Here is a 144,179-nt window from a genome sequence, read left to right on the forward strand (position 1 = left end):
GGCTATGAGCTGCGTTTTTTTTTTTTTTTTTTTTTTTAATTAACTTTTATTAAGCTTCAAGTGAACGTTTACAAATCCAATCAGTCTGTCACATATAAGTTTACATACATCTTACTCCCTACTCCCACTTGCTCTCCCCCTAGTGAGTCAGCCCTTTCAGTCTCTCCTTTCATGACAATTTTGCCAGCTTCCCTCTCTCTCCTCCCATCACCCCTCCAGGCAAGAGTTGCCAACACACTCTCAAGTGTCCACCTGATTTAATTAGCTCACTCTTCATCAGCGTCTCTCTCCCACCCGCTGACCAGTCCCTTTCATGTCTGATGAGTTGTCTTCGGGAATGGTTCCTGTCCTGTGCCAACAGAAGGTCTGGGGAGCATGGCCGCCGGGATTCCTCTAGTCTCAGTCAGACCATCAAGTATGGTCTTTTTATGAGAATTTGGGGTCTGCATCCCACTGATCTCCTGCTCCCTCAGGAGTTCTCTGTTGCGCTCCCTGTCAGGGCAGTCATCGATTGTGGCCGGGCACCAACTAGTTCTTCTGGTCTCAGGATGATGTAGGTCTCTGGTTCATGTGGCCCTTTCTGTCTCTTGGGCTCTTAGTTATTGTGTGACCTTGGTGTTCTTCATTCTCCTTTGATCCAGGTGGGTTGAGACCAACTGATGCATCTTAGTTGGCCGCTTGTTAGCATTTAAGACCCCAGATGCCACATTTCAAAGTGGGATGCAGAATGTTTTCATAATAGAATTATTTTGCCAATTGACTTAGAAGTCCCCTCAAACCATGTTCCCCAGACCCCCGGCCCTGCTCCGCTGACCTTTGAAGCATTCATTTTATCCTGGAAACTTCTTTGCTTTTGGTCCAGTCCAATTGAGCTGACCTTGGGCTGCATTTTTAAGATAAATCTGGGATCTTTGGATCTGTCTTCTCTTTCTCTCTCTCAAATCTAATCACCAGAAACTTCAAAATAAAAAAAATAATAACATCCCTCAGGGGTACAATACATGTTCAAGATCTTTTCCGTTCTTTCTAGAGGCTGGGGAGAAGTGGGTACCTCTGCATTCTGAGTTCTTAGGGAGGAGGTCTGAAAAAGGAAGGTTGACATTAACTCTTTTCTTTGCCAGTCCAAAGTCAATGATAGAATTAGACATTAGTTGTTTGATTATTTCAGCAAAACCCTTAATCTCACAAATAACTGGCGCTGTTTTCCCAGCATCTCTGTCTGTGAGGTTTCTTTCCTTAAACTGTTCAGCTATTTCAAAGGGTAGAGATTAGAGACCACCAGACTCCCTCTCCAAACCCTGTCTTTGGAGGGGCAGGTTAAGAAGTTTCTCTATGATCAAGTCCTGTGGAAAAGACCTTCTCACTCTTTCTCGCCCTTAAGTGTCCTGTTCATTCACAGTGCTTGACAGTGAAAACTTCCAATTACAATTCTTTGCTTCTCATTTGGGCTTCTGTCCCCTTAGAGTGAATGCTACACAGTAGCCAGCGTGGAAAGAGTCTCATGATCTAATAATGCAAGATAGCAGACTATCCCTCACTTCAAGCTCCCTTCAGTACTCAATGCAATGGCATGGCCTACCCTTTGAAGCACTGTGTGCTCCTAACAAGTTTTCAGAGTCCGTGTGCTCACAAATGACAGACTTATACCATGGCAAGTTGCCAAGAAGGCCTCCAGCCATGTCTGCAGGATCCGCCAAGGGTCCCTGGCACACCACCGTTAACTACTCCGGAGAGTAGGTTATGTCAAATATAACAGGGGCATCTTGAAGGAAGGGACTCTGTGTTATTTGACTGTTATCTCTGGACCTTCTTTAGTGCCTTGAATACAGTAAGGATCCATAAATGTTTGTTGAATGACTAAATGAAAGATGAATGAATATAAATGAACACCATATAAGGCCACAATTTCAGTGGATCCGCAGAGACTTGCAGCTCATCTACATGCCCAAGAGGGTCTGTGTTCCAGGAAATAATAAAAGAAAGTAAGTTGTTACAAAGAATGCTTCAGCTTTAGCTGCCTTGATGAGTCTCCGAAAATACTGAGGAGTAGTTCTCAGGCTAGACATTTATGAGAAAGCTCCAGGGGAGGAGGTGAAGTCAGTAGTTAGAGAAGTGGGCACAGTAGCAGTATTGAGCTCTGTGATGGTGTGGACACTATTCCTCCTGGTCAGGGTTGCCAGATAAAACACAGGGTAAACAGTTAAATTTTAGCTTCAGATAAACAACAAATAAATATTTAGTATCAGTGTGTCCCATACAATATTTGGGATATACTTATACTAAAATTATTCATTATTTACCTGAAATTTAAATCTAGCTGGGCGTCCTGTATTTTTATTTGCTAAACCTGGCAACCTTTTTCCCGTCCATTCTACTTTGGCTGGATTCCTTACCTTGCATTTGCTACACCTCTATTCTCTGTGTACCAATTATTGCCAATCGTTCCTCTGTTATGTCTAGATGCCCTTCAGTTCGATCCCACACTGACAAGGATACAATGATGATTTTAGACTGGATGAAATGAGGGCACTTTGTTACCATCACTCTACTCTCAAAAACATGGGAAGAGTAAAACCAGGTGTATCTGTGCCTGTATGTGAGAGAGAGAAAAAGGGCAAAAAAGTGAAACGATGAATCAGTAGGAAAGAAGTTTAAGGTTTACTCTTTTGAGATAATAGTGACAACTAGAAAAGGAATCCTAACCTGCAGTGGCCACAGAAGGAAGTAGTACAACTCGTGTGTGATTAAGATAGAGAAATGGCTTCTGGAAAGAAATTAGGGAAAAGTCTATGAGGTTTATAGAGAATTGCCAACTTCTAGTCAAAGAGAGTGAACTATTTTTGAAAATCAGATGGTGTGGGAGTACTGCTAGTTGCTAATTCCAATCCCCATTCTCCACTTTTTCTTTAAAATCAAAACTCTGAATTCTGACTTTCATCGAGGCAGCAATGTGTCTGGCTAAAACATACATTTCCCATCAGCTGTTGCATCTAGAAATAGCCATGTGACAAGTTGTGGCCAGTGAGATGTAAACAGAAGACTGGTGGACATCCCTGGGGAATCATTCCTTTCTCAATATAGGTGCTACCTCTTCTTCCTTGTTGCATCCTTCTTATTTCTGCCTTGAGTGCGGAAATAAGGCAAGGGGTGGAATAGTCATCTTGAGAGCGTGAAGCAACCGTGAGCGTGAAAGCCAAATGCTAAGAGTGGCAGGTCAGAAAGGTAGAAGGAGCCTAAGACAGTCCAGAGGCCTTAATCAACCTCACCCACTGATGTTGCATCATTCCTAGGAGATTATTGCCGTCTCTTTCTACGCTGTAAAGTTGATACATCTAACTCTTCAGTAAAATGGTCACTGACATGAAAACAAGAAATGTGTACTTGGTTCATACAGCTCTTGACTTCAGAGACATTTTCCTAAGTAATTTAAATCTAATGACTTCTGGGACATTTGCTTGTCTTGAGACTGGGACAGTGACAGGAGAAGTACATCTGTCATGTCATGAAAGCCCCAGGAAAAGCAGGGATTCAGGTTTGAATTTCTTGCACCTGGTATTTCTAGCATATATTTCCTTTCTCATTTGTCTGCTTTCCCCAGACACACACTATATTGATAATGGCCACATTTAGCACAGTGATTGCAGTCCTTTAATTGAATGCAGTTAGTTGTGTAATAAAACAGTAACCCAGTACCCAGTGCCCTCGAGTCAATTCCGACTCCTAGCGACCCTATAGGACGGAGTAGAACTGCCCCATAGAGTTTCCAAGGAGCGCCTGGCGGAATAAAACAGTACAAGTCACATTATACTCAGGCTAGTTGCTTGATTTAGGGACCTCCAGGGAACATTGAAGAGCAGGGAGAAAGGAGGTTGCTGAGAAGGTAGATGTTTGTGGAATTGTCTCAGACCTAGTGTTTCGAAGCATGGGGCTTATTCCCTCCTTTGGATGTGTGGTCTCCTTGCTTAGTAGCTGAATTCAGGTTTTACTGCAACAATGTACTCAGCTTAAAAAAAAAAAAAACTTTATTTCCCAGTCACCCCTGCACCTACCAGTGGTCATATGACACAGTTCAGGGAAGGAGTTTGAGAGATTTTAGGCTGGAGAATTGACCTTTTACCTGGAGAATTGACCTTTTACCTGGAAAGTTGTACCTGTGTCTCATATCCGATTTGCAGATGTGTTTTGCTTGGCCCATAGAGATTTCTTTTTTAAAAAAATGGGTAAGCTCTCATAAAATCCAGATTTCTAGGTCTCAAAAAAAAAAAAAAAATCATGAGATATGGCAGGTCTTTGGTTCTCATGTTGCAATAACGGGCTGCAGTTTAGTAATACCACAGTCCCCAACTCTTCTTACTGTCCTTGCCTGTTTCACTCCTTTGCTTCGCCTGTCTCACCCTATAGGCATTTACCTGTCTTTAACACCTGCCTTAAACCATAGTCTGTGTCTCTCTCACTCTTTTTTCCCTTTTTGTGTTTTATGCCATGTTTTATCTGGCTGTGCCTCAGCTGTGGGTGACTGCTGCCTCCCAAACCTTACACACTTATCAGGACTAAATTACCATACCCAAGGAGGGCTTCCTCAAAGCTGGGCACATGTGAGTGAATGAATGGGATTACTGTTCATTAATTTTAATATTATTAGGTAAGCTAACAGCTGCCTCCAAGTTGACTGCAACTCATGGCAACCCCATGTGTGTTAGAGTAGAACTGTGCTCCATAGGGTTTCCAACTTTCAGATACAGATCACCAAGCCTGTCTTCTGAGACACCTCTGGGTGGGTTCAAACTGCCAATCTCTGCAGCTAGTAGTCCAGCACTTAACTGTTTGTGCTACCCAGGAAGTCCCTTAAATAGCTATGAGAATATATAAAGACCATGTTTTTTGCCCCCTTAGTAGCAGGAACTTTTTGTCAAAGGGCTGTTGCTGACACAGCTGGAGATAGCTGATGAAATCCCAGAAGGGGCCCACTACAAAAGAAAAGAAAAGAAAGTGGGGGTAGGGAGGGAAGAGTGGACAGCCTGGAATTTATTCATTGGTTTTCTAAATTTTTACTTATTTACTTAAATCAATTTAAATGCAGTTCAAATTTACTGAATGCCTAGGATGTGCTGGGTTTACAATTTGTTTTAAACCTGTAACTTTAACTGTTCAATAAATTCCCAAGTAATAGTTAAGGTCATGAGAGATAAGCAATGATAGAAAGAACGTGGTCACATGTAATTCTTATTATGCCTAGTTAAGTAGCCATTTTCTGTTCATCAATTGGTGAGACAATGTATATAATGAGGGCATTTGAAGCACTGAAAATTTTGAAAGTTACCTACTTAGCAAATACTTAAGTATTTCTTTACTACAGAAGTTAAGAAGTAGGTGTATGTTTAACATGATCCCTCAGGATTCCTACTCTTTGGACTTCATTCAGAGGAGGGCACGTTGCTGTCTATTGATTGTGCAATATTGTGTGGTCTGTACCCCTGTTGCCATCATGGAGAGCCTGCTTAAAGTCAATTGGAAAGAAATATACTAGCCCAGAAGATACTCATCAGTTCTCATTTGTTTAGTAACCAGCGCATCTCTCCTGAAACCAGCAAATCAAGCATGCTTTTACTTTTAAAATTCACATTGTCTTTCCTCCCAAAGATGACTTTTGTTTAAATATTCAATGATTTTTTCATTGCTGTTATAGGCTCTATGACTTTGCCTGTTATTAAAGCAAAGCTCTTCTGGTCATGATTCTTCAGGTCTCCTCTGAACTCCTTCACTGAATGGGGTTACAGCTACACATTTGTAGATATAAGCCACCCATCTGAGTCAGCAGATTCTCCATCTCTCTGTCCTGACATTTTGTCCGCATTGATTTTGTCCAGCCTGGTAAAGTATCTTCGAGTAGCGTGCAGTCAAGTAATCCCAACTAGTTCATTTTTGGGGACATCATGGGAAAGGAAGTCTCCATTTATTCTTTCAATTTGGCTCAAACAATTCAGTGTGTAAAATGTCCCCTTTTCCATTCTTGAGCAAATCCTTTATCTACAAAGATCAAAGATCCCACCTATTCTTTGAGTGACTTCCTCCCGTTCACATGTTGAAAGAGTCTCTTTTTATTGGTTTCTAAGACACTTGCAAGGCGCTCTTCAAAGTCTTTCTGGCGTAGTTATTATTCTTCTCATTTATAATGTATTGGCTGTCTTTATCTTTTTCACATGAGCTCCCTTGCCAGTTTGGGAAAAATGCCTTGTTTTTTCACTAGTAATTTATATGGCTCTACCAGTTCTCTTTTTAACTTCCACCCCCAAATGCTTATTTTTATTTCTTGGTACATAATTTCATGGAAAACAGGGGAAAAAGTATATAGGATTTTCTTGTGGGTTATTGACTTTTTCAAATACTTCTTTTCAATTATTTCCTAAATGGGGCCTACGTTGATCATATTTTCCTTTTTAAAAATCTAGAGCACATGAAATGAGTTTCTTGGTTTTCCTCTGCCTCATGAGGATGCAGAATTTAATTATGTTATTAATTCTTACTGAGTGGCTCACCCATGGCAATCTATAGGTCGATTTCTGATCCTGTTTGGAATGAAAGCCCGCTCTATTTTCTGTTGGTAAGGGTTGCAGAAAACATCCTCAAATTATTAACCCCTCCCCCATCTCTCATCCTGATTGAGCAGTTGGTCATTTACATTTGGATGACGAAAGCCTTCTGTTATTATTATCTGAACTAATATTTTTAGCTTTTCTAATTCTCTTTAACATTTCCTCTCTTACCATACCACTCAGGAAATCCATAATATACATGTTTCTGGATATAGAAGTTTTAACATGAATTGTTTTAACAACGGAAAAGCTTTTACATAAAAAGTTATAACACAAATTGCTGCTGTGCAATTTATTCTACAAATACTTTTTGGGTGTCTACTATATGCCAGGAAAACTCTTGTGGAACAGTGGTTAAGAGCTACAGCGGCTAAACAAAAGGTCGGCAGTTTGAATCTACCAGGCACCTTTTGGAAACCATATAGGGCAGTTCTAATCCATCCTATAGGGTCACTATGAGTTGAAATCATCTCGATGGCAGTACATTTGGTTTTTTAACTATATACCAGGTCTAGGCATAGAGGATAAGAAGGGGACAGAATCAAAGTCCATATGTTCACATTCTAGTGAGGGGTGGGGTAGGGAGATGATAAATAATTCATGAAATGTTGATAAAGAGCTCAGAAGAAATATCAAGTAGGATAATCATTTACAACAGCCCTTTTCTATCAGTTCCACCAGAGAATTAAACACTAATGCTCTAAAGCACCTGTTGTATACAATGAATTAACTTCTTCTATGCAACTAGAAGGATGCTAGCTCTGCACCATCCTTGGGAGGCATGAGAAAACAGCCACTGACATGATTTTCTGTAGGGAAATTCTCTCACGGAACCCTGGTTGAGAAAGGCTGGGTTAGAGAGAGCCAGTTGCTGAAAGAAGTGCTTCCTTGGATCATATGACCAGGGAAGACCTCTCTGACAAACACTCTTTTACGCAAAGGTGCCCTGTGTGTACCTAGGGGCAGAAGATTCCACCCAGAGAGAGTAGTGTGTTCCTGAGACAAGAGTGGGCTTGGAGTATTTGAGGAAATGTTAAGAAAATCATTGTGGCTGGAGCGAAGTTATCAAGGGGCAGAGAGGTGTGGGATAAGGTGGAAAAGTGGCTGGTGAGGGGTAAGAATGGTGTGATGAGACATAGCAGAGACATGATTTTAGCTCAAGTCAACAAATGTTTGTTGAGCTCCAGCTATGTGCCATGACCAGGGCCATAGCTAGATTCCAAAGATGAATCAAGCATGGTCTCTGCCTTCAAGCAGCTTATAATATAGGTTATGTCACATGACTTAGACGAAGTAAATACAGTGTGATAATGCTATACCATAATAATAAGCAGAAGAGTAGCTATAGGTTGAGTTCTGCTGGAAGCAGTCTTGAGCCAAGATTCAGGGGCAAAAGATTTATAAAAGAATTGCTCCCAGGAGAAGTCAGTAAGGGAGTGGGCCAAACAAATGTGCTGTTTCGAGCAAAAGAGTGAGCCTGATCCTGTGGGGAGCTCTGTAGTGTCAACTATCCCTCAGAGTTTGTCACACTTTGAGGTAGAGGAGCTGGGCTTTTGTACATGTACATTTGTCCTGTTGGTCATTGGTTATGGGCTGTCCAACAGGGCAGTGTACACTCTTCATACAGGCAAGGTGGCTCTAGTGTCAAAGGCAATCCTCTGAAGATTACAGTAAAAAGAACAGAGGCTGGGGGGTGGGCACACAGAGCTGGTGAAGGGAATTCCAGTGGATCTGGGTGGGACACCAACAGTGTCTCAGTCATCTAGTGCTGCTATAACAGAAATACCACAAGTGGATGGCTTTAACAAAGGGAAATTTATTCTCTCATAGTCCAGTAGACTAGAAGTCCAAATTCAGGGCACTGGCTCCAGGGGAAGGCTTTCTTTCTCTGTTGGCTCTGGAGGAAGGTCCTTTTCATCAGTCTTCCCCTGGTCTGGGAGCATCTCAGCACAGGAACCTCAGGTCCACAGGACGCGCTCTGCTCCCAGCACTGCTTCCTTGGTGGTATGAGTTCCCCCATTCTCTGCTTACTTCACTTTCCTTTCATCTCTTGAGAGATAAAAGGTGGTGCCGGCCACACCTCAGGGAATCTCCCTTTATGCTGGATCAGGGATGTGATCTGGCAAGGGTCTTACAATCCCACCCTGATCCTCTTTAACATAAAATTACGATCACAGAATGGAGGAGAACAGAGAATACTGGGAATCATGGCCTAACCAAGTTAATACACACATTTTTGGGGTACATAATTCAATCCATGACAAACAATGTCCATTCCAGGGCTGACAGAGCTTCTCAGCCTGGAAGGTAAGGCTGGAAGGATGCGCAGGATATGAAGGATGGTAAATTCCCTAAGGAGTCCCTGGGTGGTGCAAACAGTTAATGTACTTGGCTTTCAACTGAAAGGTTGGAGGTTTGAGTCCACCCAGAGTTGCCGCAGAAGAGAGGCCTGGTGATCTACTATTGAAAATCAGTCATTGAAAAACCTATGGGACACAGGTCTGCTCTGACACACGTGGGGTCCCCATGAGTCAAAGTTTACTTGACGACAATTGGTTAATTGAAGTTTCCCAGCTGTGGAAATAACGCCTGTTTGCTTGGCCCTGTGTCCTTAGCATCTAATCTGGTTCTTACCCACCGCAGAGAATCCCCGACAAGTACCTCAGGACAGTAACATTTAATTCTGAGTGGGAATGAATGCGTGCGTAAAAGCCATCCCAGGTCCAGGAATTGGTCCTGAGAATTCTCAGGAATTATTGGGTAGAGGCCACACGCCCCAATATTGTGCCTTTGTAAAAGATACTGAGCTCTGCTGCATGGAAATGGCAAGCTGGTGGGGTGGGAAAAGGTATAGTCATAAACATGACAGGTAAACTTGGTTATTTATAAGTGAGAAGTAACACATTAGGGACAAAAAGCTGAAACCACTTAAGGATATGATGTGTTTTATTAAAAATTATATAGAAAAAATCAGAGAAAATTATCTCTGTGTTTTCAAGAAAAGATTTAGGTGTGCCCATGGCTAATTTTTCATGAGTTGGTGTGAAATCGTATACCAGGAGGGATATGCTATCACAGAGAACTTGCTTCAATGACAGTAAGAACCGGATGGGTGAGTGACACTCGGAGGGCGAGCTCTAAATCAGAGTTGTGCCAGGTACCAGGCACGATCGGAAGGTGACCTACTGGGTGCCAGTTCTGGTTATTGAAGTGCGTTGCCAACAACACTGTGTTGACAGGAGTCTGAGGTCACATCCAGGCTCAGGAGTATAACATTAATAATTGTGGCTTGTTGTTAGTTGCTGTTGCGTCAATTCCGACTCCTACAGACCCCATGTGTGCACAACAGGACTGCTGCTCCATAGGGTTTTCAAAGTTGTAACCTTTCGAAAGTAGATCATCAGGCCTTCCTTCCAAGGCACCTCTGGGTGGGTTTGAGCCACCAACCTTTCAATTAAAAGTCCAGGGCCTAACCATTTGTACCACCCAAGGACTCCTATATTAATAATAGCTAACATTATTACTCTGGTGGCACAGTGGTTAAGAGCTTGGCTGCTAACCAAAAGGTCGGCAGCTCAAATCCACCAGCAGCTCCTTGGAAACCCTCTGGGGTAGTTCTACTCTCTCCTGTGGGGTCACTATGAGTCAGAATCCACTCAGCGGCAACAGGGGGTTAACATTTATTCAGCACTTTCTCAGCAGTTAGACTGCTGAGTCAAATTTTTCAGCAGTTTGAATCCACCAGCCCCTCCTTGGAAACCCTGTGGGGTGGGTCTACTGTGCCTACTGGGTCGCTATAAGTTGGAATTGACTTGATGGCAACAGATTTGCTTTTTGGGTCTGTACAACAAACAGAGGCATTGGTGGCTCGGTGGTAGTATTTTTACCTTCCATGCAGGAGACCCCAATTTGATTCCTGGCCTATGTACCTCAATCACTGCTACCACCTGTCTGTCAGTGGAGGCTTCATGTTGCTCTGATGCCGAACAGGTCTCAACAGAGTTTTCAGACTAAAATGAACTAGGAAGAAAGGCCTGGTGATCTACTTCCAAAAATCATCCAGTGAAAACTCTCTGGATCACAACGGTCAGATCATGGGGATGGTGCAAACCGGGCAGTTTTTCATTCCATTGTGCACACGGTTGCAGTGAGCCAGGGGCTGACTCAATGGTAGCTGACAACAACAACGTGCCACAAACTGTTCTAAGTATCTTATATTATTTAGCTCATGAACAACTGTATTAGACAAGTGCCTGTTGTTGTTAGGTGCCATCCAGTCAGTTCCAACTCAGAGTGACCCTATGTGCAACAGAATAAAACACTGCTGGTCCTGTGCCATCCTCACGATCATTATTATGCTTGAGCCCATTGTTGCAGCCAATGTGTTGGTCCATCTCATTGATAGTTTTCCTCTTTTTTGCTGACTACCAAGCATGAGGTCCTTCTCCAGGGACTGGTCCCTCCTGATAACATGTCCAATATATATGAGACGAAGTCTCGTCTTCCTCCCTTCCAAGGAGCATTTTGGTTGTTCTTCTTCGAAGACCTGCACCTTTATTATTTCCATTTCACAGATGAAAAAACTGTGCAAACTACTCATCCCATTATCTTCCAAGGGCCAAATAGTCCAGGGGTACACAGCTGGGAAGTAGAGGATCCAGGCTTTTAACCCAGGTTTTTTTTTTTTTTTTTTTATATTGTCCACCACTTGTGTGCCAGTTTGTGATGTTGTGATAGCTTGCATGTTGTTGTAATGCTGGAAGTTATGCCACTGGTATTTCAAAAGCCAGCAGGGTCGCTCATCGTGGACAAATTTCAGTGGAGCTTCCAGACTAAGAGAGACTGGGAAGAAGGACCTTACTTCTTCCCTACTGGGAAGAAGGACTTACTTCTGAAAAAACTGGCAAGTGAAAACCTTATGTATAGAGCAGAACACTGTCTGATATAGTGCTGGAAGATGAGCCCCTCAGGTTGGAAGTCACTCAAAATATGACTGGGGAAGAGTTGGCTCCTCAAAGTTGAGTTCACCTTAATGACGTGGATGGAGTCGAGCTTTTGGGACCCTCACTTGCTCGTATGGCAGAACTTAAAATAAGAAGAAACAGCTGCAAACATCCATTAGTAATCAGAACTTGGATGTAGGAAAATTGGAAGTCGTCAAAAATGAAATTCATTAAGATTGATACCCTGGGCACTTGTGAGCTGAAAGGACTGGTATTGACCGTTTTGAATTGGATAATCATGACAAATTGAAGAGGAATGGCATCACATTTGTTGTCAAAAAGAAAATTTCAGGATCTCTCCTGAAATACCATGCTATCGGTGATAGGATAATATCTATACACCTATAAGGAAGATGAGTTAATACGACTATTATTCAAATTTATACACCAAGCACTACTGCCAAAGATGAAGAAATTGAAGATTTTTACCAACTTCTTCAGCCTGAAATTGATCAAACACACAATCAAGATGCATTGCTAATTCCTGGTTGTTGGAATGAGAAAGTTAGAAACACAGATGAAGGATTAATAATGGAAAAATATGATGTTGGTGATAGAGACTATGCAGGAGATTGCAAAATAGAATTTTGCAAGACCAGTGAACTATTCATTGCAAATACCTTTTTCAACTACATAAATGGTGACTACACACGTGGACCTTGCCAGATGAATACAAGGCAATCATATCGACATATATGGAAACTACATATGTGGAAAGAGACAACTGAGACATTCAGTATCATCACTCAGAACAAGGCCAGGGGCTGACTGCAGAACACGCCAGCAATTGCTCATATGCAAGTTTAAGTTGAAGCTAAAGAAAATTTAAATGAGTCCACAAGAACCAAAGCACAACCTTTAGTATATCCAACCTGAACTTAGAGACCATCTCAAGAACAGATTTGATGCATTGAACACTAACAAATGAAGACCAGACCAGTTGTGGGATCATGCAGGAAGGACATCATACATGAAGAAAGCAAAAGGTCATTAAAAAGACAAAAAAAAAAAAAAAAAAACCACCAACATAGATGTCAGAAGATACTCTGAAACTTGCTCTTGAACATAAAGTAGCTAAGGCAAATGGAAGAAATGATGAATTAAAAGTGCTGAACAGATTTCAAACGCGGTCTGAGAAGACAAAGTTTGTAATGAAATGTGCAAAGACCTGGGGTTAGAAAACCAAAAGGGAAGAACATGCTCGGCATTTCTCCAGCTAAAAGAACTGAAGAAAAAATTCAAGCCTCAAGTTGCAATATTGGAGCATTCTATGGGTAAAAAATTGAACAATACAGCAAGCATCAAAAGGTGATGGAAGAAATACACAGAGTCACTGTACCAAAAAGAACTGGTCGACATTCAACCATTTCAGGAGGTAGCATATGATCACGAACCAACGATTCTGAAGGAAGAAGTCCAAGCTGCACTGAGGGCGTTGGTGAAAAACAAGGCTCCAGGAGTTCACAGGAAACCAATTGAAACATTTCAACAAATGTGCAATGCTGGAAGCACCCACTCGTCTATGCCAAGAAATTTGGAAACAGCTACCTGGCCAACCGACAGGAAGAGATCCATATTTGTGACCCTTCCAAAGAGAGGTGATCCAACAGAATGCAGAAATTATTGAACAATATCATTAATATTGTAATAAGTAAAATTTTGCTGAAGATAACTCAAAAATGGTTACAGCAGTACATTGACAGGGAGGTGCCAGAAATTCAAACTGGATTCGATTCAGAAGGGGATGTGGAATGATGTCAGATGGATCTTGGCTGAAAGCAGAAAATACTAGAACAATGTTTACCTGTATTTTATTGACTATGCAAAGGCATTAGACTGTGTGGATCATAACAATTTATGGATAACATTGCCAAGAGTGGGCATTCCAAAACACTTAATCGTGCTCATGAGGAACCTGTACATAAGGCAAGAGGCAGTCATTAGAACAGAACAAGGGGATACTGCCGGATTCAAAATCAAGGAAGGTGTGTGTCCAGGTTATATCCTTTTTCCATATTTATTTAATCTGTATACTGAGCAAATAATCCGAGAAGGTAGACCATATGAAGAAGAACAGGGAAACAGGATTAGAGGAAGACTCATTAGAATATACAGATGACACAACCTTGCTTGCTGAAAGTAAGAGGACTTGAAGCACTTACTGATGAAGGTCAAAGACCATAGCCTTTAGTATGATTTATACCTCAACATGAAGGAAACAACAGTCCTCACAACTGGACCAATAAGCAACATCATGATAAAGGAAGGAAAGATTGAAGTTGTCAAGGATTTCGTTTTACTCGGATCCACAATCAACATCTATGGAAGCAGCAGTTGAGAAATCAAAAGATGCATTGCATTGGGAAAATCTGCTGCAAGAGATCTCTTGAAAGTGTTAAAAAGCAAAGATGTCACTTTAAAGTCCTTAAGGACCAGGGTGTGCCTGACCAAAGCCATAGTGTTTCCAATAGCTTCATATGTGAAAGCTGGACAATGAATAAGGAAGACCGAAGAACTGATGCCTTTGAATTATGGTGTTGGTGAAGAATACTGAATAGACCATGGACTGCCAGAAGAAGGAACAAATCTGTCTTGGAAGAAATACAGCCAGAATGCTCCTTAGAAGCATGGATGGTGAGACTCTGTCTCACTTATTTTGGAAATGTTATCAAGAGGGACCAGTCCCTGGAGAAGGACGTCATGCTCGGTAAAGTAGAAGGTCAGGGAAAAAGAGGAAGACCCTTAATGAGATGGATTGATAGTATGGCTGCCACAGTGGGCTCAAGCATAACAACGCTTGTGAGGGTGACACAGGGCTGGGCAGTGTTTCATTCTGTTGTACATAGGGTCTCTATGAGTCAGAACGGACTTTATGGCACCTAACCACAACACCACCACCTTTCAATCATCATTTCACTCTCTTCCCCCCTCACACCTAGTTAAACTATTTTCTCTTCCACAGTGTTCCGTGCTTTTTATATGGCCTGTTCCCCAGGCCTAGAATACCCTTTACTGGCAAACTCTTACTAGTTCTTTGGAATTCAGTTAAGGCATTACTTCTTGCAAAAATTCTTCCCTGATTCCATCGATCAGAAGTAGTGCTCCTTCGATGTGCTTTCTTACCATGCTGTGTGCCTCATTTGTAACAGAACACTTTTTTTAGCTCAGGAAACAATTTATTTTTGCCCACCCAAAGACATTTGACTTCTAATAATCTATTTTAGTATTACTTTAGCATATCCCAGGAGGAATTGTTAGGGAGTTTTCTAGAGTCATACAGCTAACAACTGCTATGATTGGTTTCACTCCATTCAATGATATATGTCAGCTGAAGCTGAGAAAAGACATTAATTATGACATTCACAGAAGAACAATCCAAATAAAATGCACGGAAAAATCCCTGTTGAAATATGGCCATACTACCAAATGCAAATCCATTGCATACACTCTGAATGATTTTACGTGGCATACCAATCAAGTGACTTTTCTTTCCTCAGCGTTACTACAAAAGGACTGATTTTGTGGACAGCAGGATAAATGTATCTTTTTTTTTTTTAATAATTTTTATTGTCCTTTAAGTGAAAGTTTACAAATCAAGTCAGTCTCTCACATATAAACTTACATACACCTTACTACATACTCCCACTTACTCTCCCCCTAATGAGTCAGCCCGCTCCCTCCTTCCAGTCTGTGCTTTCGTGGCTGTTTTGCCGGTTTCTATCCCCCTCTACCCTCCCGTCTCCCCTCTAGATGGGAAATGCCAACACAGTCTCAAGGGTCCACCCGATACAAGTAGCTCACTCCTCATCAGCATCTCTCTCCAACCCATTGTCCAGTCCAATCCACGTCTGATGAGTTGTCTTCGGGAATGGTTCCTGTCCTGGTCCAACAGAAGGTTTGGGGACCGTGACCACTGGGATTCTTCTAGTCTCAGTCAGACCATGAGGTCTGGTCTTTTTATGAGAATTTCGGATAGGCAACCCACTGCTGTCCTGCTCCCTCAGGGGTTCTCTGTTGTGCTCCCTGTCAGGGCAGTCATTGGTTGTGGCTGGGTGCCATCTAGTTCTTCTGGTCTCAGGATGATGTAAGTCTCTAGATTTTGTGGCCCTTTCTGTCTCTTGGGCTCATAATTACCTTGTGACCTTGTTGTTTTTCATTCTCCTTTGATCCAGGTGGGTTGAGACCAATTGATGCATCTTAGATGGCTACTTGTTAGCATTTAAGACCCCACTCTTCAACGTGGGATGCAGAATGTTTTCTTAATACAATTTATTTTGCCAATTGACTTAGATGTCCCCTGAAGCCATAGGCCCCAAACCCCCAACCTTGCTCCGCTGACCTTCAAAGCATTCAGTTTATTCAGGAAACTTTGTTTTTGGTCCAGTCGAGTCGAGCTGACTTTCCCTATATTGAGTGTTGTCCTTCCCTTCACCTAAAGTAGTTCTTATCTACTATCTAATCAGTAAACAACCCCCTCCCACCCCCCCTCCCTCCCCCGTCTCGTAACCATGAAAGAATGTGTTCTTTTCAGTTTAAACTGTTTCTCAAGATTTTATAATAGTGGTCTTATACAATATTCGTCCTTTTGCAACTGACTAATTTCACTCAGCATAATGCCTTCCAGGTTCCTCCATATTATGAAATGTTTCACAGATTCCTCACTGTTCTTTATTGACGAGTAGTATTCCATTGTGTGAATATACCATAATTTATTTACCCATTCATCCGTTGACGGGCACCTTGGTTGCTTCCACGTTTTTGCTATTGTAAACAGTGCTGCAATAAACATGGGTGTGCATATATCTGTTCGTGTAAAGGCTCTTATTTCTCTAGGGTATATTCCGAGGAGTGGGATTTCTGGGTTGTATGGTAGTTCTATTTTTAACTTTTTAAGGAAACGCCAGCAGTGTATAGGTGTTGCAATCTCTCCGCAGCCTCTCCGACATTTATTATTTTGTGTTTTTGGGATTAATGGAAGCCTCCTTGGAGTGAGATGAACTCTCATCGTAGTTTGAATTTGCATTTATCCAGTGGCTAATGATCAAGAGCATTTTCTCATGTATCTGTTGGCTGCCTGAATATCTTCTTTAGTGAAGTGTGTGTTCATATCCTTTGCCCACTTCTTGATTGGGCTTTTGTCTTTTTGTGGTTGAGTTTTAACAGACTCATATAGATTTTAGAGATCAGGCACTGGTCGGAGACGTCATAGCTGAAAATTTTTTCCCAATCTGTAGGTGGTGTTTTTACTCTTTTGGTGACGTCTTTGGATGAGCATAGGTGTTTGAATTTTAGGAGCTCCCAGTTATCTGGTTTCTCTTCGTCATTTTTAGTAATGTTTTGTATTCTGTTTATGCCTTGTATTAGGGCTCCTAAGGTTGTCCCTATTTTTTCTTCCATGCTCTTTATCGTTTTAGTCTTTATGTTTAGGTCTTTGATCCACTTGGAGTTAGTTTTTGTGCTTGGTGTGAGGTATGGGTCCTGTTTCATTTTTTTGCAAATGGATATCCAGTTATGCCAGCACCATTTGTTAAAAAGACTATCTTTTCCCCAATTAACTGACACTGGGCCTTTGTCAAATATCAGCTGCTGGTATGTGGATGGATTTATATCTGGGTTCTCAATTCTGTTCCATTGGTCTATGTGTCTGTTGTTGTACCAGTACCAGGCTGTTTTGACTACTGTGGCTGTATAATAGGTTCTGAAATCAGGTAGAGTGAGGCCTCCCACTTTCTTCTTCTTTTTCAGTAATGCTTTGCTTATCCGAGGCTTCTTTCCCTTCCATATGAAGTTGGTGATTTGTTTCTCTATCACAGTAAAAAATGACATTGGAATTTGGATCGAAGGGCATTGTATGTATAGACGGCTTTTGGTAGAATAGACGTTTTCGCTATGTTAAGTCTTCCTATCCATGAGCAAGGTATGTGTTTCCACTTAAGTATGTCCTTTTGAATTTCTTGTAGTAGAGCTTTGTAGTTTTCTTTGTATAGGTCTTTTACATGTTTGGTAAGGTTTATTCCTACGTATTTTATCTTCTTGGGGGCTACTGTGGATGGTATTGATTTGGTGATTTCCTCTTCGATGTTCTTTTTGTTGATGTAGAGGAATCCAAGTGATTTTTGTATGTTTATCTCGTAACCTGAGACTCTGCCAAACTCTTCTATTAGTTTCAGTAGTTTTCTAGAGGATTCCTTAGGGTTTTCTGTGTATAAGATCATGTTATCTGCAAATAGAGATAATTTTACTTCTTCCTTGCCAATCCGGGTGCCCTTTATTTTTTTGTCTAGCCTAATTGCTCTGGCTAGGACCTCCAGCAGAATGTTGAATAAGAGTGGTGATAAAGGGCATCTTTGTAACGGAACACTTTTGAATCTTGAATTGTGAGCTTACTTCTCTTCTAAAATGAGCTTAAAACAGGATTCATGGAGTGTGTTTATTGAATGAATGAGATCTGATCCCTCACCTTATGCCTGCTGCTAATAACCTGTGCTGCCTTCCAAAGGTTGCCTGCTTTCCAGTTCCAAATCTGTAACTGGAAAACACAAGGGTTGGTTGGGCTACATGGAATCTCCAACTCTGTTATCATGCTCTATATGCCGATTTGGAATTTCCAAACATTTTGTTCAGTAAGATCTTTGTCCGTTTATATTTATGTTGTTTATTACATGTATACAATAGGATGTCTCCTTACATAAGCCATCCTCTTTCCTTTGTGGCTAAGCTTGCTAAGTGTGAACCCTGATCTAAATAATAAACTTTTTGGGAGTGGTACATGGAGTTTTGACTGTATTTATAATGTTTTCTTTCATGAGTTGAAGGGGAGGGCTATAGAAGGGTATATCGTATTATTATGTACACATTTCTTAAGTCTGAAATATTTTTTTAAAAAAGTAACAATCTGTAGAGACTATAAAGAAAATCATTTTATCTAAGCTATGCCTTGTGTGTTAGGTTAAATCTAAATCTGTACAGGATTATACTGGATGAAGAAAAAAGCAACAGTTATTAAAACACAGGGAAAATCCTTTGTTGTCAAGTCAATTCTGACTCATAGAGACCCTATAGGACAAAGTAGAACTGTCCCATAGAGTTTCCAAGGAGCTCCTGGAACTGCAGACCTTTTGGTTAGCAGCTGTAGCACTTAAGCACTACGCCACCAGGGTTTTCAAAACACAGATACATAGATATAAAATGTTATGGACATTAAGGAGGGAATAAGGAAATTCATAGAATGCAACGAGAATGAAAATACTTCCTATCAAAACCTCTGGGACACAGCAAAAGCAGTGCTCAGAGGCCAATTTATATCGATAAATGCACACATACAAAAAGAAGAAAGAGCCAAAATCAGAGAACTGTCCCTACAACTTGAACAAATAGAAACTGAGCAACAAAAGAATCCATCAGGCACCAGAAGAAAACGAATAATAAAAATTAGAGCTGAACTAAATGAATTAGAGAACAGAAAAACAATTGAAAGAATTAACAAAGACAAAAGCTGGTTCTTTGAAAAAGTTAACAAAATTGATAAACCATTGGCTAGACTGACTAAAGAAATACAGGAAAGGAAACAAATAACCCGAATAAGAAACGAGATGGGCCACATCACAACAGACCCAACTGAAATTAAAAGAATCATACGAGATTATTACGAAAAATTGTACTCTAACAAATTTGCAAACCTAGAAGAAATGGATGAATTCCTGGAAAAACAGTACCTAACTAAACTAACACAATCAGAAATAGAACAACTAAATAGACCCATAACAAAAAAAGATATTGAAACGGTAATCAAAAAACTCCCAACAAAAAAAAAAAACCCTGGCCCGGATGGCTATACTGCAGAGTTTTACCAAACTTTCAGAGAAGAGATAACATTACTACTACTAAAGGTATTTCAAAGCATAGAAAATGACGGTGTACTACCCAACTCATTCTATGAAGCCACCATTTCCCTGATATCAAAACCAGGTAAAGACATCACAAAAAAAGAAAGTTACAGACCTATATCCCTCATGAACATAGATGCAAAAATCCTCAACAAAATTCTAGCCAATACAATTCAACAACATATCAAAAAAATGATTCACCACGACCAAGTGGGATTTATACCAGGTATGCAAGGCTGGTTTAATATTAGAAAAACCATTAATGTAATCTACCATATAAATAAAACAAAAGACAAAAACCACATGATCTTATCAATTGATGCAGAAAAGGCATTTGACAAAGTCCAACACCCATTTATGATAAAAACTCTCACCAAAATAGGAATTGAAGGAAAATTCCTCAACATAATAAAGGGCATCTATGCAAAGCCAACAGCCGACATCACTCTAAATGGAGAGAACCTGAAAGCATTTCCTTGAGAACGGGAACCAGACAAGGATGCCCTTTATCACCGCTTTTATTCAACATCGTACTTGGAGTCCTAGCCAGGGCAATTAGGCTAGACAAAGAAATAAAGGGCATCCGGATTGGCAAAGAGGAGGTAAAATTATCTCTATTTGCAGATGACATGATCTTATACACAGAAAACCCTAAGGAATCCTCCAGAAAACTACTGAAACTAATAGAAGACTTTGGCAGAGTCTCAGGTTACGAGATAAACATACAAAAATCACTTGGATTCCTCTACATCAACAAAAAGAACATCGAAGAGGAAATCACCAAATCAATACCATCCACAGTAGCCCCCAAGAAGATAAAATACGTAGGAATAAACCCTACCAAACATGTAAAAGACCTATACAAAGAAAACTACAAAGCTCTACTACAAGAAATTCAAAAGGACATACTTAAGTGGAAACACATACCTTGCTCATGGATAGGAAGACTTAACATAGCGAAAACGTCTATTCTACCAAAAGCCGTCTATACATACAATGCCCTTCGATCCAAATTCCAATGTCATTTTTTACTGTGATAGAGAAACAAATCACCAACTTCATATGGAAGGGAAAGAAGCCTCGGATAAGCAAAGCATTACTGAAAAAGAAGAAGAAAGTGGGAGGCCTCACTCTACCTGATTTCAGAACCTATTATACAGCCACAGTAGTCAAAACAGCCTGGTACTGGTACAACAACAGACACATAGACCAATGGAACAGAATTGAGAACCCAGATATAAATCCATCCACATACCAGCAGCTGATATTTGACAAAGGCCCAGTGTCAGTTAATTGGGGAAAAGATAGTCTTTTTAACAAATGGTGCTGGCATAACTGGATATCCATTTGCAAAAAAATGAAACAGGACCCATACCTCACACCAAGCACAAAAACTAACTCCAAGTGGATCAAAGACCTAAACATAAAGACTAAAACGATAAAGAGCATGGAAGAAAAAATAGGGACAACCTTAGGAGCCCTAATACAAGGCATAAACAGAATACAAAACATTACTAAAAATGACGAAGAGAAACCAGATAACTGGGAGCTCCTAAAAATCAAACACCTATGCTCATCTAAAGACTTCACCAAAGAGTAAAAAGACCACCTACAGACTGGGAAAGAATATTCAGCTATGACATCTCCAACCAGCGCCTCATCTCTAAAATCTATATGATTCTGTCAAAACTCAACCAGAAAAAGACGAACAACCCAATCAAGAAGTGGGCAAAGGACGTGAACACACACTTCACTAAAGAAGATATTCAGGCAGCCAACAGATACATGAGAAAATGCTCTCGATCATTATCCATTAGAGAAATGCAAATTAAAACTACGATGAGATTCCATCTCACTCCAAGAAGGCTGGCATTAATCCAAAAAACACAAAAGAATAAATGTTGGAGAGGCTGTGGAGAGATTGGAACACTTATACACTGCTGGTGGGAATGTAAAATGGCACAACCACTTTGGAAGTCTATGGGCATTATCTTAAACAGTTAGAAATAGAACTACCGTAGAACCCAATAATCCCACTCCTCAGAATATACCCTAGAGAAATAAGAGCCTTCACACAAACAGATATATGCACACCCATGTTTATTGAAGCTCTGTTTACAATAGCAAAAAGCTGGAAGCAACCAAGGTGTCCATCAACGGATGAATGGTGAAATAAATTGTGGTATATCCATACAATGGAATACTACGCATCGTTAAAGAACAGTGACGAATCTGTGAAACATTTCATAACATGGAGGAACCTGGAAGGTATTATGCTGAGCAAAATTAGTCAGAGGCAAAGGGACAAATATTGTATAACACCACGATTATAAGATCTTGAGAAATAGTATAAACTGAGAAGAACACATACTTTTGTGGTTACGAGGGGGAGTGGAAGGGAGGGTGGGAGAGGTTTATTTTACTGATTAATTAGTAGATAAGAACTGCTTTAGGTGAAGGGAAGGACAGTACTCAATACATGTAAGGTCAGCTCAACTGGACTGCACCAAAAGCAAAGAAATTTCCGGGATAAACTGAATGCTTCAAAGGTCAGCAGAGCAAGGGCGGGGGTTTGGGGACCATGGTTTAAGGGGACTTCTAAGTCAATTGGCAAAATAATTCTATTATGAAAACATTCTGCATCCCACTTTGAAATGTGGCATCTGGGGTCTTAAATGCTAACAAGCCGCCATCTAAGATGCATCAATTGGTCTCAACCCACCTGGATCAAAGGAGAATGAAGAACACCAAGGTCACACGATAACTAAGAGCCCAAGAGACAGAAAGGGCCACATGAACCAGAGACCTACATCATCCTGAGACCAGAAGAACTAGTTGGTGCCCGGCCACAATCGATGACTGCCCTGACAGGGAGCACAACAGAGAACCCCTGAGGGAGCAGGAGATCAGTGGGATGCAGACCCCAAATTCTCACAAAAAGACCATACTTAATGGTCTGAGTGAGCCTAGAGGAATCCCGGCGGTCATGGCCCCCAAACCTTCTGTTGGCCCAGGACAGGAAACCATTCCCGAAGACAACTCATCAGACATGAAAGGGACTGGACAGTGGGTAGGAGAGAGATGCTGATGAAGAGTGAGCTAATTATATCAGGTGGACACTTGAGACTGTGTTGGCATCTCCTGTCTGGAGGGGGGATGGGAGGATAGAGAGAGTTGGAAGCTGGCAAAATTGTCACGAAAGGAGAGACTGGAAGGGCTGACTCATTAGGGGGAGAGAAGTGGGAGTACGGAGTAAGGTGTATATAAACTTATATGTGACAGTCTGACTTGATTTGTAAACCTTCACTTGAAGCTCAATAAAAGTTAATAAAAAAAATGTTATGGAGAGTAAATTTTGGGATACCCTGTGAGTTTTTGTGAATGAAATCAATTACATTTAGAGAAGATGTTTATTGCTAGAGAGATAAAAATGTATGTAATTAGCCATTATAAAGGATTCTATAGAGGTTCTGCTCATAACAGATCAGTGGGTGGATTTCTGTGGAGCTGGTTTTTCAATTTGTTCTGCTGAATTGTCTTCTGTGTATTTATTTCCTATGAATTATTTTTGGCCTTTCTTATCTATTCTTATGGATTACATGGAAAATGCCTTCTGTTTTCAGTCTTCATGTCGTTAGTGATCTATGTTGCAGAGCTGACTTTTCCTTGTGAAAGAATGACTCCATTGATCTAGGAACTTATGCAGGTTTTCTCACACATGCTGGAGAGCAAATCACCTGTGGAGCTTTTTAAACCTAAGGCAACCCAGGTTCCATGCCTCACCCCAGTCAGAATCTCTGGGCACAGGGGCCCAAAATCTACACCCTTAAAAACCTTTACTGTACAGCCAGGCTTGAGAACCACTGGTTTAATGATAAACCCAAAACCAAATCCATTGCCCTTGAGTTGATTCCGACTCATAGCGACCGTATACGACAGAGTAGACTTGCTCCATCAGGTCTCCAAAGTTGTCATCTTCACAGAAGCAGGTCACCACATCTTTCTCCCATGAAACAGCTGGTGGGTTTAAACCACTGCCCTTTTGGTTAATAGTCAAGCACTTTACCACTGAGCCACCAGGACTCCTCCAGTTTAATGCTAAAACCAACCCAAACCAAACCCATTGCTATTGAGTTGATTCTGACTCATAGCAACCTTAGAAGACAGCAAAGGAAATTTTCTTTGAGCCTTCAAATGTATTTTTCTCAGTTGGACAGCTGTTTATTCCTGCTGTAACCAAAACAGGTGCTATACTTGATTTAACGTGTTCCCAGAAACTCTGAGTTTTGTGCCATGTCTGCTCTGATACTGAGCGATGTGATGAAAAATGTCCGAGGTTACTAATTGGCCTTCACTTCTAGTCCGGATAAGACACACTGACAATGATGAAGTTTTCTCATTAGAGAAAAGAGATTAAACTTAGAGTTTAATCCCCTTTATGAATAGTGAGAGATAACTGCTTGAAGCAATGTGGTGGGATATCATACTGTGTTTGATAGTTTAGAGAATTTAGCACTTAGATGCTTGAACCACATCAGTACAACACTGGGTAATAAGAGCTTGGCTATGCTGAACAACAAAGCTTCTAGATGGCCAGTCTGTACACTAAGTTTAGGTCAGGTTTGAGAGATGGCAGAGGCAATGGGCTTCTTGATGTTCTGACTCTGGAATTACAGAAGAACATCTGGGAAAATTTTTAAGACTTCTAAGGCAGGTTAGTTTACAACCACTCTAGCTTCTGCTGCCACCATTAGGTCCCTGCATCTTTTTCCCACACTCCAAGCTCCCTTCCTGAACTTGCCCTTGGAGTTCTATAACAGACTGTAAACTCCATAAAGTAGGGGGCACTTTATGCCAGAGTCTGGCACAGCTGCCACTCAGAAACGCAGGCCCAGTGTTTTAGAACAAACACAGTCCTGTTATTTCCAAGGATCATACAGTCTCCATTTCTACTTTCCACAGTCCAATCCCAAGTTGGCATAGGTTGTTGTCCCTTAGCCTAAGGGTGGGTGGTGTGGCAATTAAACACAGCACAGCGGTGGAAGGTCAGGGGTTCCAATTCACCAGGTGCTCCTGGGACAAAGCAGTCTGCTTCCCTAAAGATTTACAGCCTTGGAAACCCTATGGGGCAGTTCTATTCTGTCCTGTAGGGTCATATGAGTCCAAATCGACACCACAGAGTGGGTTTGGTTAGCGGTTTTTTTTCTCTCAGCCGGTGCCCAAAGTATGAGCGTCACCAGGACACCCCCTGCTTAGTCAGTCACTGGAATGCTCTGCATCACTGGAGGAAGAGGTCTCAAAACGTGAAAATAACATGGGAAGGTGCAAAACCGACGCTTTCTGACAGATTTCCTTAAAATCTTGCTGCTCAAGGGTGGTCCTCAGACCAGGAGCATCATCACCACTACCTGGGAGCTACTTAGAAAGCTGGGATCTCAGATCCGTACCCCAAACTTACTGGAGCAGAATCTGCATTTTAACAAGACACCCAGTTAATGACTATTCATATTAGGATTTTAGAAACTAACAGATGTAGCAAAAGATCAATCCAGGGCTTCTCAGTCCCCGAACACACAGGCTTAGCCTTTTCCTGCAAGCCTCGTACCCTCCGTGCTGTAGCAAGACGCCCCAGGGACTTGGGAGCCTGCGCAGCAGAGGGCAATTTGGTGATTGGCTGCTGTGGCCACGTGACCGGCGCTGGGCCTCCCGTGCGAGTGGATTGGCTGTCGCGGACGCTGACGGGCAGGGCAGGGGCGGGCCAGAGCCTGGTCAGAGGGGCGCGCGTGGACCAGAGGGACGAAGGCGCGAGAGCGCTAGTGCGCGTGCGCGAGCGGCGGGGCTTTTTCTCCCGCCCTCGGGGGGAGCCAGAGCGTTTCTCCTGAGGTGAGGGACGCCGTGGGGCTGCCGGCCCGACCCTTCCACCGGCTCGTGGTGAGCGGGATGGGCAGGGCGGGCGGGGCGGGGCTAGTCTGGGGCTAACGCGCCCCGCCCCGGGAGCCCCGCTTCTGAGGTGGCCGCAGACCCAGGCTCAGCCACCCCCTCGGTGCCTCGGTTTCCCTTTCGTACCCTCTTAGGCGTCTCTACATCCTCCCCACCGCGGAGACGGGGCCGCCCGAGAGGAGTTGCCCACCTGGCAGCGTCGCCTCCGCCTTTGTTTCCCGCCCAGAGGGATGCTGGCAGGTAAAGGGCGCTGGTGGTGAGGTGGGGGCGTTCCAGGCGCGGACCCGGGCTGGGGCCCAGCAGAAGGTGGCATTAATGCAGCGGGAAAATGAAGGAAGAAGTGGAGTGTCACGTTAAAGTGGCCCAGGCCTTGGGACGCGAACCTCTGAAGCCTGGGGACCCGCACTGATCCCGGGGCTGTGAGCGACGCCGAATTGCAGGCGCAGCTGTGCAGAAGCGCTCTCTGCCCCGGTGCGGGCGGGGTGGAGGCGGCGTGACCCGGGGACCGAGCCCAAGTGCCGCCCGGAGAAGCTTCTCTGCCCGCTGGACCTGCAGGCGAGCCCTGGTCCCAGGTTCCCCGCAGCTGGGCGCTCTGAGTGGGCTGAAGGGCCCAGGTTCCCCGCAGTTGGGCGCTCTGAGCGGGCTGAAGGGCCCAGGTTCCCCGCAGTTGGGCGCTCTGAGCGGGCTGAAGGGCCCAGGTTCCCCGCAACTGGGCGCTCTGAGTGGGCTGAAGGGCCCAGGTTCCCCGCAGGTGGGCGCTCTGAGTGGGCTGAAGGGCCCAGGTTCCCCGCAGGTGGGCGCTCTGAGTGGGCTGAAGGGCCCAGGTTCCCCGCAGGTGGGCGCTCTGAGTGGGCTGAGGGGCGCAGGTTCCCCGCAGTTGGGCGCTCTGAGTGGGCTGAAGGGCCCAGGTTCCCCGCAGTTGGGCGCTCTGAGGGGCCTGAAGGAACCCAGAGATTCGTTACAGGGGTAAAAATGTTCTAAGCAGCTGGGCACTGGCGGAGCAGGTCTAAATGAGATGCTCAGCTGGTGACTGGTGAATTGTGAGGAAGGAGATGCCTGCAGTGAACTGTGGACCAGGTCAGCACACTGAGATTCTTCTTCAAGAAGACAGATTTTGTGTGTGTGTGGGGTGGGGGGTCGTTGTAAACTGAGGTTTTTCAGGGGCTGTTCGAAAAATAAAAATTTTTTTTTTTTTTTTTGTTCAAGAGGGAAAGTAGTTGTTTTCTGCATGTTACTGGGCTGTAGGGAGAGGAAGGCAGTGTCTAAATTAAGCCTCTTCAGACTTCCTCAGTTCTTTGAAAAGGGTGTGTTTGAAGAAGACCATTTGGCTGGCAGAAGAGGGATGTGCGGGGAGGGAATATCTCCTGTGAACCACGCTTTGAAAAGGGGAGGTGTGTGCAGGAGTTTCAGAGCAGATTAAAACTGCAGGGTATCCCCTACCTCTCTCCTCCATTTCTGCAGACCTGCACTAGGAAGGGTATACTGTACGTCCTTATAGTGAAACATAAAAGGTCCCTTCAGTTTTCCCCTGGTTAACTACTTTATTAATTTTACTGTATTCTGGAGTTTCAATGTAATCCACTTAGAATTTATTCTGGCATGAGATTGACAAAAATCTGTATTTACCTGATTCCTTGGAGACATCCTGATACTTTTTCAAAGCCCTTTTATTCGTATTCTCGCTACAGATTGGTTTCTTTAGGAAACAGTATGATTTTCAAACATCTAAGACATACTCCAGAGATGGATTATCCAATAAGCAAGGTACACATTGGGTTACTTGTGCCTACTTACTAGTCAAAATTTTACCTGTTTTTCACCACATGAAAGATGTGATGAAAGCCCCATGAAATTGTGCACTACTGATTGGTAAGTAAACACAAGCCAGTTGCACACCTTGCTTAGTGTAATCCCGTGAGTACCTTGCTTACTGGTTAATCCGCCCCTGCGTCCTGACAAAATGTGTACACTTGATAGGAAATCAATTAGCTTGACAAGTTAAATAAAAAATAATTGAAGAGGGAGCACTTCGCTTTGTTAGGGAGCTGAGAACTCTGAGGTGCATGAAAGTAAAAGGAGAAGTTGGTGCGAAGCTCAAACTTGCTGGGAACATAAGAGCTGTTCCTAAACCAAACCAAACCCACTGCCATCTAGTCGATTCTGACTTATAGCGACCCTATAGAACAGAGTAGAACTGCCCCATAGAGTTTCCAAGGAGCGCCTGACGGATTTGAACTGCTGACCTTTTTGGTTAGCAGCCATAGCAGTTCACCACTACGCCACCAGGGTTTCCCAGCTGTCCCTAAAACCCACCCTTAAAAAAAAAAAAACTTAGTAAAGTGAAATATAGGTTGTCGGCTAGTAGTTTGGAACACAAAGCAAATTATTGGGAATAACTTAAAATTTTGCCTAAAATTTTTAAGTTGGTATTGGTGATGGTAGAGGAAGGAATTCTGAAGGTTGAGAGAGGCGGTATAACTTAAAAAGTATATGCTTTTAGGTCTAAAGAAAAAAAATGTCATTTTTGTCATGCAAGCGGTTCCTGGATTACGAACGAGTTCCACTCCTAAATCTGTCTTTAACTTGAATTTGTACATAAGTCAGAACAGTTAGGTACGGTTTGTATCTAACGTCAGTTAATCAAATGTTTGTCTTAGCATGTAGTGTACCTTTTCTATACATAAACATTAAAGAATCATTTCCAGCTACACTAAAATATCTTTAACATGATAATATGGTAATAATAACAGTGTTCTAACGCGCTTCCCAAAGTAGCTCCAGTTTATTATTATGAACCATTGTATACACCTCAAATTTTTAATGTAAGTAGGCTTTACGGGGATTGGTTTGTAACTACAGGTTGCATGTTAGTGGGTCTTTTGTAACTGGGGACTGCCCGTGAAAACTAAACAAAGGGCGTGCAGTTCTTATTTTAAGCCTATGGAAGGGGCTTTGAAAAGGTTGAAAAACACTGATCAGGTTAAGCAAGGGAAACCAGGAAGATCGGCAGGCTTAGTTCATCTTGAGGGACGCAACATATATCAGTGACGTATAGCACAAGGTTTTGTTTTCTGAGTCAGTAAAAGCTCACTAGTGTTACTTCCAAAACAACAACAAAATCATTTCCTTTCTATCATTTCTGTCCCTTGGGTTAGGCACCGGGAGGATGGAGAGCAAATGAAAGAGATTAGAGTCCAACCTGCATGCCTAAGGAGTAGTGTCCTTTGAGAAGGATCTGTGTCACATTGTGTAAATACAAGAGCCTTCACATTGAGAGAGGTCTGAGCACCTTCCTTAGGATGTGAGACAGAGCTAGATAGCATAGCCACAGGTCGGGGCTGGGAGTGCTATTATCTGATGCTGAAGCAGTGAGGGAAAAGGAGAGCCAGGAAATGTTGAATTCAGTGAGGCTCTTGCATTTGCAGCATTGAGGAGGCATTTCCAGGCAGAAGTGCCTCATTGTTGGCTAGCCTGGCTTTACTTTACATGGCTTCCAGATGACCTGCCAGTCACAATGGAGGCTTCTGTGGAGGTTATACGTCTTAGGTTGTAGCTTATGCTTATGATGTGCTCTAGGAAAGAAAGGCTCCCAAAGACAGAAATCTAGGCTGCCATTCCTGTCACCCATAGGCTTCCAGAAAGCAAATTGTGCCCTCCTTACCAGCAGGTGGCACTGCTGTCTCTGGGAATTCCTGGAGGAGATGAAATAATGGAGCTGGCAAACCAGCAGTGTGTAGCCTCTAGTCTAGAAGATCTTGAGAGGCTTTGTGAGATCTCAGTCAAAGAGGAGCTCAAAGAAAATAGTTGTGAAAGCCAAAGTGTTTCTATAAGATTGGAATAAGGGGTCTTATGGGGACTGAGGGATGGTTGTGGTTACTTTGCTGGGTGTGTGTGTGTGTCTGTGTGTAGTGGGCGAGAAGGCGGGATGTAACCTAACAATTAAGCATCAAAATACAGGGTTCGAAAGCACTTTGCATAAATTGGGTAATTGAATGTGAAGTTGAAATCATAATTCAATCAAAATTCCCCATAACTTCATAGTTTCTACTTCTTTGCTTGTAAAGCTAGTCTACACATGTGGGTGGGATTCTGGAAATATACATGTGACTTTTAAACCTGATCAGTATCCAATAATCACATACTTTGAACGTACGGGTGAGAGTATTAGTAAAAATATACTGTTGGTTAATTAGCCACTATATTTCAGGGCTGACACAGAAGGCAGGTCAAAGTTATTCTCAAATCAGTTTCTTCTGAAACTTGAAACTTCCTAAGAAGTATGGATTTTCTTAAATTCTGTTCTTTTGAGATTTTATTCACAACTGAAAACTTGGACATTGGTTTTATTGACCTTACGAGCCAGGGTCCATTCATCCATTCTCTTTTTGGAAATAACTAGATGGCTGTCCATTGAGTTGAATTTTGTAGACATGTTTGAGGGAGATGAGTGCTGTCGCCAGTGATGGGGAGGTTACAGTGCATATTGAGGCCCTCAGCTTTGACCCTGACCCAGGTAGAGGACACTGCCTTTGGTGCCAGTACCCCAGCCACCTGCTTTCTCTTGTAGTTCGTATTCTATGCTCAGCTTATTGGAGGTTTATTTCTGTCTTCAAATGAACTGATGAGCTTGCTTTACTACTGATGACGAATCCTAGAATTCTGCTGGTGCTAGCTCAACATTATTAGTCATTAGGGAGATGCAAATCAAAACCACAATGCCACACCACCTCACCCCCACTAGAATGGGTATAATAAAAAAAAAAAAAAAGAGGAAAATAACAGGTGTTGGCAAGGATGTGGAGAAATTGGAATTCTCGTTCATTGCTGGTGGGAATGCAAAATGCCACAGTCGCTGTGGAAAACAGTTTGGTGTTTCCTTAAAAAAGTTAAATGTAGAACACATGACCCAGCAGTTCCAGTCCGAAGCATATGGCCCAAAGAGCTGAAAGCAGGGATGCAAACAGCAACCTGTGTACCAGTGTTCATTGTAGCACAATTCACAGTAGCCAAAAGGTGAAAACAAGGGAAATGTCTATCAAGAGATGAATGCATAAACAAAATGTGGAAAGTACATAACAATGGGCTATTACTTAGTTGTGAAATCCTGATACATGCTATAATGTGGATGAACCTGGAAGACATTATGCTGCACAAAATAAATCAGTCACAGAAAGGTACTGTTTGATCCTTCTTACATGAAATAGGCAGATCTATAGAGACCAGAGCTTATTAGTGATCGCCGGGGTGGGACAGAGGAGTAAAGGGGAAGTCAGTGCTTAGTGGCCACTGAGTTCCTGTTAATGGTGGTGGGATAATTTGGAAAAGGATAGTCATTGGTTGTACAAAATGTTGAATGTAATCAGTGTCACTGAATTGTACTTGTAAAAATTGTTGGGGAAAAAAATCCTGCTAGTACTAGATAGTGATAGTCACAACAGCTTATTAACATTGCCTCTTTATGTGACCCCAACTCTCTTCACTTTTCTGAACCTCAGTTTTCTCACCTGTTCACTGGGATTGGTGAAGTGGCAAGTGTTGCTTAAGATTCCTTGCAAGTCTGAATTGTCTGATTAGGTGATTTGTATAGATATTTCTGAAGCCTCTGGAAAATTCTCATTTGGAAGGCATTTTCATACTGTGAGTGTAGGGAGTCTTAGTCATGTAGTGCTGCTATAACAAGTGGATGGCTATAACAAAGAGAAGTTTATTCTCTCTCAGCCCAGTAGGCTAGAAGCCCAAAGTCAGGGCGGTGGTTTCAGGGGAAGGCTTTCTTTCTCTGTGGGCCCTGAAGGAAGTCCTTGTGATGCATCTGTCTTCCCTTGGTCTGGGAGCATCTCAGCGCAGGAACCTCAGATCCAAATGATGCGGTCTGCTCCTGGTGCTGCGTTCCCAACTCTTTGCTTCCTTCCCTTTCGTTTTTATCTCTTGAGACGTAAAAGGTGGTGCAGGCCAGATCCCAGGGAAACTCCCTTTACATTGGCTCAGGGAGGTGACCTGATAAGGGTGTTACAATGCCACCCTACCCGTCTTTAACATAAAATTACAATCTCAAAATGAAGGACAATCACAGAACACTGGGGATCCTGGCCTAACCAAGTTGTTACACACATTTTTGGGGGACATAATACAATCTATGACATAGGGTGAGAAGAAATTTAAAGTCTCATTAATATTTATTTTGATAGCAAAGTTTTATTGTAAAATAAACAGATATAAAAATGGGATATAAAAAGGGGCGAGGAGAAGGGATACAGGCGAAGAACGCAAATGGGTCTTCCAGAGCGCAAAGAAATTAGACTCTGAGCATCGGGGGCAGTAAGACATGGTGGGTACAGATCCCACGGAAAAGCTGGAATCCTCCAGGGAGTGGGGTGGGGCGAGGTTTCCTTTTAGGTGCTGAGGTTTACGTGGAGGCTAGACAGGACGTGGCTAGGTCAGCAGAAAAGGGACTTGGAAGCTCCCTCCCCTAAACCAGCTGCCCAGTCAATCCATCAACCAACAGGGACAGGGGGACCAGGACTCCCCAGAGGCCACGTCCCAGATGCCATGTAATCTAATCTAAGACGATTTTAAGGCCAGCAGCCTGGTGACTTCCAGCACTGTGGGATCTTTGAGTCATACATGCATCATTAACCTCACGGCAAACCGCAGGATGGTAGGTATCTGTATTTTTTAGACGTGCAGATTGCTGTCAGGAGCAATGAAATACCCTGAGATAGTTTCCCTGGCTAGTCTGCTAGTGATCTAGGCTTTCAACCCAGGCACGGCCTGTTCTATGACTGGTTTTGAAATCTAATTCTTACGTGCAGGAATGCTATCCTATCTTTCCCAAGCATTCTTTATAGTAAAAACCTTAAAATCTAAGCTAGAGTGTCCCTCATGCCCCCCAAAACACCAGTGCAGGCCAACATCTTTAGTGGAGGCCCAGACCAAGGTAAGTGAAGAGCTCCTGAGTGTTTTGGAGGCACACCTGTATGAAGCAGAGGTTCAAGCATGTGAATTTCAAAATGGTAGGGAAGGAAGGCAGGGGCAGGGTGTGTAAATGGGGGACAGGAAGTGAAGGACATTAGTCTGAGTCAGGCTGCTCTCTCTTGAACATAAGTTTTTTATGGCAGGAGGTAGATTGCCTTTTCTTAGACTTCAGAAGGCTAGATTGAGCCCTGCTCCCCTCTGGCTGCTTCCCAGCCTGGGCATCCTTGAGCTCCAAGGCCTCGTTCAGCTGTAGGAACATCTTGAAGCATTCATGCCCATGGATCTGATTCAACTCATAAACACCATGCCAATCAGTAATTGTGCAGATAAAATCATTAGGTTTTGGATGATGGGATGGAATTCATTAAAAAAAAAAATTATGTGCATGTAATTATCTCAGGCATTATTTGGGATTTCTTTACATGAGATGTGATTTTCCTAGAACCAGGCAAGGGTTGTTGGGCCTTCCTGAGGTGTGTTGTCCAGAATGGAACCAGGTCTGATTGCCTTTTTCCTGTACCCTATCAGGTTGTTAGCTCTGCCAGTTCACATTACCTCAACCACCATCCTCCTCCATGGATCACTTTCCTTAACTTTTCTGTCATTAATTACTGTTTCTAGAAAGGGAACAGCTTGCCAGAGAGTTGAAGATTCCTGGTTTGGTGGATAATAGCATTAGCGAAGCACATGGTTCTGCAGTTCCACTTGATCCTTCCTCAGTGGCAGTCACGTGTCCATATACTCATCTGTTTACAGTTGCTAGTGAATCAGGTAAGGAGCCCTGGTGGGACAATGGTTAAGCACTCGGCTGCTTACCATAAGGTTGGCAGTTGGAACCCACCCAGCGGCTCCATGGGAGAAAGACATGGGAATCTGATGGCACCTAACAACAGTGAGTCGGGCGTTGGCATTGGGAGCATCATGACCAAGGCTGGCTTTGAGCTCTCATTGGTGCTGATGATTGTTGAGGCCAGAAGGAGAAAGTCACTGTTTGGTGTCCCCTTCTCAGAGTTCAGGTGGAAGTCTGGGAGGAAGGGGTAGAAAAGAACCACATCTCTTTCTGAGCTCTCCAGCTTCTACAGCTTGAACTCAAATCAGACTCCTTGAAGAGAAAACGACAACTAATAGAAATCTAGGCAGAGCCAAGGGTGGTTTGGAAGGAGGAACAGGAAGTGAAAAATTAAAAAAAGAAAAATTGCATTCAGCTTAAAAACTGTTTGGAGTGTTGTTTTAAGCTTCTGTTAGTACTTTGGTGCCCTTACTAGATAATGCCCCATTGCCCAGCCTCAGACAGAGGGCAGCCAGAAAGGCTGATGTCCTTAGGTGCCTCACATGGCTCGGTAATGAGTGCAATTTACTGAACAAAATAGACAATTAGGGTCTGTAGATCTCTGGAGATTCCCATCAACATACATCATTACTGCTCTTGAGTGACGCGTGCGCGTGGAGATGAGCAAAGCAGAGAAAAGGCAGCTGCAAAAGCATGTCAGCAACTGAAGACTCCAGGTGAGCAGCCAGGCACAGGCAGACCACAGCTCAGGGGATGGAGGTTGCTAAGGAAAGGAGCTGGTCTTTGCCAGGTTTTCTCAATAAAGGAAAAGAGTTGGGCTTTGCGAGCTCTACTCATTTTCCTTTGTGGCTCCCTATAGTTACTGTTTGAACAGGTTTGAACAGTAACTAAAAAGTATAGCATGTCAGAAATAGCACTTGACCGGCATGTGTAAATGCTGTCCAATGATAAAATTGTAGGGTAAGCCATTCTTTAACTATCAGTCAGCGACCAAAGAAAGTAATCCTAGCGATACCAGTAGACCAGAGTTTCTCAACCTCAGTGCAGTTGACATTTTGACATTTTGGTCCAGACAGTTCTTGTTTTGGTGGTGGTGGTGGGGTGCTTTTTGTAGGATGTTTAGCAGCATCACTGGCCTCTGCTCACTGGATGTCAGTAGCATTGCCCTCCTCCCCAATCGTGACAATCAAAAGTATCTCCAGACACGCCAGCTGTCTGCGTGAGGGGGGAGGGGCACCAAAAGAGCCCCAGGTGAGAGTGACTACAGTGGGAGATGCAGTAATTTAATCTTGCTCTGAGTTTCTCTGGGACTGCATTTTAATGATTTAAGCTCATCGTGCCTCAGCTTCCCTACCAGTAGACACAGTCTAAGGAAAGTAATGTGCATAGTCCTGTGTGGCAACTAGGGGGTTCTCTGAGTGCTCAGAAACAATACCTGTCTCCCCACATTTCCAGGGCCCAAAGATCACTCTTAATCTTTTGATGGCAGTAAGTGAGGGGCAGTGGGAATTTGAAGAAGGGTAAAGGCTTAGTGGTGTGGGAAATGGTGAACAGTAGTGGCATCTGAGTTTATTTGAAGGCATCCTGTCCTAGTTTATTGTGACAGTGTATTCTGGATGAAGGCTTTCTTTTGGAGAGGAAAGAAAGGGGAGGGTGGAGGGGGCGAGAAGGAGGCTGCTCAGAAGAGCTGTCAGGAAAGTGCACTTGTTGGGGCGATCTCCTGATGTGAAAGTGACTCATATACAATTAGACCAGAGGACACAGAGAAGTGACCCCAAAAATCAGAATATCTTTGCACGTGACTGCTGATCCAGAAGAGTTGTTGCAGGTGATTAATGAAGACCAGAGACTGTTTGCAGAAGTCTCTTTGTTCTAGAGCCTTTACGTTTCTGTCTCCTCTCTTTTGGAATATGGAAAAAAGTTGTCCTCAGCATATGCCTTTGATAAATGCTTTGCTATGATACGTGTGCTCTTTTGTTGCTCTTCAGAACTGTGTGTCGGAAAGGTGCGAAATGCTGTAATCCTGATCTAGACCCGAGTGATGTACGTTATTTTAATAGAAAGCACCAACTTGACTCTAAGGCAGGGTCAGTGCAGGAATTAGATGAAAACCATCCTGGCAGGCTTGCGTTCGCCCTTGCTGTGTTTTCTGGTCTCTGTAGTGTTAGATACACTTGCAAAGCTTATGACAAATGTGAACAGACCTTGGATCTAATAGGTGGAGATGCCATCTTAGACGGGTAGCCTTGTTATTTATATTCTGTCTGCCCTGCGTTTACAGTACTAGGTGTTTTTACTAGAAGGGGCACTTCTGTGTAGCAGAAAGGGGACAGTGAGAGAAGCTGTTTTGGTAGATAGGTTGGTGTCTTAGTCATCTAGTGCTGCTGTAACAGAAATGCCACAAGTGGATGGCTTTAACAAAGAGAAATTTGTTCTCTCACAGCTTAGAAGGCTAGAAGTCCAAATTCATGATGCTAGCTCCAGGGAGAGGCTTTTTCTCTGTGTGAGCTCTGAGAGTTGGTCCTTGTCAGCAATCTTCCCATCCTAGGAGCTTCTCAGTGCAGGGGTCTTGGGTCCAAAGGAAGCGCCCCCCTTGTGGTTCTGCATTCTTGGTGGTAGGAGGTCCCCATGTCTCTTTACTCATTTCTCTCTTTTATATCTTGAAAGAGATTGATGTAAAATACAAACTAATTTTGTAGATTTAGTCCTGCCTCATTAACATAAATACCCCTAATCCCACCTCATTAAGATGATAGAGGTAGGATTTACAACACATAGGAAATTACATCAGATGACAAAGTGGTGGATCCTCATACAATACTGGGAATCATGGCCTAGTCAAGTTGACACACATTTTGGAATATGTTGAAGTTTTTAATCTAGTGCTACTCAAAGTGTGGTCCTAGTAGCATCAGCATTACCTAGGAACTTGTTAGAGATATAAATGATTGGAGCTCAGCCTGTTACCAGAGAATAGCCTGGGTTCTTGTCTTCGGTGTAGGAAAGAATTCAAACATTGAGACAAAGAGTGTCAAGCAAGCAAGGGGTTTTATTAGTTAGCAGAGGGTTAATAGCGAAAAGTGCACTTGACCAGAGAGCATCTAGCGGCTGCTCAGAGGGACAGTCTGAGAGCCCTGATAGTTGTTTTCTTAGGGTTTTATACCCTTTTTCTCTTCTCTCTCCGTGTTAACATTTAACAGCCAAGCCAGGGACCTTATCAAGTTAGGGACTATCTTATTGAGGAATGTCACCACTCCCTGTCACTTCTTCTACTGGAGTGTAAGCTCTCCCCCTTCCCCTTAATCTTTCCCCCCTCAAGTGCCATTCTTCCAAATCTTTGGGGTTGTTGAAGGGGGGGTGGTCTGTCTTCTGTAGCTACTTCTTGCTGTCACTGGGGGCATAGAGCTGGCCCTAGGAGTGGCACTTGTTCTCTAATGGGGGTGGTTAGCTCGACTTCATGGAGCCAGGAGCCGAGGATGGAAGCTTTGGGCAGCTTGATCCAAAGGGTTTTCAAGACATATTATTTGTTGATGTCTGAATTCCAGCCATTTGCAACTGAAACTGTTGTAACGTGGAGAATATAAAAAGAGTGAGTATTTTGAAGAGGCAGGACCCAAATAGTAAAAAAAGAATCAAAGACATTAAAGGGCCACAGAATGGTGTTTTCATGGGGCCCGTGGTCGATAGTGGCCAGTTTATTGAAATTGGTAGGTTTTATTCTGTAGGCTTTCATCCTTTCAACCAGGCACACTAACATGTGGTCTCTTGTCCACCTGCCTCTTTCGGTATTATAATCCCTTCTTGGGTCTGCGTCTTGGACTGTGGCGGTGCCCATGGGGTAGGCCTGTTGGTTTTTTTTTTTTTTTTTAATATTTTTTATTGTGCTTTAAGTGAAAGTTTACAAATCAAGTCAGTGACTCACACAAAAACCACATACACCTTGCTACACACTCCCAATTACTCTCCCCCTAATGAAACAGCCTGCTCTCTCCCTCCACTCTCTCTTGTCCATTTTGCCAGCTTCTAACCCCCTCCACCCTCTCATCTCCCCTCCAGGCAGGAGATATCAACATAGTCTCAAGTGTCCACCTGATCCAAGAAGCTTACTTCTCACAAACATCCCTCTCCAACCCATTGTCCAGTCCAATCCATGTCTGAAGAGTTGGCTTCAGGAATGGTTCCTGTCCTGGGCCAACTGAAGTTCTGGGGGCCATGACCACTGGGGTCCTTCCAGTCTCAGTCAGACCATTAAGCCTGGTCTTATGAGAATTTGGGGTCTGCATCCCACTGCTCTCCTGTGCCCTCAGGGGTTCTCTGTTGTGTTCCCTATCAGGGCAGTCATCAGTTGTAGCCAGGTACCATCTCGTTCTTCCAGTCTCAGGATGATGTAGTTGCTGGTTCATGAGGCCCTTTCTGTCTCTTGGGCTCATAATTGCCGTGTGTCCTTGGTGTTCTTCATTCTCCTTTGATCCAGGTGGGTTGAGACCAATTGATGTATCTTAGATGGCTGCTTGCTAGTGTTTAAGACCCCCGACGCCACACTTCAAAGTGGAAGGCAGAATGTTTTCTTAATAGAATTTATTTTGCCAATTGACTTAGATGTTCCCCAAAGCCATAGTCCCCAGGGCCCCGGCCCTGCTCTGCTGACCTTCAAAGCATTCAGTTTATTCAGGAAACTTCTTTGCTTTTGGTCCAGTCCAGTTGTGCTGACCTCCCCTGTATTGAGTGCTGTCCTTCCCTTTACCTAAAGTAGTTCTTATCTACTATCTAATTAGTGAATGCCCCCTCCCCCTCTCATAACCACAAAAGAATGTTTTCTTCTCCCTTTGAACTATTTCTCAAGTTCTTATAATAGTGGTCTTATACAATATTTGTCCTTTTGCAACTGACTGATTTCACTTAGCATAATGCCTTCCAGGTTCCTCCATGTTATGAAATGTTTCACAGATTCCTCACTGTTCTTTATCAATGCGTAGTATTCCATTGTGTGAATATACCATAATTCATTTATCCATTCATCTGTTGATGGGCACCGTGGTTGCCTCCATCTTTTTGCTATTGTAAACAGTGCTGCAGTAAACATGGGTGTGCATATATCCGTTCGTGGAAAGGCTCTTATTTCTCTAGGATATATTCCAAGGAGTGGGATTGCTGGATCATATGGTAGTTCTATTTCTAGCTTTTTAAAGAAGCTCCAAATCGATTTCCAAAGTGGTTATACCATTTTATATTCCCACCAGCAGTGTATAAGTGTTCCAATCTCTGCACAGCCTCTCCAACATTTCTTATTTTGTGTCTTTTGGATTAATGCCAGCCTTGTTGGAGTGAGATGAAATTTCATTGTAGTTTTGATCTGCATTTCTGTAATGGCTTATGATCATGAATATTTCCTTATATATCTGGTAGCTACCTGAATGTCTTCTTTAGGGAAGTGTCTATTCATATCTTTTACCCATTTTGTAATTGGGTTATTTGTCTTTTTGCAGTTGAGTTTTTGCAGTATCATGAAGATTTTAGAGATCAGGTGCTGATCTGAAATGTCATAGCTAAAAACTTTTTCCCAGTCTGTAGGTAGTCTTTTTACTTTTTTGGTGAAGTCTTTGGATAAGCACAGGTGTTTGATTTTTAGGAGCTCCCAGTTATGTAGTTTTTCTTCTACATTCTTTATAATGTTTTGTATACTGTTTATGCCATGTATTAGGGCTCCTAACGTTGTCCCTATTTTTTCTTCCATGATCTTTATTGTTTTAGATTTTATATTTAGGTCTTTGATCCATTTTGAGTTAGTTTTTTGTGCATGGAGTGAGGTATGGGTCTTGTTTCCTTTTTTTGCAGATGGATATCCAGTTATGTCAGTACCATATGTTAAAAAGACTGTCTTTTCCCCATTTAACTGTTTTGGGGGCCTATGTCAAATATCAACTGTTCATATGTGGCTGGGTTTATATCTGGATTCTCAATTCTGTTCCATTGGTACATGTATCTGTTGTTGTACCAGTACCAGGCTGTTTAAACTACCGTGGCGGTATAATAGATTCTAAAATCAGGTAAAGTAAGGCCTCCCACTTTGTTCTTCTTTTTCAGTAATGCCTTATTTATCCGAGGCCTCTTTCCCTTCCATATGAAATTGGTGATTTGTTTCTCCATCTCATTAAAGAATGTCTTTGGGATTTGGATCGGAATTGCATTTAATGTATAGATCGCTTTTGGTAGAATAGACATTTTTATAATGTTAAGTCTTCCTATCCACGAGCAAGTTATGTTCTTCCACTTAGGTAAGTCTCTTTTGGTTTCTTGCAGAAGTGTACTGTAGTTTTCTTTGTATAAGTCTTTTACATCTCTGGTAGGATTTATTCCTAAGTATTTTATCTTCTTGGGGAGCTTATTTTATCTTCTTGGGGGCTACTATAAATGGCAGTGATTTCCTCTTCGATGTTTTTTTTGTTGGTGTAGAGGAATCCAACTGATTTTTATATGTTTCTCTTGTATCCTGATACTCTGCTGAACTCTTCTATTAGTTTCAGTACTTTTCTTGAGGATTCCTTAGGGTTTTCTGTGTAGAAGATCACTTGTACAAAGTATCTGCAAATAGAGATACTTTGATGTCTTTCTTGCCAGTCTGGATGCCCTTTATTTCTTTATCTAGCCAAATTGCTCTGGCTAGGACTTCCAGCACAATGTTGAATAAGAGTGGTGATAAAGGGCGTCCTTGTCTGGTTCCCGAACTCAGTGGGAATGTTTTCAGGCTCTCTCCATTTCGGGTGATGTTGGCTGTTGGCTTTGTATAAATACACTTTATTATGTTGAGAAATTTTCCTTCTATTCCTATTTTGCTGAGAGTTTTTATCATGAGTGGGTGTTGAACTTTGTCAAATGCCTTTTCTGCATCAATTGATAAAATCATGTGATTCTTGTCTTTTGTTTTATTTTGTGGTGGATTTCATTAATTGTTTTTCTAATGTTGAGCCATCCCTGCATACCTGGTATGCATCCCACTTGGTCATGGTGAATTATTTTTTTGATATGTTGTTGAATTCTATTGGCTAGAATTTTGTTGAAGATTTTTGCATCTGTGTTCATGAGGGATATAGGTCTATAATTTTCTTTTATTGTGGTGTCTTTCCCTGGTTTTGGTATCAGGGATATGGTGGCTTCCTAGAATGAGTTTGGTAGTATTCCGTCCTTTTCTATGCTCTGAAATACCTTTAGTAGTAGTGGTGTTAACTCTTCTCTGAAAGTTTAGTAGAACTCTGCAGTGAAGCCATCCGGACCAGGGCTTTTTTTTGTTGGGAGTTTTTTGATAACCTCTTCTTTTGTTATGAGTCTATTTAGTTGTTCTACCTCTGTTTGTGTTAGTTTAGGTAGGTAGTGTGTTTCTAGGAATTCATCCATTCCTTCTAGGTTTTCAAATTTGCTTTAATATAATTTTTCATAGTAATCTGATATGATTCTTTTAATTTCAGTTGGGTCTGTTGTAATATCGCCCCTCTCATTTCTTATTTGGGTTCTTTGCTTCCTCTCCTGTTTTTCTTTTGTCAGTTTGGCCAATGATTTATCAATTTTGTTAGAGTTTTTGAAAAAACCAGCTTTTGGCCTTGTTAATTCTTTCAATTTTTTTTCTGTTTTCTATTTCATTTAGTTCAGCTCTCATTTTTATTATTTGTTTTCTTCTGGTGCCTGTGGGTTTCTTTTGTTGCTCTCTTTCTATTTGTTCAAGTTGTAGGGATAATTCTTTGATTTTGGTCCTCTCTTCTTTTTGAATGTGTCCATTTATTGATATAAGCTGGCCTGTGAGTACCGCTTTTTCTGTGTCCCAAAAGTTCTGATAGGAAGTGTTTTCATTCTCATTGGATTCTCTGAATTTCTTTATTCCATCCTTAATGTCTTCTATAATCTAGTCTTTTTTGAGCAGGGTATTGTTTAGTTTCCAAGTGTTTGATTTCTTTTCCCAGCTTTTCCTGTTACTGATTTCCACTTTTATGGCCTTATGGTCAGAGAAGATGCTTTGTAATATTTCAGTGTTTTGGATTCTGCTAAGGCTTCCTTTATGACCTAATATGTGGCCTATTCTAGAGAATGTTCCGTGTGCACTAGAGAAGAAAGTATAGGTGGTTGATGTTGGGTGGAGTGTTTTGTATGTGTCTACGAGGTCAAGTTGGTTGATTGTGGCATTTAGATCTTCCATGTCTTTATTGAGCTTCTTTGTGGATGTCCTGTCCTTTACTGAAAGTGGTGTTTTGAAGTCTCCTACTATTATTGTGGAGCTGTCTGTCTCACTTTTCAATGCCGATAGAGTTTGTTTTATGTATATTGATCAGCCCTGTCATTGGGTGCATAAATATTTAATATGGTTATATCTTCCTGGTCTATTGTCCCTTTAATCATTATGTAGTGTCCTTCTTTATCCCTTGTGGTAGATTTAACTTTAAAGTCTATTTTGTCAGAAATTAATATTGCTGCTCCTGCTCTTTTTTGATTGTTGTTTGCTTGATATATTTTTTTTCCATCCTTTGAGTTTTAGTTTGTTCGTGTCTCTAAGTCTTTGTTGGTTTTGTATATATAGCCCATCTGCAAATCGTCTAGCTGTGTCGGAGAGATTTAGTCTTTCTCCCTGGGTGAGCGTTTGGTTACAGATTATCATTATGTCTTTCTAACCTAAATAAAAAAAAAAAACCAAACCCATTGCCGTGCTGGAGATCATTCAAAAATGGCTGCAGCAGTATATTGACAGGGAACTGCCAGAAATTCAGGCTGGTTTCAGAAGAGGACGTGGAACCAGGGATATCATTGCTTATGTCAGATGGATCCTGGCTGAAAGCAGAGAATACCAGAAGGATGTTTACCTGTGTTTTATTGACTATGTAAAGGCATTTGACTGTGTGGATCATAACAAACTATGGATAACACCGTGAAGAATAGGAATTCCAGAACACTTAATTGTGCTCATGAGGAACCTTTACATAGATCAAGAGGCAGTCGTTCAGACAGAACAAGGGGATACTGATTGGTTTAAAGTCAGGAAAGGTGTGCATCAGGGGTGTATTCTTTCACCATACCTATTTAATTTGTATGCTGAACAAATAATCTGAGAAGCTGGACTATATGAAGAAGAACGGAACATCAGGATTGGGGGAAGACTCGTTAACAACCTGTGTTATGCAGATGACACAACCTTGCTTGCTGAAAGTGAAAAGGACTTGAAGCACTTACTAATGAAGATCAAAGACCACAGCCTTCAGTACGAATTACACCTCAACATAAAGAAAACAAAAATCCTCACAACTGGACCAATCAGCAACGTCATGATAAACAGAAAAATGACTGACGTTGTCAAGGATTTCATTTTACTTGATCCACAATCAACAGCCACGAACTGTCAGTCAAGAAATCAAAAGACGCGTTGCATTGGGCAAATCTGCTGCAAAAGACCTCTTTAAAGTGTTGAAGAGCAAAGATGTCACCTTGAAGACTAAGGTGCACCTGCCTCAAGCCATGGTATTTTCAGTTGCATCATATGCACGTGAAAACTGGACAGTGAATAAGGAAGACCAAAGAAGAATTGACACCTTTGAATTGCAGTGTTGGCAAAGAATATTGAGTATACCATGGACTGCCAAAAGAACGAACAAGATCTGTCTTGCTCCTTAGAAGGAAGGATGGCAAGACTGCGTCTTAACATACTTCAGACATGTTGTCAGGAGGGATCAGTCCCTGAAGAAGGACATCATGCTTGGCAAAGTACAGGGTCAGTGGAAAAGAGGAAGACCCTCAATGAGGTGGATTGATAGAGTGGCTACAACAGTGAGCCCCAGCATAACAACGATTGTAAAAATGGCACAGGACCAGGCAGTGTTTCGTTCTGTTGTGCACAGGGTTGCTATTCTTTGGAACTGACTCGACGGCACCTAACAACAATGCTAAATTTCAGTTAGAGGGTAGTGAAGATGTGAGTTTTCTCTTCCAAGTTTATACACCTCTTGAATTCTATCCACAGATTCCCTAGATTAAGAAAATTTTAAGAGGGCCTGCTGCCGTAACCATTAAACTTTTGGCTGCTGAATGCAGTTCAGTTCGATCCACCAGTAGCTGTGTGGGAGAAAAGACCTGACAATCCGCCCTCTTAAAGATTGCAGCCTTGGAAACCCTATGGAGCAGTTCTGCCCTGTCCTGTAGGGTTGTTGCGAGTCATAATCAACTCGACGGCATGCAAGAAGAAGCCCTTGTTTAGTATCATTTACCGATGGCATAAACTAGATTTAAAAATATACATCCAAGGTTATTAATAAACATTTCCCTAGCTTCAAAAGACTTGCAACAATTAAAAATGATTCTTATGAAAAATTATCCTTAAAGACATTGACGTTAAAAATATTTTAATGGCTTTTTACAATAGTTGAGATACGAAGAGGTGTATTCATCCTTCTAGTCATTCTTTTATTTATTAAGAATTCTCTGAGTTGGAACTGACTCGACTGCAATGGGTTGTTTTTTTTTTTTTTTAATGCAGCAATTAGGGGCAAAACCTGCCACAGTGATTATAGCAAGTTTAGCTGGTGGCAGACAACTAGCTGTTCCTCAAAAATTTGTTCTCTCCTTCTGTAGAGTTGTCCCTGGGAAGTTGCTGCCAAACCAAGGACTGTATGTCCTGCCCCTGCATCTAGGTGGAGGTGATAAGATGAGCTCTCAGGAGTGGAATGTGAGCATAAATGATGGATGCCTCTTCCAGGCCAAGGCTTTGAAGAAGCAGACATGCCTTCCTCACCGTCTTTTCTTCTGTCTGCCGGTTGAATATTGGAGAAGTCAGCCCGGGTCCTGGAATGACTCACGGAACAAAGTGTCCCCCGGTCCCTTTCCACAATATTCAAGACCCACTTTGGACATCCCAGGACTGAATGATAAACTTCTTTTGTGCTAAACCATTGAGATTTTGGGGTTTGTCTGCTACAGCGGCCACTTTTTCCTCAACTAATAGGAGAGGCATCAATTAGGGATTTTGCATGGAGGCCCTTATTTCCCTGCCCATCATGGTTGGTATGGCAGGTATAGCAAACTGGCTCACTCAACTCCATTCCAACCCCTTTGTAGTGGGAAAGCCAAATGGAAGAACGTCAAAGATATTTCCTCATTTCCCAGACACCCATTTATAGTTCAGGCTTCACATGAGACACAGGTTGTTCCAAGTGGGCATACTTGTGTGTGATTTAGGAGGCAGAAATGAACATAATGAGTGCAGGTCATGCTCCTACTATTTCTACTGTTTCTTCTATCAACCATGTTTGTGAGGCTACAGATAATAGAAGAATCCACTTGCCAGGGCTTAAATAAATAGGAACTTATTTTTTCAGCTAACAAGAAGTTTGGAGGTAGGCAGATACTGGAGTTGGTTCATGAATTCAACAGTGTCAGGGTCAGCATCTGTGCAATTCTTCTGGATGTCCCCTCATGGTTGCAAGGCCATTGCTGCAGCTCCACCCATCACATCTGTATTTCAGGCAGGAAAAAAAAAAAAAAGAAGAAGTAGAAAACGGGAACAGCAATGCCAACTGCTTCTTTTTATCAGAAAGGCAAAAGCTTTCCCAGAAGCCTTCACGACAACTTACCTGTAGGTCTCACTGTCCAAAACTGGGCACATTGCCACCTGAACAAAATTAGGGTTCTGTTGGCATGCAAGAGGGAAGGATACCTATAGGGTACCCTAAAACATAGAAGTCATGGTCACTGTTCTCAAGGACCTGATAATGGCTTTATAGAAACAAAACATATGCATGTACATTTAAATAATAATACCAGAGTTAAGAAAAGCTATAAGACAGTAATTTAAGTTACAGAGCAGACATTTTAGAGGAGATGGGAATTGTAGGGGTTTTATTTTTTTTAATCTATCCCACCTCATTTTGAGGAGGGCTGGTGTGAAGAACGATGCATCTCAGCTGAACTCTGTGGGTAGCCTCTTGCTTGCCCATGGTGCCATGCTAGCATCACCTGCCAGAGTAAACCAGTGTTCTGAGTGAGTGTCCAGATGAAGTGCCCTTGGCAGGATTGATGAACAGGAAGTGGTGAACTTGACCTGGTCCTGGGAGAATGAGAAGATACTACAAGGACCGAGGAAAGGGTCCTGAACACAACTCCAGAAGTTAATTTTGTGAGTAGAGCGTTTCCCTGGATGCCAGAAACACTAAGGATGGCCACCTTCCTGTAATTAACCCAAATCTCCTTAGTCACCCAGACATAATGCAGGCTCTGAATTTGCCTCCAGAGAGGAAAGGGCCCTCACCCTGGAATCACTGGCACTTGCCTTTTGACGTGAGATTTATTGACATGAATGATCCCAGTCCCCTAGGGAGTTGCCTTGACCACGGAGATAATAATTTACCTTCTATGGCAGCAGTGCTCCTAAGGAATGAGCATTAAGTATTTGCAATGAGTATTTTCTGGTTTTTATTGAAATTTGTTGGCTTTTGTGATATTTGTCCCTGGATCATTTGTCATTCAAGCTCAACTTTAATTTTCTCACTAACATGGTTCAACAACCCATTGGGATGCTGCTTTGGGAAAGGATGAAAATCTACAGAAGCACCTCTCCCATATCCCTAGGTCCTTACCACTTCGTTGTGTCTCAGGCCTGCTTCCAACTGCCAGTCTCGAACCTCTCTGCCTGAGGGCTCTCTTGGAAGCTGTGGAAAGTCTCTCTCTGTCTGCCCACACTGCAGGCCAGAGTGCCCGAGACTCATACCACCCTCCCTTCAGGGTAGCTGTCAACCAAGGACTGATGGGATTTGATGAACATACATACCTCAGCTCCTCCACCCCTGTGGTAGGATAACCCTGATGAGTGTGTTATCCCACATGTGTGAGCATGTGAGGCAGGAGCCCATGGCTTGTTGCCTACCAGACCTTTGGCACTTTATCTCTTGTAGAATCTCTCTGGGCAGCTCCCTGGGCTGGACTCCTCTTTCCACCATTAGTTAAACCTGGAGATAGCAGTGCTTCTTCTCCTTGGTCTTCCTGGGGTTGCCAGCGCTTTTTATTTTCCAGAGTTGATTGATAACATTACCATTCCTCACTTGATGTGCCAGCCTGCTTAGGGGAACCAGTGCAAGGCAGATAGGAGAGAAGAACTCAATGGGTTACCTCAGCTCCTGAATTTTCCCCAAACATCCTTGTTGAAAAAAGAAACCAGTTCCTAAAATTTAGTACCACTCTTTGGCCAACTTTAACCTGGAGAGATTATAAATACGCATTTTTTTTTTTTAAGAACTTTTCATTAACACAGGTGAATTCCCCCCCTTTTTTTTGCAGATAGCCTTTTAGGAAACCCAGTGTGGGCAGAAGAAGGAAGCTGGCTGTCTAGGCTTCGGCAATATTAATGTTAGTTGACTCAGAGAGTCAGAGACAGAACGTCCCTTGAATATTAAGGAGTCAAAAAGAGATCCCTAAGCACTCAAAAAAGTCATAGAAAAAGGGAGGTTTAAGAAAAGAAAGAAAAGGAAACATGTATTAAACATCTACTCTGAGCTGGGCACTGAGCTTTTTTTTTTTAATCAGTTTTGCCACCGTCTGTCCTCTCCCTCATCTCCTAGGGAAGAGGTTGCATGCCTCTAGGGGGAGTGTCTTAGTTATCTAGTGCTGCTTTAACCAAGAGAAATTTATTTTCTCAGTCTAGTGGCTAGAAGTCCAAATTCAGGGCAACAGCTCCAGGAGAAGGCTTTCTCTCTGTCAGCTCTGGAGAAAGGTCCTTGTCATCAATCTTCCTTTGGACTAGGAGCTTCTCGCCGCAGGAAGCTCAGATCCAAAGGACACGGTCTGCCCCCGGCGCTACTTTCTTGGTGATGTGAGGCCCCCTTTTTCTCTGCTTGCTTCTCTTTTTTAAAACTCAAGAGAGATTGGTTCAAAACATAATCCAATCTTGTAGATTGAGTTTGGCCTCATTAACATAACTGTCTCCTATCCCACCTCATTAACATCATAGAGGTAGGATTTACAACTCATAGGAAAAACACATCAAATGACAAAATGGTGGACAATCACACAATACTGGGAATCATGGCTTAGCCAAATTGATACTTGTATTTTGGGGGGATACAATTCAATCCATGACAGGGAGCCATTCTTGAGAAGCATGGAAAGTCCCTTCTTGGGGATTTCCCCCTTTCCCTGGAAATTTTGCAGACCATCTCCCATTCCCCCATGATGATCCATTGCTCCTTGCTTCTGTATTCTTAGATGCTTAGGCCTCTGTTTGTCTCTGACTTCCAGCTTCTGTAAAGGGGCTCTCACCCTCCCACCCCCCTTTAATGTCCATATTGGACAAAGCTATTTGGCTTGACCAGCCCCTTTTTCAGCTGCAAGCCTGGCCTCCGGCCCAATGATAAGCACCCACCCTTCTTGTTTCTATTTCAGATATTGAGCTGCTCACAGCTCTGTGGGTCTCCTGCAGATTAACTGGGCTAGGCATTCTGTCCCAGGCCCCAGGCTGCAGGTTGGGTTCAAGTCTGCTCCGCATGTCTTGTTATGGAGCCCAGGCCAAAGGGTCAGCAGCTACCTAGAGCATGTTCTTCTCATGGTGGATCAGCAGAGCACAAGGGAGCAACCGGGCCACGCAAGCACGTTTCAGGCCTCTGTTGACATCACGTGTCCAGCCAGAAGTTGCGAGGCAGGTGTCCTCCACTCTCCATGAAGCCGTTAGTGGACTGTGAATGATTTTATTACAAGAGGATGACAAACATGGACCAGTAATTCAGTGTCTCAGGTAACCTATGGTCATGCTGATGTCTGTCTCTTTAAGTAGAACTTTGTTCTCATTTGGGCTTTTCCGAGTAGCCAAAATAAGTGTCTGTGTCACTGGGAAGGGAGGAAGTGGGGAGAAGGAAGAAGCAGAGAGTTAGCGTGGCACGTTTGCACTCTCAGGACACTGAGTATCTACAACTCCATGTTGGTGTGTTCCTGTATGTGTTTATTCATATGAGAAAGAAATGCAAAGAAGGACATGAAAGTTGTGAAACTGCTTTGAAGTTCATTCATTTAAACTTCTAAAAAGAAAGCCCTTCAAATTCTGAAAGACAGACAAATGCTTAAAGGCATATTAAGGGAGTAAGTACCTGGTGCACAAAAAAAGTTTTTAACTTTGACTAAGCGGTGTTTTTAAGGGAAAAAATAGAAACCGTCAGCTAACGACGATGTTGCAAAACTGTCAGTTAGAAAACTCACAACTGATAAGTCACTTGACTAATTCACAGGGAGGGAGGGGAAGGGAAGAAGGTGGTGGTCCTACCAGTATTTGTTGGCAAATTCTGACTTACCCTTCGGTAGCCACCAGTTGACAAAACTGACACTATTGAAAAACTTGTGACTAGTCCCGTTATTGAAAAAAAGAAAAGGAAATTTTGAGACAAACAGAGACATCTGGAAAAAGATGTTCTTGGTTTTCCCATGGTAACTACGTGTGGCTGAGTGCGCTGGGACACTTCTCTCCTGGGACCATTCCCGCAGCAAGTCCTGGGCACTACTTCTGTTTCCACATGCAGCTCACATGAGCAGCCGCACATGTTCTGGGCCCTCAGCCACACAGCCCTCCTCATCTGTTGTCTCAGGCCAACATGAATTGCACACGCTTTAGAACAGGGTCTTACCCGTAAATACTCAATGCTTTTCATCTTCAAAGCGCTGTGCAAGGAATACCTGGTCTGTGCTGAGTATTCATGTCCAGTCTTATTTTATGACGTAGTTTTGCTTACTAATGACTGTTGTTGTAGTTGTTAGTTGCTGTAGCATCAACTCTGACTCATGGCGACCCCATGTGCAACAGAAAAAATGTTGCCCGGTCCTGTGCCATCGCACAATTGCTGGTGTGCTCAAGTCCATTGTTGTGGTCACTGTGTATTCTGAGTGCCTTCCAACCTACGGGGCTCATCTTCCAGCACTACACTGGGTGATATGCTGTTGTGATCCATGAGGTTTTCATTGTCTAACGCTTTCATCAAATTTTGGAAGTTTTCAGTGATTTTCTTCAAATATTCTTCCTGCCCCTTTTTCTCTCCTCTGTGACTCCCATGATGTGTATGTTGGTTAGCTTGATGGTGTCCCAGAAGTCTCTGAGACCCTGGTCATTTTTCTTCATTCATTTTTTTTTTTTTTTTTCTATTCCTCAAATCAGATAATCTTAATAGTCTTGTCTTCAGGTTTCCTGATTCTTTTTCTTTTTTTCTTCTGCCAATTCACATCCGCTCTGGAGCTCCTCTAATGAACGTTTCTTTTTTAGTAATTGTACTTTAAAACTCTAGAATTTCTTCCTTTTTTAAAAGTATAACTGCTTTCTCATTATCAATATTCTTTATTTGGTGAGACATTAATCTCACGTTTTCTTTGATTTTTTGGACGTGATTTCCTTTGTAATAGCCGATTTAATGTTTTTGTCTAGTAAATCCAAAATATGGGTGCCTCGGGAAGAGTTTGGGGTATACTTTTTTATTTTTTTGCATGTCTCATGATTTTTTGTTAAAGACCAGATTTTTTACTTAATATACTGTGGAATACCGAAAATTGTATTCCCCACCTCTGTAGGATTTGTTGTTGTTGCTGTTTGTTTAGTGTCTTTCTTGGATTACTTCTGTAAAGCTTGTATTCTTAGTTGTGTGCAGCCACTGAAGTCTCTGCTTGGTTAGCTTTTCCATAAACCCATTGCTGTCGAGTGGATTCTGACTCAGAGCAACCCTATAGGACAGAGTAGAACTGCTCTATAGGGTTTCCAAAGAGCGGCTGGTGGATTTGAACAGCCAGCCTTTTGGTTGGCAGCCTGAGCTCTTAACCACCATGCCACCAGGGTTTCTTAGTGTCAGCAAATGATGAGACAGAGATTTCCTTAAATGCCTTAAATCAACAAGTCTCCCAGCCTTTTCCAAGGGGCTCAGTGTGTGTGAGGCATGGCATCAATGCCTTGGCAGGCATTTTACAGCTTTACCTACCTTTTAGTTCCTTTTTGTGCGGAGCCTCAAGGCCAGCAGTTGTGAGAAAATAGGGTCTTCTCAGGTCTTCCCTGGGCATAGCACAGTTCTGCATATGCATGAGACCTCCTAGAATCTCAGAAACATGTCTGGACTTTATGAAGCCCCCATGGACATCTCACTCTCAATCTTTTTCTTTTTTTAATTAATGTTTTTGGTCTGCCTCTTGTTAACCCCTACCAGTATTTCTACTTCAGGCAGCTGTGATGTTAAGCAGTTGCTACTAATTATTTCTGACAAATGCCCTGGGGACAGGGCTGGTCTCACAGAGTGAGTCTGAGTCAATGAAGAGAAACTCTGAGAATAAAGCTTTTTCAGTGAACTGCCAAACTGGTGAAATAGTGACAGTTCTTGGGGGATAGGACTTTTGGGGGGGCTTCAAACCTTTTCTGCTCCCTCTGGTGGCTACTAGGCTACTGGTTTTCGTAGCTGCCATGGTTATGAGGCCGTTGGTTTTCAAGGTAACTATAGAGCTGGAGAGAGGGATATGGGAATAGGTCAAGTTAAAATGCCACAAAGCTTGTGGTTCTTACAATGATTCGGTATTTTTCTTGAATAAATGCCCCTAGGATTGTTGCAAGGTAGTTCCAGTTCCAAATTATGTTGTCAGTGTTACATCTAATAAACAAGACATGTGGACGCAGGGTGTGCATGATGTCAAAAATACTTACATATTCACACTTAGTGATTTAAATAAGTCAAATTCAATCACAGAATCATTTCTTGTGTAGCTCCTATGATGAGGCAAGTACTGCACCCTGGAGAATAACAAAGGTGAGTGAAACTGTATTATTTAAGATTCTCACTGTAGAAGCAGACAGAAACTCACCTGAATCTTGTGTAGGCGAAAGGGAGGCTTCTTGGGATGGTCCCACAGTGCCCTGCACAGATCAGAAGTAAAGACTGCGTGGAAATGAGAATGTCTCAGCCAACACCAGCATGGATAGAAGACCATACTCAGAGAAGAATTCTTCTGCACACTTATATCAACCCTGATGCCTTGGCACCTATGGAACCCAGAAAAAACTCTGGGGAGTGGTGAGATTAGAGCTCTACCACTTGAAAGTTATAAAAAAGTAAAGAAGTAGTTTCTTGCAGGATTGAACTTGTAGTTTGAGATTTGTTCCTACCTCCCTTAAATGTTTACAAAATTCGTGTTACTGCACACATTCTGTTTTATTCATGAAAAAAAAATAGATTATGGGCATTTTTCAGTGTCCTTAATCTGGTTTTATGGTATATTTCTTCAACTAGATGTGTTATTAATTTATTCTGTCTCTTTATGTGGGACATATAGTTTCCAATTTTTTATTATTAGAAACGATGCTGTGAGAAATAATTTTCACATTAAACCCTGTCTGTCAGGCTTTTGCAATACTCTCATATCTCCTACATTTACAGGATCTTTCTTGTTCTCATTTTATCTTTATCACAGTTGAACATTAAGTTAAATTTATTGTTTTGTATTGCATTGTATGCATTTTAATGAGGTGCTCCTCAAATCCTTTCTGGAACAAGATAAGACACAAGTAAATAAATAAAAGCAGAATGCCCATATTTGTAAAACAAAAATCAGTACGCTTAGTGTGACAAATATGAGTTCACAGGGATGAAATTGCCCAGATAGTCTAATGGATCTATGCTATGAGTTACAGAAACCTAGTCATAGAACGCTTAAACGCTCAATGCTCCCTATCTGTAAAATAGGGATGATAATAATAACAATACCTTCTTTATAGAATTGTTACGAAGTCTAAATGAAATAATTATGTATACCAATTAATACAGTGTTTGGCTCTTTGTAAGTGCTCCGTAAGTGTTATGATTAGTAGTATCATTGATGGCCACTCAAAAGTAACCAGTGGCAAACAGGAAGTAATGTGATGGCCCACTTAAGTGACTAGATGACCGTGCTGGCCACCACAGCATTTTCTGGCAAAGCCAGCTCTTAATTTTAACCCTTCTTCAGGGCTTTCATAAATTATGACTATTTTGGTTTGAGGTAACAAAAACTCAGGTCAGACTAACACAAGCAAAAAAGGAGAATATAAATAACATTGATATGGACATTTTTCCTGGAATCTAGTGGCAGCAATGATTTGGGCCTCAGGATCCCAGTGGAACCATGGATTTGAAAGACTTCATGACTTCTCGCCGTGGCTTGCCTCTGCTCCTCTCTGGGTCTTCTTATCTTTTCTCTTGTAATGACTGGTTTCTTCTCCTACTTAGTCTACACAGAGGAACACGGCCACCATTGGACCAAGGTTTTACGTATAGCAGGTTCAGCAGCCTGGAGGGAAACCCAATCCTGGGACCAAAGTCAAGGCCTAAAGCCCAAATTCCTAGTGGTCAGGTTGATGACCACCGTCTGTCACTTTGTGGTACTTGGTGACTTGTGTGTTGCCGTGATGGGGGAAGCTATGCCACCAGTGTTTCAAATGCCAGGAGGGTCACCTGTGGACACGTTTCAACAGAGCTTCCAGACTAAGACAGACTAGGAAGAAAGGCCTGATGATCTGCTTCCAAAAAATTAGTGAAAACTTTATGGATCACAACAGAATATTTATCCAGCTCACTTGTTTTGGACACCACTGTGCCACCCGGGCTCCCGACACATCATCAGAAGGGACCGATTGCTGGAGGAGGACATCATGTTTGGTAAAGTAGGGGGCCAGCAAGGGTGAGGGAGACCCTCAGGTGAGATGGACGGGCAGAATAGCTGCCATGACAGACTTGAACCCGCTGGTGATTGTGAGGCTGACACAGTCCCAGGCATCGTTTTGCTCTGTTGTATGTAAGGTTGCCCTGAGTTGGAGTCGACTTGACGACAGTTATCTATCTACCTGTGATTGATTAGCCTACATTGGGATGGATGCCTATCCCAGAATCAATCACTTGTAGCTAAAGGAGCTACAATGTTGCATAGCCTGCTGCCATGATAACCATGTGGCTTGGTTCTCAGAAAATGGAAATGCAAAATCCAGAAAAGTAAGGACTAAAGTCAGATAAATAGGTAATAGATGCTCGTTACAGTCCCTCCTCCCTGCCATCTTCCTGTGGTCGTTGAGGAAGCAGTTTATGCAGGAGCGCAAACACTCATCCGGGGAGTGGGAATTGATTACTAGGCTTGGTCATTATTCCCCTTAGCTTGTAGGCATACTTTCCTCTGAGTTCCCTCTGTTTTTCTCTACCTGTGCCCACTCTCCAGCCTGTAGGCAAAGGAAGTCTTGCTGAGTGTTTCAAGTGAAAGGTGCTGTCACATTTTACAAAGCCCTTAGGACCATCACTTGGAACACTTTGGTCCTTTGTGTCCTGAGAGCAAGCTCCTTGGTGCCCGGTGGAGGTGTCTTGAAGAGGTGTTAAGCACCAGCTCACAGAGATGGTGAGGTGGTGTGTTTTAGAGCCTAACCTGCGATCAGGGAACATACAGATTTTGTTATTTCCGTATTAGCCGCTTCCTCTCTGTGGACTTTGTCACATGAATTTCGGAAGGATGGAGTGTTTTCCTGATTGACCCCTTAGAATCGCTCTTTGTGGCACAGTCAGAAATATTCCCAGGTCTTGCTGGCTGCTGCAAAGTCTGAGCTTCTGGAGACAATCTCTGAGTGTCACTTGACACAGTGCGCGAGGTCGGGCCTGGCTGAGCTGCTTGTCTGGACACAAAGCCGGAGCATTATGTGCCCTGCAGAAGGCCCATCGCCCTGGAGCCTGCCCAGGAAGGAGACTGACACATGTGGGTCATTCCACGGAGCCTTTTCCCGTTCACAGAGCAGAGCAGTCCTTACACTTCCAGAAGAAAATGACAGGGAACATGCTCAGACAGAGGGACAACGTTACCACTGCCTTCTGGACAGCCCTTTCTTTGTGGACTCGTACCAGTCATTCTTTTACCCACCTTATCTAATCCACTTCTATTTTGTGTTCTTTAATAAAGGAAAGAAAGGCAACAGTTATTTCATGAATTCCTTCTGTGTGCTACAAGCAGTGGTGTGTGTGCCGGAGATGGTTTGTACAGGCTCACGAGAGCCAGCTGTTTGTTTTCCAGGAATTTTGCAATAAACTGTTAAACAGGGCCTTAATCAAAAATTAAAATATGTTAACATAATTAAAAATTAAATAAACTATATTAAAATGAAAGATAAATATTCAGAACTCATCACTTTTTAATTATTTGACTACATTTTACTGTTACTTATGCTGTAGCAGTTATTTATGTCTGTGGTATCTGTATGTTGGGAATATTGTAAATAGCTTGCTACTGCGCAACTCTGTCATATTGATGGCTTGGAATTGTGCAAAGTACAGAGATCTTGTACACCCCTTTACCCCACCACAGTTTCTTCAATTATTAACATCTTGCATTAGTATGTTACACATGTTATCATTGATGAATGAATATTGATACATTGTTATTAAGTAAAGTCTTTAGCTCACATTAGGGTTCACCCTTAGTGTTGTTCAGTCGTGTGCGTTTTGACAAATGCTTAATGTCATGTATCCACCATTACAGTATCATACAGAATAGTTTAACTGCCCTAAAAATGCCCTGCGTTCCACGTATTCAGCACCTCCGCCCCATCCCATTAACCACTGATCTCTTCACCATCTCTGTAGTTTTGCCTTTTCCAGAATGTCATATAGTCGTAATCATACGGTATGTGGAATTTTCAGACTGGTTTCTTGCACTTATTTCCTTTCTTTGTCTTTCTGTGTTAGGTAGGACTTCCCGTGTGATGTCGAATAGCAGTGGGGAGCTGGAACATCTTTTCCTTGTTTCTGATCTTAGGGGAACATCATCTAGCTTCTCACCATTAAGTGTGACATCAGCTGTAGGTTTTTGTAGGTGTTCTTTATTAGGTGGAGGACGAGCCTTCTCTATTCCTAGTTTGCTGGGAGTGTTTTTTTTAAATCATAAATGGGTGATGATTTTAGACCACTTTTAAAATATAAATTTCCTTAGGATTCCTAAAGGCAACAAGCTGTATAAAATACAGCCAAGCTTTGGTTGACAAAATCCCGATGAATGAAAACCCTTGATGAAATGGAATTATTTGGAGGTGATCATGTGTAGAGAAGAATGAAACAAGTCACAAGGTAACCAGGACAACTCAGCTAATTGCCAAATCCATCCCAATGGTTTCCTTTGTAGCACTCATTGAACATTTTCTTGAACATGGCAGGCACTGGGTTTTCCATGCATCGTGTGTGTAAGGGAAGTGCCAATGGAACATTAAAAGCCCACGAGGACTTACCCTTATCCCAGCCTGCATGTCCTGCTGCATATCCTGGCTGCAAGCTCCTCTCCAACCCTCTTGGTGGGACCTGGATGCTAGCTCTCCTAGTCAAGAGGTATTTCCAGTCTTTAAAACCCAGCTATTGTTCACAGGCTAAGTTTCCTGTTCAGAGTGTGCAGTGACCTATTTCCCCAAAATACATATCCCACCAGGATCAGATTTTCCCGGGGCTGGCCAGCCACTCCTCTCAGATGGGCAGTTCCTAACAAAACTGGAAAGAAACACAAAGATCTCCCTCTGTCTTCCACTTCCTCCACCACGGTTAGTCATAACCCCAGGAGAGGTCAGCCAGAAGCTGTCCAGTCTCCAGCACAGCCCGGTGCAGGGTAGGTGTGTCAAAGAGAACAGAACCATCATTTACATCCCCCCCACCATCCTTTCCACCGTGTATTACATGCCATTTTCTCAGTGGAGCCCCACAATAAAACCAGAAAACCAAACCCAGTGCTGTCGAGTCGATTCCGACTCCTAACACAACCCTATAGGACAGACTAGAACTGCCCCATAGAGTTTCCAGGGAGCACCTGGCAGACTTGAACTGCCGACCCTTTCATTAGCAGCCATACCACTTAACCACTACGGCACCAGGGAGCCCCAGAATAGGCAAATTAAAATGTCAGGGTGTGGGTCATCATTTCTCCCCTGTATTAGCTCAGCAGACTCCCTGCTTCTGTCCTTGCCCCTGGCAAATCTGTTCTGAACTCGGAGACCAGAGGGGTCCTGTTAAATGGCACGTTAGAGCCTGCCACTCCTCTGCTCAGAACCATCCAATGACCCCACTTCAATCAGAGGTAAAGCCCAAGCCTTACAGTGGCTAAAGGCTCTGCATGATCGACGCTCTACTACCCCAGGCCCTCATGTAGCTGATTTATTTTGTGTTAATGTCAGGGATTTTGGTTGAGGTATATTTTGTAGACTGCAGTTACCCGGGATTGCTGATTACCTGTAGGCTTCATATAGTGGTTGATATTTTTGTGCATATAACCTTTTTGAAAAATTATTTATTTATTTTTTGCTGTTGAGAATATACATAGCAAAAACATAAACCAATTCAAGTTTCTACATGTACAATTCAGTGTCATTGATTACGTTCTTCAAGTTGTGCAGCCATTCTCACCCTCCTTTACTGAGTCGTTCCTCCTCCATTAACATCAACTCGCTGGTTTCTAATATTCCTATCTAATCTTTTGAGTTGCTATTATCAGTTTGATCCCATGTAGATCCATCTTAAAAGAGCATAATGCTCTAGGCAGACATTCTTTAGTAGTTAAGCTAAATTACTGTTTGGTTTTCAGAAGATGTCAGGGGATATTTTTGGTTTAAGGTTTAAAGATTATCTTAGAGCAATAGATTTGGGGGTTCATCCAGCCTCCATGGATCCAGAAAGTCTGGATTCCATGAGAATTTGAAATTATGTTCTGCCTTTTCCCCCTTTTGATCAGGATTCTTCTATAGTATCTTTGATCAAAATGTTCAGTAATGGTCACATAGCTGATTTCTTAGTAGTCTCTCCCTTACTTATTCCGTCCGAGCCACAGTTACCTTCTTGCTGTTCCTGAAACTCACCAGGCATACTCCCACCTCGGGACTTTTCCCTTATTGTTCCCTGTCTCTGGAACTCTCCCCTCAGATATCCTCACAGCTCACTCCCTCATCTCCTTCAAGTCTTTGTGCAAATGTCACCTTCTCAATAACATGTATGGTACTAGTTAAAACGGCAAACTGCTCTCTTCCCCTATGTTATTTCCCTCCTCACCTTGTTCTGTTTTTACCATAGAATTTATCACCTTCTATAATCCCATGGAAACCCTGGTGGTGTAGTGGTTAAGTGGTATGGCTGCTAACCAAAAGGGTCGGCAGTTCAAATCCCCCAGGCGATCCTTGGAAACTCTATGGGGCAGTTCTACTCTGTCCTATAGGGTTGCTTTGAGTCGATATCAACTCGACGGCACTGGGTTTGGGTTTTTTTAATCATCCCGTATCATTTATGTATTTATTATGTTTATTGTTTACTTCTCTTTCAGTAGAATATAAGCTCCAAGAGGGCAGGATTTCTGTATTTTTTTGTCTATTTTGTTCACCGATGTATCTCAGATGTCTAGAACAGTGCAGGGCACAGAGTAAAAAAAACAAACCAAACCAAACCCATTGCCGTCGAGTCGATTCCAACTCATAGCAACCCTGTAGGACAGGGTAGAACTGCCCCGTAGGGTTTCCAAGGAAGCACTTGGTGGATTCGAACGGCCAAACCTTTTGGTTATCATTGGTAGCTCTTAACCACTACAGCATAGAGTAGGAACTGAATAAACATTTATTCAGTGAATTACATTTCATTTTAAAGATGAAGAATCTGAGACGCAGAGAGGCTAAATGGCCTGCTCAAAATCACAAATGTTAGTGAGGCAACCTGGAATAGAGATCGGTTTCCCCCATGTCAGAACCCACACCGACCTTCTAATCCAGGCTTCTCTGTCATTGACAAGTGGAATTGTGGGAGAAAGTTCTAGGGAGTTCTCTCTAGAGAAAGCTGCTCTTGGGCTTTGCCAGCTTTACTTGTTCATCAAGATCAAGAAAGCCATTTAAAAACTCTAAAATATGGATTTTTTCAGTTTTTTTTTGGAAATCGTCCTCTTATTGGGATGATTTTATGTACATATGTTGATACTTGCAAAATAAACTTAAAACAAGGAATTTTTGTTGCTAGTAGCAAAAAAAAAAATTTTTTTTTTTTTAGTAGTGGAGGAGGAGGAATATAGAAACATTAGCTTAATCATGTGAACTGCTCTAATAATAAAGCTGGTAGCTCCTTTCTGACAGAGAGCCTCGGGAAACTGAATACGAGATAACTTTCCTTTTAAGAGACAGTTTTGCTGAGTCATTGTCCATCTCTGAATTCGCTATCTCTTCCTTCCCACTCGGACTGCTGATTTCATTTCTAATTTATCTAAGGGGGTTTATGAGTCATCATTGACATTGCAATTTCTTTAAGGCCCTTTATTTCTAAACACTGTATTATTTGAGTTATTTATTGATGTATAACAAACTACCCTAAAACCTAGTGGGTTGAAACAACAACCATTTATTTGCTCACCATTCTGTAGGTCAGGAATTCAGACAGGATTCAGTGGGGTGGTCCCGGTGATGTCAGCTGGGATCATTCACTCGACTGCATTCAGTTGGTGGCTGGCTTAGCTGGAAGCTTGGCTCTGTGCACACCTCTGACACCTCAGTGCTCTCAACATGGCCTCTCTCCAGGCACTTGAGCTCCCTCTCAGCATGGTGGTCTTAGGGTTTATCCTTGAAAGTTGCAAAACAGGGGTATTTCCACTATATTCTTTTGGTCAAAATAAGACACAGAGCCAGCCTATATTCAAAGGGAAGGAATATTTCTCATTGGGAGGAGTAGCAAAGAAATAAGACACAGAGCCAGCCTATATTCAAAGGGGAGGAATATTTCTCATTGGGAGGAGTAGCAAAGAATTTAGTTATAACCCTATTTAATTCATTAAATAACGAAATATAGATGATTTGTTCCCACTTTCACCTGTGCTTCATCTCACTTCTCTGGTAAATAAAAGAGGTATTCAAGGAGCCTTGATCCCATGAGCACCTAATATATGCATGACCATTATTTATGAATGCTCCCACTTCAGTCAAGCACTCACTTTAGGAATTTCTCTGCTTCCAGACCTGTTCCTCCTTGGAACCACTCTGTCTTGCCATAGAAGTTACTCCCCAAATCCCAGATCCCCATCACCATGAATCCCTACCTCACAGCCAAAGCATCCCCCATATCCATTGTGTCTGCTTTTTCTGGGACCTTGTGGCCCTAGGACATCCTTCTAAATGCTATAATTATTGCAGGATACAAGGAAGGAGAAAATCTAGTCCCCACTGGTTGAAGTTCTGATTTTGACATTGGAATTAATTTTCCCATAGAAAATTGTTGGCTCTGCCAAGTGAGAAATTTGGGTGAGCCCAGCAGCAGTTAATTTTAAGATGGAAATGGTACATCTGGGACTGAGCTCAAGCAGGACCAGAGGGCACAAGTTAACTGCATAAGCAGATAGTTCAGTCCCCCATGTCACCCACGTGGTTGTACCAGCACCGCTCCCTCAGCTCACAATTATGGCCATATGTGGGATTTCATAAGAGCAGCTGAAGAAAGAGGAAGAAGCCTTAGCTTGGTTTACATATGAGTTGGCTCAGTGTGTGGGTTCAAGCCTAAAATGGACAGCTACTACATTACAACCAAACTCAGGGTTGGCCTTGAAAGAAAGTGGTGAGGGAAAATCTTCCCAGTGGGCGGAGCTGCAAGTAGTGTACCTGGTCTTTCACTTTGTGTGGAAAGAGAAGTGGTCCAATATGACAAAATATGTGTACTCCTGGGCAGTGGCCAATAACTTGGCAGACTGGCTATGGGCCTAGAAGGAAAATGACTGGAAGACTGGAGACAAGGTGGTATGGGGTAGAGGCTGGCAGATGGACCTATGGAAGTAGGCATAAAGTGTGAAGATTTTTGTATCACATGTTAAAGTCCACCAGAAAGCATCCATCACAGAAGAGGCATTGAACCACCAAGTAGACCAAATTCCTGGCTAGTTGACATTAACGAGCCTCCAACATTAACCCTCCAGAGCTGGCATGATGTATTATTGAATGGATCCGTGAATGGAGTGGCCATGGTGACAGAGATGAATGTTACACATAGATCCAACCGCGTGAACTTCCATTTAACAAAGCTGATATAACTATTGTCCCCTCTGAATGTCCATTCTGCCAGCAACAGAGACCAAAACTGAGCCCCTGATATGGCACTAATCTTTGAGGAGATCAATTGATCACTTGATGGCAAATTGTTTTCACAGCAATAGACAACCTATTCTGGCTTTGAGTTTGTCTTTCATGCCGGCAGAGCCTCATGCAGTACCATTATTCAGTGGCTTATGGAGAAGTTGCCCACAGGCATGAGATCCCACACAATAGAATATCTGATCAAGATAAGCACTTCAGAGTGACAGACCTGCCCGAGTGGGCCCATGATCAGATTTTAAGGGGCCATCGATCGTAACTCACACCCCCATTTCAGAGATGCTAAAATGTGAAACAATTTAGCTTCTTTTAGGGTTGACCTTACCATTCCGCTGGGTTTCTTCTGGGCTTAAGAAGCTCAGATGATCTCATGGCCTCTGAGATGGGGCATCTTACCTATGGTTTGTGTGACTCAGTGCTGGCCTTTACTGTGCAGCTTTGTCCTACTTGGTCTTTGGTGATGGCCTCCTTCCTCATTGGCCTAAGATTACAACTAGTGAAATCCATGGTCCTTCTCTTGGCCTGACCTGTGCCTAGGGGTCCCTGGGAGTCGCGGCCCTCATCCCAGCTCTGGCAGATCCCTTGGGGGTCTGTCTGTGACTTTGGCCCTATGGTGCAGGCCCCTGCCTCCAGAACTGCCCAGGCGAGCTCTTTAGGCAGCCCTTTCAGCTGTCATCTGTAAACCCACCCGGGCCCTCTCTCTTCTAGACCCACCCTGCCACCATTTCTATCCTAGGTGGTGATTCCATGTTGACATGGAACGCTTGGAAATTTCCCTTCCTCTCAGAACTCCTGGTAAGAAGTAGGGCTTCCTTCAGACCCCAGAACCTGAGTCCCTACTTCCTCTTTTCAGGGTTTCAACATTCGGAGGGGACAGAGCCAGAACTGCCACTCAGAAACACTCGCCTGCATCTAACTTTCTTACCCGTCTCCAGCCTTTATCCTTCCTGTGTTTATTTCTTTAGGTATGAAAATTGCTTTTACATATCATATCAATAACCAATTTGAAAATATCATGGAGAAAAAAATTCTGCTTACCATGGGGGGAAAAAAAAACCCGTTGCCATCAAGTCAGTTGCAACTCATAGCGACGTATAGGACAGAGTAGAACTGCCCCATAGAGTTTCCAAGGAATGCCTGGCAGATTCAAACTGACGACCCTTTGCTTAGCAGCTGTAGCACTTAGCTACTATGCCACCGGTGTTTCCATGTTTGCCATGGCAACTAGAACTGTGTATTACCAAGTAGCCAATTTAAAAAGGACAAGCATAAGGAAAATTTCAAACTGTATTGAGAGACAGAGAAGACTTGAATAAATGGAGAGACATTTTATATTTGTAGTTTTAGAAGTCAATATTGAAAAGATGTCAATTCTCAAACCAATCTAGAAATGTAGTCTAAATCCCAAATTATTAACATTTTTGTCAGAACTTGCCAAATTAGTCTTCTAAGAGAATAATTTCAAAAGCTCAGTATATAAAAAAAACCTCAAATATGTCATAAAATCTTTCCTTCAGAAGTAATCTTTCCTTATAGGTTGGATTATACTCTTACACACACACACACACACACACATATCTTTTTTTTTTTTTGTTAACCTAAATGGATTTTTTTTTAAATGGATCATTTTTCTCATTCTGTGCTGCAATTTTTCTCACTTATCGGTATGTCTTAGACATCTTTCCAAGCTATTAATATGCAACTATCCATTCCTCTTAACCAGGGCAAATATTTGCAGGAGGGTTGCCCCATCATCCATTTATCCATCTCCCTGTTAATGGATATTTGGGTTGTTTCCAGTGCCTTTGCTAAAATAAACGTTGTTATACATATATTTTTACACATTTACACTAGCATTTCTGGAGGATCAATTCCTAAGAGTGCTATTGCTGGGTCATAGGGCATATACAGTTAACAATTTGATCGATACCATCAAGTTAGTTTCCAAAAATCTTGCGCCTATTTACATTTCCTCAAGAAAGACCGTTTTCTCATACTTCTTTCAACACTGGGTGCTATCAGTCTTTTTTAAATTTTGCCCATCTCGTAAGCAAATACTGGTTCCTGTTGGTGTTTAGTTGCCAATTTTCTTGATCACTAGCAGAATGGAGCTGCTTTTCATAGTTTTTGTGGCCATTTTGTGTTTCTTCTTTCATGATTCAACTATTTATATCCTTTGATCATTTTAAAATTGTGTTTTGTTCTTTTTTATTAATTTGTAGGAACTCCATAATATATCTCACCCTTTGCCTAGTATGTATATTGCAGCTGTTTTCACTTCATCTGTTTTTCTCTCTCTCTTTTTTTGGTTGTTGTTGTTATGACAAAGCTTTTAACTTTATGTAAGAGAATCTGTCAGATTCTCCTTTTAGTCCCTCTGATTTGCATCATACTGAGAAATTCCTCCTCAACCCACAACCTTAAATTCATCATCCTATATTTTCTTCTTGTGCATTTAATTCACTTGTGTGAGGTTATTATGGTGTGAGGTTGAGAGCTAACTTACATTTTCTTCCAAATCTATAACTGACAGTTTTAAGATTGCTTATTGAAAAATCCATCCAGTTCCCACAGATTTGAAATGTTCCCCTCCCCACATACCAAGTTCCCATATATAACTTGGGTCCAGTTCTAGACTTCCTATTCTATTCAATTAGTCTGTTTGTATATTCCTATACCAGGCCCATATTACAGGGTCTGAATACCTTTACATATTTTCAAAAGCAGTTGACAAAGTGAATCTAAAGCTACTTTGGTGAGTAAACAAATGAGAATAGCAAAAAGAAATAAGACAAAGGTAGTGGGTGATGAATTGTGCCATAAAATGTCTCTAATTAGGAGGCTGTGATACTAGTGAAGGGATAAAAAGACAGATTAATAGAACAGAATAACAAGTCTATATCTTTACCTATTTACATGAACTTAGCATATTGTAGGAAACCCTGGTTGCATAGTGGTTAGGAACTATAGTTGCGAACCAGTAGGTTGGTGGTTTGAATCCACCAGGTGCTCCTTAGAAACTCTATGGGGCAATTTTACTTGGTCGTACAGAGTTGCTATGAGTCGGAATTGACTTGACGGCAACGGGGTTTTTTTTTTTTCGGTTTTATCATGTTATAAAAGTCTCAAAGAAATAGGGAAAGTACGAATTATTAAAATAAAAGGATAGGATAATTAGTTGTATTTTAGGAAAAAATAAAATTAAATCTCTGCTTCACACATTGCTAAAGATAAATAGGTGGATTAAAGACATTAAAAGATTAAAGAATAATAGAAGAAAACAGAATATTTTTATAATTTGAGACAAAAGCAGAAAAACCATAATAGAAAATATTCATATATTTAACTCCAGAAATGTAAATTTCTGTATAGCAAATGACAACAACAACAAAACAAAATTAAAATGCAAATACCAACTAGAGGAGGAGGGTTTGCTGTATATAATAGACAAAAACTTAATATGCTAGAAGTGTATAGGGCTCTTTCAAATCAATAAAGAGATAAGCCAATATAAGAGTATGAACAAGCACTTTTCAAAAAAAAAAAGAAATACAAATCACCAACAAAGATCTGAAATGATTTTCAACCTCCCTCATAATGAAAGAATGCATATCTAACAATATTTTTCACTTGCCAAGTTTGGCAAAGGTTTTAAAAACAATGATAAGAAGAATAATATTACGGAGTGTTGCTGTAGATGTGAAAAAAGAGGGACTTTCATGTATTGTTGATGAGAAGGTAAACAATGAACCATTTTTGGGTGCCAACTTGTTGATGAGAAGGTAAACAATGAACCATTTTTGGGTGCCAACTAACTGACTCAATAAATGAATAAACCTAAAGTCGGATCCAGTAATTCTGCATTCAGAAACTTAAACTCTACTGTAATGCTAGCACAGCACACAAGGATGTAAGTCCCAGGTCTTTCATTGCAGTCTCACCTAAATTATCTATAATCACGCAATAGGCTAACTCCAGGGCATTTAAATCATTGAGCCCTAAAAACCACAAAGTGTGCAACACTAATACAGTCCATTTAGATTGGTTTGCACCAAGCTTAGTCTGATTCTTTCCCAGTATCTTCAATTGTTGAAATTCTTGATGTCTCATATTTATTACACAGTCATACATATATGTACACTTAGACACGTACGGAAGCCCTGGTGGCCCAGTGGTTAAGAGCAATGGTTGCTAACCAAAAGGTTGGCAGTTCGAATCCAGCAGGTACTCCTTGGAAACCCTATGGGGCAGTTCTGCTCTGTCCTATAGGATTGCTGAGTCAGAATCAACTTGAGGGCAACGAGTTTGGTTTTTGTTTAGACACATACACTCATGCCTACAAACACATGAAAAAAAGTCCAAAAGGATATATATCAAAAAATTTTGCGACAAGACTACTGTCTTCCATCACCACTGCCCTGGCTCAGCCGGGTAAGAGGAGAAACCAAGAATCAGGAAGAAGCTCTTGTGTATGGTGCTTTTCTGTGTTAAGCGGATGGAAAAGAGCTTTAACTCAAGGTCCTCCCCAAGGCCTTGTTCCTTTAGCACGGTAAGATCAAAGTGCTTCTGGAGTTGGCTTGTACTGGCTCTCAAGAGCATGTTGTTAACTTTTCAGGAATTTCGTGGGTCTGTTGATAAACACCAGTTACCAGTTGCCAGCCAGGTTGACTCCAACTCATGGTGACCCCATGTGTGTCAGGGCAGAACTGTGCTCCACAGGGTTTTCAGTCGCTGACATTTTGGAGGTAGATTGCCAGGCCTTTCTTGAGAGGCACCTCTAGGTAGACTGGAACCTCTAAACTTTTGGTTAGGAGTTGAGTTTGTTAACAATTTGCACTACCCAGGGACTCCTTGGTAAACAAACATTATTAAAAAATCACATACGTAACCTTATAATTTAATAAATTATTTTAAAAGCAGAAGTTAATCAGCCCTCAAAATGCATCACTTCCACTTATGATTTACTGCATTTTACTATTACGTCTGCTCTTGAGATTACTTCCGTCTATTGTATCTTGGTGATGGATATGGGCTGTATTGCTGTGCTGCTGTGCGTCTCTCCCCAACTCTGTGATCATGACATCACGTTGGTAGCTTGAAATTCGCCGTGGCGGGAGTATTTGCACCATGAGAATTAGCAGGCACCGCAAATCAATACCTTTTTTTCTTTACAAAGAGCTGGTTGTTAAACATTTAACAGCACACCACCGGGTCAGTCACTCTAATAGGAACAATGTGTACATTTTCTGTATTATCTGTGGTGAACTGTGTATTATCAATGGGGGCTTTTTGTTTTACGTGTATTTTAACAAAAGGGGAGAAATGCCAGTTAGACCTCCGTACCTAGAAGTAGAATAAATGGGTGAGAAAGAAAACGTGTTCCACAATCACAGTACATGAGGTTCAAAGGGTTTCTCTGGGGCCAAGGGTGGCTGCATATGTTGAAGGACACAGGATGCGGAATTCGTGGGTTTGACAAGTTTGAAAATCGTGGCGGCTCCAGAAACTGATGCGCAATTGCATTTCACTGGCTATATGCTAGGCATTGCTTTGCTTGTCCTGTACTTCAACTTAAGGTCTGAAAAAACTCCAGCTGTGAAAGGAACATATTCTAAACTGTCTGACACTCAACTAGTACATTCTCACGCCTGGAGAAGCTCATGTCAACTCATCATGTGGTTCTCCATCTGTACAATAAATGACCAACCTGGGGGCAAAAGGAGCTTCCCTGTGGCAATGTACTTAAAAGAGTTACCAAATTTAATGTGTCATTTTTCTTTTATAAATAAATAATGTTCCAAACTTGCTAACCTTTTCCATGATGAAAACGATGTCAGTAATGCACCTAAAGGATATTTGAAAAAATATATTTGTCTTTTCAGGGCAAAGGTTATGTTCTAACAAAATGAAAGAGAGTACAGCTTTTCAAAATAAACTCACACTGTCCGTAGGCGAGCTGAGAAGGCAGAAAGGGACAGGAGCTGGTTGAATGGACAGGGGAAATCTGGGGCAGAAAAGGGGGAGTGTGCTGTCATTATAGAGAGAGCAGCTGGGGTCACATAACAATGTGTTTGTAAGTTTTTGTGTGAGAAACTAATTTCAGCTGTAAACTTTCACTTAAAACTCAATAAAAAAAATTATACTCACACTTTGGAGAGACTATACTGACAAGGGATAGTGGAAATGTCTCTAGTGTTAGGTGATTTTGAGGCAGAATATTATGTAAGCGGGCCACCTATTAAAATCGTTTCTATGCTTTAAACACTTGGAAACAGGATATTCGAGCCTCATAAAAAGGTAAAATAAGCTAATTTGTTAACAATATGAAAATTATTTTGCAAGAATAACTGATTGACATTAGGAAAAGTGGAAATCGTTAGCTGAATTTCCTCAAAGACCTTTGCATACCTGGTGGAGAAGGCTGAAAAATGAGTATCACAACTTGTTAGGCAAAGTCCATAAAGCGCTTTTTCCATTTGGTATCTGTGCGTGTTGCTGAAGTTCTTTTTCAAGTACTGGAATAATCTGAATTTGGAACTCAACCAACATTGTCAAAAAATTGAGCATATTTACCTTTTCTAAAACATACACAGACACACACACAGACACATACACACACATATATATATATATAAAACCAAACCAAACCAAACCTGTTGCCAACAAGTGGATTCCAACGCACGGCAACCTTATAGAACAGAGTAGAACTGCCCCATAGGGTTTTCAGAGAGCAGCTGGTGAATTCGAACTGCCGACCTTTTGACTAGCAGACTAACTCTTAACCACTGTGCCAGCAAGGTTTCTATATATATATATATACATGAACAACAACAAATAAAAACCAAACCTATTGCCATCAAGTTGAATCCAACTCATAACTTCCCTAGAGGACAGAGTAGAACTGCCCCATTTCCCAGGAGAGCCTAGTGGATTCAGACTGACGACCCTGACCTTTGGGTTAGCACTTGAATTCTTAACCCCTAGGCCACCAGGGTTTTATATCTATACATACATACACACACACATATTTTTTAGTGAGAACAAAAATGTGCTGTGTCCTAATAAGTAAAATAAAAATTATTTATTTATTTGTTTTTATTGTGCTTTAGTTGAAGGTTCACAGAGCAAATTAGCTTCTCGTTAAATAATTAATACACATATTATTTTGTGACATTGGTTGCCAGCCCTGAGACATGTCAACACTCTCCCTTTTTGACAGTGGGTTTCTCATTCCCATGAGTCCAGCTTTCCTGTGCCCTCCTGCCTTCTGTTCTTGCCCCTGGGTTGGTAGGCCCATTTAGTCTGGTATACACGGTTGAGCTACTTGTATTATTGTTTGTTTTATGCGCCTATCTAATCTTTGGCTGAAGCGTAAACCTCAGGAATGAATTCAGTACTGAGGTAAAAGAGTGTCCAGAGGCCATACTCTTGTGGTTTCTCCTGTCTCTGTCAGACCAGTAAGTCTGGTGTTTTTTTGTGAGTTGGAATTTTGTTCTCCATTTTTCTGCAGCTCTGTCTGGGAGCCTCTCTTGTGATCCCTGTCAGAGTATTTGGTAGTGGTAGCCAGGTACCATCTAGTTGTGCTGGAAAAATAAAAAATATTTTTCAAAGGTAGTTTATTTGATATTTATATTTTCAAAATGTGAAAGTGTAGTACTTGGACCAGCAGCATCAGCACTACTTGGAAGCGTGTTGTAAAAGAAGGTTCTCAGGCCCCACCCCAGGCTCCATGTCACTGCTTTGAGCTAAATGCAGGAATTACCTGCACCGTTGAGTTTGGTGTAAGTACAATCAGGAGAGGCCAAGGCTATTTATTGTCAGGTAGGTGAGGGGTTAGAGGCAGTCTGCTCTTTGAGTTACAAGTTTTGAGGATGAAAATAATTCTTAACATTTTGAAGTGAGTTTCTGTTAAGACAGATTTTCTGGGGCAGGTGCAGCCCCTACCCAAAAACCAAACCCAGTGCCGTCGAGTCTATTCTGACTCATAGCGACCCTATAGGACAGAGTAGAACTGCCCCATAGAGTTTCCAAGGAGTGCCTGGTGGATCCGAACTGCCGACCCTTTGGTTAGCAGCCCTAGCACTTAACCGCTACACCACCAGGGTTTCCGGTGGAGCCCCTACAAGGTGTAAATTCCACCCCCCCCTTTATAATGGCACTCAGTAGTGGATATATACAATAATATTCAGAGTCCGGGTGGCGCAATAGCTGAGATCTCCGCTGCCAACCGAAAGATCGGCAGTTGGAATCAACAAACCACTCTTTGGAAACCCTATGGGGCAGTCATACTCTGTCCTATACGGTCGCTAGGCGTCGGAATCGACTTGACAGCAAGTTAACATAAAACTTACGGTTTACAGATGAGGAAGGTGAGGTACAGAGAATTTGTTTGCTCAGGGTCACGTCCCTAAAAAGTAGCAAAGCCAGGATTTGGAATATAGTCCATCTGACTCCAGAGCCCAAGCTCTTAACCATTACACTACACTGCCTCAGTATAACATGTATAAATGAATAAATATTCATAAATTGGAGGTATATACACAACTATTTTTATTGATGAGGAACATGATCAAAGAAATTTGGGGACCACTAGCCTAGGAGAAATAAGCTCAAACTCTAAAAAAAACTCTAGTGTGACATAAAAAGCCTTTTGTGATCTGGCCCCAACCAATCTCTCTGACCCCACCTGTTGCTCTCTTCCCTTAAAACCTGTGTTCTGGCTTCTGTCATATTGACTGAGCATCCTGGCAACTCCCTGAATTCCCAATGACTTCTCTTATCTCCTACTCCTACTTGAATTTAGGAACTCTATCTGCCCTTCTCAATCCCCACCTTCTCCACGTCCCCTCATTCGCCTTAACCCAATGCCAACAAGGCCAGCCCAAGTATCCTTTGTACAGTCCCAGCATTCTCTGTATGCTTCTCCATGACCCTTGTTTTACTAATTTGTAATTATCTCTTCACTTGTTTGTCTACCACCCTTGACCGCAGTATTCTATCTTGTTAGTTTCTTATATCTAGCATCTAGTGTAAGGTCTGGCGTATAGTAGGTGATGTTCATAGGAATGAATGAAATACTGATGAAAGAAAGAGCAGCCGTTGCCCTAGGAATTGCTTTTCGACCTGTTATTTGTATAATGGCCACCAGAGGGGGGCAGACGAACAGGATCAAGTGAACACCACACATTTAGAAGAATTAGGGGCCAAAACTTTAAAGAATTATTCTAGACCCTTTTTGGAAGGGAAGTTGAGCAGTCATGTAGGCCATTGCTGTATTTTATACAAAACTTTTCAAATAAGCACAGTGATATTTAAAATTTTTCTTGTTTTGGTTTTGTTTTTATCTAGGCAGTCTTCCTACCACTTGTTTGCCAGCTTTTACTGTGGTGGTTTTCGTGTTGCTGTGATGCTGGAAGCTATGCTACCACCAGTATTTCAAATACCAGCAGGGTCGCCCGTGGTGGACAGGTTTCAGCGGAGCTTCCAGACTAAGATAGACTGTTAAGAAGGACATGATGACTTCTAAAAAAAACTGGCCAATGAAAACCTTGTGAATAGCAGCAAAACATTTGTCTGATATAGTGCTAGAAGACAAGCCCCTCATTTTGGAAGGCACTCAAAAGACAACTGGGGCAGAGCTGCCTCCGTAAAGCAGAGTAGACCTTAATGACTCGGATGGAGTCAAGCTTTCAGGATCTTCATCGCTGATGTGGCAAGACTCAAAATGAGAAGAAACAGCTGTAAATGTCCATTAATAATCAGAATGTGGAAAGTACATAGTATAAATTTAGGAAAACTGGAAGTCTTCAACAATGAAATAGAACACGTAAAGACTGATATTCTAGGCATTAGTGAGCTAGAAATGGACTGGAATTGGTCATTTTGAATCAGACAATCATATGGCCTACTCTGCTGGAAATGACAGACTGAAGAGGAGTGGTGTCACATTCATTGTCAAAAAGAACATTTCAAGGTCTGTCCTGAAGTACAGTGCTGTCAGTGATAGGATAATATCCATACTCTTACAAGGAAGACCAGTTCATATGACTATGATGCCAATTTATACACCAACCACTAATGTCTTGTAGAGTCGCTATGAGTCAGAGTTGACTCGATGGCAGCGGGTTTTTTTTTTTCTTTTTAATCATTAATATCACATGCAAATAAAATTTTGCTGGAGAGAATTCCAAACTGTCTGCAGCAGTATATGGACAGGGAACTGCCAGGAACTCAACAGAATTAACAACAGGATCTAATTCATAGAGTTTTTGTGAGGATTAAATGATTTAATACTATGAGGTGCTAAGCACAGCAATACCAACCTGTCTGTTTATATATCAATTCCAAACTCAAGGGGACAGGGACAATGGCAAGTCAGATTGTCAAGAGCAGGGAGGCCAAGGGATGGGAAACATCTCTCAGGAATGGGGTCCTGGGACCCATTAGAAACAGGCAGCATTACAACCCAGTTCAACATTGGTTGCTGGAGAGCAGAGGCCCCTTCTCTGCCAAAGACCTCAGGTCGCACCATTGACATCACATGGACACTCCTATCTCGAATCCAGGGATGGGATTAAAAACAAAAAAAGACAAACCTGTTGGCATTGAGTCAATTCCAACTCATAGCAACCGTATAGGACAGAGTAGAGCTACCCCATAGGGTTTCCAAGGAGTGCCTGGTGGATTCGAACTGCAGACCTTCTGGTTAAAAGCTGTAGCTCTTAACCACTGAGCTACCGTGGCTCCAGGGATGGGATGAGCATGTGCATAAACCAGTTGCTACCAGTTTGATTTAGACTCATGGTGACCCCATGTGTGTCAGGGTAGAATTATGCTCCATGGATTCTTCAAAGGCTGACTTTTTAGAACTAGATCGCATGGACTTTTTCTGAGGTGCCTCAGGGTAGACTCCAACCTTCAACCTTTTGGGTAGTAGCCCAGCACATTATCCATTTGCCCCACCAGGGACTCTAGATGTGCATAAAAACTAAACTCGTTGCCTTTGAGTCGATTGCAACTCATAGCAACCCTGTAAGACAGAGTAGAGCTCCCCACAGAGTTTCTAAGGAGCACCGGGTGGATTCGAACTGCCAACCTTCTGGTTAGCAGCATGAAGCTCTTCTCCACTGTGCCACCAGGGTTTCCAGTATGTGCATAGGGAAGGAAAAACAATGTTAGCTTCTTGTCCTTCTCAGCACCATCACATCCAGAGAGCTCTTCCCCTCAGCAGCAGCAGCACCTCTTCAGCCACACAAGAAAATGGAATTGTTTTCTTGAAATATTTTCTTGGAGGGGGGAAAAATCCCTTTTGGAGGGAAGAAGTAGAAAGGTCTTGGGTATTAAAGCATCCATTTCCAGACAATATCCTGGGGGTTGCTGGGACCAACAAAGAGGCCATGAATGTGAGACCAAGAGAGGCTGGTCTGTTTGAGCAGCTACAGAGAGGAGTGCACTCATATCACTAACGGAAAACGAGAGGAAGGAGGAAGGAGGTGCCCAGTGATGCCTTGGGTGAATGTCTTATTGACTAAGGCTGACAGGATGGCTTGGAGCCCTGGTAGAATCACAGGGAGTTTAGAAACGCACAGCCTTGTTTTCCTGGGGTCTGTTAGCGGACTTTTTTTTTTTTTTAATAATTTTTATTTTGCTTTAAGTGAAAGTTTAAAAATCCAGTCAGTCTCTCACACATAAACTTATATACAGCTTACTACACACTCCCACTTCCTCTCCCCCCAATGAGTTAGCCCGCTCCCTCCTTCCAGTCTCTCCTTTTGTGATTGTTTTGCCAGTTTCTAACCCCCTCTACCCTCCCATCTCCTCTCCAGACCAGAGATGCCAACATAGTCTCCAGCGTCCACCTGAAGCAAGTAGCACACTTCTCATCAGCATTTCTCTCCAACCCATCATCCAGTCCAATCCATGTCTGCTGAGATGGCTTCAGAAATGTTTCCTGTCCTGGGCCAACAGAAGGTTTGGGGACCATGACAGCCAGGTTTCTTCTAGTCTTAGACCATTAAGTCTGGTCTTTTTATGAGAATTAGGGGTCTGCATCCCACTTTTCTCCTGCTCCCTCAGGGGTTCTCTGTTGTGTTCCCTGTCAGGGCAGTCATCGGCTGTGGCAGGGCACCATCTAGTTTTTCTGGTCTCAGGATGATGTAGTCTCTAGTTCATGTGGCCCTTTCTGTCTCTTTGGCTCATAATTACCTTGTGACCTTGGTGTTCTTCATTCTCCTTTGATCAGGTGGGTTGAGACCAATTGATGCATCTTAGATGGCCGCTTGCTAGCGTTTAAGACCCCAGACGCCACACTTCAAAGTGGAATGCAGAATGTTTTCTTAATAGAATTTATTTCGCCAATTGACTTATATGTCCCCCAAAGCCATAGTCCCCAAACCCCTGGCCCTGCTCCGCTGACCTTCAAAGCATTCAGTTTATTCAGGAGACTTCTTTGCTTTTGGTCCAGTCCGGCAGTGCTGACCTCCCCTGTATTGAGTGTTGTCCTTCCCTTCACCTAAAGTAGCTCTTATCTACTATCTAATCAGTAAATAACACTGTCTTACCCTCCCTCCCTCCCCGCCTCATAACCACAAAGGAATGTGTTCTTCTCAGTTTAAACTGTTTCTTAAGATCTTATAATGGTGGTCTTAGACAATATTTGTCCTTTTGCCTGTGACTAATTTCACTCAGCATAATGCCTTCCAGGTTCCTCTATGTTATGAAATGTTTCACAGATTCATCATTGTTTTGTATCAATTTGTAGCATTCCATTGTGTGAATATACCATAATTTATTTATCCACTCATCCGGTCATGGATACCTTGGTTGCTTCCAGCTTTTTGCTATTGTAAAAGTGCTGCAATAAACATGGGTGTGCATGTATCTGTTCGTGTAAAGGCTCTTATTTCTCTAGGATATATTCCAAGGAGTGAGATTTCTGGATTGTATGGTAGTTCTATTTCTAGCTTTTTAAAGAAATGCCAGATCGATTTCCAAAGTGGTTGTACCATATTACATTCCCACCAGCACTGTGTAAGTGTTTCGATCTCTCTACAGCCTCTCCAACATTTATTATTTTGTGTTTTTTGGATTAATGCCAGCCTTCTTGGAGTGAGATGGCATCCCATTGTTGCATTTCTCTAATGGCTGATGATCGAGAGCATTTTCTCATGTATCTGTTAGCCGCCTGAATATTTTTTTTAGTGAAGTGCATGTTCATATCCTTTGCCCAATTTTTAATTGGGTTGTTTGTCTTTTTGTGCTTGAGTTTTAACAGAATCATATAGATTTTAGAGATCAGGCGCTGGTCAGAGTTGTCATAGCTGAAATTTTTTTCCCAGTCTGTAGGTGGTCTTTTTACTCTTTTGGTGAAGTCTTTAGATGAGCGTAGGTGTTTGATTTTTAGGAGCTCCCAGTTATCTGGTTTCTCTTTGTCATTTTTAGTGATGTTTTGTATTCTGTTCATGCCTGTATTAGGGCTCCTAACATTGGCAGACTTACTTCTTATGGTCCATTCTTCTCCTGAGATATTTGCCTTCTCTTGAGCGGACATATTCCTTTCCAGAGCCCTCAGATACTGGGGCATAGGACACAAATGTTCACTAAATAAAAGGCATCTTTAGACTCTTCACATATTTACTCTCTGTTGTTATAGGGAATTGGTATTTGAATTTCACTTCTCTCCCCTCTAGTCCCACCTAATGGAGAGGCATTTCCCCGGGAATTCAAATGCTGCTTTGCACTAGCTGTTCTGCCATAATTATTAACAGCATCCCCTCTCCCTTTCACTCTCACAGGTGTCCTAGTTTGAACCATAAATTACATGATCATCTGTCTTAGTTTGAGTTCCCTCAGAGCAGGAGTCTGAGACAAGGATTCAAGCACATGCAGTTTATTTGGGAAGCATAGGAAACACGCTGGTAGAAGAGTGGGGAAGTGAGACAAGAAAGGGAAGGCAGCTAATAAAGATTGTGCTATTAAGCCACTCCTAGAATACTCATAAGGAGCCCCGATGGCACGACAGTCAAGCAATTGGCTGCTAACCGAAAGGTAGGCAGTTCAAACCAACCCAGTGGCTCCGCAGAAGAGAAGACCTGGCGATCTGCTTTCATAATGATTACAACCTAGAAAATTCTGTCGGGGCAGTTCTACTCTGTCACATGGTATCGCTATGAGTGGAAATTGACTCGATGGCACTCAACAACAAGAGCATTAAGCCAGCTACAACAGTGGGCTCCTGGAGCTTAATGCTGGAGGAAAACTCCGGGAAATGGTACAAAATGCATGCCTCAGGACTGTGCCACCCCAAAGCAAGGGCAAGGCAAGGGAGCTGGGGTATTTATACACCAATTCCTGAGAGTCACAAGGCTACTCCTAGGGCTCCTAATTCCCCAGCACTTCTGACCTGCCTCATGGCAGAGTGGCCAGTAGTTTGGGGTCAATAAATAAATAAATATCTTAAGCAAAGAGATGCAGACTCCCAGTTGAACCTCAGCCAGAACCCACAGGAAGTCCAAGGGATGTGGGTGAACATTGAGAGCATCTGCTGCATCCCTGTACCTGTAACTCATCCTTCTCTCCATCATCCAGTTACAGTCTCCCATCTCCAAGCTCACCAACAACTTCCTGCTCCCCAATCTCAATAGACTTTCTCTTCAAACTTCTCACTGGCTTCCCTGCTTCCTTTCACCACTGCTTAACCTCTCCCTATTCAATCTCTTTGCTTGCCTGGCTGCGGTGACCCTGCTTTCTCTTACTTCCTCGATCCTGCTATTGTCTTTTACAATTGTGGGCACTTATCAAAGCCTCTCTTCTCTTCTGAATGGCTCCTCTGAATGGCTATCATACTTCTTGGATATGTGCTACTTATTTGTCATTTAACCTAACATGTCCTATGCTCTGGAAACCCTGGTGGCGTAGTGGTTAAGTGCTACGGCTGCTCACCAAAAGATCGGCAGTTCGAATCCACCAGATAGAGGGTGCTTTTGGGCAGAGGCCTGGGGCAGGAAGAAGTATGCCTGTGAGCATGGCTGGGAGGAGACTGGCCTATGGAAGGACTGTATCCTCGAGTGTTCCTGGGGCTGAATTGTAACCTGTTACTTCCCTAATAAACCCCATAATAACGAGTATGGGCTGTGAGTTCTGTGTGGCCACTGGAATGAATTATCGAACCCAGCAGAGAAGTAGAGAGTGCTGTGCGAGGGACAGTTGGTGTCAGAATTGGTGAAGACGGTGCAGAGAGGAGGCGTGTTTGGCCTCCACCTCATGGGAGCCAGGCTTGGGCCATTGGTCTTGGTTCTCTTTCCCCCTTGGGAGGTTAGAGAAGGTCACTCACCATCCACATGTTGTTTCCACAGCCACCCAGGGACCCTAAAGCTATAGGAATACAGCCGATAAAGCTCTGTACCTTTAGGCTGGAAAAGAATGAGAATCCTCTGCAATCTGTGTGTAAAAGCCAAAACAGACGAAGAACTTTTACTTAAGAAAGCACCTTTCCTAATGCCTGAAAGCTTGTTGTGGAACAGCATGGCACACAAAGGAGGACCAGTGAGGACTGCAGAACCTGGTGATAGAAGAAAAGATTGGTCCAGGACAGAGAAGTCCTTGCCACACCCAGATGAGGAGTCCCTTGATTCTTCGTTAGTACGGATTGGAGATTAATGCCAGAACCACATAGTATGGAAATTATCTCTGACTTGTATTTTTTACTTCCTGACTCACTCTTGCCCTCTTTTTATTGTCTGAGGTAGGATTAATATGTCTTTGTCAGGCCCTAAAGAGAAACCCTTAAGCCTTGTCCACTTTCTGGGAATATCTGAAAGTCCAACATTTGTGTCTAATCACCTTCAAGGCTCACCCTCACCAGGGGCTATTTGCCCACTTGATTATCTCATCCCCACTGTTTCCTTGGGTGATAGACTGTCCCATGACGGTGAATTTGGGGTAGTTTTGGGAGTCTTTTTGCTTAATGTGCTGGTAGAATTAAGATTAATGGACCCAGCTTTCTTTTAAGAAAGGGTAACGCTCTGTTTTCTCAGACTTAGAGGGTCTGAGTTCCCCCAGACCAGTTGTATGTTATTTTTCCCACATATACATCAGGGTGCAAGTAGATCTCAAGATCCATAGCCTCAAAAAGAAAAAGAAAACTATCACTCCCCTTTCTCTCTCCCCTTTTAGGGCCAAGGAAAGTCCATGTGTTCTCTCTGTCTTAGAACTTTATATTAGGGTCTTGGGCCAATAGGCCTAGGCCAAAATTCATTTCTCCAAACTTAGAGATCTGAATTGTAGGGGAAGGAACAATGGTGAAAGTAAGGGTGGTAATGGTAGCAGTGACACGTTTTGTAATGGAGGTGGTGATGCTAATGATGTTGATATTGAGAGTAATGGGGGTGGTTCTGGTGGTGGGGGGCTCACTGATGATGGTGGTAAAATTGATGGTAAGAGTGGTGGTGATGGTGGTACTGGTAATGATGGTGGCAATGAGTTGTGCAATGGAGGTGCTGATGATGGTGGTGGGTAGCATGATGGTGGTGACAGTAGGTGCTGTGATGCTGGTGGGTTGTATGATGGAAGTGGTGATGGTGGTTATGGTGAGGATTATGGTTGGTCATGTGATGGTGGTGGTGGAAATGGTAGTATTGATGGTGGTGTTGGTGGTGACAGTGATAGTAGAAGTGGTGGTGGTGGGTTGTCTGGTGGAGATGGTGATGGTTATGGTCGTGGTGGTAGTAGTGATGGTTGGTGCTGATGCTGGCCATGGTTGGTTGTGATAAGATACATTCAATTCCTTCTCTCCCAGGAGACCCCTGAGCTTCTTGTGTAACTTGTGCAAATCTTCCTTAGACTTCTGCATGCTACAAAAGGAGCCACTTTCCTAGTCAAATACAAATGTCTTACTTATGGCATAAAAGCACTTAGCCTACATCTGCATAGCCAAAGTTGATCTCGAGATCTGCTCAAATATGACTTGACAGCTTCATTTCTTGAAGAAGAGGGAAAAACTACTGCTGGTCTACCCACTACACAATTTTGTTAACCACAAGAAACTGTGCATAGCTCCCACTTCATTGTATGGGTTCAAACTTTCCTTGTCAAACCTGTATTTGTCCTAAAAAAGTCTCTAGTAAATGAACCTCTTCAGGCATTGAAGTTGGGGGACCTGGGCAGGAAGGACCTAACTGACAACTATATAGGAAGGAGTCTGATGCCCTGGGTGACAAGAAATCCCTCCCTCAACTTTACTGTGCACTTGCAGATTGAACCTGCATACAGGCCACCTTTCCTGTATCTCTTGCTTTCACTCCCTTTCATTGATTGCCTATTATGTGCCAGGCATCATTCTGGGTGCTTCACAAATATTTCAATGTAATCCTCAACAATAGTGCTGTGAGGAAGACAATATTACTCCCATTGTAAAGCTGAGGAGACCGAGGGTCAGAGAGGGGCAGTCATTTGCTGAAGATCTTACAGCTAATAAGTGGGAAAGGCCCTATGCATATTACTATGCCTCTCCTCATTATTCCAGTTCAGCGGATCACAGGATGAAACACCCAACAATGATAATTTCAATCCACAGTGGTGCTTAGGGCAATAATGGTTTTTGTCTGCCCTAAAACCCCAATGCAGAAAGAGGGATCCCTGGTAAAAGACAAGGAGTCACCACTCATTAATGTGAGTTCTTTGGCCCATTTGTGTCACATACCACTTCCCCATACCTCCTTGGTTCCAATTCCCCAATCACGTTCCTTCCAAGTCCCTGCCTAGCTAGCCAAACCATTGACCACAGCCCATGAATCACTGTACAATTGCATATCTGGCCATTTCTCCTTCCAAGCAAAGTGAACAACCAGGTGCACTGCTTGAAGTTCAGCCATTGGGAAGATATCCCTTCACCACTGTCCTTCAGGGAAGTCCAAGAAATAGACTGCAGCACTGTCACTGTGCACATTCAAGTGGTGCCTGCATATCAGGCAGAACCATCGATTTCTCTTCCTCAGGCAACTGATCATGAGGCACTCCCAGCGAGGCCATAGGTGCAAACTGGGAGAGGGCAGGTAATGTGACAGGAGTAGGGACCATGAATATTTAGGCTATTTCCTCATGCAAATTACTTGAGTGTTCAGGTCATGCTCAGGCCGTGTATAGTACATACCTCTTCCATTTAACGATGGAGTGCTGCTGTGCACATCCAACTTTATGGCTCTATGGGTCAGGCAACACCCAATTCATGATGGACGCCTCAGGCCACATGGTGATTTGGTGGCACAAATTTAAGAGTTCAGTTTCTACTAAGACCCAGTAACAAGACAAAAGCTGTTTCACAAAAGGAGAGTAGTTATCTGTGGAGGATGGCAGGGTTTTGCTCCAAAATCCTAAGGATCTGCACTGTGATTCATCAATAGGAGCCTGCCAAAGACCCCAAATAACACTGGATCAGATGGATCATATGGCTCAAGTGGCAGAACAGCTTGCACGTCAGTCTGAAGCTGTTTCAAGGCCTTCTCTTGTTCTGGGCCCCACTCAAAACTAGCAATTTTTCAAGTCACTTGATAAATAGGCTGGAGAAGCATACCCAAATGAGGAGTATGTTCCTTCTAAAATACAAAGATGTCCAGCAGGGGCTGTGCCTCCTTTTTTGTTGTAGGAGAGGCCAGATATATCAACTTATCCTTCACTTAACAAGGAACATCTTGACATGCCCACACCAATGGAGCCATAGAAAGTTCACTGAGGTGGAAGACATCTCAATTTTTTCAGAATAATTCCCACTCTCTAGCACACAAATGTTCTACCAATAACTCTAGAGTCATTGATCCTTCTTGCTTACTAAGTCCAATCAACATAATGTCATCAATGTAATGCACCAGTGTGATGTATTGTGGAAAGGAAGGGCGATTAAGGTCCATGTTGATTAAATTATGATACAGGGCTGGAGAGTTGATATACCTCTGAGATAAGACAGTGAAGGGTTATTGCTGGCCTTGCCATCTGAAGGCAAACTGCTTCTGGTGGTCCTTCAAAACAAGGATGGAGAAAAACGCATTGGCCAGATTAACGGCTGCATACCCCAGGAAATGTATTAATTTGCAGGCCACGTTCCCAAGGAAACGCCTCTTCTAACTGATTGGCTGCTCACATCAGATCTTAAAATGGAGTATGATTACATAATCTCAGCCAGACCCCTGAGAATCGTGGCCTACCCAAGTTGACACATAACATTAATCATCACAGTGGTGATGAAAATGTTCTGAAGTAGATACCGGTGATGGTGAATAGGATTGTGGAAGTACATAAAGCCACTATATTACACACTTGAAAGCTATTAAAACAAATCTTTATTTAATGAGCAATCTACCAGTTAAAATACTATAAACTATACAGAATAAATTGAGCTGGAAAAATACTGCAACAAAACCCAAAAACTACCCACTCAGGTGAGGAGAAGTAAGGGTCTGCTTCTGGAGCAGATGTTCCCTGGCTGTCAATAAGGAGCTGCTGTGGAGGAGGTGTGGCAACTAGCTCAGCCTCTGGTGCCCCAGACGGTGCTGGAGATGGAGGACTTAATGGTGTAGGGGGCTCCAGTGTTGGAACAGGAGCTGGATCAAATCAGCTGTTCGTCTGGGAGCCAGTTGGAAGTGGCCCAGGATGGAAATCCACCCCTCCAGCTGGCCCTTCATCTGGTGTCGGTGATGAAGCTGGAGAAGGAAGACCTGTGGCTTCAACAAGTTCCAGTGTTGGTGCAGGATCAGAATGGACATCAGCCAGTGCTATGGAAGCCACTTCTGAAGGTGACTCAGGATAGGAATCCGATGCTCCAGTTGGCTTTATGTCTAGTATCACTGCCGGAGCTGATTGTGGAATAACTGGTGCTCTAAGGAGCTCTGGTATTGGTGCAGGAGCGGGATCAACATCAGCAGGTGATGGAGGAACCTTTTCAGGAGGCTGTGGAGGGTTGGTATCCAGCTCATCCAGCCTGCTGTTCTCCTGGTGCCCAGGCCAGAGATGGAGATGGAGGGCGGTGGGCTACAGCGAGCTCTGGTGTTGGTGTAGCAGCAGAGGTAGGATTGACATCAGCCAGTGATCCAGAAGGCAGTTCTGGATGTAACCCAGGGTAAGAATCAGACCTTCCAGCCAGCTGTCCATCTGGTACCAGTGATGCAGCTGGTGATGGTGCTCCATGGAGGTCCAGTGTTAGTCCAGGAGCATGATCAACTCCACCAGGTGGTCCAGGAGCCCATTATGGTGTTGGCCAAGGAAGAGAATCCAATCTTCCAGCAAGCTCCCTGTCTGCTCAACTTGGTGATGGAGGACCTGTTGTTGTACCCGGCTCCAACGTTGCTGCAAGGACAGAATACGACTCAGGAGTTTGTCCTGGAGTCTGTTCTGGAAGTCGCCGAGTGTAAAAATCCAGCTCTCCATCTCTTGGCAGTGCTGGAGCTGTTGATGCTCTATTGAGCTTCGGTGTTGGTTCAGGACCAGGATCTCCATCACCAGGTTGTCCAGTGTCTCGCTCTGGAGGTGGTCCAGGTTAAGAATCCAAACCTCCCTCGTTTTATCCCTCTGCTGCCACAGCTGAAGCTGGTCATGGAAGAGCTGGTGCTCTACGGAGCTCCTGTGTTGGAACAGGAGCAGGATTGACATCAGCTGGTGGTCTAGGTTCCGGTCCTGGAAGAAGCCCAGGATGGGAAGCCACCTCTCCATCCAGTTGTCCATCGGATGCTGGTGATGGAGCTGGAGGAGGGCCTGGCTACATCGAGCTCTGGTGTTGGAGCAGGACCAGGACTGACAGTAGCCAGTGGTCCAGGAGCTGGCTCTGAAGGTGGCCCAGGATAAGACTCTGATCCTCCAGCTGGCTCTTCATCTGGTGCCAGTGTAGGCTCTGGTGATGAAATAGCTGGTTTGGTATGGAGCTCCGTTGTTACAGCAGGAGCAGGACTGACATCAGCCAGTGGCCCAGGAGCCAGTTCTGGAAGCGACCCTGGATGGGAATCTACCCCTCCAGCCGGTTCTCCATCTCGTGCCAGTGCTGGAGCTGGCAATGTAATAGGTGGTGCGCTATGGAGCTCCGGTGCCAGTACAGGAGCAGAATATACCCCAGGACATAGTTCAGGAGGTGGTTCTCGGGGCAAAGATAGATCTTGAGCTACTTTTACAACTAGTGCTGGCCTTGGCCCTGGAGCTGCAAGAGGAGAAATGTTCATCAATATGACTGCCTCTCCTTGTGCCTTTCCAATGATGGAAAACATCTCACTGCCATCAAGACAAGCCCATTCCCAAGATTTCAGCCCCAGGAAATCTTCCCAGACTGTGATCCACCAGAGGAGGGTCTGAGGTTACTCTGTGCTGTAGGTCAACCCCAGCCCCTGGGGGTCTTCCCATGTCCCCCTCACAAGCTCCCATGCAGGCATGCCCAGTCCTCCTCACCCTCTGGCTCTGTCTCAGTGACTTTCATTTGATCCAGCTGGGCCAAGAGAATTTGGGCATGGTGCTCCAGATGTGATCCCTGAAGGGGTCACGTGTTGTATTCCCTTAGATTGCAGGTTGTACAAAAAGGTGTGTCAGAGCCTGAGCCCTGCACTTTAGGGTAAAAGAAGCCTGCTAAGTGTGACGATATGTGAGGCTGGGAGAAGATGTGGAGGGACAGTCCAGCCGACTGCTGGCCGGAACCCTGGTGTTGGAAGTTAAACACTAAAACAGCAGCAACACGCAAAAGATGCATGGGCTGATGTGAAGTGACGACAGTATAAAAATCTCGTTTCTGATATTCCTACAAATATAGAAAGAGTGACTTTGTAGGGAAGGCAGTGGGGTGGGGGGGAGGTATATTCCTTTGGGAGGGGACTGAGGACCCTCAAGAGGGAAAGTCCTGTGAAGGACCTGAGGTGTACAGGGTGGTATCTGGGCCCTGGCACTCCTCTGGTCATCTCGGGTCCCTATGTGGGGATGCCACTCCCCTCCCCGACACTCACCCAGAACCTGTGCCAGCTCTTCCTGGCCCCTTTCTTGGGGTAGACCATGTAGACGATGCCATTCTCCTTTTCCTTGGGGATATCCTGTGGGGAGTTCTGCAGAGACAGTGCCAGCAACAGCCAGGGAGGCATCAGGAGCCCCTCTGAGCCACCTCCTTCTCTCTCTGCCCTTCAATCCCTTGTGCCTGCTGGGAACTCCATATTCTCTCATGCTGGGCGGGTCGGCCTGTGGGGTGCACCGTCCAGCCCTGACCAAGTCCATGGACAGAAAAATCAGGATCTGATTGCAGCAGGATCTGGCAGAAGCTGGGCTAGCACAGGGTCGGCAGGGGCCCAGGCAATGCCAACAGATAGGGCTGCACGTTGACTGCCACACTCAGGGTGAGCTGGATCTCTGAGAAGGCCCAGGTGAGAGTGCTGACTTAGCCAGTAACCCCAAGAGTCCCTCCCTAAGGCCTGGTCTGAACTGGAACCCCTGGGTAGACTTACATCCCAGTGTCCTGTGTCATCAGTGGTGTCGGGACAGGGAAGTAAAAGAGGCCTCCACGTTTGCCAGCCCAGCCCCCAGCCTCCCCAAGGCAGCCAACATGGTGGACTATGCCCAGCCACAGTCTGACTCAGGCCCATGATCCCAGTATGGTGAGAGACTGTGGGGGTGGACCTTGGGGTTGCCCTCAGTGTGCGCTAGTCCTGAAGCAGCAGCACCGTTTTCATCATCCTCATTATCACTCTTGCCCTCCCAAATCTCCCCAGGTCACATGGCTCCTCCTTCCCTGACCCCCACCACTTCTCTCCCAAATGGACCCTGCCTCAGCCAACAATTTTCTGCCTCATCAGTTCTGTCCACATTTCCTCCCAGCCCCATTACCAGGGACCCCATGAGGACAAGGGCTGGCATGGTCTGGGAGATGGTATGACCTGGGGGAGGGGTGTGGGGCTGCCTATGTGGGATCACAGTAGTAGCTTGCCCTGGATTGGCAGCTCTGATCCACCCTGTGTTACCTTTGGATTCTTCTTGGTAAATGGCCTGAACTTTTGTGGGTGGGGGACAAGACCATGTCTCAGCCTTGGTGAAAGTGTCGAACTCCTGGGTCTCTCAAGCTTTGATACAAGGGAAGACGGGAGACAACAAGAAAACATGTTCCTGGTTTGAGTGTCTCCACTCAAGTGAGTGGGGTAGGGGGCTGCGTGTAGAATGTGGGTGCCTGGATACCAGGGTTCCAAGTTCCATGTACTCTGTCAAGGAAGTGAGGTCATGTCCTGGGTCTCCTAACTTGAGCCTGATGTCAGATAAGACCTACCCAAAGTCCTCTCTGGGCTGCTGAACGCTCACCTCTCCCCATGCCATCTTCATAACTGTACACAGTGGCACCAACATAGCCCTCCCCCCACCCCCAGAACCTGAGGAAGGCCTGGGTGTAGCCAAGGCCCCAGCTTTGAGCAGACAGAGCTGGGTTCAGACAAAGCTCATCCCTCTCATCCAATCCGTGACCTTGGACAAGTCTATGTGCTTCTCAGAGCCTCCCCAGTACCCCTACCCACACAATCGGGATCATTCTGGCATCTTCTTCCTAGGGACCTCAGCAGGTATATGTGAGATAAAACCTATAGAACCCGTGGGCTAGCATTACCTGTAGCTAATCAGGGGTGGATTATCTAATAGGCAAGGTAAGCGCAGAGCTTACCTGCTTACCAGATCATCTGTAATGAACATTTTCACATTTTATCACCACATCTAGTACTCTGCTTCTAGGTATGGCTGGCATCTATCTCTCCCAACCCCAAAACACCTTCCTACAGAATCGAAGCCTCTTCAAATTTACAATTCCTGACAGGGGGCAAATGACCCTGTAAGCAAGGTAAGCACAGGTCTACTTGTACTTACTTACTAATCTGTAGTGAACAATTTCACGTGGGTTTTACCACATCAAAGATGTGGTGTTCACCATTCTTACCTTGCCTGTTGGATAATCTGCCCCTGTAGCTAACGCACGAACTCAGAGATGGAAGAATTTCAAGCAGGGGTGGGAAACAGCATGGAGTACATCTTCAAACAAGGCTGGGTTCTAGTGGTGTGAGCTTGGGAAAGTCACTTCCTCTCTTGGCCTCTATTTCTAGTCTGCACCAGGAGTGGGTTAGAATTAAATGAATATCAGATATTGTCACCCTCTGCGTAAAACCGTCAAATAACCTTCATTATATAGAATCTGACCCAGTGCCTCATCTCAGACTAGGGGGTGGGCAGCCTGCACAATGGCTCCCAACAATCCCACCTCTTGGTCTCCACATCCTGTATGACCCCCTCCTCTCAGTGCAGATTTGACCCAGGGACTCGCTTCTCAAGAATGTTGTCGTTGTTGTTAGTGCCACTGAGCTGATTTCAACTTATAATGACCCCATTTGGGGCAATGTTTCTTGGCTCACTTTTATTCTCTCTCTCTTAGTCATCTCTCTCTCTCTCTCATTTATTTCTCTCTTCCCCTGGAAGCAGTTGTGATGTATGTCCTGTCCATGGAGAGACTCATGTGACAAAGACCTCAGGGAGAGTCTTGATCAACAGACAGAGAGGAGGAAGTGAGGCCCCCCAGACCAACAGCTCACAGAGTCCTGCTCATAACATGGAAGTGAGTAGGTACAGATCCTCCCCAGTCAAGACTCATTTGAGACCAAAACCACAGGCTCCTGAGAACTTGAGGCAGTCACGAGGTAAGCCATGCCTGGATTCCTGGCCCACAGAGACTGCGTGCTGTATTGTGTTGTGAGTCATTAGTTCTGGGGGTGTTGTTATCACAGAGCAGGAGATAACTCCTCCAGCCCAGCAGGTCATGGGTCCTCGGCCTGTTCTCCTCCCTGTCTGCTCTCCTCCTAAGCTCCCTCTAGCCATAGTGGCTGCATGTCAACCCCTTCTCTGGACAAACTCACGTCCGCCTCCCCGTCTCTGCACCAGCTATGTCTTCTCCCTGGCACGGTATCGCCAGACTTGTGCAGGGCTGGTGCCTGCTGCCATTCTGGTCACACATAAATGTCACCTTAGTGAGGCTTTTGGACCACACCCTAGCCTTATCTTACAGCACCCTGCTTTATTTTCTCTATGAAATATGCTCTTTTCTTTGCATGTATTTGTTTTCATTCTTTTATCCATCTTTGTGTCTCCCCTACAGATTGTGAGCTTCTAGGTCAGGGACCACGTGGGTCATTTTCAGAACCAGCTCCTGGACCACCGGCTGATGTTGATCCTGCTCCTGCACTAACACTGGAGCTCCATAGTGCACCAACTATTCTGTCACCAGCTCCATTGCCAGCGTCACATGAACAGCCAGCTGGAGGCATAAATTTCAATCCTGGGCCACCTCCAGAAATGGCTCCCAGATCATCTGCTGATGTCGATCCTGCTCCTGCTCAACATAAGAGCTCTATAGAGCACCAGGTCCTCCATCTCCAGCTCTGCCTCGGTCACCAGAGGTTGAGTCATTTGCCGCACCTCCTCCACAGCCACCCCTCATTCACAGCTACGGAACGTCAGCTCCAGAACCAGACCCTGTCTTCAACTCACCTGAGTGGGAATTTTTTTGGTTTTGTCATAGTATTTTTCTAGATCACTTTATAGTTTATACTATTTTAACAGGTAAATTTCTCATACAATAAAATTTGTTTTAATAGTTTTAAAGTGTGTAGCATAGTGGCTTTATGTACTTTACAATCTTATTTAACTATCATCAATATCTATTTCAGAACATTTCCGTCACCACTGTAACAGTTGATGTTAAGTGTCAATTTGGTTGGGCCATGATTCTCAGGGGTTTGGCAGAAATTATGTAATCAGCCTCCATTTTGTGATCTGATGTGAACAGCCAATCAGTTGGAAGAGGAGTTTCTTTGGAGGAGTGAACTGCAGATTGACACATCTCCTGGTACCTGGTATGCAGCCATTAATCTGGCCAATGCCTTTTTGTTCATCCTTGTTTAGAAGGGCGGGCCCCTCTCGGTGAATCACAGTGCAGATCTGTAGGATTTTGGGGCAAAGCCCTGCGATCCTCTACAGATAACTACTCTCCTTTTGAGAAACAGCTTTTGGCTTGTTACTGGGCCTTAGTAGAGACTGAGCACTTAACCCTGGGCCACCAAGTCACCATGTGGCCTGAGCTGCCCATTATGAACTGGATGTTGGCTGACCCACAGAGTCATAAAGTTGGACGTGCACAGCAGCACTGCATCATTAAATGGAAGCGGTATATACAAGATCAGGCCTGAGCAGGATGTGAAGACCCAAGTAAGTTGCATGAGGAAATGGCCTAAATGCCCATGGTCTCCATTCCTGTCACATCCTTTCATCTCCCAGTCTGCACCTGTGGGCTCATTGGGAGTTCCTTATTATGAATTGACTGAAGATGAGAAAGCTTGTGCCTTGTTTACAGACGGTTCTATGTAATATGCAGGTACCACTCGAAAATGGAGAGTGGCAGCACTACAGCCCCTTGCTGGGACCTCCCTGAAGGACAGTGGGGAAGGGAAATCCTCCCAAAGGGCAGAACTTCGAGCAGTGCACCTGCTTATTCACTTTGCTTGGAAGGAGAAATGGCCAGATCTGCAATTGTGTGTATACTGATCCATGGGCTGTGGGCAGTGGTTTAGCTGGATTGTCAAGGACTTGGAATGAACATGATTGGGAAACTGGAGACAAGGATTTATGGGGAAGAGGTACGTGGATAGACCTCTTTGAATGGGCCAAAGAAGTGAAGATATTTGTGTCTCATCTGAATGCTCACTAAAGGGTGACCTCAGCAGAAGAAGACTTTAACAATCGAGTGGATAGGATGACTCGCCCTCTTTTCCCAGGTACTTCTGTAATTGCTCATGAACAACGTGGCCATGGTTGCAGGGATGAAGGTTATGCATGGGCCCAGCAACATGGACTTCTACTTATCAAGGCCGACTTGCGACGGCCACTGCTAAGTGCCCCATCTGCCAGCGACAGAGACCAACACTGAGTCTCCGATATGGCCCCATCCCTCAGAGTGATCATCCAGCAACCTGGTGGCAAGCTGATTACATTGGACCACTTCCATCATGGCATGGGCAGAGTTTTTTTCTCACAGGAATAGATACTGTGAATTTGGATTTGCCTTTTCTACATGCAATGCTTCTGCCATAACTACCACCCATGCACTTACAGAATGCCTTATCCACCATCATGGTATCCCACATGCATTTCCTTGAATCAAGTGACTCACTTCAGAGCAGATGAAATGCAGCAATAGGCCCATGCCCATGGAATTCACTGGTCTTACCATGTTCCCCACCATCCTGAATCAGCTGGTTTGATAGAATGATGGGCTGGACTCCTAAAGACACAATTACAGTGCCAGCTAGGTGGCAATACCATGCAGGGTTTGGGCAGTGTTCACCTAGAGGCTGTATATGCTCTAAACCAGCATCCAGTATATGGTGTTTTATCTCCCAAGCCAGGATTCATGGGTCCAGGAATCGAGGGGTGGAAAAGGGAGTGGCACCACTCACTGTTACCCCTAGTGACCCACTCACAAGATTTTTTTTTTATAATTTTTATTGTGCTTTAAGTGAAAGTTTACAAATCAAGTCAGTTTCTCACACAAAAACCCATAAAAGCCTTGCTACACACTCCCAATTACTCTCCCCCTAATGAGACAGCCCACTCCCTCCCTCCACTCTCTCTTTTTGTGTCCATTTCACCAGGTTCTAACCCCCTCCAGGCAGGAGATGCCAACATAGTCTCAAGTGTCCACCTGATCCAAGAAGCTCACTCCTCACCAGCATCCCTCTCCAACACATCGTCCAGTCCAATCCATGTCTGAAGAGCTGGCTTCGGGAACAGTTCCTGTCCTGGGCCAACAGAAGGTCTGGGGGCCATGACCACTGGGGTCCTCCCAGTCTCGGTCAGACCATTAAGTCTGATTTTATGAGAATTTGTGGTCTGCATCCCACTGCTCTCCTGCTCCCTCAGGGGTTCTCTGTTGTGTTCCCTGTCAGGGCAGTCATCAGTTGTAGCCGGGCACCATCTAGTTCTTCTGGTCTCAGGATGATGTAGTCGCTGGTTCATGTGGCCCTTTCTGTCTCTTGAGCTCATAATCACCTTGTGTCCTTGCTGTTCTTCATTCTCCTTTGATCCAGGTGGGTTGAGACCAATTGATGCATCTTAGATGGCTGCTTGATAACATTTAAGATCCCAGATGCCACTCTTCAAAGTGAGATGCAGAATGTTTTGTTAATAGATTTTATTATGCCAATTGACTTAGATGTCCCCTGAAACCATGGTCCCCAGACCCTTGCCCCTGCTACGCTGGCCTATGAAGCATTCAGTTTATTCAGGAAACTTCTTTGCTTTTTGTTTAGTCCAATTGTGCTGACCTCCCTTGTATTGTGTGCTGTCTTTCCCTTCACCTAAAGTAGTTCTTATCTACTATCTAATTCGTGAATAGCCCTCTCCCACCCTGCCTCCCTCCCCCCCTCATATCCCCAAAAGAATGTTTTCTTCTCAGTTTAAACTATTTCTCAAGTTCTTATAATAGTGATCTTATACAGTATTTGTCCTTTTGCAACTGACTAATTTCACTCAGCATAATGTCTTCTCGGTTCCTCCATGTTATGAAATGTTTCACAGATTCCTCAACGCTCTTTATCAATGCATAGTATTCCATTGGAAACCCTGGTTGTGTAGTGGCTAAGTGCTACGGCTGCTAACCAAAGGGTCGGCAGTTTGAATCCTCCAGGCGCTCCTTGGAAACTGTATGGGGCAGTTCTAATCTGTCCTATAGGGTCACTATGAGTCAGAATCGACTCGCCGGCATTGGGTTTGGTTTTTTTGGTTTAGTATTCCATTGTGTGAATATAACATTAATTTATTTATCCATTCATCCGTTGATGGGCACCTTGGTTGCTTCCATCTTTTTGCTATTGTAAAGAGTGCTGCAATAAACATGGGTGTGCATATATCTGTTTGTGTAAAGGCTCTTATTTCTGTAGGATATATTCCAAGGGGTGGGATTGCTGGATTGTATGGTAGTTCTATGTCTAGCTTTTTAAGGAAGCGCCAAATCAATATCCAAAGTGGTTGTACCATTTGACATTCCCACCAGCAGTGTAGATGTGTTCCAATCTCTCCACAGCCTCTCCAACATTTATTATTTTGTGTTTTTTGGATTAATGGCAGCCTTGTTGGAGTGAGTTGAAATCTCATTGTAGTTTTGATCTGCATTTCTCTAATGGCTAATGATCGTGAACATTTCCTCATATATCTGTTAGCTACCTGAATGTCTTCTTTAGTGAAGTGTCTATTCATATCTTTTGCCCATTTTTTAATTGTGTTATTTGTCTTTTTGCAGTTGAGTTTTTGCAGTATCGTGTAGATTTTAGAGATCAGGTGCTGATCAGAAATGCCATAGTTAAAAACTTTTCTCCAGTCTGTAGGTAGTCTTTTTACTCTTTTGGTGAAGTCTTTGGATGAGCATAGGTGTTTGATTTTTAGGAGCTCTCAGTTATCTAGTTTTTCTTCTACATTCTTTATAATGTTTTGTATACTGTTTATGCCATGTGTTAGGGCTCCTAACGTTGTCCCTATTTTTTCTTCCATGATCTTTATCATTTTAGATTTTATATTTAGGTCTTTGATCCATTTTGAGTTAGTTTTTGTGCATGGAGTGAGGTATGGGTCTTGTTTCATTTTTTTGCAGCTGGATATCCAGTTATGCCAGCACCATTTGTTAAAAAGACTGTCTTTTCCCCATTTAACTGTTTTGGGGCCTTTGTCAAATGTCAACTGCTCATATGTGGATGGATTTATGTCTGGATTCTCAATTCTGTTCCATTGGTCCATGTATCTGTTCTTGTACCAGTACCAGGCTGTTTGGACTACCGTGGCGGTATAATAGGTTCTAAAATTAGGTAAAGTAAGGCTTCCCACTTTGTTCTTCTTTTTCAGTAATGCCTTATTTATCCGTGGCCTCTTTCCCTTCCATATGAAGTTAGTGATTTGTTTCTCCACCTCATTCAAGCATGTCGTTGGGATTTGGATCGGAATTGTATTAAATGTATGGATCGCTTTTGGTAGAATAGACATTTTTATAATGTTAAGTCTTCCTATCCACGAGCAAGGTATGTTCTTTCACCTATGTAAGTCTCTTTTGGTTTCTTGCAGAAGTGTACAGTAGTTTTCTTTGTATAAGTATTTTACATCTCTGGTAAGATTTATTGCTAAGTATTTTATCTTCTTGGGAGCTACTGTAAATGGCATTGATTTGGTGATTTCCTCTTCGATGTTCTTTTTGTTGGTGTAGAGGAATCCAAATGATTTTTGTATGTTTATCTCGTATCCCGATACTCTGCTGAACTCTTCTATTAGTTTCAGTAATTTTCTTGAGGATTCCTTAAGGTTTTCTGTGTATAAGATCATGTCATCTGCAAATAGAGATACTTGTACTTCTTCCTTGCCAATCTGGATGCCCTTTCTTTCTTTATCTAGCCTAATTGCTCTGTCTAGGACTTCGAGCACAATGTTGAATAAGAGTGATGACAAAGGGCATCCTTGTCTGGCTCCCGATCTCAATGGGAATGGTTTCAGGCTCTCTCCATTTAGGGTGATGTTGGCTGTTGGCTTTGTATAAATGCCCTTTATTATGTTGAGGAATTTTCCTTCTATTCCTATTTTGCTGAGAGTTTTTATCCTGAATGGGTCTTGAACTTTGTCAAATGCCTTTTCTGCATCAATTGATAAAATCGTGGGATTTTTGTCTTTTGTTTTATTTATGTGGTGGATTACATTAATTGTTTTTCTAATATTGAACCATCCCTGCATACCTGGTATGAATCCCACTTGGTCATGGTGAATTATTTTTTTGATATATTGTTGAATTCTATTGGCTAGAATTTTGGTGAGGATTTTTTCTTGTGGTGTCTTTCCCTGGTTTTGGTATCAGGGATATGGTGGCTTCATAGAACGTGTTTGGTAGTATTCCATCCTTTTCTGTGCTCTGAAATACCTTTTGTAGTAGTGGTGTTAACTCTTCTCCGAAAGTTTGGTAGAACTCTGCAATGGAGATGTCCAGACCAGGGCTTTTTTTTGGTTGGGAGTTTTTTTTTTTTTTTTTACCTTTTCAATCTCTTCTTTTGTTATGGGTCTATTTAGTTGTTCTACCTCTGTTTGTGTTAGTTTAGGTAGGTAGTGTGTTTCTAGGAATTCATCCATTTCTTCTAGTTTTTCAAATTTGAGTATAGTTTTTCATAGTAATCTGATATGATTCTTTTAATTTCAGTTGGGTCTGTTGTAATATCGCCCATCTCATTTCTTATTTGGGTTATTTGCTTCCTCTCCTGTTTTTCTTTTGTCACTTTGGCCAATGGTTTATCAACTTTGTTGATTTTTTCAAAAAACGCGCTTTTGGTCTTATTAATTCTTTCAATTGTTTTCTGTTTCATTTAGTTCAGCTCTCATTTTTATTATTTGTTTTCTTCTGGTAACTGTGGGTTTCTTTTCTTGCTCCCTTCCTTTTTGTTCAATTTTTTAGGGATAATTATTTGATTTTGGCCCTTCTTTTTTGGATGTGTGCATTTATTGATATAAATTGGCCTCTGAGCACCGGTTTTGCTATGTCCCAAAGGTTCTGATAGGAAGTGTTTTCATTCTCATTGGATTCTCTGAATTTCTTTATTCCATCCTTAATGTCTTCTATAGTCCAGTCTTTTTTGAGCAGGGTATTGTTCAGTTTCCAAGTGTTTGATTTCTTTTCCCTGCTTTTCCCGTTATTGATTTCCACTTTTATGGCCTTATGGTCAGAGAAGATGCTTTGTAATATTTCAATGTTTTGGATTCTGCTAAGGCTTGCTTTATGACCGAATACGTGGTCTATTCTAGAGAATGGTCCATGTGCACTAGAAAAGAAAGTATAGTTGGTTGCTGTTGGGTGGAGTGTTCAGTATATGTCCACAAGGTCAAGTTGGTTGATCATGGCATTTAGATCTTCCATGTCTTTATTGAGCTGCTTTCTGGATGTCCTCTGGGAGGTTTCTTAAGTCTTTGTTTCGGTGGAGCGCTGAAGCCATCATGGTCTCTGCCTCTTTATGTGATCTGATAATGACTGCTGTCTCTGAGCCATGAATAATTGATTATATTTATTTATTGTTTGCTTACTGCGTCCTAGCTTCTTGTTTTTTTATATGCCCAAATAGGCTGGTCATGTGAACTAATTTGGTTTTTGGTGCCTTTCAGACTCTCACATTCTGTCTCCAGATGGCTAGAGCTATTACTAGGTATGTGAGCCCAGGAGCCTGTTTCTTTTCCTGTGAGGATTCTGCTCAGGTGTCCAGGTAGTTGGTCGCCAAGTGTGCGGTGTAGGCTCTCACATACAGTCCCAGTTGCGCAAGGGTGATTGGAGTACACATAGGTATTTGGCTACAGTAGAGGGTCATGCACTGATCACGGCAAGGGGCTGACTGCTTCCCGAGTGTCTTATGTGGAAGGCGTGTCCCTGTTCCCTAGAGCACATAGGTAGATGGGTTTTGCAGCCATACTACGGGCACCCAGTGCTGTTGGGTGTAATGCCTGGGAGTCACCACTTATTCTTAGACCTCTGTCGCAGGTGGCTCAGTGGAGTGGGTGGAGCTACCAGTCCTCAGGCCCCTAAAGAGGGTGGGTGAGGACTCAGCTTAATGGTTAGAGTGGAGTCAGCTCTCACAAATCTGCCACTCCCCCTTATAGCAGATACACATGAAAATAGGCTTCAGGTACAAACCCTGTTATACTGTGCTAATGATGGCCTATGCTGTTGAAATGGGCTCACACAGGTCTACGCAGGGGTGAAACGCGTTCGAAGTCCATGGACCCATTATGCCTGTGCCTAGGCAAAGGGTCTGTGCCTGCCTTGTATTCCTAGAGTAGAGGAGCTGGCAGATTATTTTTTTTCCCTTTTGTTAATTTGTTCCCTCTCCAAAGCGAGGAGAATGGCTCAGAGCACGTGATGGGTCCTCCTTCCTGCACAGGGAGCACAGCACTTGCTGAAGCCTGACCAGGACCCAGAGCAAAGCAGGGAAGAAGCAGATAAAAAGGGTTTTATTTTTGTTTTGATCCATGTGGTGGATTAGATGCTTGTACTTATTTTTTGCAGGCTGAGGAATATTTTTCACAGGTTCTGGAGGCTTGAGCAGACTCTCCATGACTTGTTCTCTCCCCATGTGGAAAACTGGTTCTAAGAACCACCGCTTGCCCCACCACATGTGCCAGCCAATGTAGCCTTCAGGGAGTCAGTGCTGGCCAGGTCAGGCCTGGCAACTCCTCACTGTTTCTGAACCGTCTCTCCCTCCCTCTGCCACTCAGTCCACTTCCTCAACTTTGTCTTTGCTGTTCAGGGCTCCTACATTGCCATATATAATTGAGTCACTTGTTTTTGTTGTTCTTTGTTGTAAGAGAGACCATGGGAAGCATCTGACTACTCCGCCATCTTGGTCCTGCCTCTGCTCTACTGACTTTAATCACAAGGCATGATAGTACTAAGAGATGCCCTGAGGGATCACCTGCATTCAAGATGTACTCTACTTTCATTCCCAAAAACCATGGGTTGCTATGAGTCAGAATCTACTGCCATTATGTAATATCAATCCAATTTCCTCTTGGTAATCAGGATCAATCACACCGGCCAGTACGGTAACTCCCTTCTTTGCCTGTTGATCCAGACTGTTGATCCAAAGTGGCCATGTAGCATTCTTAGATTCCAGTTCAATGGAATCAGTGATGTGTCTCCACGTGGGCGCATTCTGCCCTTGGAACTAAGACCTCTAGATCTGCAGAGCATAAGGTCATGGGGAAAGGAAGAAAAAAATCTTGTGAGGAGGCGAAGCCAAGATGGCAGAATAGACAGACACTGCCGGCAAGCCCTCTTTACAGCAAAGACCCGAAAGAACAAGTGAATTGAGTATATTTGTGACAAGCTGGGAGACCTGAGCATCAAAGGCAAGCTTAGACAATGAACTGATGGGCAGGGGAAGAAGAGACCATTCAGAAGTGAAGAGGGGTTACCAGACCTGAATTTCAGGGAGCCCTCAGGCACCATTCCCAGAGCGAGGGTGGTCGCAGCTATGGGCTGGTACTAGCGTTCGGCCTCAGTTTCCTCAGGGAGAAGCAGCCAGCCACACAGCCTACTCACACCTCCAGAACCTGAGGAGAATGGTGCTTTCGGCAAAAGCTAAGTACTTCGGTACATTTTGCCACACCCTCACCACCCCCAAACCGGCTTCAGCGGCTGAATCCCTGGGCCTGAGAGAGACCCTGGTGAGCACCTAGAGCCATCCTTCTGGCCTTAAAAAGGAAGGAAAAAAATTTGCAATTGGGGGAAAAGAAAATTTGTTGGCTCCATTAACCGGAGGAGCTAAGGACAGAAACGGCTCCTGTCCAGGCATAAACCTTCCATGGACCTTGAGCACCTTTCCCTTCTGCATGGACCTGTGTGGGCCTATTTCGGGAGAATAGGCCCTTGTTGGCAAACTGCAGCCATTTCAGCTGTGCGGTGCAGAGGTGGGTGTTTGACGTTTGACATTGCCTATAAAACAAGGTCCTCACCTACCCACATCAGGGACCTAAGGACTGGTAGCTCCACTCAGGTCACCCAGCCACCATTGACAGGGGTCCAAAGATAAATGGTACCTCCCAGTCCTTACAACCAAAAACTCTGGGTGCCCATGGTCCCTCTGCAGAACCCACCCACCAGCACGCTCTAGGGAACAGAGACGCGTTTTCCTCAGAGACACTTGGAGGTTGGTTCTCAGCCCCCTGCCTTGTTCAGAGCATGACCCCCTGCTGCAGTCAGATACCGGTATATACGCCAATCAACCCTGCCCCTCTAAGACTGTAGGACAGAGCCTGTACCACACACTTGATATCAGCTACCTGGAAACCTGAGCTGAATTCATACAAGAAAACTGAATGGACTCCTAGGCTGATATGCCTGATAACAGCTCTAGCCATCTGAGGACATGACACCAGAGCTCCAAAGGTGAAAATAACCAAGCTAGCTCACTCAAGCAACCCATAGGGGTATATCAGAACAAAACAAAACAAGCAGCTTTGACACAGTAAGCAAGCATAAACTAATACAATAACTTAAAGATGGCTCAGAGACAACAGTCAATATCAAGTCACATAAAGAAACGGACCATGATCACCTCAACAGGCTCTCAAAACAAAGAATCCAGGGATCTTCTAGATGAAAGTGCATTCCTGGAATTACCAGATGCAGAATAGAAAAGTTTAATAAACAGAACCCTTCAAGACACCAGGAAGGAAATGAGGCAATACACAGAACAATCCAAGGAACACACAGATGAAGCAATTGAAGAAATTAGAAATATTATTCAGGACCATAATGAAAAGTTTAATAAGTTGGAAAAATCCATAGACAGACAGCAATCAGAAATTCAGAAGATTAACAATAAAATTACAAAATTAGATAACTCACTAGAAAGCCATAGGAGCAGAATTAAGGGAATGGAAGTCAGAATTAGTGAGATTGAAGATGAAGCACTTGACACCAATTTATTTGAGGAAAATCAGATAAAAGAATTTAAAAAAAAAATGAAGAAACCCTAAGAATTATGTGGGAATCTATCAAGAGGAATAACTTATGAGTGATTGGAGTACCAGAACAGTGGAGGGATAACAAAAAATACAGAGAGAATTGTTGAAGATTTGTTGACAGAAAACTTCCTTGAAATTGTGAAAGATGAGAAGCTATCTATCCAAGATGCTCATTGAACCCCACACAAGGTAGATCCCAAAAGAAAGTTACCAAGACATATTATAATCAAACTTGCCAAAACCAAAGATGAGAGAATTTTAACAGTGGTATGGATAAGTGAAAAGTCATTTACAAAGGAGAGTCAACAAAACTAAGCTCAGGCTACTCAGCAGAAACCATGCAGGTAAGAAGGCACTGGGATGACATATATAAAGCCTTGAAGGAGAAAAACTGCCAGCCAAGAATGATGTATACAGCAAAGCTGTCTCTCAGATATGATGGCAAAATTGGGGTATTTCCAGATAAACAGAAGTTTAGAGAATTTTCAAAAACCAAACCAAATTTACAAGAAATACTAAAGAGAGCCCTTCAGTTAGAAAATCAATAACATCAGATGAGTAGAACAGAAAATAGATATCATACAGCTATCTACCCAGATAGGGAAGTTCCAAAAATAAAGCTAAAACACTGAAAATAGGGTAAGAGTGACATCAATATGTAAAAGATGACATTAAAACAAAAAAGAGGGGCTAAAAAAATGTAGTCATAGATGTTCCATATGGAGAGGAAATAAAAGATTTGTTTAAACTTAGAAAAATAGGGATAAATATTAAGGTAACCACAAAGGAAACTAACCATCCTACACATCAAAATAAAAAAGCAAGAAAAACACAAAGACTCAGCAAATACAAAATCAACAACAATGAAAAAGATGAAAATACATACAGGAAAACAACTCAGCACAGAAAATTAAGTGTAGCAAAGAAACTCTCAACAGCACACACACACACAAAATTACATCAAAATGACAGCACTAAACTCATAAAAAAAAGTTTGTTTTTTTCATACCTATCAATAATTACACTGAATGTAAATGGACTAAATGCACCAATAAAGAGAGAGTGGCAGAATGGATTAAAAAAAGATCTGCCTATTTGCTGCCTACAAGAGACACCCAACTCAAAGGATGGAAAAAAATATATCAAGCAAAGAGCAGTCAAAAAAGAGCAGGAGTGGCAATATTAATCTCTGACAAAATAGAGTTTAAAGCAAAATGCAGCACAAAGGATACAGATGTATACTATATAATGATTAAAATGTTAATATATGAGGATGACGTAACAATAATAAATGTATATGCGCCCAATGACGGGGTTCCAAAATACATAAAACAAACTAACGGCATTGAAAAGAGAAATAGCTCCACGATAATAGGAGACCTCAACCCGCCACGTTCAGTGAAGGACAGAAGATCCAGAAAGAGGCTCAATAAAGATACAGAAGATCTAAATGCCATAATCAACCAAATTGACCTTGTATACATATACAGAATGCTCCACCCAACAGCAACCAAGTATAATTTCCAACGCACATGGAACATTCTCCAGAATAGATCACATATTAGGCCACAAAGCAAGCCTTAACAGGATATGAAATATCGAAATATTACAAAGCATCTTTTCTGACCATGAAGCCATAAAAGTAGAAATCAATAATGGAAAAAAAAAATCAAATACATGAAAACTGAATAACACCTTGCTCAAAAACTACTGGGTTATAGAAGAAATTAAGGACGGAGTAAAGAAATTCACAGAATCAAATGAGAATGAAAACATCCTACCAGAACCTTTGGGACACAGCAAAAGCTGTGCTCAGAGGTCAACTTATAGCAATAAATGCACACATTCAAAAAGAAGAAAGAGCCAAAATCAAAACATTGACCCTTCAACTTGAACAAGTAGAATGAGAGCAGCAAAAGCAGTTCTTGGGCACCAGAAGAAAAGAAATAATAAAAATTAGAGCAGAATTAAATGAAACAGAGAATAGAAAAACAACAGAAAGGGTTAACAGCAAAAGCTTGTTTTTTGAAAAGATCAACAAAACTATAAACCATTGGCTGAACTGACAAAAGAAAAACAGGAGAGGAAGCAAAATAACCCAAGTAAGAAAGGAGAAGGGCAATATCACAACAGACCCAACTGAAATTAAAAGAATCGTAACAGAATACTATGAATAACTGTAGTACACAAATTTGAAAAGCTAAAAAAATGGACAAATTTCTAGAAACACACTACCTACTTAAACTAACATAAACAGAGGTTGAACAACTAGATAAACCTATAAAAAGAGAAGAGATTGAAAATGTAATAAAAATCTCCCAATAAGGTCAATGGAAAACTATAGCAACCAATTCCAACATGATTACTAATGGCCCAGACCCTTCAGGAATGAAGGTTTGGGTCACACCACCAGGTAAAGAACCACGACCAGCTGAGGTGCTTCTTGAGGGCAAAGGGAATACGGAATTGGTGGTGGAAGAGAAAAGAAAAAAGAAGGTACTTTTAAATACCAGTTACTGCCATGTGACCAGTTGCAGAAACAAGGACTGTTATTTTTTTGAGTATTTCTGCTTTGCATGTATACATCAAATATTCTTTTTTTTTTCACTTATAAAATATAATATGTAAATAGGGTTATTGTTCCTTGTATCATGTTAGCCCAAGTGTGACTTTGTAATTGTCTTTATTCAGAGATTAGATATAGTTTGGGGAGATGTGTACAGGAGCAAGCTGACAAGGGGTAGACTGTGACAGTTAAGTTTGTGTGTCAACTTGACTGGGCTATGATTCTCAAGTGTTTTGGCAGTTGTATAATGTTGTGATCACTTCCCTGTTGAGACCTGATATGTGATCACCCCCAAGATGGGATCTGCAGAGGCGGGGCCTGCGGCAGCTCACCACCCCTTCAGACTTCATCTCTCCACCCTCCACTGCCAAGTCCTTCCTACTCTCCTTGCCAGGGCTTTTGTTCATTCTAGATTCTGCAGCTGGCTCCCGTTCGTCTGCCCTAGGTTCTTGGGACTTGATCTAGCAAATTATCTGTGCTCTTGCCTGCTGATCTTAAAAAACTTGAGATTCATTAATCTCCACAGCCTTGAACAATCGTGGTGTTCCGGCCTGCCAATCTTGGATTCCTCAGCCCCTGTGCCTATGTGAATCTGGAGAAGCCTCTTTTCTTCCCCACAGACTTGGGACATTACAGTCTGTAAAAACTGCGTGGATCATTTCGTTGATATAAATCTCTCACTATATATATATTTATATTTATATCCTTACTGGTTTTTCTTCTCTAGAGAACCCAGCTTAAGACAGGTCGAGTCAGTTCTGTCTCATAGTACCCCTATGTACAACAGAACAAAACACTGTCCAGTCCTATTGATCCTCACAATCATTGCTATGTTTGAGCCCATTGTCACAGCCACAGTGTCAGTCTATTTCATTGAGGGTCTTCCTCTTTTTGATGACCCTCTACTTTACCAAGCATAATGTCCCTCTCCAGGGACTGGTCCCTCCTGATAACGTGTCCAAAGTACATGAGAAGAAGTTTCATCATCCTCCCCTCTAAGGAGCATTCTGGCTGTACTTCTTCCAAGACAGACTGGTTCGTTCTTCTGAAAGTCCACGGTATATTCAGTATTCTTTGCCAATACCATAATTCAAAAGCATCAATTATTCTTCGGTCTTATTCATTGTCCAGCTTTCACATGCATATGAGGTGACTGAAAATACCATGATTTGGGCCAGGAGCCCCTTAGTCCTCAAGGTGAAAGCTTTGCTTTTTAACACTTTAAAGAGGCCTTTGGTAGCACATTTGCCCAGTGCTTCCATGGGCGTTGATTATGGATCTAATTCAAATGAAATCCTAGGGTTGCTAGACTTAGCAAACAAAAGCACAATATTTGAATTTATTTGCAGAATACAGAATTAAAAATTAAATTTCAGATAAACAAAAATTTTTAGCATTAGTATGAAATATTATGTAAAATTTGGGATATACTAAAAAAATTGTTTATCTGAAATTCATTTTAACTAGGCATCTTGTATCTTATCTGCAAGGTTACTTTCAGGAAACAGTGATTCCCATTTGAGTTGCTTAACCCAGAAGAGCCACCTATTTCAGAGAAAACTGGAAATATCATGCAGTTTATATCCCTCAATTTTTGCAACCCTTTAGGCCCTCTCTTGTGACCAGAACTCCTATTTAGAGTGGTTGTTTAAAATGCGTGAATTGTAAAAAATCTTGTCCTTAGGAATGTAATTATAATAAAAGGAACATATATTAGTCATAAAAATAAAGATAGGCTTATTTGTATACAGCTGCACCAGTACAATAGCCATTAGCCACTTGGCTATTAAACACATGAAATGTGGCTAATCTGAATTGTGTAAACACACCAGATTTCAAAGACTTAGTGTAAAAAAAGAATGTAATATATCTCATTAATAATTTTTTACTTATTCATTACATGTTGAAATTATAATATTTTGGATATATTGGATTAAATAAAATGTATTATTAACATTTATTTCACCTATTTCTTTTTATTACTTTTTCCCTTTTTAATTGGGTACAAAATCCAACCCAAACCCATGCTGTTGAGTCGATTTCGACTCACAGCAGCCCTACAGGACAGAGTAGAATCGCCCCATAGTGTTTCCAAGGAGCACCTGGTGGATTTGAACTGCCAACGTAGCAGACGTAGCTGTTAACCACTACACCACCAGGGTTTCCAGTGTGGCTACTAGAAAATTAAAAATTACATATTGTAGCTCATATTTGTGGTTCACATTACATTTCCATTGGGCAGCGCTGGCCTAGAGCAAAAGCAAAATCTGGGAGACTTAATAATGACCATCAATCAGGAGCCAGGTGCCAGCCTGCTCAGAAAGAGTTAGATTCTCCTCATTATGAGCTGTTGTGGCTGAAATGCTTGGGGTGTACAGAATCGTTGAATGTAGTATGTGTTCACGTAGTTTTCCTTGTTTTTATATTCTATCCTGACAAAAACGTGATTTTTGAAAGATTGCAGAACAAATAGAATTGTGGCTTAGATTTCCTATTATGTATGTTTGGCAGTTGAAGTACGTTTTTGACAATTACAAATTTCTGTCTGCTCTGTGGCTCATGAAGACATTAGATTGGGACCTGGTGGGAGGAGGCAGGAGAGGGGGTGCAGGAGGTGGGGCAGTTGGGAAAGATTCTGGTTCCTAGAAGCCATGCTCATGAGTTATTCTTTTCTATTCTTTCTTCATTTCTTCTTTTGATTTTATGACTCTGAATTGACGATGGCAGGGCCACTTTGACTATATTTGCTAGAAGCAGATGTCTATGTTAAGTAGAATTTTAAGGATTGAAAACCATAAAAAACAAAAAAGTGGAGGAGACCAAAAGAGGGAAGAAGGGTTGGGAATGGGAAAGTATGTATCCCTGGTTACTGAGTGCTGTATCTCCTGTTGGGAGGCCCATGAAGCTGCCTTCCCAAACTCTTTGTCTGCGGTCCTTGGTTGCTGAGGTCTGAGATGGCAAATCCAGGTGGCAGGGAGCTGGTATCTCTGTGGCTGAGTGACCATGGCCCACTGGAAAGTGGTGAAGGCTTTGAACAGGGAAGAAGGGTGGGAGGTGGGCAAGTGTGTATCCCCAGTTTCTGAGTGTGAGAGGTGAGCAAGTGTGTATCTCAAGTTTCTGAGTGCTCTCTCTCCTGTGATGTTGTCTTCCTGTACTCGCTGTCTGCAATCCTTGGTGGCTGAAGGTCTAAGATGGTGAATCCTGCAGCAGTGAGCTGGTGTATCTCCGGCTGAGCAACTGTGACCCATTGGAAAGTGGTGGAGGCCTCATATAGGGAAGATGGTGGGGGATGGGAAAGCATGTGTCATGAATTGAATTGTGTCCCCCCCCCAAAAAAAATCTGTGTATCAACTTGGCTGGGCCATGATTCCTAGTATTGTGTGGTTGTCCTCCATCTTGTAACTTTAATTTTATGTTAAAGAGAATTAGGGTGGGGTTGTAACACCCTTATCCAGGTCATATCCCTGATCCAATGTAAAAGGAGTTTCCCTGGAGTGTGACCTGCACCACCTTTTATCTTTCAAGAGATAAAAAGGAAAGGGAAGTGAACAGAGAGGGGGACCTCATACCACCAAGAAAGCAGTGCCAGGAGCAGAGCACATCCTTAGGTCCTGAGCTCCCTGCACGGAGAAGCTCCTAGTCCTGGGGAAGATTGATGAGCAGGCCGTCAGGGAGAGAAAGCCATCCCCTGGAGCTGATGCTCTGAGTTTGGACTTTTAGCCTACTTTATGGTGAGGAAATAAATTTCTGTTTGTTAAAACCATCCACTTGTGGTATTTCTGTTATAGCAGTACTAGATAACTAAGACAATGGCATATATAAAACCTTGGGGGGAAAAAAAAAACTGCCAACCAAGAATAATATATCCTGCAGAACTCTAAAATATGATGGTGGTAATACTATTCTCAGATGAAATAGACTTTAAAACAAAATCCACCATAAAAGACAAGGAAAGACATTATGATTAAAGGGACAACCCACCATAAGGATGTAACCATAATAAATATCTATGCAGTCAAGCACTCCAAAATACATAAAACAAACTCTAACAGCACTGAAAAGAGAAATTGACAGTTCCACAATAATAGTAGGAGGCTTCAACGCACCACTCTTTGTAAAGGACAGAACATCCAGTAAGAAGCTCAACAAAGACACAGAAGATCTAAAGGCTACAATCAACCAACTTGACCTCATAGACATACATAGAACACTCCACCAAACAGCAGCAAAGTACACATTCTTTTCCAACACACACGGAACATTCTCCACAATAGACCACATCTTAGGCTGCAAAGGAACCCTCAACAAAATCCAAAACACTGAAATAATACAAAGCATCTTCTCTGATCACAACACCGTCAAAGTAGAAGTTAATAATAGGAAGAGCAAGAGAAAAAAAAAAAAAAAAGATGGAATCTGAGCAACACCTTGCTTAAAAACCACTGAGTACTAGAAGAAATAAAAGATGGAATCAAAAACATTTCTAGAATCAAATTAGAATAAAAACGCATCAAACAAAAATCTTTGGGACACAGCAAAGGCAGTGCTCAGAGGTCAATTTATAGCAATAGATGTACAGATCAAAAACAAGACAGGGACAAAATCAAAACATTAGGTATACAACTTGAACCAATAGAAAGAGAACAGCAAAAGAAGCCCACAGCCATGACAAGAAAGGAAATAATAAAGATCAGAGCAGAAATAAATGAAATAGAAAAACAATAGAAAGAATCCACAAAACCAAAAATTAGTTCTTTGAAAGGATCAGGAAAATTGACAAGCCATTGGCAAAATCCACAAAAGAAAAACAAGGCAGGTTGTAAATAACCCAAAAAAGAATCAAAATGGGGGACATTACAACACAGTCGACAGAAATAAAAAGGATCATAATAGAGTGCTTTGAAAAACTATACTCTGAAAAAATTGAAAACCTAGAGGAAATGGACAAATTTCTAGAAATTACCTACCTAAACTAACAGGAACTGAGACTGAGAATCTGAACAGACCCATAACAAGAGAAGACGTTGAAAAGATTAAAAAAAAAAAAAAAATTCCCAACAACAACAACAAAAAGCCCTGGGCCAGATGGGTTCACTGGAGAATTCTAACAAACATTCAGAGAAGATCTTGCACCAGTACTACTAAAAGTATTTCAGAACATAGAAAAGGAAGGGAAGTTTCTGAATTCATTCTACAAAGCTAGGATATGCCACATCTACAATACTGAGTCTGACGTACCAAACCACAGGGAGATGTTAGTTCTCACCAGAGGAAACAGCCCTGGGCTTCGGGTGGGAGATGTGAATCTAATCCTAGCAACTTTACAAAGGAGCTGGGAGTCTTAGGAAAATGATTCAACCTCTATGGGCCCGTTTCCTCTCATGTAAAATAGAGGGTCGTAGCAGATGACTTCTAAACACGCTTTTGACTCTTCAAATCTGCAAGTCTTAGGAGGAATCCGAAACGTCAGTGAGAAGACTCTAACATGATACCTCTTTGGTGGTGACCAAGATACCAAAACCAGGCAAAGACATCACAAAAAAAAAAAAGAAAGAAAATAAGAAAAGAAAATTACAGAACAATATCTCTCATGAATACAGATGCAAAACTTCTCAACAAAATTCTAGCCAATGAAATTCAGCATCATATATATAAAAAAATAATACACCATGACCAAGTTGACTTCATAGCAGGTATGCAAGGATAGTTTGACATTAGAAAAACAATCAACACAATCCACTACATAAATAAAACAAAAGAAAAAAATCACATAATCATTTCAATTGATGCAGAAAAAGCAGTTGATAAAGTCCAACACCGAAGCCTGATATAAACTCTCCATAAAATAGGTTTAGAAGGGAAATTCTGCAACATAATAAAGGGCATCTACACAAAACCAACAGTCAATATCATTCTTAATGGAGAGAGGCTGAAAACGTTCCCCTTGAAACAGGAACAAGACAACGATGCCCTTTATCACCACTCTTATTTAACATTGTGCTGGGAGCTCTAGCCAGAACACTAAGGCCAGAAAAAGAAATAAAAGGCATCCAAATTTGTAAGGAAGAAGTAAATCTGTCCCTATGTGTGGATGATATGATTCTATACATATAGAGCCCGAAGGACTCACCAAGAAATTTGCTGGAACTAATAGAGAGATTCAGCAGGATAATGGATACAAGATAAACATACAAAAATCAGTTGGCTTCCTATACATCAATAAAGACAACCACGAAAGGGAAAAGAGGAAAGCAATACCATCTATAAAACCCATCTACAATAGCCCCTAAAAAAGTAAAATTCTTACAAATAAATCTAACCAGACCTATAAATAAATCTAAAAGACCTACAGAAAGAAAACTACAAAACACTACTGTAGGAAACCAAATGAGACCTACATACATGGAAAAACACACCATGCTCACGGGTAGGTAGACTGAACATAATGAAAATGTCAATTCTACCCAAAGCAATCTGCAAATACAATGCAATCTCTTTCCAAATACCAACAGCATTCTCTAAGGAGATGGAAAAACTAATCATTATCTTTATACGGAAAGAGAAGAGGCCACGGATAAGTAAAGCACTATTGAAGAAAAAGAATAAAGTAGGAGGGCTCACACCACCTGACCTCAGAACCCACTATACAACTTTGGTAGTCAAAACAGCCTGGTACTGGTAGAACAACAGAAACATTGACCAATGAAACTGGATTGGAAATCTAGATGTAAATTCATCCACCTATAGTCACCCGATCTTTGACAAAGGCCAGAAGTCCATTAAATGGGAAAAAGACAGTCTTTAACAAACGGTGCCAGCAAAACTGGGTGTCCATCTGTAAAAAAATGAAACAGGACCCATACCTCACACCATACACAAAAACTAATTCAAAACAGATCAAAGACCTAAATATGAAACCAAAAACTGTAATGATCATAGAAGAAAAAATAGGGTGAAGGCTTGAGGCCCTAATACAGGGCATAAATATTATACAAGCCATAATTAACAATACACAAATTCCAAAAGATAAGCCAGATAACTGGGATCTTCTAAAAATTAAACTCATTCATCGAAAGACTTCACCAAAAGAGTAAAAACAGAACCTACAGACTGGGAAAAACTTTTTGGCTATGACAAATCCAACAAAGTTCTAATCTCTAAAATCTACAGGAAAATCCAACACCTCTACAACAAAAAGACAAATAATTCAGTTAAAAGATGGGCAAAGGATATGAACACACACTTCACCAGAGAAGATATTCAGGCAGCTTACAGACACATGAGGGAATGCTCGCTATCACTAGCATTAGAGAAACGCAAATCAAAACTACAATGAGCTACCGTCTCTCCCAGACATTACTGGCACAAATAATAATAATAATAAAAAACAAAATAACGAATGTTGGAGTGGTTGCAGGGAGATTGAAACTCTTATGCACTGCTGGTGGAAAGGTAAAATGGTGCAACCATTTTGGAAAACCATATGGCGCCCCCTTAAAAACCTAGAAATAGAAATGCCGTAAGATCCAGCAGCCCCACTCCTAGGAATATATCCTAGAGAAATGAGAGCTGTCACATGAGTAGACATATGCACACCCATGTTCATTGCAACACTATTCACAATAGCAAACAGAATAAGTGCCCAGCAAGAGATGAGTGGATAAACGAACTATGGTACATACACACAATGGAATACTGTGCAACAATAAAAATCAATGATGAATCTGTGAAACATCTCACAACATGGATGAATATGGAGGGCATTATACTGAGTGAAATAAGTCAATCAGAAAAGGGCAAATACTGCATGAGACCACTATCATAAAAACTCGTGAAAAGGTTTACAAACAGAGAGAAACAATCTTTGATGGTTGGTAGGGAGGGGAGGGATTGGTAGGGAAAAACACTAACTAGACAATAGATAAGTGGTAGCTGTGGTGAAGGATAAGACAGTACACAATACTGGGGAAGTCAGCACAACTTGACCAAGTCAAGGTCATGGAAGCTTCCTAGACACATACAAACTCCCTGAGGGACCGAATTACTGGGCTGTGAGAACCATGATCTTGAGGGACATCTAGCTCAACTGGCATAACATAGTTTATAAGGAAAACATTCCACATTCTACTTTGGAGAGTAGGATCTGGAGTCTTAAAAGCTTGTGAGTGGCCATCTAAGATATCTCACTGGTCTCACCCCGTCTGGAGCAAGGTATAATGAAGAAAACCAAAGACAGAAGGGAAAGATTTGTCCAAAGGACTAATGGACCACAATTACCACAGCCTCCACCAGACTGGGTCCAGCATAACTAGATGGTGCTCAGCTACCACCACCAACTGCTCTGACAGGAATCATAAAAGGGGTCTCAGACAGAGCTGGAGAAAAATATATGGGAAAATTCTAACTCATAAAAAAAGACCAAACTTATTGGTCTGACAGAAACTGGAGAAATCTAAGAGTATGGCCCCCGGACTCCGTTTTAACTCAGTACTGAAGTCACTACTGAAGTTCACCCTTCAGCCAAAGATTAGACAGGCGCATAAAACAAAACCAGCCTAAACGGGTACATCAGCTCAGGCACAAGGAGGAGAAGGCAGGAGGGGACAGGAAAGCTGGTAATGGGGAATCCAAGGTTAAAAAGGGGGGAGTGTTGATACGTTGTGGAGTTGGCAACTAGTGACAAAACAATATATGTATTGTTTAATGACTCTTTAAACCTTTATCTAAATTCAATAAAAGAAAACAAATGAAAAAAGAAAACAAAAATCCTCACATCTGTACCAATAAACAGCATCATGATGAATGGAGAAAAGATTGAAGTTGTCAAGGATTTCATTTTACTTGACACCACAATCAACCCCCATGGAAGCAGTAGTCCAGAAATCATAAGACACATTGCATTGGGAAAATCTGCTGCAAAAGACCTCTTGAAAGTGTTGAAAAGCAAAGATGTCACTTTCAGGACTAAGGTATGTGTGACTCAAGCCATGATATTTTCAATGGCCTTATATGTGTGTAAAACCTGGACAATGAATAAGGAAGACTGAAAAATTGAGACTTTTGAATTATGGTGTTGGCAAAGAATATTACATATACGAGGAGCCAGCCAATCAGTCTCGGAAGTTCCAAGTACAGCCAGGATACTCTTTAGAAGCAAGGATAGTGAGACTTCATCTTGTATACTTTGGACATCTTATCAGAAGGGACCAGCCCCTGGAAAAGGACATCATGCTTGGCAAAGGGTCAGTGAAAAAGAAAACTCTCCAGGAGATTGATAGACACAGTGGCTGCAACAATGGGCTCAAGCATGACAACGATTGCAAGGACCAGGAAGTGTTTCATTTTTTATACCTAGGGTCACTATTCATCTCATATGAGTCAGAATTGACTTGATGGCAATGGGTTTAGTTTTGGTTTTTAGAGGGTCACTGTGAGCTGGAACTGACTCAACTGTACCTACAACAGCAAGCACAAGATTGTACTTTTAGGTCTTCAATCCATTTTGAATTTGTTTTTGTGGATGGTATAATGCATGGGTCCTGTTTCGTTTTTCTGCATGTGGAAATTCAATTTTGCCAACACCATTTATTGAAGAGATTCTTCTTTCCCATGGAATGGACTTAGTACCTTTGTCAAAAATTAGTTAATCTCAGATATGTGGGCTTATTTCTGGACTCTCAATTGTATTCCATTGGTCTATGTGTCTGTTGTTATATCAGTACCAGGCTGTTTTGTGACTGTATCTGCATAATATGTTTTAAAATCAGGAAATGTGAGCCCACCTACTTTGTCCTTCTCTTTCAATATTGCTTTAGCTATTTGTGGCCTCTTGCCATTCTATAGGAAGTTGAGAATTGGTTTTTCTATTTCTGTGAAGAAGGCTGTTGGAATTTTGATTGGGATGGTGTTGAATCTATAGATTGCTTTGGGTGGTATTGATATCTTTTTTATTATTTTAAACATACAAATTCAACTTAATTTCACCATTGTCATTTAAAGCTTGATTTTATCAAACATGAAAAGACATTTTTAAAGAGTTCTCTATCACAGGAAATTAAACAGTAGAAACGTCCATAGCTTCATAGGCACAAGTTATACAAATTAAAATCAAATAGCAGGCAATTTTTTCCACATGGGAAATATACATCTAAATAAATGGTCGAAGGACCTCAATATTTCATTTCTTATAGATTAATTTGGTTATTTTCAGAATCTAAACAAAGATTCTGATATTCAAATTTCTTTTGCTGTAATTTATGATTAAATATCATTCTACTTATATTCTGACTCAAGCTACTTGAACAAAATGTCTGATTTAGGAAGCTATTTAGCTTTAGAGTAAAAGTTTTTCTAACTACAGTTTCCACCTTCAAAGGAATTGACATTACAATGCCGATGAAATCTGCTAGTTCCCCTTTGAACAATGAGCAATATTCTTTTGTGCTGATCTATTTAGTCAAATACATTAATGAGAGGAAAATACCATAATCTCTTCTAGTTCATGATGTCAATTCCATGGAACGTAAACAGGTACAAAAATGGATTGTGCACAGTTCAGTAGGGTATAATATTGTCTCCCTCATCTAAAAATTAGCCAATGCAATAAAACATATCAACTTTTATTGGATTTCATTTCAAGAAAACACATCTGAGAATTGCAAGTACATTATTTTTCTCATCTCATTCCTCAGTCATTGACAGAAATTTTATCAACCACCACACTATCTACTTTGTGGATTGTAGTAGTAAATGAACAAAGATGGACTTCCTCAGAATTGGTAATGAACTGTGGTCCTGATTCTTCCTATTTTTCAGGTACAACCAAGTCTTTATCTGTATAAATCAGTAGATCAAATGAACAAGAAACTTCCAACAGTGAGAGATGTTTTACTGTAGCTGTGATCTGTCTGAAGGGTCTGTTATGTTTTTCTTCTCTAATCCACTAATATAATGAATGATATTAATTTTCCACTATTAGGACATTTTTGCATTCCTGTGATAAATCCATCTTGCTTATGAGATACTATCTTTTTACACGCTGTTGTTGTTAGGTGCTGTTGAGTTGGTTCTGACTTATAGCAACACATCTACAACAATATGAACAACAGAATGAAAGACTGCCCAGTCCTGTGCTATCTTCATAATCCTTGCTATGCTTGAGCCCATTGTTGCAGCCATTGTGCCAATCCATCTCCTTGAGAGTCTTTCTCTTTTTCACTGGCTTTCTACTTTATCAAGCATGATGTCCTGTTATAAACTACGATATAATATTTTTTAGTATTTTTGTACCTATGTTAATGACTGTTACTGACATTTTTCTTTCTTATACAATTGTTGCTACTTTATATTTCTCGATACATCATATAAGTGACAGAAAATGGGGTTATAGTCTATGAAAATTCAAGAATGTGTCAAGTCTGGGAAGTTTTCTAGATCCAGTGGCCTGGAACATGTTGAGTTACTTCCTCTAATGTGGAAGTAGAATTCCTGGACTGTTCATCCTCTTACATGAAGAGTTAGGTGTTTTCATGGATTTTGTAGCCAAAATATAATACTTCTCAGTGTGCATGCAACCATGAAGCACCCAACTTTCCATGGGCCATAAAATGACAATGTTCTTCAGCTGGTTCAGCTTCTTCAGGAAAAGAAGTGTTGCTCCTTTGAGCTCATGAATAAGAATATCTAGGGATGCTTTGAGTGTTTATGGACTATCAGATGTTCTGTGGAAACTATTGCAAACCCTGATTGGAAAGTCACAGCACTGGCTTCTGAGGTTTCTAGAAAAGCAAATTTCCTGCAAGTTGTCTTTTGATCAAAAGCTCCTAACTTGGGCCCTGTATTCTTTACTATGGATACAAATGACTGTGTTAAGGTGAACATATGGTATATAATCCGTCAGGCATACACTTGGGTTTGACAGAATTGTTATTAAGAGCAAATGGTATATATGATAACTGGCTGAAGTTTTATGAGTAATGATTTATATTCCAGTGTATCTGTATCTCAGCCTATACATATGAGCACGGAACATTCTGTATTCAGAGTTTCTGAGGAAAAAATTAAATGGAGCCCAGTTTATAGATGCTGCAGCGTTGAATATGGGCATCAGAAGGAAATGGACAGTATAGCTTACTATTCCAACTTAAGGCTGTTTCCTGTAATGAAAGTATCCTTAGTGCACATAATTTCAAGCTGTGTATCTTGGTCAGTTTGCCTGGAAGTACGACGGAGATGTTCACCTACAATGACGTTTGAGCAGTGGCTGATGATTAAACCGAATCACCAGGAGCTCGTGAAGCAACAAGTTTGGAGGATTATTGACAAAGTGGTTTCTTTACAGATGGACCTAAGTGGTTAGAAAAATGGGGAATATTAGTTTCCCACATGAATGCTTTGAAAATTACATTCTCAATAATCTGGTGAAGGCGATGACCTATTATCTTCTAGCTGCTTTCCCATTCACTTCACTTCCTGTTGAATTAATTCATCAATTGAATGAACTACCAGCAAGCTAACAATTTTCAGGCTAATCTCATTGGAACTTTCCCATGAGGGGAAAGAGCAATTTGTGTGGACACTGCTCTAAATATATAGATATTGCCTTTTCTGTTCAAGTTGCTTCAGTTAATACTGCCTGATATGGAATAAACAAACATTTTAATCCCTGTCATGCTATATTACACTATTGCACTGTAGCAAGGTAGTCATTTTACAAGAATAGGAAGGCAATGCACTCATACCCATGAAATTCGATAGACTGTTCATGCAACTAATCAAAGAGAATCTGGTGCATTACTGGAGTGGCGTAATCACTCACTGAGGAATCAGTTCTTGAATCAATTGTTGATGTCAACATCTCGAGAGGCTGGGTCACTGTCATCCACATGTGATCCGTGTTCTGTATTAGGAACCAACATATGAGGTTATTTCTCCCATAGCCAGACTGCAAGTCCAAGGGCTGGGGGTAAAATTGGGAATGTCACTTTAAAATCTACGAAACTCCTTGTACCTTTTTTTTTTTCTGCCCATATGTCTTTGGACTCTGATAATTTCTATTCAAAAGAGGGATAGTTTTACAAAGGGACAATCAATTTCTAAAATACACTACGAATTGAGACTCTCTTCTGGACACTTGTGGGATTCTTCTTTTCATTGAATCAACGGGTACAATGGATGCTTTGTATTCTTTTGGGTGACAGATTCTGATTAGCCAAGGAAAGTGTTAATAAGGAGAGAAGGAGGAGTACAGCCATAACCCAGGGAATTTTTCAGAATGCCTTCTAGTACTATCACGTCTGATAGTAAATCTTAATGAACAACTAGAGTACTTCATCAGAGACAAGAACACAAAGCTCAGATCCTCATAAAAGAAGGTCTGAGTCACCCTACTAGGTACATTTCAAGGCATTAAGATTATTGCTGAGACCAAATTAATAGAAAATTTATTCTGAAGTACAATATTTCATATCTATTTCTTTTGCCAACCAAAACTTTGCTCTAATAATACATTTAAAATGCCTCTTTTTCAGTGAAGAAACCAAAATTGACAGATCTCTTTTGTCCTCCCAAAGGATCCACACAAACAGGGACCCATAAAACTCTTTGACTTCTTCTAGACTCTATTGTTATTATGTTTTAATCTAGAGCCTCTGTGGTCCTCATGGAGCCTAGGTCTAGATGTCTTAATAACTGACTTAAACTTCCTTCTCTCCCAGAAGATGAGGGAAGCCTCAATGCTGCAATTATTTGAAGATGTTGCACTGCTACGTCCAATCAAATCCATTGTGGATAACTGCTGCAGATGTTTTGGCAGACTGTCAGCATTACCTTTGGCTCAGCGCCTCTACTTTTCTTACATATCCATGGCAATCTTTGTTTCTTCGTCGAAAGAGTATAAGCATCCAGAAATGGAGGCGAGAGAATATCCTGCCAATTGATTCCTCAGGTTTACTTCGCATGACTACAGAATATAATTTCTGGAATTACTTCAGTATGGCAGAGCATAATTTGGAAAGTTCACTTCATCTCTCTTCTAAAAAGACCTATAGCATTTTTCATGGAACAAACTACTAAGGGAAAGGCCAATAATTTAAATAGAGCAACGAGGAAAACAAATTCCAGTCCTATATAGGAGGAATATAAAACTGGGATAATGAACATGTATTTGGGAATTTTTTTGTAGTTCATTTTATCTCAAAGAGTTGATTCTCAGCACTTGAAGTTGTGGCACAGTCATTAATTAACTTTATGTTTACCATTCCCAGAGTGAAAACAATAAAAACAATAACAAGAGGAAAACATTGGAATTCTTCACTTTTAACTGGATCTGACCAATTACCAGAGGATACAAGGTAAAAGTAACTTTTAAAACACGTACAGTTTTGACAAATATTAAGTCATAAATGGACTGCTTGCTTGTTGGCTGCTGTAGGAAGTGTTATCTTTTTAACGTGTGAATGTTTTCAGTCATAAACCTATTAAAGTTTGCTTAGTTTATTAGGAGTAAATCTTAAAATAATCTGTATTTTTGCTCCTAAGGTTAATAAATAAAATGTCTTATTAAAAGTAATATTTCATGACTATTAAAGGCTGTGTTTTCACTGCTTAACTACCTCACAACTCTCCAGATGCTAAGTATCACCTAATTAAAATTTTGTTGACAATAAATTATTTGCATATTTAATTTTTAATGGGGCTGGTAAATATTTTATTTTCAACATTAATATATTCTTGAACAACATTAACACAAAATGCCATTTTTCTCTGCCATCTTCTCCCTTAAGCAAAATATTGTACTTGTTTCAGTTTTTTTCTTTTTAAGCTTGTTCCAATTTCTTTGATTCATTTCTTCAGCTTCAAATGGTTAATCCAAAAACGCCTTTATATATTATTAATATAAACCTCATTAGCACCAATTATTTTGGTGTGAATTGTGAGATTGAGAAGGTAAGGTACAATAAAAAATAAAAAGAATAACTCACATTTGTTGAGTACTTGCTCTGCCAAAAATGATGCTAAATGATTTACATACATTATCTCTTTTTATATCCCCAAGAAACCTTTGAGGGTTATATTATTTTTATCCCCACTTTGTATATGAGGATGACATAGACAGCATGAGTAACTGGTCCAAGGTCCCAGTCAGAAAGTAAGAGAAGCAAATTGAGACTTAGGTCTGTTTACACTGAACCCAGTACTAACCCTGGAACTATTACACAGCCTTCGAGTTTTTCTATGAATCTTCGTGCTCAGTTATCATTCCACTTTTACCTGTATAATAAATGTATACTGATTAATTACAATTGTCAGACACAGAACGTTATGCTGATGCTGACAATATACAGAAACCAAGCTGAATTTTGATCTTAAGAAAATTATTGTCTAGGGAGGAAAACATTGCAATTCTTCACTTGTAACTGAATCTAAGAAGTTACAGGAGGATAGAAGGTAAAAATACCTTTTAAAATAATAGGTCATAAATGGACTACTTGTTTGTATTGGAAGAGTATTGAATTACTCTGATGACAGCTATAACCTTGGAAGCTTGATGGATACAAAGATGTTTTGGTGCAGACTGGAGAACTAGGTAGTTTATTCTGAAGATGTGAAACTTCAACTCACCTGTATAGTAAGTCAGGTAAGGACACTGGAAGTGCCCCTTAACAAAATGTGGTGTAGTTTTTTTTTATAGTAATAAAGAGCTGGATTCTGGAGGTTTCCTGGCTTCAGATCCTGCTTCTGACGTTAGCAGTTGACATTCAACAGTCTTCTTCATATATTTGTGCCTCGGTTTTCTCATCTGTACACTAGAGAACATCATAAGACCTCTCTCATATTATTATTGTATAGATTCCGTAAGTTACTTAGAAAAGGGTCTGGCATATAATAAATACTGCGTAAATGTTTGGTATTATAATGGTTGCTTAAAGAAAATTATGCGTATAAAGGCCTGAGGTGAGAGAAAGGGTAGGCCATATTGTTAATACAAGGAGTTCAAAGTCTAATTGAGCTGTGTGGTGAATGAATTAATGATGCCCATGAAAGGTATATTGAAGATAAACAAATATGCTTTCAAGGATTTCCTCATGTGTATCTTTTTGTTCTGTGTCCATTTCTAAAGTATGTCCTCTAGCTAGACTGTGTATAGTCTTCTTCTCCAAGAACTATGAGCCTTGGGCTTGGGAAATGCAGAAAATTTTTGTTTATGCTAGGGCTTTGTAAGTCCATCTAGAAGAGAAATCCTGGTAAGGGCAGGAAAAATATTTATGTGTTTTGATGTGCACAGCTTTTCTCCTAGAGGGTATATAGTACCTGTGACCCACAAAAAGTAATTGCATCTCCTAGGTGATTTTTCAATTCATTCACATTCTTCATATTCATTGGTACTGAATTATTTCTCACTTTGACCAATGAAGCCCCCTCTATCTCCAAACTGAGACTATATAAATTGTTTAGAAAATGTCAGTTATTTTGCTCACTTTCAACAACTGTTTCATGGTATTGAAGTTATTGTGTAAATCATGGGTGGAAAATACATAGAGAAGTGGTACTTGTAAATGTGAAATGCATTGCGGTGGAAAGACTTTGCATTCAAACAGAGACAAAAGAGTTAATTCCACCAATTGCTGGAATTAGGAAATGAAACTAACCTTTGAATTCATTATCAGTTGTAACTGGCTTCCATTTATGTCACAGTATCTCTGTTTTAAGGCTAAAATTAAGAACTATTACAAAGTAGCTTCAAATTCTAACACTTAAGAATTAAGTGTGACACTAAGGTCTAATCAAAGCATTCCTTCCTTTATTTTGCCTTGTGCCTCTTAGCAGGTCTCTGCCATGGGTGACAGGGAAAGGAGGAATCATTCGGAAGTGACTGACTTCATTCTTGTTGGCTTCAGAGTCAGCCCGGACCTGCGTATTCTCCTTCGCCTGCTACTTCTGCTCGTTTATGCTGTAATTCTTCTAGGGAATGTCGGAATGATGGCCGTTATCATGACTGATCCCGGGCTGAACACACCAATGTATTTCTTCCTAGGCAACCTCTCCTTCATTGATCTCTTCTACTCATCTGTGATTGCGCCCAAGGCTCTGATCAACTTCTGGTCTGAGAGCAAGTCCATCTCCTTTGCAGGCTGTGTGACTCAGTTCTTTCTCTTTGCCCTTTTTATTGTGACTGAGGGATTTCTCCTGGCAACCATGGCTTATGACCGCTTCTTTGCGATCTGCAATCCACTCCTCTACTCTATTCAGATGTCAACAGGTCTCTGCACTCAGTTGGTGGCTGGTTCCTATTTCTGTGGCTGCATCAGTTCAGTTCTTCAGACCAGCATGACATTCACCTTATCCTTTTGTGCTTCTCAGGCCATTGACCATTTCTACTGTGATATTCACCCACTTCAGAAGATTTCATGTTCTGATCTCTTTATCTATAAAGTGGTGTCTTTTTCTATTTGTACCATCATCATCTTGCCTACCATCATAGTCATTATCGTTTCTTACATGTATATTGTGACTACAGTTCTCAAGATATGCTCCACCAAGGGACGTAAGAAAGCCTTCTCCACTTGTAGCTCCCCCTGAGAGTCATGAGTGTCTTGTACGGTGCTGTCTTTTTTACGTATCTCACTCCTGACAGATTTCCGAAATGAGTAAAGTGGCCTCCTTATGTTACACCCTAGTCAACCCCTTTTTGAATCCTTTGATTTACTCCCTGAGAAACAAAGATGTCAAGGGGCTGTGAAAAATTTTCTAGAGAAGAAAAATACCATGCTTTGATTATCGTTTATCTTCTACCAGTTGTGTTGTTGATTTTATTTTATCTATTTTTTATCTTTTTTTAAATTCAAATTTAGATGAAGGTTTACAGAACAAACTAGTTTCTTATCAAACAGCTTGTACACAAATTGTTGTAAGACATTGGTTAACAACCCCAAGACATGACAACACTCTCCTTTCTCAACCCTGGGTTCCCTATTACCAGCTTTCCTGATCCCTCCTGGGTTCCAGTCCCTGCCTCAGGGCTTGTGTGCCCCTTTAGTCTTGTTTTATTCCATGGGTCTGTTCAATCTTTGGCTAAAGGGTGAACCTCAGGAGTGACCTCATTACTGAGTTGAAAGTGTATCAGGGTCCATACTCTCAGGGTTTCTCCAGACTCTTTCAGGCCAGCAAGTCTGGTCTTTCTTTTTGAGTTAGAATTTTGTTCTACATTTTTCTCCAGCTCTGTCCAGGACACTGTTGTGATCCCTGTCAGAGCAGTCAGTGGTGGTAGCCAGGCACTACCTAGTTGTACTGGACTCAGTCTGGTGGAAGCCGTGGTAAATGTGGTCCATTAGTCCTTTGGACTAATCTTTCTCTTGTGTCTTTAGTTTTCTTTATTCTTCCTTGCTCCCGAAGGGGTGAGACCAATGCAGTATTCTAGATGGCCATTGACAGGCTTTTAAGACCCCAGACGCTACTCACCAAAGTAGAATGTAAAACATATTCTTTATAAACTATGTTATGCCAATTGAGCTAGATATTCCCAAAGTCCATCATCCCCACAGCCCTCAACCCAGCAATTCGGTCCTGTAGGGCATTTGGATGCGTACCATGGCCTTGCCTTATACAGGTTGCGGTTGCTTCCCTAGTATTGTGTGCTGTCTTACCCTTTGCCAAAGTTACCACTTACCTATTGTCTGTTAAGTGTTTTCCCATCTCTACCCCTCCCATCCCTCATAACCATCAAAGATTGTTTCTTTTTGTAAGTAAACCTTTTCATGAGTTTTCACAGTAGTGGTCGCAGACAATATTTGTTCTTTTGTAATTGACTTATTTCACTGAGCATAATGCCCTCTAGTTTCATCTATGTTATGAGATGCTTCACAGATTCATCGTTGTTCTTTATCATTGTGTAATACTCCAGTGTGTGCATGTACCACAGTTTGTTTATCCATTCATCTGTTGGTGGGCATCTAGGTTGTTTCCATCTTTTTGCTGTTGGGAACAATGCTACAATGAACATGGGTGTGCATACGTCTATTCGTGTGACGACTCTTATTTCTAAAGGTTATATTCCTAGGAGTGGAATTGCTGGATCATATGGTATTTCTACTCTGTCCTATCGGGTCGCTATGAGTCGGAATCGACTCGATGCACTGGGTTTGGGTTATGGTATTTCTATTTCCACCTTTCTAAGGAAGCACCGTATCGTTTTCCAAAACGGTTGCATCATTTTTCATTCCCACCGGCAGTGCATAAGAGTCTCTGCTGCCTCTCCAACATTTGTTATTTTCTGTTTTATTGGTTCATGCCAGTAATGCCAGGGTGAGATGGTATCTCATTGTGGTTTTGATTTGCATTCCTCTGATGGCTAGAGATAGTGAGCATTTCCTCATGTGTTTGTTGGCCACTTGAATGTCTTCTTTGGTGAAGTGTCTGTTCATTTCTTTGCCCATTTTTTAGTTGGATTATTTGTCTTTTGGCTGTAGAGGTGTTGGATTTTCTCGTAGATTTTAGAGATTAGACTTTTGTCTGATTTGTAATAAGCAAAAAATCTTTCCCAGTCTATAGGTTCTCTCTTTACTCTTTTGGTGAATTCTTTTGATGAGCGTATGTTTAGTTTTTAGAAGATGCAGTTATCTAGCTTATTCTGTGGCACTTGTGTGTTGTTGATTGTGGTTTATATCCTGTTAATGCCATGTATTAGGGCCTCTAATGTTGATCCTATTTTTTCTTCTATGAACTTCATAGTTTTTGGCTTTATATTTAGGTCTTTGGTCCACTTTGAGTTAGTTTTTGTATATGACATGAGGTATGGGTCCTGTTTTATTTTTTTGCAGGTGGACACCCAGTTTTGCCAGCACCATTTGTTAAAAAGACTATCTTTTCCTTATTTGATGGACTTTGGGCCCTTGGACAAAATCAGTTGACTATAGGTAGATGGATTTACATCTGGATTCTCAATTCTGTTCCATTGGCTGATGTATCTGTCAATTGTACTAGTACAAGACTGTTTTGACTACCATAGCCATATAGCAGGTTCTGAGGTCAGGTAGTACAAATCCTCCTGCTTTCTTCTTCTTCTTTAGTAGTGCTTTACTTATCCAGGGATTCTTTCCTTTCCATATAAAGTTAATAATAAATTTTTCCATCTCTTTAAAGAATGTTGTTGGTATTTGGATCGGTATTGCATTGCATTTGTAAATCGCTTTGGGTAGAATTGTCATTTTCACAAAGTCGAGTCTACTTATCCATGAACATGGTATATTTTTCCATTTATGTAGATCTCTTTTGGTTTCTTGCAGTAGTGTTTTGTATTTTTCTTTGTATGGGTCTTTTTCATCCCTGGCTAGATTTTTTCCCAAGTTTTTTTTTTTTTTTTTTAGGGGCTATTGTAAATGTTATTTTTTTCCTAATTTCCTTTTCATCTTTTTTTTTTTTTTTTTTGATGTATAGGAATCCAACTGATTTTTGTATGTTTATCTTGTATCCTGCTTCTCTGCTGAATCTTTCTATTAGTTTCAGTAGTTTTCTCATGGAGTTTTTTGGGTTTTCTATATGTAGTATCATATCATCTGCAAATAGGGACAGTTTGACTTCTTCATTACCACTTTGGTTGCACTTTATTTCTGTTTCTTGCCTTATTGCTCTAGCTAGGTCTTCCAACACAATGTTAAATAGGAGTGGTGATAAAGGGCATCCTTGTCTTGTTCCTGTTCTCAAGGGGAATGTTTTCCACTTCTCTCCATTAGGAATGATGTTGGCCATTGCTTTTGAATATATGCCCGTTATTATGTCAAGAAATTTGCCTTCTATATCTATTTTATTGAGAGTTTTTGTCAGGAATGAGTTTTGGACTTCGTCGAATAGCTTTTCTGCATCATTGAGATGATCATATGATTATTTTCTTTCCATTTATTTACGTGGTGAATTACACTGATTGATCTTCTAATGTTGAACCATCCTTGCATACCTGGTATGAATCCTACTTGGTCATGGTGTATTATTTTTTTTGGTATGATGCTGAATTCTATTGGCTAGAACTTTGTTGAGAATTTTTGCATCTGTATCCATGAGAGATATTGGTTTGTAATTTTCTTTTGTTGTGGTATATTTGCCTGGCTTTGGTATCAGGGTTATGCTGGCTTCATAGATTGAATTCAGTAAGTATCACTTCCTTTTCCATGTTCTGAAATAGTTTGAGTAGTACTGGTGTAAGCTCTTCCCTGAATGTTTAGTAGAATTCTCCAGTGAAGCCATCTGGGCCAGAGCTTTATTTTTTTTGGCGGGGGGTGGGGGGTGGAGTTTTTTTTATTACTTTTTCAACCCCTTCTCTTGTTATGAGTCTGTTCCGATTTTCAACGTCATTTTGTGTTAGTTTGAGTAGGCACAGTGTCTCTAGAAATTTGTCCATTTCCTCTAGGTTTTCAAATTTATTGGAGTATAGTTTTTCCTAAAACTCTGTTATGATCCTTTTTTATTTCAGTTGGGTCTGTAGTAATGTCCCCCATTTTATTTCTTATTTGGGTTATTTGCATCCTTTCCTGTTTCTCATTTGTCAATTTGTCCAGTGGTTTGTTGATTTTGTTGATCTTTTCAAAGAATCAACTTTTGATTCATTGATTGTAATATATATATATTTTTAATTCTATGCTGCATTTTATTTCTGCTCTGATCTTTATTATTTGCTTTCTTCTGGTGGCTGTGGACTTTTTTTGCCTGTTCTCTATCTATTAATTCAAATTGTGTAGCTAATGCTTTGATTTTGTCCCTATCTTTTTTTTTTTTTTTTTAATGTGTGCATTGATTGCTCTAATTACCTCTGAGGACTGCTTTTGCTGTGTCCCAACTGTTTTGGTATGATGTATTTTCATTTTCTTTTGATTCTAGGAATTTTGTGATTCCATCTCTGTTTTCTTCTATTACCCAGTTGTTTTTAAATGGGATGTTATTCAGTTACCATGTAATTGACTTTTTTTCCTTGCTCTTCCTGTTGTTAATTTCTACCTTCATGGCATTGTCATCAGAGAAGATACTTTGTATTATCTCAGTGTTTTGGATTTTGTTGATGGTTGCTTTGTGGCCTAAGATGTGGTTTATTCTGGAAAACGTTCCATGTGCCTTGGGAAAGAATGTGTATTTTGAAGCTGTTGAGCGGAGTGTTCTATATATGTCTATGAGTTCAAGTTGCCTGATTGTGGCCTTTAGATCTTCTGTATCTTTGTTGAGTTTCTTTCTAGATGTTCTGTCCTTTACCAAGAGTGGTGTGTTGAGGTCTCCTACTGTTACAGTAAAACTGTCGGTTTCTCTTTTCAGTGCTGTTAGAGTTTGCTTTATGTATTTTGAAGCCCAGTCATTGGGTGTGTAGATGTTTATTATGGTTAAGCCTTCATAATAGAGCATCCCTTTAATCATTATATAGTGTCCCCCTTTGTGTTTTATGGTGGATTTTGTTTTAAAGTCTATTTTATCTGAGATTAGTATTTCCACTCTTATTCTTTTTTGGTAGCTCCTTCTTGATAATGTTTTATACCTCCTTTGATTTTTAATAAATTATATCTTTGTTTCTAAGGTGTGTCTCTTGTGGAGAGCATACTGATGAATCTTGTTTTTTTTATCCATTCTGTCATCCTCTGTCTCTTTATGGGTGCGTTTTGGCCATTTACGTTTGGTATAATTATTGATGGGTACGTTTATTGCTGCTATTTTGTAGTGCTTTTTTTTTTTTGTGGTGCTGACAATTTCTTTGTTTCTCCTACTCTCCTGTGCTAATTTACTTTTGTTTGTGGGTTTTTTTTTTTAATTGTTTTGTTTTTGTAGATTTTGTTTTTACTGAGACTTTACGTTTTTCTTCTTTATTTCGATGAGTAGATTTGTTAACTTTCTTTGGGGTTACCTTGAAATTTACCCTTATCTTCCCAGGTTTGAACCAGTCTATTATTACTTGATATCACCTTTCCTTCCTCTCTGTTAGAAAATTCTGTATCCACACTCTTTATTTCCTCTGTTATTGTTCTGAAATTGTTGTCATTTACAGATTAACCTCTCTGGTTCCCTGTTGTAAATGTTTTGGTTTTGAATAGCCCTTGAGAGTTCATTTCCTAGGTTGGTTGGTATCTGGCTGGTGCAATCTTGTGTCTTAGATTCAGGCTGTGGTCTGATGTTCTTTGTTCTCAGATCAAAGGACTTCCTTAATAATTCTTGTAAGTTTGGTTTGGTTTTTACATATTCTCTCAATTTCTGTTTGTCTGGAAATGTATCAATTTCACCATCATATTTGAATGAGAATTGTCAGTATATATTATTATTGGTTGGCAATTTTATTTTTTCAAGGTTTTATATATGTCATCCCATTACCTTCTTGCCTGAACTGTTTCTGCAGAATAATCAGAGCTTAGTCTTATTGTTTCCCCTCTGTATGTGACTTTTTTTTTTTTTTTTTTTAAGCTGCTCTCAGGATTGTTTTGTTGTCTTTGGTTTTAGACAGTGTGATTATGATGTGTCTTGGTGATTTTCTTTTGGGGGCTATCCTATATGGGATTCATTGAGCTTCGTGGATGGTCAGCTTTTCATCTTTCATGGTATTGGGGAAGTTTTCTGTCATCAATTCTTCAATGATCCTCTTGGTTTTACATTTTGTTTGCCTGTTACAGAATGCCAATCACTCGCAAATTTTTGCTTTTGATTGTATTCCACCTCATTGTCAGGGTTTCTTCATTTTTCTTCATTATTTTTTCAGATTTTTCCTCAAAAATGGTATCCAAGTATTTGTGTCCTATTTCGCTGATCCTGTCTTTCATTGTTTCACACCTCCTCCTTAGACCTTCTATGTCATTATTCATTTCTGAAATCTTGTTATCTTTTGGATTTCTAATTGTTGTTTTTGTAAGATTTCCAGCTGTGAATTAATTTTGACATTTTGTTCCTGTATTATTTTCCCAAATTCTTTCAGCTTTTTTCTGTATTTTACATGAATTTGTCTGCATTTTCCATGAATTTGTCTATTTTTTCCTCATTTTTGTCTGCTTTTTCCTTCAACTCCTGGATAGCTCTGAATATTAGAGATTTGAATTCCCTATCAGGTAGTTCCAGTGCCTTTTCTTCTACTGGAAAGTCATCTGGTGCTTTTTTTTTTTGATATCTACTGGAACTGTCCAGTCCTGTTTTTTATGTGTTTTGATATTGTCACCTGCCTTGGTGACATAGAGTAGTTATTTTTTTTTATATTGATTATACATTTTTTGTTTTGTCCTGCTTTATTGTTTTTTTTTGTTATGTCTGAGCAGGTGGATTATGCATTCTTTCTTGTCTGCTCACCTGTGTACACGATACTTTTCACCTCCTTGTGCAATGGGCAGGGCAAGTCGGTCAGCTATGGTGCAGCATGGCAGGTCCAGCTGAAGGGGAGGTATTTGGATGGGTTGTTTGTGCCATGTACTGGGGCCAACAGGGTGTGCTGGGGTAAGTGCAGGGCAGATTCCAGTACACCATGCCTGTGCTGCTTGGGAATGCGATGTTCATAACACGGTGCAGATAGACAGGAGGGAGGAGGAGAGGGGAGTTAGATGTGTGGAGCTCTGTTCGGTATGCGGAAAAAAAGAGAGAGGAGAGAGAAACAGGAGCCAAAAAAAAAAAAAGAGAGAAAGTGCTCAGGGAGCCTGTTGTTGGAGTAGAGACACAAGAAATGAGAAAAGAAGAAAAACAAAAAGGAAATAAGGAAAACAAATGCTCCCAGCGATCCCACTGGTGCTGCTGCAAAGACTGGGAAAGTGGCTCCCAAGCCGCCCAGTACAGCCTGGCTAGAATGGATAGAGATGACACACAGCACCGGGTATTCAAGAAACAGGAAAAGAAAGTAAGTAGAAAGAGACGAGAAGCTGAGAAATGAAGAAAAATGAAAGCGAAAAACAAATCAAAGAGAAAGAGGAAAAAAAGAAGTTCCCAGGGTTCCCACCAGGGTGGTGGCACAGACTGAGGAAGCAGTTCCCCAGCCAAGCAACGAGATTCACGGCCTGTCAAAAAGAAGCAAAGATGGCACATGGAGTGAAGTCTTTGATAGAAAGGAGGGAGAGGAGGTGAGAGGCAGGAAAGAAACCAAAAGAAGCTGAAAAAAGCAACACAAGCAGCAAAGAAATGGCACTAAAGGAGCCTGCTGGTGTGGACCCGGTGAATCCATACGGCACAGGGCTGGTGGTTCCTGGGCCACGGTTGGGGCCTGCTGGAAAATGGTGGATTGGCCCTCTGGGAAGTCGTTACTTGGCCTGCTGGAAAGTGGCAAAGGCCGAGAAGGGGAAGGAAGGGTGGGGTGTGGGAAAGCCTGTATCATTGGTTACTGGGTGCTCTGTCTTCTGCTGGGAGCTCTGTGACTCTGCTTTCCCACATTCTCTGTATGCTGATCTCTGACAGGAGTCCAAGATGGTGAATCCATGCTGTGTTAGCTGATAGGGGACATCCACTCGTATCGTTCCTCACTCTGTGTTCTCCGTCAGTTTCTTCTTATTCTATTCGGTGCTTGATTGAGTTCTTTGTCTCTCCATTTGATGTTTAGGGTCCCAGGACTGACGTTTGTCTCTGTTTTATTTAGCTTTTTGAGGCTTTGCTGTGGTGGGACAGGGTGGTGCTTCTATCTCTTTTAGATTTACCACTTCTTTTCATTTGTAGGCTTGACAAACAGGAAGGCTTTCACCATAATGATCAGTTAATTATAAATTTGGAGAATGTCATGAAATTCTTCTGTTAAAACGTTTGGGTAAAGTCTTTGTAAATGTTGTCTGGGAAAGATCTAAACTGTTTCATTAGTCTGAATTTGAAGCCTGAATTTGGCAAAAAGTTGACAGAAGAGACATAAGATATGAGCATAAGCCATTAGAAAGTGTTACAGTCTCAGTCCAGAGTGAAAATGAAAAGAGTAGTAAAAACAGTTATTTGGAATTCCAGCTTATTCAGAAATAGACTGTTAAAATCTTGTTTAAAAGCACAGAAAAGTGGATGTTTTGTCATCCCCTGCTTAAGAGACGATAGGATTGTCCAATTCAAAAGGGCCAATACCATTCCATTTTAGCTCACTAATGCCTAGGATATCGATCTTTATGCATTCCATCTCTTTTTTGATGATTTCTAATTTTCCTAGGTTCATACTTTGTACATTCCATGTTTGATTATTAATGGATGTTTGCAACTGTTTCTTCTCATTTTGAATTGTGGTACATCAGCAAATGAAGGTCCTGAAAGCTTGACTCAATCTGTGTCATTAAGGTCGACTCTACTTTGAGGAGGCAGCTCTTCCCCAGTTGTATTTTGAGTGCCTTCCAACTTGAGGGGCTCATCTTCTGGCACTGTTTCGGACAATGTTCTGCTGCTATTCATAAGGTTTTCACTGGTGAAGTTTTCCACAAGTAGACTGACAGGTCTTTCTTTCTCGTCTGTCTTAGTCTGGAACTTCTGCTGAAACCTCTCCACAATGGGTGACTCTGCTGGTATTTGAATACTGGTGGCATAGCTTCCAGCATCACAGCAACACGCAAGCCACCACAGTATGACAAACTGACAGACGTGTGGGAATGTTGGCACAGCCAGATTTTTTACTTTAAATTAATATTACTCTCCTTTTCTTACATTGTACACTTTCTCTTATAGTCATACACCTTCTCTGATGTCTTTAAGTGTGAAAAATGAACATAACACAATCGCAAATTCTGCATATTTTTTCAAATATATTATGTAATGGCCAGTTTATATTACATGTAAAAAGAGATTAAGGTACATATTAAATTTATACTTGGAGATCCAGCATTTTTACAGAAAGATATTTAATTTTTTTTCCCAAAAGAGTGTAAGTGGAATAACTAAATCCTTCTCACATGCAGCATTACCAGAAGCTCACAAGAGTGAACACTTCACCTTCAATTCAGTTTAAATTTTAATAGATATAATTTTAATCATTTTGTTAAGCCAATATTAACATATTTGATGTAAAAAACTAGTGGAGGCAATTTAGGAAATTTAAACTGATTAGTCTTTACATGAGAAAAGAATCCTAAATGTTGACTAGACTAAAAAATTATTTTTGCAGTTTAAAACTGTGATAAAATCAGGGAAATTAAGTATCATTCTTTCTAGACCAAAATAATTATTTCACTGAAATATTTGCCTTAATTAGTAATATTAATAACTCTTTACTATGTTTATACATCAAATAAAAATATCTTTACCTTTTTTTAAAGTACTCAATTTTACTTTGCAGTTTTCTCTTCTTATCAAATTTCACTCATTTGCTCTTTCCACCTAGCTTAATAACCAAGACCATTAGTTTAATTCTGAGCTAATTTTTTTCCTTTTTGTGTAACAGTTTCAGCAAGTGTCTGAAGCTTAAAGAACCCAGTAAATGTGAAGCATTTAATGTGGAATCTCTTCTCCTTTTTTTTCCTAGAATATGTTACAATTTTATCATTTTTGAAAATGCCGTTTACATCTCTATGAGCCAATAATACAGTAACTTTATTAAATGTAAGGAACTTTTTAATCTGCTTTATTATTTATCTCTGTAAGTAAAGTTATACCAATCTGTTTGCTGAGAAAATATTTCTCACTCATAAAACAAAGTATTTTGTTCAACTATTGAGTAAACTAGCAAGTTCAGAAACACTTTTTTTAGCTGAATTTCTCCCTATTTATTATGTGCTGCTTTCTGAGTTGCATTTGTTCAGGGAAATTGAAGGTAGAGCTAAGGACCCTTTTAAGACTCCTCAGCAGGTGGAGCAAGTTTCCCAGCTTGAGTCTTCATTCATATATTTCTATAAGTCTTTCTAATTTTCATGTGAAAGAGGAGAGAGAAAAAAACATGCATTCAACACTATTAGATTTTTCACAAGGTCATAAAACTATGGACAAATCAGAAGTAACCTTTCCCATTCACTTGTATTGCCATTCTGTTGTTTATTGAGACTATTTCACACAGTTGTTAATCAAACCATGAACAGTTCAAAGAATTAGAACTTTCTGCCATGCAAGACTAGTTTAAAAAAGTTTTAGAAATCTTTTAAATATTTGGGCCCTTAAGTAGTAATATGTCCGTTTGAAATATATCAGTATAACATGTACAAATGGTTTTATAACCAATTAATTTCCGAACTTTTTTTCTGAGATAAAAAGAGTTGGCCACGGCAAAGAAAGTGTTGCAAATATCTTTGTGAAAAAATTGAGTTACTTCTTTTTTTGAGGGCAAAAAAAGCATTTTTCATTCACATATTCATACTGAGAGCTAGAAGAGTCAGTTTTCAACCTCAGCTAAGTGAGCATAGCACAAAAGCTCCATAACTGGTCACAATAGTTCCAGACTTCAAAGATCTTGCCTTCCTTCCAGAGAGGACATTTTTTTTTCTTTTTAAGTGGTTGCAGGTCACAACGATACAAAACTATAGCAAATAACAAAGCTTTCAGACAATAAAAAAGGACAGATTTCCTATCAACTGCCCTCCAATAGAGACTGTCACACCATGATACCAGATTTTTAAGGAGAAACGTGAGGCTAACCATAAGCCAGAATCAGAATCAGAGTCCACCAAGAAAAAGCGAGTGTCAGAGGTGTACTGTCACGTGGCATTCACATTTTCAATGTGAAAACAGCCAACAAGTCGTAAATCTCAGGCTATGAGGTTTTGGTCAGGTTTGATATGAGTCCACTTGGGCACTCTCAGTTTACCTTGCAAAGATTCAGAAAAAAAAAAAAAAAGAAAGGGAAGTAGTTTACTTGTAATGAATGTTTTCTGTGGGGTCCAGGCTTTAGGGCTGAATTACCAAATTAAAAAAAAAAAAAAAAAGGCAACAGTCATTTCAAGGCAAAAAAGAAAAAAAAAAGCAACAAATCTCAAATGTTAATCAAGTTACTGATAATGCGCTTAGTGGTAAAAATAGGAATTTTATCACATTCTGAAGACTATGACATAGATGTAGACATAACCACTGCAAAATTCAGGAATAGAGCTGTTTTTGTTAGAGTCGGCCACTTACGGGGAGTATTGAGATTTCTTTTTATTTTTCTTTTATTTTATTTAAGGAAGTAGAATATTATTTTGCTCTGTGTAATGGGATGAGCACAGTTACCCCAGTAGCAGCCAAACAAGCTGACATTTCTACAGAGATTAAGTAAATGACCCATACATAACAACATGGCAAATAAGGATCTTACCTGGCACTTGAACTCATGGTGTCTGGTCAAACCATTAAACACACTGTGCAGAAATAAAGACTTCTTTCAACTAGGACGGGAAACAAGGAGAATGCTGTAGAAGAAATACATTTTTCTACAGTGGTTTTCAACAAGAAAGATTATTGTTGTGCAATTAGTTCAGAGCCTGGAAGTTTCTTGTTATAAGGTCTTATGTCAGTTTTTACAAGAAGAAACAAAACAAAAAAAACAAGACAGACATTACTGGGGGAAAAAATACTGTGCGAGAAAATCCTGGTCTGAAATCAAAACACTGAAATAAGAGCTATAAGTTTCCTTGCCTTTGTAAACAAAATATGCTCTAAGCAGCGTAAGCTTTGTTATATAAAATTACTTTCCTTGTTAGTATGTTCGATGATACTACTTGGTTATGCAGTAAATAATTTTATATAATACTACCTTAAATGTTTACTGAAACGTTTTTGAATACACTTATAGATAAAACAGGGACACGGTATTTTGCCTTACTTTGCCTGTAATTACATTATTTCACCTGCTTTCCTTTGTTCGTGTTTGTTGGGTATCTTAAGAATTCTTAAGAATTACAAAATGTCATTCTTGTGACTTTTTGTTTTATATAAGGCTCTTGTAAATAACAAATTTGATAGTTAATGTTAATTATTTTTATTTTTAATTTTGTTGTGCTTTAGGTGAAAATTTACAGTTCAAGTTAACTCAGTCAAAAATTTATACACATATTGTTTTGTGACATTGGTTGCAATCCACACAATGTGCAAGCACACTTCTTCTTTCCACCCCAGGTTCCCTCTGTCCATCCATCCAGTTCCTGTCCTTTCCTACCTTCCTGTCTTGCTTTTGAAGAGGAGGTGTCCATTTGGTCTCCTATATTTGGTTGAGCTAAGAAGCATGCTCCTCACATGTGTTACTATTTGTTTTATAGGCCTGTCTAATCTTTTTCTGAGAAGTAGGCTTCAGGAGTGGTGTCAGTTTTGAGTTAGAGTGTCCAGAAGCCATAGTCCCGGGGGTTCCTCTAGTCTCTGTTGGACCAGTGATTCTGGTCTTTTTTGTGTAAATTTAATTCTGTTCTACGTTTTTCTACTGTTCTGTCCAGGGCTCTTTGTTGTGATCCCTGTCACAGTGGTTGGTGTCAGTAGCCAGGCACCATCTAGTTCTTTTGGGCTCAGGCAGGTGGAGTCTCTGTTCATGTGGTCCTTTAGTCCTTTGGGCTAATATTTTCCTTGTGTCTTTGCTTTTCTTCATTCTCCTTTGTTCTGCAGGGTTTAGGACCAATAGGTGTATCTTAGGTGGCCACTCGCAAGCTTTTAAGACCCTAGACCCTACTTACCAAAGTGGAATGTAGAACACTTTCTTTATGAACTGTGTTATGCCAATTGACCTACATGTACTCTGAGACTATGGTTCCCTGCCTCCAGGCCCCACAACTCAGTCCCTCAAGGTGTTTGGATGTGTCTGTTGTTGTTAGGTGCCATTGAATCGGCTTCAACTCATAGCAATCCTACATACAACAGAACTAAACATTGCCTGGCCTGACCATCCTCACAATCATTATTATGCTTGAGCCCATTGTTGCAGCCACTGTGTCAAACTATTTCCTTGAGGGTCTTCTTTTTTGCTGACCCTCTGTTACCTGATTGAGGTCTGTGCCCTGGAGCAGTCCAGCTAATGAAACGTACTCCAAGTCAGAGAGATAAAGTTTACTAGGAGGTGATACCAATGGGGAATCTGGCAGCAACACAGGCTGTCTTTTTGGAGTCCTGGAAACCAATTTCTACATAAGAGCTTATACATCATTTTTACAAGGATTACCTAATGTCTTCAAGCACATTGCCCACAGATGGTCGGCTGTGTATGCCTCACAAAACAACTACAAGGAACCCTTTATTAGACTAAAGATATGCATGCTGGACATCTGGACTCAAATCTGTAGGTTTGTAACAGGCAAAAAAAAAAAAAAAAACTTAATAAAAATCTCTTGGCTAGTGGAACTGGCCAGTCAAGTTTATTCTGATTGAGATAAGGTGTAAGAAAGAAAGTTGCAGACCAAAAGCACCAGGCAACCTTCCTAGCTGCCCTTTTGGAGGCTGAAGGCACCTTGGTTGTTTCCATCTTCCTGCTATTGTAAACAGTGCTGCAATGAACATGGGGTTTGCATATATCTATCTATTCATGTGAAGGCTCTTATATCTGTAGGATATATTCCAAGGAGTGGGATTGCTGGATCATATAGTAGTTCTATTTCTAGCTTTTTAAGGAAGTGCCAAATTAGAGGCAGAGCCAAGATGATGGAATAGACAGACACTTCCAGCAAGCCCTCTTTACAACGAAGACCACCTGAAAAAATAAGTGAAACGAGTGTATTTATGACAAGCTAGGAGCCCTGAACATCAAAGGCAAGCTTAGAAAAAGAACAGCGGGGCGGGGGAGGAAGAGAGGGTTCAGAAGCGGAGAGGAGTTACCGGACCTGAATTGGGGAGCCCTTAGGCACCATTCCCGGGAGCGGTGGCTGGGGGCCGGTACTAGCATTTGGCCGCAGTTTCCTCAGGGAGAAGCAGCCAGCCACACAGCCTACTCACACCTCCGGAACCGGAGAAGAATGGCGCTCTCGGCAAAAGCTAAGTACTTGCATATATTTTACTGCGCCCCCCCCACCCCCAAGCTGACTTCAGTGGCTGAATTCCCTGGGCCTGAGACAGGCACTGTCGAGCACCTAGTGCCATCCTCCCAGCCTTGGAGAAGGAAAAAATTTGCAATTGGGCGAAAAGATAATTTGCCAGCTCCACTAACTGGGGGAGCTCAGGACAGAAGCGGCTCCTGTCCAGGCATAATGGTCCATGGACTTTGAGTACCTTTCCCCTCTGCATGGACTTGTGTGGGCCTATTTCAGGAGAATAGGCCCATATTGAAAGACTACAACTGTTTCAGTTGTGCAGTGGAGAGGGGGGTGTTTGATGTTTGACACTGCTTTGCCTATTAAACAGGATCCTCATCTACCCACAAGGGTTCTGTATATTAATTTTTTGTATTCTCCCTCTGGTAATTCCAGAAAGGCACTTTCATCCAGAAGATCCCTTGATTCTTTGTTCTGAATGCTTGTTCAGACAATCCTGGTCTGTTTCTTTACGTGTCTTGATATTGACTGTTGTGAATATGTGAATGAAAAATGCCTTTTTCACCCTCAAAAAAAGAAGTAACTCAATTTTTTCACAAAGATATTTGCAACACTTTCTTTGCCGTGGCCAACTCTTTTTTTTTTATTTATTTTTTAATAACTTTTATTAAGCTTCAAGTGAACGTTTACAAATCCAATCAGTCTGTCACATTTAAGTTTACATACATCTCACTCCCTACTCCCACTTGCTCTCCCCCTCTTGAGTCAGCCCTTTCAGTCTCTCCTTTCTTGACAATTTTGCCGGCTTCCCTCTCTCTCTATCCTCCCATTCCCCCTCCAGACAAGAGTTGCCAACACAATCTCGAGTGTCCACCTGATATCATTAGCTTACTCTTCATCAGCGTCTCTCTCCCACCCGCTAACCAGTCCCTTTCATTTCTGATGAGTTGTCTTCGGGGGTGGTTCCTGTCCGTGTCAACAGAAGGTCTGGGGAGCATGGCCGCCGGGATTCCTCCAGTCTCAGTCAGACCATTAAGTTTGGTCTTTTTATGAGAATTTGGGGTCTGTATCCCACTGATCTCCTGCTCCCTCAGGGCTCCTCCGCTGTGCTCCCTGTCAGGGCAGTCATCGATTGTGGCCAGGCACCAACTAGTTCTTCTGGTCTCAGGATGATGTAGGTCTCTGGTTCATGTGGCCCTTTCTGTCTCTTGGGCTCTTAGTTGTCCTGTGGCCTTGGTATTCTTCCTTTTCCTTTGCTCCAGGTGGGTTGAGACCAATTGCTGCATCTTAGATGGCCGCTTGTTAGCATTTAAGACCCCAGACGCCACATTTCAAAGTGGGATGCAGAATGATTTCATAATAGAATTATTTTGCCAATTGACTTAGAAGTCCCCGCAAACCATGTTCCCCAGACCCCCGCGCTTGCTCTGCTGAGCTTTGAAGCATTCATTTTATCCCGGAAACTTCTTTGCTTTTGGTCCAGTCCAATTGAGCTGACCTTCCATGTATTGAGTGTTGTCTTTCCCTTCACCTAAAGCAGTTCTTATCTACTGATTAATCAATAAAAAACCCTCTCCCCCCCTCCCTCCCTCCCCGACTTATAACCACAAAAGTATGTGTTCTTCTCAGGTTTACTATTTCTCACGATCTTATAATAATGGTCTTATACAATATTTGTCCTTTTGCCTCTGACTAATTTCGCTCAGCATAATGCCTTCCAGGTTCCTCCATGTTATGAAATGTTTCACAGATTCGTCACTGTTCTTTATCGATGCGTAGTATTCCATTGTGTGAATATACCACAATTTATTTACCCATTCATCCGTTGATGGACACCTTGGTTGCTTCCAACTTTTTGCTATTGTAAACAGAGCTGCAATAAACATGAGTGTGCATATATCTGTTTGTATGAAGGCTCTTGTATCTCTAGGGTATATTCCTAGGAGTGGGATTTCTGGGTTGTATGGTAGTTCTATTTCTAACTGTTTAAGATAACGCCAGATGGATTTCCAAAGTGGTTGTACCATTTTACATTCCCACCAGCAGTGTATGAGAGTTCCAATCTCTCCGCAGCCTCTCCAACATTTACTATTTTGTGTTTTTTGGATTAATGCCAGCCTTGCTGGTGTCAGATGGAATCTCATCGTAGTTTTAATTTGCATTTCTCTAATGGCTAATGATCGAGAGCATTTTCTCATGTATCTGTTGGCTGCCTGAATATCTTCTTTAGTGAAATGTGTGTTCATATCCTTTGCCCACTTCTTGATTGGGTTGTTTGTCTTTTTGTGGTTAAGTTTTGACAGAATCATGTAGATTTTAGAGATCAGGCGCTGGTCGGAGATGTCATAGCTGAAAATTCTTTCCCAATCTGTAGGTGGTCTTTTTACTCTTTTGGTGAAGTCTTTAGATGAGCATAGGTGTTTGATTTTTAGGAGCTCCCAGTTATCGGGTTTCTCTTCATCATTTTTGGTAATGTTTTGTATTCTGTTTATACCTTGTATTAGGGCTCCTAGGGTTGTCCCAATTTTTTCTTCCATGATCTTTATCGTTTTAGTCTTTATGTTTAGGTCTTTGATCCACTTGGAGTTAGTTTTTGTGCATGGTGTGAGGTATGGGTCCTGTTTCATTTTTTTTGCAAATGGATATCCAGTTATGCCAGCACCATTTGTTAAAAAGGCTATCTTTTCCCCAGTTAATTGACACTGGTCCTTTGTCAAATATCAGCTGCTCATACGTGGATGGATCTATGTCTGGGTTCTCAATTCTGTTCCATTGGTCTATGTGTCTGTTGTTGTACCAGTACCAGGCTGTTTTGACTACTGTGGCTGTATAGTAGGTTCTGAAGTCAGGTAAGGTGAGGCCTCCCACTTTCTTCTTCTTTTTCAGTAGTGCTTTGCTTATCCGGGGCTTCTTTCCCTTCCATATGAAATTGGTGATTTGTTTCTCTATCCCCTTAAAATATGACATTGGAATTTGGATCGGAAGTGCATTAAATGTATAGATGGCTTTTGGTAGAATAGACATTTTTACTATGATAAGTCTTCCTATCCATGAGCAGGGTATGTTTTTCCACTTAAGTATGTCCTTTTGAATTTCTTGTAGTAGAGCTTTGTAGTTTTCTTTGTATAGGTCTTTTACATCCTTGGTAAGATTTATTCCTAAGTATCTTATCTTCTTGGGGGCTACTGTGAATGGTATTGATTTGGTTATTTCCTCTTCGGTGTTCTTTTTGTTGATGTAGAGGAATCCAAGTGATTTTTGTATGTTTATTTTATAACCTGAGACTCTGCCAAACTCTTCTATTAGTTTCAGTAGTTTTCTGAATCCTTAGGGTTTTCTGTGTATATAATCATGTCATCTGCAAATAGTGATAACTTTACTTCTTCCTTGCCAATCCGGATACCTTTTATTTCTTTGTCTAGCCTAATTGCCCTGGCTAGGACTTCCAGCATGATGTTGAATAAGAGCGGTGATAAAGGGCATCCTTGTCTGGTTCCCGTTCTCAAGGGAAACGCTTTCAGGTTCTCTCCATTTAGAGTGATATTGGCTGTTGGCTTTGCATAGATGCCCTTTATTATGTTGAGGAATTTACCTTCAATTTCTATTTTGGTAGGAGTTTTTATCATGAATGGGTGTTGGACTTTGTCAAATGCCTTTTCTGCATCAATTGATAAGATCATGTGGTTTTTGTCTTTTGTTTTATTTATGTGATGGATTACATTAATGGTTTTTCTGATATTAAACCAGCCTTGCATACCTGGTATAAATCCCACTTGATCAGGGTGAATTATTTTTTTGATGTGTTGTTGGATTCTATTGGCTAGAATTTTGTTGAGGATTTTTGCATCAAAGTTCATGAGGGATATAGGTCTATAATTTTCTTTTTTTGTAATGTCTTTACCTGCTTTTGGTATCAGGGAGATGGTGGCTTCATAGAATGAGTTGGGTAGTATTCCGTCATTTTCTATGCTTTGGAATACCTTTAGTAGTAGTGGTGTTAACTCTTCTCTGAAAGTTTGGTAGAACTCTGCAGTGAAGCCATCCGGGCCAGGGCTTTTTTTTGTTGGGAGTTTTTTGATTACCGTTTCAATCTCTTTTTTTGTTATGGGTCTATTTAGTTGTTCTACTTCTGAATGTGTTAGTTTAGGTAGGTAGTGTTTTTCCAGGAATTCATCCATTTCTTCTAGGTTTTCAAATTTGTTAGAGTACAATTTTTCATAATAATCTGAAATGATTCTTTTAATTTCATTTGGTTCTGTTGTGATGTGGTCCTTCTCATTTCTTATTCGGGTTATTTGTTTCCTTTCCTGTATTTCTTTAGTCAGTCTAGCCAATGGTTTATCAATTTTGTTAATTTTTTCGAAGAACCAGCTTTTGGCTTTGTTAATTCTTTCGATTGTTTTTCTGTTCTCTAATTCATTTAGTTCAGCTCTAATTTTTATTATTTGTTTTCTTCTGGTGCCTGATGGATTCTTTTGTTGCTCACTTTCTATTTGTTCAAGTTGTAGGGACAGTTCTCTGATTTGGGCTCTTTCTTCTTTTTGTATGTGTGCATTTATCGATATAAATTGGCCTCTGAGCACTGCTTTTGCTGTGTCCCAGAGGTTTTGATAGGAAGTATTTTCATTCTCGTTGCTTTCTATGAATTTCCTTATTCCCTCCTTGATGTCTTCTATAACCCAGTCTTTTTTCAGGAGGGTATTGTTCATTTTCCAAGTATTTGATTTCTTTTCCCTCGTTTTTCTGTTATTGATCTCTAGTTTTATTGCCTTGTGGTCTGAGAAGATGCTTTGTAATATTTCGATGTTTTGGACTCTGCAAAGATTTGTTTTATGACCTAATATGTGGTCTATTCTAGAGAATGTTCCATGTGCGCTAGAAAAAAAGGTATATTTTGCAGCAGTTGGGTGGAGAGTTCTGTATAAGTCAATGAGGTCAAGTTGGTTGATTGTTGTAATTAGATCTTCCGTGTCTCTGTTGAGCTTCTTACTGGATGTCCTGTCCTTCTCCGAAAGTGGTGTCTTGAAGTCTCCTACTATAATTGTGGAGGTATCTATCTCGCTTTTCAATTCTGTTAAAATTTGATTTATGTATCTTGCAGCCCTGTCATTGGGTGCATAAATATTTAATATGGTTATGTCTTCCTGATCAATTGTCCCTTTTGTCATTATATAGTGTCCTTCTTTATCCTTTGTGGTGGATTTAAGTCTAAAGTCTATTTTGTCAGAAATTAATATTGCTACTCCTCTTCTTTTTTGCTTATTGTTTGCTTGATATACTTTTTTCCATCCTTTGAGTTTTAGTTTGTTTGTGTCTCTGAGTCTAAGGTGTGTCTCTTGTAGGCAACATATAGATGGATCGTGTTTCTTTATCCAGTCTGTGACTCTCTGTCTCTTTATTGGTGCATTTAGTCCATTTACATTCAGGGTAATTATAGATAAATAAGTTTTTAGTGCTGTCATTTTGATGCCTTTTTATGTGTGTTGTTGACAATTTCATTTTTCCACATACTTTTTTGTGCTGAGGCGTTTTTCTTAGTAAATTGTGAGATCCTCATTTTCATAGTGCTTGACTTTATGTTAGTTGAGTCGTTACGGTTTTCTTGGTTTTTATCTTGAGTTATAGAGTTGTTATACCTTTTTGTGGTTACCTTATTATTTACCCCTATTTTTCTAAGTAAAAACCTAACTTGTATTGTTCTATATCGCCTTGTATCACTCTCCATATGGCAGTTCAATGCCTCCTGTATTTAGTCCCTCTTTTTTCATTATTCTGATCTTTTACCTATTGACTTCCATGATTCCCTGTTATGTGTATTTTTTTTTTAATTAATCTTAATTTGTTTGTTTTTGTGATTTCCCTATTTGAGTTGATATCAGGACGATCTGTTTTGTGACCTTGTGTTGTGCTGGTATCTGATATTATTGGTTCTCTGACCAAACAATATCCTTTAGTATTTCTTGTAGCTTTGGTTTGGTTTTTGCAAATTCTCTAAACTTGTGTTTGTCTGTAAATATCTTAATTTCGCCTTCATATTTGAGAGAGAGTTTTGCTGGATATATGATCCTTGGCTGGCAGTTTTTCTCCTTCAGTGTTCTGTATATGTGGTCCCATTCCCTTCTTGCCTGCATGGTTTCTGCTGAGTAGTCAGAACATATTCTTATTGATTCTCCCTTGAAGGAAACCTTTCTTTTCTCCCTGGCTGCTTTTAAAATTTTCTGTTTATCTTTGGTTTTGGTGAGTTTGATGATAATATGTCTTGGTGTTTTTCTTTTTGGATCAATCTTAAATGGGGTTCGATGAACATCTTGGATAGATATCCTTTCGTCTTTCATGATGTCAGGGAAGTTTTGTGTCAGGAGTTCTTCAACTATTTTCTCTGTGTTTTCTGTCCCCCCTCCCTGTTCTGGGACTCCAATCACCCACAGGTTATCCTTCTTGATAGAGTCCCACATAATTCTTAGGGTTTCTTCATTTTTTTTAATTCTTTCATCTGATTTTTTTTCAGCTATGTTGGTGTTGATTCCCTGGTCCTCCAGATGTCCCAGTCTGCATTCTAATTGCTCGAGTCTGCTCCTCTGACTTCCTAGTGCGTTGTCTAATTCTGTTATTTTATTGTTAATCTTTTGGATTTCTACATGTTGTCTCTCTATGGATTCTTGCAACTTATTAATTTTTCCACTATGTTCTTGAATAATCTTTTTGAGTTCTTCAACAGTTTTATCAGTGTGTTCCTTGGCTTTTTCTGCAGTTATCCTAATTTCATTTGTGATATCATTAAGCATTCTGTAAATTAGTTTTTTATATTCTGTATCTGATAATTCCAAGATTGTATCTTCATTTGGGAAAGATTTTGATTCTTTTGTTTGGGGGGTTGGAGAAGCTGTCATGGTCTGCTTCTTTAAGTGGTTTGATATGGATTGTTGTCTCCGAGCCATCACTGGGAAACTAGTTTTTCCAGAAAATCCGCTGCGTCCAGTCCAAATCCCTGCAGGACGGTTCCCCGGCTCGGACGCTGCTCTTTCTGCTCCAAGACCAGTCACTGCCTCCCGGGGACCTCTCCTACCGGCTGCGTCCCACGCCGCCTGTGGAACCAGCTGGTCCCCCTCCCGGGGTTAGTTCAGGGGGGTGGAGCAGCTCTCTGTGCTTGTGCCGTACCTGACTGGTACGCTGGCTCCAGGCTCTGGAAACAATCGTTGCTTCCCCGTATTAGTTCGTTCTCCGTCTCTAAATCTGTGTTTGTTGTTCAGGGTTCGTAGATTGTTATGTATGTGATCGATTCACTTGTTTTTCCGAGTCTTTGTTTTAAGAGGGATCCGAGGTAGCGTCTGCCTAGTCCGCCATCTTGGCTCCGCCCCCCCGTGGCCAACTCTTTTTATCTCAGAAAAAAATGTTCAGAAATTAATTGGTTATAAAACTATTTGTACATGTTATACAGATATATTTCAAACAGGTCTAAAGACTGGTGGCTCCACTCAGGTCACCCACCCGCCCATGACAGAGGTCCAAGGATAACTGGTACCTCCCAGTCCTTAAAACCAAAAACATTGGGTGTCTATGGTCCTTCTGCAGAGCCCAGCCACCTGCACACTCTAGGGAACAGGGTTGCACTTTCCTCAGAGATATTCGGGGGTCAGTTCTCAGCCCCGTGACTTGTTCAGAGCATGACCACCTGCTGCAATCAGATACCGGTACATACACCAATCACCCCTGCCCCGTAAGACTGTAGGACAGAGCCTGTACCACATACTTGATGATCAGCTACCTGGACACCTGAGCTGAATTCATAGAAGAAAAGTGAATGGACTCCTAGACTGATATACCTGATAACAGCTCTAGCCATCTGGGGACAGGACGTCAGAGCTCCAAAGGCAAAAATAAGCTAGCTCAGTCAAGAAACCCATTTGGGCATATGAAAACAAAACAAAGGAAGAAGCTATGACACAGTAAGCAAACATAAAATAAACTAATACAATAACTTATAGACAGCTTGGAGAAAACAGTCAGTATTAAGACACATGAAGAAACAGACCAGGATTGTCTGAACAAGCACTCAGAATAAAGAATCAAGGGATCTTCCGGATGAAAGTGCCTTTCTGGAATTACCAGAGGGAGAATACAAAAAATTAATATACAGAACCCTTCAAGACATCAGGAAGGAAGCGAGGGAATATGCAGAAAAAGCCAAGGAATACACAGATAAAGCAATTGAAGAAATTAAAAAGATTATTCAGAAACATAACGAGAAATTTAATAAGCTGGAAAAATCTGTAGACAGAGAGCAATCGGAAGTTCAGAAGATTAACAATAAAATTACAGAAGTAGAGAACTCAATAGAAAGCCAGAGGAGCAGAACTGAGCAAGTGGAAGGCAGAATCTCTGAACTTGAAGATAAAGCACTTGGCACTAATATATTTGAAGAAAAATCAGATAAAAGAATTAAAAAAAAAAAAGAAACCTTAAGAATCATGTGGGACTCTATCAAGAGAAATAACCTACGAGTGATTGGAGTAAAAGAACAGGGAGGGATAACAGAAAATACAGAGAGAATTGTTGAAGATTTGTTGGCAGAAAACTTCCCTGATATCATGAAAGATGAGAAGATATCTATCCAAGATGCTCATCAAACTCCACATAAGGTAGATTTTAAAAGAAAGTCACCAAGACATATTATAATCAAACTTGACAAAACCAAAGATAAAGAGAGAATTTTAAGAGCAGCTTGGGATAAACGAAAAGTCACCTACAAAGGAGAGTCAATAAGAATAAGGTCGGACTACTTGGCAGAAACCATGTAGGCAAGAAGGCAGTAACATGACTTATATAAAAAATCGAAGGCAAAAAATTCCCAGCCAAGAATCATATATCCAGCAAAACTGTCTCTCAAATATGAAGGTGAAATTAGGACATTTCCAGATAAACAGAAGTTTAGGGAATTCGTAAAAACCAAAGCAAAACTACAAGAAATACTAAAGGGAGTTCTCTGGTTAGAAAATCAATAATATCAGGTATCAACCCAAGACTAGAAGACTGGCAGAGCAATCAGAAGTCAACCCAGACAGGGACATCACAAAAATAAATCAAGATACAAAAATGCTCAAAACGGGAACAGCGATGTCATTACGTAAAAGAAGACAACATTAAAACAATAAAGAGGGACTAAGAAAAGTAGTCATAGATCTTCCATATGGAGAGGAAGATACGGCGATACAAAGAAATAAAAGTTAGTTTTAAATTTAGAAAAATAGGGGTAAATAATAAGGTAACCGCAATGGAAACAAACTATCCTGCTCATCAAAATAAAATACAAGAAAAAAGAGACTCAGCTGAAATAGAATCAACAACAACGAATATGAGGAAAGGACAATATATATGGATAATCTACTCAGCACATAAAATTAAGTGGGAAAAAAAGAAACTGTCAACAACACACAAAAAAAGACATCAAAATGATAGCATTAAATTCATACCTATCCATAATTAAGCTGAATGTAAATGGACTAAATGCACCAATAAAGAGACAGAGAGTGGCAGAATGGATTTAAAAACAAGATCCGTCAATAAGCGGCCTACAAGAGACACACCTTAGAGAGACACAAACAAACTAAAACTCAAAAGATGGAAAAAATATATCAAGCAAACAACAATTAAAAAAGAGCAGGAGTGGCAATATTAATTTCTGACAAAATAGATTTTAAAGTTAAATCCATCATAAAGGATCAGGAAGGACACTATATAATGACTAAAGTGACAATATACCAAGAAGGTACAACCATATTAATTATTTATGCACCCAATGACAGTGCTGCAAGATACCTAAAACAAACTATCAGCATTGAAAAGTGAGACTTCAACACACCACTTTCGTTGAAGGACAGAACATCCAGGAAGAAGCTCAATAAAGATACGGAAGATCAAATTGCCACAATCAACTGACTTATGCTTAAGTGGTCCAGGGAACTGCTAGAAATTCAAGCCAGATTCAGAAGAAGACATGGAACCAGGGATATCATTGCTGATGTCAGATGGATCATGGCTGAAAGCAGAGAATGCCAGAAAGATGTTTACTTTTGTGTTATTGACTAAGACATTTAACTGTGGATCATAACAAATAAGGATAACACTGTGGATAACAGGAATTCCAGAACACTTTATTGTGCTCATGAGGAATCTGTGCATGGATCAAGAGGCAGTCATTTGAACAAAACAAGAGGTACTGTGTGATTTAAAGTCAGGAAAGATGTGCATCAAAGTTGTATCCTTTCACCATACGTACTCAACCTGTATGCTGAGCAAATAATCCCAGAAGCTGGACTATATGAAGAGAGCATGGTATCAGGATTGGAGGAAGACTCATTAACAATCTACGTTATGCAGGTGACACAACCTTACTTGCTGAAAGTGAAGAGGACTTGAAGCACTTACTGATGAAGATCCAAGACCACAGTCTTCAGTATGGATTACACCTCAACATAAAGAAAACAAAAATCTTTACAACTGGGCCGATAAACAACATCATGGTAAATGGAGAAAAGATTGAAGTTGTCAAGGATTTCATTTTACTTGGATCCACAATCAATACCCATGAAAGCGGCAGTCAAGAAATCGAAAGACTCATTTAAGGAAGGCTAAAGAAGAATTGATGCCTTTGAATTGTGGTGTTGACAAAAATATTGAATATGCCATGGACTGTCAAAAAGGACTAACAAATCTGTCTTGGAAGAAGTACAACCAGAATGCTCCTTAGAAGCAAGAACGGCAAGACTATGTCTCACATACTTTGGACGTATTTTCAGGAGAGATCAGTCCATGGAGAAGGACATCGTGCTTGGTAAAGTAGAGGGTCAGTGAAAAAGGGGAACTCCCTCAATGAGATGGATTGACACAGTGGTTGCAACAGTGGGCTCAAGCATAGCAACCATTGTGCAGATCGCACAGGAAAGGGCAGCATTTTTTTCTGTTGTGCATAGAGTCACTATGTGTCGGAACTGACTGGATGGCACCTAACAATGATAACAACAACAAGGCCTACTCGCCTACAGCCACTGCTGAGTACTCAACCTGCCAGTAGCAGAGACGAACACTGTAAAAACCTTTACAAGAGATGAGGATGTATATTTAAAAATTCCTTCATAACTACCATCTTAGTCACCTAGTGCTGACATAACAAAAAATACTTCAGATACTACCATCTTAGTCACCTAGTGCTGACATAACAAAAAAATACTTCAGATAGGTAGCTTTAAAGAACAGGCATTTATTTTCTCACAGTTCAGGAGGCTAAAAGTCCAAATTCATGTCATGGTTTCTTTTCTTGTGTATTTTAGCTTCTAGTAGCTGCCAGGAATCTTTGGCCTTCATGGCCTTGTAGATACATCTACCATCTGTGTCTTAATATGGTGTCTCCCACCTATGTGTTTCTTGTTCTTTTTATAATTCAAAAAAGTGATTAGGTTTCAGACACACCATACTTTGTCATGACCTCAGTAACAACAAAAGAATACCCCTATTTCCAAAAGGGTCATATTTATAAGCACAAGGTTCAGATTTCAATGCATATTTTGAGGGGATACCATTCAATCCATAATAACTACTGAGTGATTGAAAGGCTAGATTAGAACTAGAGACATGAAACTCTTTGTAATAAGCTAAGCGTTATAAGAATGTCATTTTTCTTAAATCTTTCAATAATTTAATTTAGTGTTATGATTTTTCAAGATCCAGTTTTTAGTCAGCATATATTATTAGAATCAATCTAGAACTTTCTCAGTGTACTGATGGCAGAATGATGCAGGACCAGAGCTTCTCTTTATTTTAACACAGTATTAGTAAAATTTAGTCAGTGTACAAAGGAAAACACTTTAAAAAACCAAAACCCACTGCCGTCGAGTCGACTCTGACTCATAGTGACCCTATAGGACCGAGTAGAACTGCCACATAGAGTTTCCAAGGAGCGCCTGGTGGATTTGAACTGCTGACCTCTTGGTTAGTAGCCATAGCACTTAACCACTACGCCACCAGGCTTTCTGGAAAACACTTTAGGTATTATAAATTCAAAGATATTCATTAAGGAGAATTGAGGCCTGTGAAATTTAGAAAGATTGGAGGAACTTTTTCTGATGATCTTCTAATGATCCCTAGATCAATATAGGATTAATTCCAAAAAAAAGTCCACCAGTAGAGGAATGATTTAAAAACACAATGTCATAATGGTGATCAGATACATGGAAGCAAACAGACATCACCACCTCAGAATTCACAATACTTAACATTGCTGCAGAAAATAATAAACCCCACATGTTTCCATAATCTTCCTAACCAGCAGAAAAAGCCAATAGAAATAGAAAGATGATCTCCATTTCACTGTGGTCTTTCAAATTTGCATGGTAATTGGTAGGATGAAATCTGTGTTAAGAATCATAGCAACAGCAAACATTGTAACTTCTCAACATCTTCAATTAGAAAGAACATGAGATGGGTATTGGATACCTAATCTATAAAATATATCAAAATCCAACATAAATGTTCCCATACTTAAACTTCCAACAACTACATTAGCAATAACAATGTGCTACTTTTAAATACATAGAAAAAGTTACCAAAATTGGCAATAGAGTGGGAAATAAACACTCAACAAATTCAAGGGTTTATATTCTTCAGTGTATGTTCTCTGATCATGAACAACTTGATATAGAGGTAAAAAACAAATAGATAACTAGGAAAACCAATAGACATGACATTAAATATAAACACTTTCTAAATATCCATGGGTAGAGAATTAATCAAACTAAATTTTAATTTAGTATCAACTAAATGATAATAAAACAAAAAAAACTTTTGGAATACAGCAAAAAAGTACTTATAGGGGTATATATAAGTCTTACATTCAAATATTATTTTAAAGAGAAAAGCAGAAAAATTAATGGATAAAGCTTCTATCTTAACAAGGTAAGATAAAAAACATCAAATTGAACCAAATAAAGAAAATAATATAGATAAAAAGTTAGGCCAATCAAGAATATCCATAAGAATTAATATTCTTTCTTTGAAAGATTTATAAAATATATAAAACCCTAACAAACTTAACAGAAGAAATAAAATAAAACTATAAATCACAAGTATGAGGAATTAAAAAGGAGCTATCAATATAGTACTTCAAGATACTTAAAAAAATAAAAGAAGGTAATAAACAAGCAAGATATTTAATAATAAAGTTGATTTTTTGTGAAATAAAAATATTTAAAAAGAAAAAATGATATATAAAAGAGAAACTGAATTTTAAAATATCTTTTAAAGAAATTGAATTTTTATTAATAATATTCCCATGAAGAATGTCCATGCACAAATTACCTCACCAGCATCTATTTTAAAAACATTTAAGGAACAAGACCAATCTTACAAAATTCTCTCAGGAATAGTTACAAAAAGAATAATTTCTAACTGTATTTGAGTCCATCATAAAAGAAATGAAAATAGATAAACATCTCTCATAACCATTACTTCAAAAGGTTTAAACAGAATAATAACAAACAGAATAAATCAATACATGAAGAATAATAAGCCATGTTGAAATGTGTTTATACCACATATATAAAGATGGTTAAACATTTAAAAATCAATTAATTTTAAGATACTTCCACATCCACTCATGAAAGAATAACTCCTATTAGATTTGTCCTCCGTCACAAAAACATGAAAACTGGAGAAAACTCTGTGAACCAACCATTTTCAGGTATTGTACAATAAGCCGTGAGAGCCTGTAATCTCCGAAAAATATGAAACAAACCAAGTATATCCTATGACTCTACAGCAGGGAGATTGTCATGAAAGCAGAGCCTAATGAACCTATTGAGAAATCAGAGGTTGAATTTAAGGGAGGCCAAGGCTGTTAGAGTTTGTAAAGCAGCCTTCAAGAGAGGAAAGACCAGCACTGAGAAAGAACTCCTGAAATCAGGAAATGTGTCACCTTGA

General features: G+C 41.2%; 1 long non-coding RNA gene and 1 pseudogene across 1 annotated transcript; both read left to right on the forward strand.

Moving 5' to 3' along the window:
* Nucleotides 1-25,541: 25,541 nt before the first annotated feature.
* LOC135228776 (uncharacterized) lies at nt 25,542-85,758 on the forward strand. The gene is made up of 3 exons (XR_010319630.1): nt 25,542-25,662; nt 84,747-84,961; nt 85,417-85,758. It is a non-coding gene; the product is annotated as an uncharacterized LOC135228776 (long non-coding RNA).
* Nucleotides 85,759-115,221: 29,463 nt separating this feature from the next.
* On the forward strand, nt 115,222-116,655 carry LOC135228777 (olfactory receptor 9K2-like; annotated as a pseudogene).
* The last annotated feature ends 27,524 nt before the right edge of the window (nt 116,656-144,179 follow it).

The sequence above is a fragment of the Loxodonta africana genome, chromosome 27, assembly GCF_030014295.1.
Source record: "Loxodonta africana isolate mLoxAfr1 chromosome 27, mLoxAfr1.hap2, whole genome shotgun sequence".
In the NCBI taxonomy this organism is placed as follows: Eukaryota; Metazoa; Chordata; class Mammalia; order Proboscidea; family Elephantidae; genus Loxodonta; species Loxodonta africana.